Source organism: Pleurodeles waltl, chromosome 3_1, assembly GCF_031143425.1.
Source record: "Pleurodeles waltl isolate 20211129_DDA chromosome 3_1, aPleWal1.hap1.20221129, whole genome shotgun sequence".
Classification (NCBI taxonomy): Eukaryota; Metazoa; Chordata; class Amphibia; order Caudata; family Salamandridae; genus Pleurodeles; species Pleurodeles waltl.
Window position 1 is genome coordinate 1,405,086,263 of NC_090440.1, and position 144,179 is coordinate 1,405,230,441.

Sequence of the window (144,179 nt, forward strand, 5' to 3'; positions counted from 1 at the left end):
ATCAGCCCTATCCCCAGTGTGCAGCCGTCAGAGTCTGCAGGTGACGTCCTAGACCCTGAACATGCCACTTGAGGCACCACCTCCAGCACTGGCATGAACGAGCAATTGGCAGACTAAGTCACCGCATGATGGCGTCTGGCTCTGCCTCCATGGAGTATCATGCTACCTGTTCCAGGAACATCATTTGGCTAAGACACCCAGGTGAGACGAAGTCAACTTCCACACCCCAGGTGCAGCATCCTTGGGCACAAAGCCCCCTCCAGAACCAGTGGAGAAAGACATCCACTCACCCAATCCTTGGCAGGATGAAGCACTCTGGGCACAAAGCCCCCTCCAGAACCAGTGGAGAAAGACATCCATTTGAGAGAGTAGGAGGCTGGCCTGGCTTGTAGTGGGTACCAGAGGTACTTACACCTTGTGCCAGGTCCAGTTATCCCTTATTAGTGTAGAAGAGGTGTTTCTAGCAGCTTAGGCTGATAGAAGGTAGCTATGGCAAAGCAGCGTAGGCTGAACTAGGAGACATGTAAAGCTCCTACTATACCACTGGTGTCATATGCACAATATCATAAGAAAACACAACACACAGAAGTACTAAAAATAAAGGTACTTTATTTTTATGACAATATGCCAAAAGTATCTCAGTAAGTACCCTCAGTATGAGGATAAGTTATATACACAAGATATATGTACACAAACCAAAATTATGCAGGGTAATAGCAAGAATAGTAATGCAAGCAGTGTACAGTTACAGTAGATTGCAATAGGAGCACATAGGTATGGGGCAACACGAACTATATATTCCAAAAGTGGAATGCGAACCACGAATGGACCCCAAACCTATGTGAGCTTGTAGAGGGTCGCTTGGACTGTAAGAAAACAGTGAGGGTTAGAAAAATAGCCCACACCAAGAACCTGAAAGGTAGGTGTAAAGTGCACCTACTACCCCCAGAGAGCACAGAAGTCGTGATAGGGGGATTCTGCAGGAAGAACAACCACCAGCAATGCAACAACATTGGATTTATGGACCTGAGTACCTGTAAGATAAGGGGACCAAGTCCAATAGTCGCGACAGTGTCGAGAGTGGGCAGGAGCCCAGGAAATGCCAGCTAAGGGTACAAGGAAGCTGCCACTGGATGGAAGAAGTTTGAAGTTCTGCAAGAAAGAAGAGAGCTAGGGACTTCTGCTTTGGAAGACGGATGTCTCACGTTGCGATGAAGCTTGCAGAGGTATTCCCACACAGAAAGACCGCAAACAAGCTTTGCTAGCTGCATGGGTCACAGTAGAGGTTTTTGGGTGCTGCTGTGGCCCAGGAGGGACCAGGATGTCGCCACTTGGAGGAGGAGACAGAGGGGGCACCCAGCAAGTCAGGGAGCCCTCACAAAAGCAGACAGCACCCGCAGAAGTCCCTGAACAGGCATGTGGAAGAAAAGTGAACCGGAGTCCACCCGAAGTCACAAAAGGGAGTCCCACGATGCTGGAGGACAACTCAGAAGGTTGTGCACTGCAGGAAGGAGTGTCGGGGACCCAGGCTTGGCTGTGAACAAAGGAAATCCTGGAAGAGTGCACAGGGGCCGGAGCAGCTGCAAATCACGCAGTACCCAGCAATGCAGTCTAGCGTAGGGACGCAAGGACTTACCTCCACCAAACTTGGACTGAAGAGTCACTGGACTGTGGGAGTCACTTGGACAGAGTTGCTGAGTTCCAGGGACCACGCTCGTCGTGCTGAGAGGGGACCCAGAGGACCAGTGATGCAGTCTTTTGTTGCCTGCGGTTGCAGGGGGAAGATTCCGTCGACCCACTGGAGATTTCTTCAGAGCTCCTGGTGCAGAGAGGAGGCAGGCTACCCCCAGAACATGCACCACCTGGAAACAGTCGAGAAAGCCGGCAGGATGAAGCGATACAAGGTTGCTAGTAGTCGTCTTGCTACTTTGTTGCGGTTTTGCAGGCGTCCTGAGCAGTCAGCAGTCGATCCTTTGGCAGAGGGTGAAGAGGGAGATGCAGAGGAACTCTGATGAGCTCTTGCAATCGTTATCTGGTTAGATCCCCAAAGAAGAGACCCTAAATAGCCAGAAAAGGAGGTTTGGCTACCTAGGAAGGAGGATTGGCTACCAAGAGAGGTAAGAGCATATCAGAAGGAGCCACTGACGTCACCTGCTGGCACTGGCCACTCAGAGCAGTCCAGTGTGCCACAAACACCTCTGTTTCCAAGATGGCAGAGGTCTGGGACACAGTGGAGGAGCTCTGGGCACCTCCCCTGGGAGGTGCAGGTCAGGGGAGAGGTCACTCCCCTTTCCTTTGTCCAGTTTCGCACCAGAGCAGGGCTGGGGGATCCCTGAACTGGTGTAGACTGGCTTATGCAGAGATGGGCACCATCTGTGCCCATCAAGGCATTTCCAGAGGCTGGGGGAGGCTACTCCTCCCCAGCCTTCACACCTATTTCCAAAGGGAGAGGGTGTTACACCTTCTCTCAGAGAAAGTCCTTTGTTCTGCCTTCCTGGGCCAGGGCTGCCTGGACCCCAGGAGGGCAGAAACCTGTCTGAGGGGTTGGCAGCAGCAGTAGCTGCAGTGGAGACCCCGGAAAGGCAGTTTGGCAGTACCCGGGTTCTGTGCTAGAGACCCGGGGGATCATTGAATTGTCACCCCAATGCCAGAATGGCATTGGGGTGACAATTCCATGATCTTAGACATGTTACATGGCCATGTTCGGAGTTACCATTGTGACGCTGTACATAAGTAGTGACCTATGTACAGTGCACGCGTGTAATGGTGTCCCCGCACTCACAAAGTCCGGGGAATTTGCCCTGAACTATGTGGGGGCACCTTGGCTAGTGCCCACACACTAAGTAACTTTGCACCCAACCTTCACCAGGTGAAGGTTAGACCTATAGGTGACTTATAAGTTACTTAAGTGCAGTGGTAAATGGCTGTGAAATAACGTGGACTTATTTCACTCAGGCTGCACTGGCAGACCTGTATAAGAATTGTCAGAGCTCAATATCTGATTGTTCAAATATTACAATAGTTAAACTCATTTAGTTTGGTCCTTGGTTTCTTCCAGGGGGTGACGGGGTGTATCTGTGAAGTAATTGGATATGTGTGTGTGTATGTTGTTGTGGGTGGGGGTGTTGCGTGTCGCGCATGTTTGTGTCACTCTCTTTTCCCTCCTCCCCTCCCCTGTGTGCTAAGTGCAGGACTCACCGTCATCGTCACCAACGGCGCCTTTTTCCACTTCGTGGTGTATTATTAGATACAGCAACATGGGTAGGATCTGCAATTCGGGCTCCATGGCGTCCTAGTTTTTCCTTGGGTATCGAGAGGTGAGTGGTTTCCCTTCCAAGTACTGTTTCCGCTGTGCTTTTGATAGCGTTGGTACTGCCCCGGAAAAGCTGGTGGATTGGGGCTTTGTAATAGTGTGGGCGGTACATTGTCCTCCACCTGGCTGTTGGCGGTTACCGCCGCAGTGTTTGTTGCTACCGCCATGGCAGACGGAGTGTGAAAGTGGCTTTCCGTGTTGGCGGTTTCCGCCATGGTCATGATCCCATTTTTTTTACCACAGGCCTGTTAGCGGTATTACCGCAACTTTAACACCGACCGCCAGGGTTGTAATGAGGGCCATATTACCAGCCGCCATCCCAACGTGTAACTCATACTGCCAAGTGCAGTGGGTACACTGCACTGGCAGTCTTACCATCACCGGGCTTGCCCAAGCACCATCCCCCACCCCTTGATGTCGAATTAACCACCATTATGTGCAAGCCATACCCCATGTGTTGTATGAGTGTGTTTATTTGCCAATTCCCATGTGTCTGACATGGTTGTGTCCAAATAATTGTGGGCTCAGCCTGTGACTGTTGTAAGCTACTGTTTGCTATCTGTGGTACATATTTTGTGTATTGGCACATTTCAGCTCAGCATCAATATGTGTGGTTGAACACAACTTCAGTTTAGTTGGTCTGGGTAGTGGCATGTTACCACTGATTCCAGTCCAGCCTGCTATTCCGCCAGTACCTGTTGAGTTAATTGTTCCATGCACCCAGGGGACACCCTGACACCGTGATGTAGGGATGGCTGCCTCATGTGGATGTGTTGTCTAAGTGTGGTGGTGTTACTGGCACATGCCTGGGTATTGTTGGGACAGTGGCAATGACTAGTGTGCTGTGAGATGCAGCACACATGCGTTTGAGCAATGAGACAAGGCTGTTGGAAAATGTTACAGCAAGGGACGCCACTATGTAGTTGCCCCAGGAATGGTGTTGACTGACTACCGGGTCTCTGAGGTATTGGTCATGTTAGTAATGTTGATGTGACTACATGGAAGTGAGTTAGTGATATCACAACCAGTGGCACAGTGATTATACATGCCATCCATCCCATGTGCTGCATTTGTACATGTGGTTATTTAGGCCTGGTGTTCTTAATATGTCAAGGTTGTGTATGTTTCAATCTTGCATGGCACTCCCAAGGCGCAGGTACATGGGTAAGCTTGAGGTGGCATGGTGCAAGTTGCTTAATGTGCATTGTATCCCTCTGCGCTCCTTTGCCATCCTATGCAGTCCTATGTGCCTCCCCCTTCTTGCACTTGACATTTAAGCATATATTTCTCCCATGCAACTCACCCTGCATTTATGGTGTTTCCTGGTATTCTGCACTGTCCTTTCCTTGTATCCCTGTGACAATTTCTTCCGGGATGACCACTGCAACCATCTCCTTCATCTCATCCATGTCCTCTTGCGATGCTGGACTCCCACCTCCATTTTGCAGTGCTGTCTTCCTGTTCCGTGCCATTTATTCCTTGGTCCTTCTCTTGCAGTCATGCCAGTGTTTCTTGCACTCAGTCACAGTTCTCCTAACCTCTGCCACACTGTTGATCTTATCCACAATCTGCTGCCAGATTGCGTCTCTCCTTCCAATTGGCGATTCGGAGGTGACGAAGAGTTGATTTTGATGCTCTGTCACCTCTCACCAGTATTTCGTGCTCCTCTGCACTGAAACAACACTTCCTCTTTTTCTTCTCCCTCCCCTGGGTCTTGTCTGTGTCATCCTGGCTGGTTCCTGGTTGATTTGGGGGTTCCTTTGCACTGTTTGCTCCGTTAGTGTCTGTTTTTAACGCCGTTGCGATCAAGAATGGTGCATTACCGCTTTGCGACGTATTTCCATGTCGTAAACTGGATTAGAGTCATTTTTCCTCCGTTAACGTCATTTTGCCTTATAACAAGGCGCAATGGTTAACATGGGAAAAAATTACTCTAAAAAATGTTTTGCGCCACCCAGCGTCAAAGTAGAAATTTGATGCCTGAGTGGTGTTAAAAAATGGCACTAGTCAGCGCTAACCTTTTTGACGCAAAACTGCGTTATCGCAGTTTTGCGTCAAAAAGTATAAGTCAGGGCCTGAGTGCCTTTGTTTCAGTGTTATTTTGTCTGAGTGTCATTTACACTTTGCTTCTATCCATGACAGCATTCTGCATGGGGTAATGGTTCAGGACACATCAGTCACTAGCTCTCTTGCTCTGCAAATGATGCCATTTTGCCATCTGAAAATGAGTACTCTTTTCATTGTCGAGGCCGGTTGGCCAGTCCTTTAGTTTTCAATGTTCTTCTTTCATAGTTTCCCTTATTCACTTATTTGCTTCCTTGCCTTTTATTTGAATATTTCTTAAGAGGATGCTACAGCTTTCCAGGCAGTGCTTATGGGTCACTTACTTCCCACCCATTTCATCTGCAGTGCACCGCAATCCGCTTTGCCACTTCCTGTAGACCATTATGGACTGCTGTTGTCCATTGTTTACTATTGTTTTACTATTTCAAGATAGGTAACACATTGGTTATAAATGTGTCGCCACAATGGAACTTTAAAACAATGACTTATTAAATGCTTAACCCCATCATTGACAAAAAGGCACCTTTATTCATAAGGCGGACCTATTAGTATTGGTTGTTTGAGAAATGGGCAATTCATGGATATTTTATTTTATAGGGTAAACCAATGATCGCCTAGAGATATTTCAATGACACAAAATGATTTAGGATTGCTACTTTAGGTATTATATAAAAATATGTATACGGGTAAAAGTACATGAAATGTATACCACGATTCTAGTTCAAATTAAATTGTTAAGCCTCTAAACTATTTGGTCAATAGTTATCTTTATTTCCATAATTTCACGTTTGTCACACGTGCCACACTCACGTGAAACCAAACCTCAGATCATCGATGCGAGCTCTCCATCTACATGTTGGCAGGAATTTGGCTTTTTTATTCATTTTGTCAATGCAGCAAATTCATAAAGGAAATTATATCAACTATTCAGATCTTTGTTTTTCCTCTTGGAACTAAGCAGAAACGCATATTCACTGCCACCCTCTTAAAAACATAATTCGAAAGGATGATTAGTCATTTGATAATTGAGCTTTTAAATGTCACAAACAGTACTGCATGAATATTCAGGGGATCAAGCTCCAGGGAAACATTCCCGCTCAATCAGCGTTGACTTCAAGCATTGGCGGACCATTGTTCTTCCGCAGAAAATTATGTTAATCGGACTTTCATAGGGTAATGAGCAGGGGCCTCTTTAAAATATATTGTGCTGAGGGTTAATAATGTAACGATTTGAGGTTAAACGCTCTAGGAATTCGTGTATGTGTTTTAAAAATAAAAGAAAACAGTTTAGGTTGATCTAGAAAACAGCTGCAAGTTCTGTTCAATCTAAAAATACGAGGGTTAGAGTGTGCGAAATCTCATAGATAGATCCCTTACCTCAGAGTGCCCCATAAACCTGTGTTGCGGCTACTCCCTTATGGCAGACAATCTAATTCAAGTCTATCTATCTATCTATCTATCTATCTATCTATCTATCTATCTATCTATCTATCTATCTATCTATCTATCTATCTATCTATCTATCCACACACATATATATATATATGTGTGTATATATATATATATATATATATATATATATATACATAATAATGTTCCACATGTGGCTCACTTTTTCAGGACATCTACAGGTGCGACATTACATTAATAAAGAACAGAAAAGTTCGAACAATTGCCATGGGTAGATATATTGAGTTATCTTCGGGGGTTAAAAAGTTCTGTTCAATATCTTCTAACCTTATAATGGCTTTATTCGGGTTTGATGTACCTAAAGCGGGATTTCTAAACAAGCCTCTCTATCTTCCATGGGCTTTGCCTGAACTCCTTGATTAGCAGATTTAGCAGGTCTTAAAGCTGGGGCGGCCTGTGGTGTTGATAAAAGTCTCTACGTAAACGAGCCACATTTAAAGTGGAGCCAGACACTTGTACTCCCAAATGTATATGCAGACAATCAAAATATATTACAACCATATGATTATTTGTTATGCAATATATTTCTACAAATTATGTGTATAAGAATGATCATAATTATTATAAACAACTCAGCAGATAATATGCACACCGAGGTGAATGATCTCCTACCTACTGTATCTAAATGTTGTTAGCACTCTAATATGTATGGCTCTGTTAGATTAGTAAACCTTAATTATGCCAATCTGTGAGCAATTCCCTTGCATACGTCATGCTATAATTGGTTAAGCAGATGGAATTCAGCCCTTCAGATCTCCCCTCAACAACTGGTCAATGTATACAACCCTACCCCTGCATCTGTACCTTATATACTTTATCACTAATTATATTTTAAAGAGAAAGGAGGGGCACTCAGGCTTTGCTCCTGCTTTGCTACAAGATATCAAAAATGTCCCTTTGAGAAAGCAAACAGAAGCTATGGATGCTAATGATACTTCTCTGTTCTCCTTCCTTACATGTATCTCCACAAGGTCATCTCCCTTGCAGTTGGGCTTAAAATACAAATAGCAGAGTAGTGGAAAGTGTTCTGTCTCTGTCCGTTAGTCTGAACAGCATCAAAAGCATAGAGGCAGAATTAAGAGCCCCTCGCGTCTCCTTGTTCCACATTAGCATAATTTTTTCTTTATGCTATTGTGGGCCAACGATGCCAAAATCGCCATGCCAAATTTACAAAGTGGCGCAATGCATGCATTGCTCTACTTTGAAACCCTTTGTGCTACATTATTGAGGCATAATGTATGCAAAGGGGGCGTTCCCACGTTAGGGGGGCTGAAAAATAGCACAAAGAAATCGAAGAGATTTTTTTGTGACATTTTCTTCAGCACTTTTAACACCTGCTCGGAGCAGGTGCTAGAAGGAGGCGGACCATTGTTTACATTGGGCCTCAATGGGCTTTGTAGGATTAGTGTCAAAAATATTTATGCTAATCCTGCAAAGCTCTGAACTAACATGTAGAATTTTGACACTAGTTCCCTAACTACCACCATGGTGGTGCCGTATCTCAGATATGGTGCACACCTGGCTTTAGGTGGCACTAACGGGCGCGAGAAAAGTGCTGTTGCACTGGGTGCAGCTCCACTCTTCTTAAATCAGGCCCATAGTTTTCAAAATCAACATATGGCAATCAAACACACAATGTTAGCATTACCATTCAGATTATACTAATGCAGGCAGACTTTAGCATTAAGTGGAGCCTGTTTATTTGCGCTCAGGCCTGCCTTGCATGTAACATGTATTATTGCTCTCTGAAAGCCTTGTCACATGCTACTGGAAATATTCCTTTTAACTTGGCAGGTTCAGCTTTTTAAGTCTCAAAACATGGAGGCTGTGTTGCTTATGCGGATCAGTAGTTTATAATTAATTATTAATGATTACATTGCTGAAGTAAATATGGGATTGGATAGTGGCCAGGGCAGGAGTAATTTTATGGGAGTGGAGGGTGTAGGGTCTTCTTTCTACAAGGCAGGAGTTGAGGGTGCACCTCTTTTACTTCTGACTGATTTGTTGGTGTAAGGATGGTGAGGAATTAAAGATTCATTGAGGCTTCTGTCACTCTAAAATAGCTGTGGCTTGAAGGATTCCATGAAATATTAGCTTCAAAGCAAGTGAGTGATGTATTGGGATCTGCACAGCTGGTAACTCTGAAAAATGTATCCTCTGAATGCTTGAGAAGTTGAGGAGATTTTAGGTAGAAAATGCTATCTGGCTAAAGGAGAGCCTAAAACATATTTTCACTCTAAAGGGAACCAGTCCACAAAATTCACCAAGGAATATCCCTAGAAGCAACAGAAAATTATCACATTGGAAGCTTCAAAGCAAAGATGGAAATCCCAGAAAGTATAAGGACTGATTTGTTATAATTTTCCCTAAACCCAATCCTGGAATCATCTGTACACGAAGTTCAGAACATTGCCAAACACCTTCTAATTCACTCACTTGAGGTTTTCTTTCTGGTGTAAGGTGATACCAGAGGTGCTTTATACATTCATGTAAACAATCAATAGCTTGTGGCGGTTAATGGAAATCCTTAGCAGGATACTGAGTAAAGTAAGAATCCAATGCCAACAGCTCACATAGAAGCACACAAGTTTTGGAATGTTAGAAGACAAGGAGGAAAAGCAGAGTGAATCTACATTGGATGAGTGAACAGAACTATGTTCATCATCCACCAGTCAAGCACTTTCAAGTAGTCAAAGAGCCATCCCAAGGACACAATCAGAAGGTGCAAGCATGCTTGAATGAAATACATTTGAAGGAGATGACAGCACTAAGAGAACAGAGGACATCTGTGATGTGAAGAGAAATATTTGACATCTGAGGATGCATCTCATTAAGACAGTGAGGAAAAGGGAGTGAGGCGTGGTTTTAGAGAGGCATACGTAGGAAAAGAATCACCAAGAGGAAAACAACAAATAAGAAGTGTCTGGTCCTAGGGAGATCACAGTGAGACAAACAATATTTATGTACAATACATTCAGAAGGACAGCAGCTCCTTTCCACATAAGGTTCCCTCTGAAGAGTGTCCTACTTTCCTCAAACCCGCAATTGAATAAAAGTGTTGATGGTCCGATTTAACGCTAATAAACGTGGGTTTCCATACTTAGGGGGTCATTACGATCCTGGCGGTGCTCCGCCAGCAATTATGACCGTGGCGGAAAAGCCACGGCCATACCGCCGGCCCCTCCACTTTCCCGCCAGGATTCCGCCTGGCGGTCATAATCCCCAGGGCAGCGGTGCATGCACCTCTGCCCTGGGGATTATGAGTCCCCGACCGCCAGCCTGTCCGTGGCGGTACACACCGCCATTGAAAGGCTGGCGGTAAGGGGACTTGGGGTGCCCCTGGGGGCCCCTGCACTGCCCATGCACTTGGCATGGGCAATGCAGGGGCCCTCAGGCATAGCCCCGTCGCGCATTTCACTGCCCGAATTTCGGGCAGTGAAATGTGCAACGGGTGCTACTGCACCCGCTGCACATCAGCATTGCCGCCGGCTCTATTACGAGCCGGCAGCAATGTTGATGTGACATTTCCGCTGGGCCAGCGGACGGTAACACTGTTACCGTCCGCTGGCCCAGCGGAAATGTCATAATAGGGAGCCAGGAATACCACCGGCAATGGCGGTATTCTGTCTCCCGCGGCCTCGGGGGTCTTTTGAAAAGACCGCTGAGGTCGTAATGACCCCCTTATTCCTCACCTCCTACCTAATCACGTCACATAGTTCCATGGTCGGGCTTGAATATGTTCTTGTTTATAAGGGTACAGCAGGTGCCTTTTAAGATCTTCAACAGTTGGGCTAGAGACCATGAGGATCCACTATTCTACACCCACAAAACTCAATTCAATTCAATCCATCTCTATTAGGATTAAGTAAACACCCATAAAAACACAAACAAACATTTACCATGCACAGTAAGACAAACTTATATAAAATTCATATGATGAAACAGCATGTGAAAGGAACAACCCCACCTTTCCATTATGAAGAAGATGACTAGAATAACATTGAATCCGGGCTTTCACAACGGCTGTCAAGAAGGAGCTCCTGTGTAACATAGTCTCATGATTAGATAGTGGTCCTAAAAGGATAAAAGCAGATTTAAAGTTCAAGTATTTGCCACATTTTAGTCTTAAAAGTGGTCATAAAAAAATTGCTTCGTATAGGCAACATAAAATTCGGAAAAAAGGTCAAAGGCAACATGGTTTGCCTAGAAGTGGCATTATCATGAGGTTATTATAATAGCTTTCAAGGGCATTTTATGTTAGTCATAGGCCTGCAGGTAGTGCCCTTTAGCCTAAAAACAATTCATATTATTTTGTGAGCAGAAGCTCTTATTTGTGGTCATATTTTCGTTTTCCTTTATCTCATGCGCTTTTAGCACAGAAACTGTTTTCATTCCTTTTTCTCAGACATTCTTGTTCTGTGCTTTGCTCAAGGCTGTCTCCAATATGCTGTCAGTACAAAGTGGAACACAGTATTCTTTGTTACTTCATGAGAAACATATGTGTTCTTATGTTAGGGCAGGTTTCTCAGAACATCAGCTGTTTTATTATAAAACATCCCTCTGCCCTCTGTACGTTAGAGGGAGAGTTCCAGCCAGAAAATTGCCACTGCCTGCTGCTGCTTCACTGCAGCTGTCTGCTGAGACTTGGCGTCTTTCGATTTACATGAGAGAGGACTCTTAGTAGACCAACAGCTCTCTTCACTACCATCATTTTCAGGTATAGGGGATGGTGTCTTTCTAGGGAACCTGAAGGGTGCATTAGGGATAACACTGCTGTGCTCTAGTAGTACCTTAGGTCCATATTTATACTTTTTTAGCGCCATATTTGCGCCATTATTTGACGCAAAAGCGGCGCAAACTTACAAAATACGATTGTATTTTGTAAGTTTGCGACACTTTTGCGTCAAATAGCGGCCCAAATGCGGCGCTAAAAAAGTATAAATATGGGCCTTAGTGTGAAGTAGGAATCCTGATGCACAGCACTCTGACACAATGGCATGAATATTCTTGTGTTTCACTTTCCTTATCGGAGCATTGCTATTACTCTGTTTTACCATCCTAATCATTGAAGTACCTGCTATTTTATCTAGAACGCAGTTGATTCATTAAAATATATTGAGACAATTTCTGCTTCTGTTTGTCTTTGCCTATTTAAGACGAATGTTACTAAGAGAAAAGGATGAGAGCTGTTGCATCACGATTTCCCTGAGAAATCAGAATGTCATGCGCACGGTTGCCACAAATCACGGCCACTTTCAGGTGCTGGTGCGGTACTGGTAGCTGGCCGGAAGGTTTAGGCCGATAGTTGTCATACAGTGTGGAATTGGACTTATCTTCCCGTGGCCTCGTGGTCCTGCCACCAGAATCCAGTAGTCTCATTTAATATAATGAGAACAAAACACGACACCATCACACAATATATATCCTCAAGGTTTTCATGTAGCCCAGTGGGAAGTACAACACAAATGTAATAGTAGCTGGCCTCAAGTGAAATAATAACAAATGCTCGCAGTGACAAACGCCCGCAAAAGGTAAGTGAAACGTGGTAGGGCGGTGGTGATTCCCATAAGTAGTAATATTTGTTTTTCTCGTTTTCCTACTGCTTCTTGGAGGATAACACCAGCTTTGTAAAGCCTATTAAGTATGCTTTTTATGTGTGACAATACAATTCTCTGGTACATCAAAAACGTGTTGTAAATTAACTTTAGCAAATTCTGATTCAATGTATGATAGCCAAGAAATATGAGGCCTTCCTCGCAGGAAAGGCAGTCTAGTATAAAATCTCTGGAGAGACGTACCTCCTCATTGTTGCATAAGGCTAACCATAACAAAGCAGGCTGTACTCTAATGCAATCTTCTAAATATGACACCCCCAATTCTTCAGGCAAAATTAAACTAGGGGTTGACGGCGCAACAGCAAGAATCCTCTTAAGGTAGCTATGTTCCTCCTTTCTGAATCGCCTAACAGCTGAGTATGGCCCAAATCCCTGCCTCATATTGGGCAATAGAGACACTGCGAGTTCTAAATGTTCAAAATTGGAGCAAGTGAACTGCCCCCCTTCGGTTGTGAAACGCTACATAAAGCATCCATTCCGTTGGAGAGTTTCACCTTTTGCTGATCGATATGAGGAGTCCAGGAACCAGTATCCGAAAACGCAATCCCCTGGCAGAAGAAAGGATTTATACTCCTTAAAATGTTGCTACCCACAGTAAGAGTGGCTTACTGCCTTCGCTTCGGACCGCAGGACATGATATGAGATTTGGAAACATTCGTTTTTAAATCTAACTGTGCCATAATGTCCATAAAAGCAAGTACCAGCATGCACGGAGCTTTAGGCATCCGTGCCGTGAGGACTGCATCATCTATGTACAAAAGTGTGTGCAACAATGTACCCTTAATTTTTGGCACGTCAGGAGTGACAGAGGATGGGGCGGGACAGAGGACGTTAATATACAGTATGAAGTGTAAGGGGACTAACATGCACCCTTGTCTCACATCCTGCTGGACATCTACGTCACCTGAAACCTTTCCGTCAGAACTGATCCTGACTTGCCTTCATATCTTTGTGTAAAAAGGCCAAGAAGTGCACCAATACTTCATCCATTCCCCGAGCTAAAAGTATATTCCACAGCTTTGAATGGTTAACACAGTCAAAAGCTGAGGATAGATCCATAAAATTTAAATATAAAGGACCATGTTTAACTACCATATTTTTCCTGAGGATAAGAATCAGATTAAGGCAGTGCTCGACCACCCCTATATTAGACCTAACGCCAACTTGAAATAGGTGTAGGAAAAATTCCACTGGTGCCCATTTCTTAAATCAGTTATATAAGACCATCCCTAAAAATCTGACGGAAGAGTCGATAATAGAAATGACTCTGTAACAGGTTGGAAGCGAGCGATCACCTTTTTAAAAAAAGAGCTATGATAGAAATACGCCAAGTAGCAGGGATCTGATTATATACCAGGTAATTAAAAACATTTGCATGTAGAAGACCCCAAAAGTCAATACTGAATTTTATTAGGTCGATAGGGACCCCATCAGGACCGGGAGCCTTACCACCTTTACTCTGATTTAGCGCCTCTATCACCTCACTCACACTAGCTCTGAAATGTGTTAGGCTATCGTGCTTAACTGCAAATATGTTTTCAAAGAGAGGGACGGCGCAAACACCTTCAAAGTAGGTCTCCCAAGTACTACTAGTTGTATGGCAAGTAATTGGGGCCACTAATTGGCTTTTGCGCTTCAAGTCAGAGACGGTGGCCCAAAAGGATTGACCGTCCTTTGAGGCAGCTGCCTCGGCTAGCCTTTCTCAATGAAATGTCAAGACCTCTTTCCACGGCCTAGCACTAGTTACTTTATAATATTTACGTGCCTGATCTACAGCCAAAGCATCCCTGGGTTTATGGAAAAATGCCCGCCGCAGTGCATGATTAGCCACTGAGCAGTCATGATTAAACCATCTAGGGGAACATTCTACTGGGTGGAAAACCTTTAAAAGAGCATTCCTGATATTACCACAAAAACCATTCGAAGCCACAACAAGGGTGACCTTTGTCAACTAAACATGCTTCCACCAAAATAATGTTCTCCACAATAACTATCTTGTGAAATTGAGCAGGATTATACATCTTCCAACCCAAATGAAGATTGTCCGATGAGGCCTGAAACACACCCACTCTTTTCTCTTACCTAAAACTGTCCTTACAATTGACTAAGAAGACAACTTCCAAAGGATTTTGGTCACCAAATTCAGATGAAATTACCTTTTCAACAATCGTCCCTCCCTTAGGTTTTGTGAAATAAAAATATAGTCTAATGTAGAAGGCCGGCCACTTCCCCTAAAGGTGGATACAACCGAACCGTTTACTCCTGCTACATTCATAACGTTCTCCAAATTACAACACGCTAAATAAGCCACTAATTGCTGGCTTTTTGAGTCGAGCGAGACATGGGACTGTAGGGAATTGTATGTACTATGTGTGCTCTGCAATTTCACATTAAAATCACCACCCATACAAAGAAGGATATAATGCCCTGCATGAGTGTCCCTATCAAGCAGTGTTGCAACAAAGTCAAATAATAAAGGAAATTTAGGGGCTTATTTACAAGAAAATGACACATCGTCATCGATGTGTCAGATTTTTTGCACTGCCCTGCAATCCCTTAAAGACACCATGGTAGCTCTGTATTCACTATACAGAGCTCCATGATGCACAGTGACCGCAGATGCATCAGAAATTCTGACGCATCTGTGGCAATAAAATGGTGCATTGTTGGACACGCATCAAAAAAATGATGCTACTCCAGCAATGCCAGGAGGACCCCATTCAAAAAATCACTGTGTCAGTTTAATGCCTGTTCTGAGTAGGCATTAAAAAAGTGATGCTGTGAAGGCACAGAATGACACAGTGAAATCTTGTAGATTTCACTGTGCCAGTTCTGCGTGGCTTTTAATGGGGGAATGCCTACCTTGCATACATTATACCTGGCGCAGGTATAACGTGGCGCAATGCTTTATAAACTGGTGGAGTGGTCCCATTGCACCAGTTTGTAAAGGTGGGGGACTGCTTTGTGCCACTGCTGCATCAAACAAAATGCAGCAACTGTGGTGTAAGGGACTTGTAAATAAGCCCTTATTATTTGCAATGTTCAAAAAAGCATTATTATAAAAATTAACGCAATAAAAACTCAAATCAGTTTTTAATAAGATAACTTGAAAGCTGCTATCATTGAGTGTCAGTGAGCAGACATGTCCCCCAAGTTTAACACTCAACCAGAACGCGAGCCCCCATGAGGTGTGACCATGCCGAGAAGGCCTAGCCAGAACAGAAAAGCACTGAAACTCATCAAACCTGCAAGGCTGAATATCTCAGGTTTCCCGTGGCAAGACAATGTCAAAACCTTGAACAAAAGCGATACAATCCGGCTAGCTGATTTTAAACCGTAAACTAGCGATTTTCCAACTCAACACCTGAAGGAGGGAAAACCCTAGCGGTACTGAAACCATAACCGAGCAAGAAGTGTTATGGTTGGGAGTGGAATTAGCGGCCTTACATGGGGGGTGATACATGGTCAGATCCCCACATGCTGACCTAGGTGGTCAATCAAAAGCTTCTAGGTCAGCCAGGGGAGCAAACCTGTTTGCTTTAGAGGGAGGAAGTGCCAACTCTGGGGAAGCAAATGGATGGGGGTACAAAGCTCTCAGTCTATAAAAGTCGTCAAGGGGAAGGGTGATTATACGGATCTCAAATTGCCTGTTACACTCACTCAAGGCTAATATATTATGTGCACTAGTGGTGTCCCTAAAATTCACAACAATACAGTCGCCTCAAATATTCTTCTGTGAATGCCCCACCCAGCCCACCCTCCTGACCATAATAATCTCACTTAAACCGTACACATTGAAGTTTTTGTGCTTGTTTAACCAGCTCCCAGTTTTGTTGCGCAGCTGAACCCAGGTTTCCTTTTGACCTGGTCTAGGTGGAGGGGCTCCTGCAAGGACCAAAATGTAAGGGTTTGCTGCTGGTGGTGGGCTCAATATGTCTGGGATACAAAGACCATCCTGCTCCTCCCCTGTTCTCCCCTAGAGTAGTATTAACCCTAGGTCGGATTACAGTTTTTTTAGCAGCAGTTTACAAACTGCTCTCCGTGCTGAGGAGCTATCCGCTGTAGATATAGCGCCGCAAGCACGCTTCAGCAGGTGGGCGGGTGCGGCCCCTGCCCCAATGGATGCTGGTGTCAGGTGTCTTTTCAAGCCTTGTTGAGCTTACAAACTGCTCCCCACACTGCGGTGCCATGCGCTGCAGATATAGGATCCCAAACGTGATTCAGGTGGGCGAGTGCGGCTCCTGCCACAATGGACACTGGTGCCAGAAGCCTTTTCAAGACCTGCTGAGCTACTAACTGCTCTCCACGCTGCTGTGTCATGTGCTGAAGATAAAGCATCCCAAATGCGCTTCAGGTGTTGCAGGTGGGTGAGTGCTGCTCCAGCCGCAATGGATGCTGGTGCCAGAATTCTCTTCAAGCTCTGCTGAGCTTACAAAACTCATGTGCATTAAATCTAAATGTATAATGCTCACAGCAGCCCTAGGCAATCTTGCTCAAATATCATAACTCTGTTGTGCGGAAAGTTAATGTACATTGGTTGGAACTTAAAAATTAGCAATCTTTTCCAACTTGCAAACAGTTGTAATAATTGATTGGTTTTAAATGGTAGACAGAAAATCAGAAAGAAAAATATTGTGGGAAAAAATATTATGTCAAGGATATTGAAGACGAAATATCTTGAAGGGAATTTTCCATTGGACTGAAACATTTTGCTAAAGATAACTCCACATACATGTAACTTGGCAATATATATATCTTCAAGGTACGTAGATGTGGAGTTAAGAATAGTAAATCAATACTTATGTATTTGCTCTTACCTTCTTGATATTTTGGTCCTCAATATTTTTGACATGATATTCTGTCCACACAATATTTTTGTTTCTGATATTCTGTCAGTGATCCTTTCCAACATTCCCAATGGGTACCCTACTCAAAGTCTTCTAGGAGAAGATTGTGACTGATCGGCAGCGCACTGAGTTGATCATGAGGGGGCCAAGGCATTGGCCAAGATGAGCATCTTACTGAAACCCGAGCTGTGCTTTAAGTGATACGACAGTGTGACAGTGAGGCACTCTGTAATGGCCATGATGTCATCTTTTGTTACTCAAGTCCAAGCTCGGTATAGGTCTCAGGAAAGGGGACTCCTGTTTGGCTTAAAAAGGCATAAGTGAGCATAACTGCAACGGTTGTATTATTCTACACGTTTACAGCTGACCTGTTTCATAGAATAACCGTGAATAATATGTTTGATATTCTGGTAGGGTCCGCATTATTTTTTTACGCGTGGGTAGAGTGGTCCGGGGCATTAACAAGTTTGAAGACCGCTGAATTAGAATCTTGAATTCTGAACATTCTTTGATTTGAATTCCATTTGAATATGTGTCACTCTCATCAGCAAGCAGCTTCAAAGCGCTTCTTGATGCATGACTTGGGGGTGCGGTGTAATGCCGGAGGACTCAGGCTTAGGTCCTTTCATCTTTCCTGCGGCAGCGCGGGCTGCTAGGTAAAGTGCCTTGGGACCCTATGCTAGCACAATGAACGCTGCCAGGCATCCCACAATAAACAAAATAAATAAAGCAGATTAAAGGTCACGGGGACTGGAAGTTGTTGTTCCCTGACAGAATGAGAGAGATTTGGTCGGTAATAAACAACCCTCATAGAAGCGTAAGCAGCTGTTCATTAAACTGCTTTCCCCTGGCAGTGCAATCCCACAACGTCTCTGGTGGTTATTATAATCTCTGCTGAAGCAAGGCGCGCGGGCCTTGCTCGCGCCGTCGCGCGGCTGAGCGGGCAAAGCTGCAGAGCTTCACCTGCTGTGAAGAATGGCACCGTGTTCACTAAAATTACCAAGAGCATAGCGTGGCTTTGATTCCCATAAACAAGTTGCCCGTATCTACACGGCTGGCGGGCCTGTGTCCAATGACATCACAGGGAGCTTGTTATTCCGCCAGTACTATTCAGTTCTTCAGCAATGTAAATTGTGTTTTTGCCGCCCAGCTGATTCTCTATTCTTGGATGAAGTGCATCTGCCATGGGCAGGGAAACTTGTGACGTCATCTCCTCTACCAGGAGACGCTGTGTTCTTTGGTACAGCCAAAAGAACCCTATGGGGTCAGAGCTCCAAACAGCAATCTTCTGAAGGTCTTGGGGACAGGAGCCCCAAGGAGGGACAGGCAGTGGCACAGGCTCTCGGGCAAATATTTGTTATTAGGTTTGTTGTCCTCTTGCTGGGTCAAAGTGAAAGGGCAGGGATGAGCTGTATCTATGGCATACGGTGCATTCCTGTCTATGGTGACCACTTGGCATTGAGGCAAATTCTGGACAGGACTGTAAAAAATTCAGGGCAAAGGGTTAAAATTCAGGACAAAAAATCAAGAACAATCGTCAGTTTTACAGACACACCCAAGAGAGGCCATGCCTCACAGTGCATTTATTTACTCTTTTTTAACAGCACTATTTATTTACTGCTGTGCTTTTGTGATTGCCTCCTGGTATGCTACATTCAGGTGTCACATTGCGTCCTTGTTCAGTAGTAAATTAATGCCCTTCATCATTGCGTCAAGGCCATCACCCCTACCCGAATCTAACCAATCTTTCTTGAAGAGAAAGTGACAGCAACATTTTGATTATGTATCTGAAAATGTTGTTTGGGAAACATTAAGGTAATTACCCTTATGCTAGTTTAAACAAATTGAACAAAAACATCTGGATCACCCCAACCGCCCATGGACTTTCAACCGAAGAAAATTTTAATGAGGCAGGGCAGATGGTGTGGGCGACAGTCTCACACCTAATGTCAGGATGTGAGGTACCCGCAACTTGTCTGTAGTCTCACAGCACTAGAGTGTATGTCTGGGACTCTACATTTATCTCAGAACTGGGAGACCAGCCTATCAATCAAAGATAATAAAAGAGGAGGATGAAATCAAGATCAAATGGGAGATCCATGGCAACTGATTCAAAGGGTTGTTGCTAAGAACTGGATGGATAAGGAAGAAAAGAACAAGGTGTAACAATTCTTAAAATCAGACAAGATGGGTCCACCAAGACCTACCTGAAGGTATTGTGTACCTGGCGAGTTGTCTGTGCAGACAGGAGAGGCACTGTCAAGTGGTTGAACAAGCAGCACTCACCCACCTTGGCAAACTCTTCTTGTGCAATGGTCCTCTGTTCGTGCTTGTGAAGGGTGAGCAGGGGCCAGACCCCTTGCAAGGTTGTGCAAGGCAATTGCCCGCTTTGTGCATGTCTTAAAATGGTTTTCCAATTGAGCAAAAGCCACACTAGTGATCTGGGTTATCCCTAACTGTCAAGTACACATAGAATCTTCAAAATATTTGGGATTTAAATTGCACACACAAAATGTAAAAATGTGAATATGTAATTAGTGTTTCTTTAACATACAGCACTGTTTTCCCCTTTTTATACAATTAGACCTCAGATTGAACTAGGAACCAGTTACCTTTCAATACATAGGGGGTCATTCTGACCCCGGCGGTCAGTGTTAAAGCGGCGGCCAACCCGCCAACAGGCTGGCGGCCTAAAAATCTGAATTCAGACCCTGGCGGGAACCGCCAACACAGGCCGCCGCTTTAACACTCTGACCGCCACGGCGGTACAAACAAACAGCGCGGCGGTCGCCGCCAACAGGCAGGCGGCAGACAATGTACCGCCCACCCTATCACGACCCACCAATCTGCCACCTTTTCCGGGGCGGGAGCCCCGCCGATAAAAACACGGCGGAAACAGACATCTCCAATGGAAAACGCTTACCTCAACACACTCCACGCGGAATCGGAACAGCATGGAACCCGAACTCCACATCCTCCCAGCCATTGCCTTCCTGCTCTTCTTCCAGGATCACGAACCTCGCCGCAGACGACAACGGTGAGTACTGCACCTACGACACAGAGGAGGGGGGAGGAGGAAAGGTTACGGGCACACACATACGCCACACACCCACCCCCACCCTCACCCCCACCGAAATACCTACACACCTATGCAGATAAAAAAGTCAGAGTGACACCCCCAACCCCCCCCCCAAAAAACAAAGACAAAAGCCAATGAATGTAAAAGTAGAAGCATATAATTGCAACAATAAAGTATAGCGACCTTAGCAATATATGAAGAATGAATACACATCTAGAACTCTATCCATACAAGCAGCAAAAGTCCGGCCCAGTCAATCAAAGTCCAAAGGTGCGTGGGCCAATGTGCAGCAACACATGGGCAAAGCCCACACAAAAGATCCAGTCCATTGGAGAGAACACTGCTGGGGCATCACTAAAATAAAAAGACAGGCACCTCAGGGGGAAGGAAAGGGGGGGCACCTCAGCCACATGAGTCCACGACGCCAGATCCACGAAGGGCCTCCATGCCCACTGTGCCATCCTGGGGAGTGCAAAGCCACAGTCTCACAAGTCTCTACAGTGGGTGGATTGCCCACTGTGCCATCCTGGGGAGTGCAAAGCCACAGTCTCACAAGTCTCTACAGTGGGTGGATTGCCCACTGTGCCATCCTGGGGAGTGCAAAGCCACAGTCTCACAAGTCTCTACAGTGGGTGGGTTGCCCACTGTGCCATCCTGGGGAGTGCAAAGCCACAGTCTCACAAGTCTCTACAGTGGGTGGATTGCCCACTGTTACATCCTGGGGAGTGCAAAGCCACAGTCCATCAAGTGGATTACAGAGACCAGTGGTCATGGAGGAGGCATGGTGGGCAGAGTGCGTCGTGAAGGCCTGCCCGACACAGAACCGGGACTGCCAATGGGCCAGCGGTGCTTGACAGGAAGGGCCCAGAGGAGCGGTGCTTGAGATGAAGGGCCCAGCGGAGCGGTGCTTGAGATGAAGGGCCCAGCGGAGCAGTGCTTGACAGGAAGGGCCCAGCGGAGCGGTGCTTGACAGGAAGGGCCCAGCGGAGCGGTGCTTGAGATGAAGGGCCCAGCGGAGTGGTGCTTGACAGGAAGGGCCCAGCGGAGCGGTGCTTGACAGGAAGGGCCCAGCGGAGCGGTGCTTGAGATGAAGGGCCCAGCGGAGCGGTGCTTGACAGGAAGGGCCCAGCGGAGCAGTGCTTGAGATGAAGGACCCAGCGGAGCGGTGCTTGACAGGAAGGGACCAGCGGAGCGGTGCTTGAGATGAAGGGCCCAGCGGAGCGGTGCCTGACAGGAAGGGCCCAGCGGAGCAGTGCTTGACAGGAAGGGCCCAGCGGAGCGGTGCTTGAGATGAAGGGCCCAGCGGAGCGGTGCTTGACAGGAAGGGCCCTGTTCAGCGGTGCTTCTCACGGCGGGGCCCTGTTCAGCGGTTCTGGTCACGGCTGGGCCCTGTTCAGCGGTTCTGGTCACGGCGGGGCCCTGTTCAGCGGTTCTGGTCACGGCAGGGCCCTGTTCAGCAGTGCTTCTCACAGCGGGGCCCTGTTCAGCGGTTCTGGTCACGGCGGGACCGTGTTCAGCGGTTCTGGTCACGGCGGGGCCCTGTTCAGCGGTTCTGGTCACGGCGGGGCCCTGTTCAGTGGTTCTGGTCACGGCGGGGCCCTGTTCAGCGCTGCTTCTCACGGCGGGGCCCTGTTCAGCGGTTCTGGTCACGGCGGGGCCCTGTTCAGCGGTTCTGGTCACGGCGGGGCCCTGTTCAGCGGTGCTTCTCACGGCGGGGCCCTGTTCAGCGGTTCTGGTCACGGCGGGGCCCTGTTCAGCGGTTCTGGTCACAGCGGGGCCCTGTTCAGCGGTGCTTCTCACGGCGGGGCCCTGGTCAGCGGTTCTTGTCACGGCAGGGCCCTGTTCAGCGGTGCTTCTCACGGTGGGGCCCTGTTCAGCGGTTCTGGTCACGGCGGGGCCCTGTTCAGCTGTTCTGGTCACGGCGGTGCCCTGTTCAGCGGTGCTTCTCACGGCGGGGCCCTGTTCAGCGGTGCTCCTCACGGCGGGGCCCTGTTCAGCGGTGCCTGTCTTGTGTTTCCAGTGAACCACACCTGGCCAATACTTGCCGCTCACTCTGCATCGGACCTTTCCGTTGCGGGGCCCTCCTGTGATGGAGTCCTGGGGCCCTGGCTCTCCTTCGATACCCCCGGAATGGGGCTGGTGGGGCCCTCATGGCCAGGTCGGCTGCTCCCTGCCTTTTGCTCCTTGCTGCCCTTGCCCTCCTTGGCAGACTGTCCGTGGCCCTTGGCTCCCTTACCCGATGTGGCAGGTGACGGTGCAAGGCTACCCTCCTTGGGGGCAGGCGTATCAGGCCTGTCGCGCCTGCCCTTCAGTTTTTTGGTCCTCTTCCCGGGGGGGGGGCTGGCTGTGCCTTTGCTGCTGGACGATGTCCCAGCCCAAGGAAAGGGCGGACTCCAAAAACCAGGCACGACAGTTCTTTGGAGTTGCTGGGCTGGTGGTGGCTGAGGTGTTTGTGGAACTCTTATGGGATGGAGTGGTGGGTCACGTGAGGAAAAGAGGTCCACTTTAGAGAGGAACATTTTCTTTGGAGCCATGGGAAGGGTGGCTGGAGTGGGTATGGGAGTGGAGGAAGAGGATGTGGTTGTAGGAGAGTCAAGTGTGCTGTCTTTGGGTGCAGGTGCTTGGGCAGGAGGCTGACGTGAGGTGGATGGCTGTTGTTTGGGTGCCTGCCTGCGTTTGTGTGGTTGTGAAGCGGGGGTGACAGACACACTGGGAGAGGACACAGGGGACGTGTACATGGCAGTGGGGGTGGTGACTGCACGTGTGCGGACTGGTGTGGAGGGTGTGCTGGTGATGGGTGCAATGGCTGATGGTGGTGTGCTTGCAGGTGTGTGTGGAGACGTCACAGGGAGGGAGGAGGGAGACGAGGAGGTGGGGGACACAGAGGAGGTAGTGGCTGTTGGCATGTCTGCATCTGGATGTTGCTTGGGTGAATGCTTGTGTGTCCTGTGGTGCTTATGTCTGGATGACCTGCCCTTGGGTGTTGAGGTGTGTGCAGGCTGGTCTGTAGGTATGGATGGGATAGGCAGAGGAACAGGGGAGTGGGACTGGGTGGAGGGAGTCAGAAGAGGGAGGCTGGAGACAGGGACAATCGCTGCCGTCAGTGCTGAGGCCAGAGCGTTGAACGATCGTTGATGGGCAGCCTGACCCGAATGAAGGCCCTCCAGGTATGCATTGCTTTGATGCACCTCCCTCTCCACACCCTGGATGGCATTCAAAAGGGTAGACTGCCCAACAATGATGGTCCTCAGGAGGTCAATGACCTCCTCACTGAGGGCAGCAGGGGTGACTGGGGCAGGGCCTGAGGTGCCTGGGGCGAAGGAGATGGCCGGCTTCCTGGCCTTGCGGGCACGGGCCGAAGGCCGAGGGGCTGCTGGGAGGGCGGAGCTGGTGCGCTGGGTGGCGGCTGTACCTGTAGGATCGGTGGGCACGGATGTTGCCGCCACCGCAAGGGAGCTCCCTTCCGAGGACGTGTCGGTGTCGCTGCTGTCTCCACGGGTCCCCGTGGTGGAGCCCCCCTCGCCCTCCGTCTCACTGGTCATGTCGGAGTCCATTGCATGGCCCTCCGGGGCCATGTGAGATGCAGCTCCCTCTGGCGCCGATGCCACTTCTCCTCCGCCTGGATGGGGGGGTGGTGGAAAACATAAAGACAAGTTGAGTGCATGCATTGGGGACACCGTTGGCGGAGAGGACAGACACAGAAGCCCCCTGCACTACGCTGCGCACTTGGGGTACACTACTCATTCAATGGGACATGCCCTACAAGCCTATGGGCGACAACTGCCCACACAGTATACACTGGTCCATGAATCGCGTTACTAGGCACCCTACAGAGGTGGGGGGCGGGGGCACAGGACCATACTTCACGGACGGGCCTATCCTACAGAAATCGCCTTGGCCTAGGGATACCCACAGCCCTCCTCCCCCACCCAGGCACCTCCACTGCGCGCAAAATAGCTGAATGTGCTGGTACTCACCCCCTTGTGTCTGCTGTGATGTCCTCAAGCGCCCATCTAAATCGGGGTAGGCCACCGCCAGGATCCGGGACATCAGGGGGGTCAAGGTACGACTGGCACCCCTCCTAGGTTGGGAGGCCATCCCCAGCAGAGCCTCTGCGGTCTTCCTGCTCCCGCGGCGGATGTCCTCCCACCTCTTGCGGCAGTGGGTGCCCCTTCTGGTGTGGACCCCCAGGGCCCGGACGTCCTTGGCGATGGCACGCCACATGTCAATCTTCTGATGGGCGCTGACCTATGTGACATGTACAGGGGGGGAAGAGAAACATCATCACTTTTCTGCATGCTCGATGTGAGTGGCCCCCCCTCCCCAACCTTGCCATGTGGCACATGCTCTCATCTGTCGTGCCATGCATTCGTCATTCGCTGCCCTCCCCTCCATCGTACATCCTCCCCACTCAGCCCAGGCATTGGGCACTATGCATTGCCCCCCGTGTACTCACCTGTTGGTCTGGAGGCCCGTAGAGTAGCGCATACTGGGGGAGGACCCCGTCCACGAGCTTCTCCAACTCCTCGGAACTGAAGGTGGGGGCCCTTTCCCCAGTCGCAGCAGCCATTGTCACTTCCAGACCGAGGTCACAGCAGCACTTGCAGTATAGGTCCTCTCCTGTGGATGCTCAGGTCTCGTGTGATCAAGCAATGGCGGTTACGGGGCGGCGGTGCGTGCCGCGGCGGTGCGTACCGCAGCGGTGCGTACCGCGACCACCGGCGCTCACCGCCATTGGCTCCTGAAACCCATAGGGTTCAATGTTGTCCAATGCGGCTTTGCGCCGCGGACTGAGACCGCCTACCGCCACGGTGTGCCACGCTTGCGCAATGACCTCACTTCATATTGTCACACTTCACAGGTCAGGCAGCCGCCATTTCAAGGGCCCACATGGCTTCATTCCTACTGCGTCACACATGGCTAGGCCTTGCACCTACAATCATACTAGCCATTCATTCCCGAGAGATTCGTGTACTGGGCATGCTGTGGGCACTTACCTGTGGGTTGCTTGACTCTGTGCTCCATGTTGTCCTTCCTAGGCATCGTCCGCTGGGACTTGCGAGGAGACGGAGGAATCTTCCCTTGTACAGACCGCTGGTGGACCTGTCGACAATGGAAGAAAGACACGTCATACTCACCTACAGACTCAACCGTGCCACTATACAGGAACTGTGTGCCCAGCTGGAGCCAGACCTGATGTCACCCATCCGGCAACCCACAGGGATTCCGCCTCTAGTGCAGGTGCTGTCAGTACTGCATTTTTTGGCAAGTGGATCATTTCAAACTACCGTGGCCATTTCATATGGGATGTCTCAGCCTATGTTTTCAAAGGTGTTGTCCAGAGTGTTGTCTGCCCTGATGAAATACATGCGGAGCTACATCATTTTCCCTGAGGTGGGTGACTTGCCTACAGTGAAGGGTGATTTCTATGCCCTTGGACACATTCCCAATATCATTGGTGCCATTGATGGTACCCATGTGGCTTTGGTTCCCCCAAAAGACGATGAGCAGGTGTACAGGAACCGTAAAAATTATCATTCGATGAATGTCCAGGTGGTCTGTTTGGCTGACCAGTACATCTCCCATTTAAATGCCAAGTTCCCAGGGTCAGTGCATGACGCGTACATCATGCGAAATAGCAGCATCCCTTATGTGATGGAACAGCTACAGAGACAACGTGTGTGGCTAATTGGTGACTCTGGTTACCCAAACCTGCCTTGGCTATTGACACCAGTGAGGAATCCCAGGACCAGGGCAGAGGAACGGTACAATGAGGCCCATGGGCGGACCAGGAGGGTGATTGAGCGGACCTTCGGCCTCCTGAAGGCCAGGTTTAGGTGCCTGCATATGACTGGTGGATCCCTAATGTACTCACCAAGGAAGGTGTGTCATATCGTCGTGGACTGCTGCATGCTTCACAACCTGGCTTTGCGACGCCAGGTGCCTTTCCTGCAGGAGGATGGTCCAGATGTGGTGTTGTGGCCGCTGTGGAGCCTGCGGAGAGTGAAGAGGAGGATGACGAAGAGGACGACACAGACAACAGGGACAGAGTGATACTGCAGTATTTCCAGTGACACACAGGTAATAATCTACTCCAGCATTGTATTATATCTGTAACTGTAGTGGCTCTCTACTGTCTGACCTTTCACCCCAATGTATGGTAACTTAGTTGTGTATATCACTTCCTATTTCAGTGATCTGATCCCCACGGAGTGCCCTCTGTTTTTTTTCCCCATGGACTACCGCTGTGTGACACTGGTATGTTGTCATCACAATGTAACTAGAAATGTTTTGTTGGTTATATCGAATACATTTGGTATAAATAAATAGATAGCAGAATCCAGTTGGTTAATGTGCAATAATTGTGTTTATTGAAGTTTTAAAATAGGTGTATAGTTCAAACAGGGTGATGGTGGAGGCATGTCCATGGCAGTGTCCAGACTGTCGTTCCTACAGGTCCATTGTCCATATGCCTGTGGAAGGTGGAGCAGGGGCAGTTCAAGGTTGGACAGGGCAAACAAGTGGGACAGTGGGATGACATCCGGGGGTTTCCGTGCATGGCGGGGGTCTTGACATCCTACTCTGCCTTCTTCCTCGATCTCCGGCCTTTCTTGCGGGGTGGTTCTTGTTCTGCAGGGGGTGGGATCCGGGAGGGCCGTTGCTCTTGTGTCGGGGCCTCCTGACCACTAGCGCCGGCGGAGGTGGTGGGCTGTTCTTCCTCCATGCTAGTGGCAGGGGCCCTTTGGGGGGCCACATGGTCCCGCAATGTGGTGACAATCTGGTTGAGTGCCACCACGATTGTACCCATTGCGGAACTGATGGTGCGCAGTTCTTCCCGGAACCCCATGTACTGGCCCTCCTGCATGGCCTGGATCTCCTGGAACCTGGCCAGGACCGTCGCCATCGTCTCTTGGGAGTGGTGGTACGCTCCCATGATGGTGGTGAGGGCCTCTTGGACAGTGGGTTTCTTAGGCCTGTCCTCCCTCTGTCGCACAGCAGCCCTCCCAGTTCCTCTTTGTTCCTGGGCCTCTGTCCCCTGGACGGTGTGCCCACTACCAGTGCCCCCAGGTCCCTGTTGTTGTTGGGGTTGTGGGTTACCCTGGGTGCCCTGTACTGGTAGACACACCTCTGCTTGACCTGTCCTGGAGACAGAAGCATGGGCCCGCTGGGTGGGTGCTGTGCTGGTGTTTCCTGAGGGGGGTAGGTCTGCTGTGGCCTGGAGCTGACTGAGGGTAACCGACTGTCCAGAGGTCCCCGATGGTCCGGGCTGGTCATCAGGTTCTAGGTCGACAGAGCTGCTGTCATCACTGGGGGCCTGTTCTGGGGGTGGGATGGACAAATCTGGACCCTCCTGGCCGGTGTGTTGGCGTTCGGGCCCTGCAGGGGTAAAATAATATGGTTATTGATTTTGTGTGTGCCGTGGCGTGCGATTTGTGGGTGCCCTTGTCCCCCAGTGCTGGCAGTCTCATGTGGGAGGAGTTGTGAGGGTGGTTTGTGGGGGGGGATGGGTATGTGCAGTGGTCATGCTTAGGTGATGGGTGTCCATGGTTTGTGTTGGCATTCAGGGGTTTGGGTTGGGTTGGGTGGGTTGTGCTGGTGAGACATTAACATGGAGTATGTGTGCTGGGGGGTTAGGGGTGAGGGTGGGGGTGTGGGTTGGCATGCTGGTGGTTGGGGGGGTGAAGTAGTTGAGATTAGACTTACCAGAGTCCATTCCTCCGCCTACTCCAGCGAGGCCCTCAGGATGCAGGATGTTCAAGACCTCTTGCTCCCATGCTTTGAATTCGGGTGGAGTGGGTGGGGGTCCGCTGCCAGTCTTCTGCACAGCGATGTTGTATCTTGACACCATCGACCGCACCTTCCCCCGTAGGTCGTTCCAGCGCTTTCGGATGTCTTCCCGATTTCTGGGATGCTGTCCCACAGCGTTGATCCTGTCGACGATCCTTTGCCATAGCTCCGCCTTCCTGGCTATTGTGGTGTGCTGCACCTGTGTGCCGAAGAGCTGGGGCTCTACCCTGATTATTTCCTCCACCATGACCCTGAGTTCTTGGTCCGTGAACCTGGGGTGTCTTTGGGGTGCCATGGGGTGGTGTGGATGAGGTGTGGGGTGGTGTTTGTGGTGATGAGTGTAGTGGTGTGTGGTGTTTTGTGCGTAGATGTGGTGTGGGTGATGATGTTGGGTTCCTGTGTGTGTTGTGGTTTGCGTTCCCTGTGCTCTCTCTCTCTGTGTATTGCGCCTTGTCTCTGAATTTCGCTTTGTGGGGGTTTGTGGGTGATGTGGGTGTGTGTTTTATATGGTGATGGGTGTGTGGGAGTGTGTTTGTATGTGTATCAGGTGTGTGTATTTTGAATTGTCCAATGTGGCTGTGTTTTGTAAAGGTGTGTGTATTTTGAGCGCGGCGGTGTGTACCGCCAATGGAATACCGCGGTTGAAAGACCGCCGCGTGGATTCGTGGGTCGTAATGGCATGGGCGTGTTTGTGTTGGCGTGACGGTGGAGGTTTGGTCATCTCCAGTTTATCGCTGACCGCTGATGAGGCGGCCTTCAGTGGATGTCGAGTTTTTGGCGGTTTGGCAGTTGTGGGTCAGAATGACCGTGGCGGTTTACCGCGGCCGTGGCGGTATGATGGCGGTCTTCTGACCGGCGGTAAGTGCCTTTTACTGCCAGGGTCAGAATGACCCCCATAGTGATTAATATCTACCATTCTCCCACAGTTTTGCAGGATGGAAATCTCGGAAGTGTCACAGTCCCACTGATCCCAGTTTGCTTTTTGGTCTTCTCTTCTACTTTCTGTAGTGGGCCACATGGCACTAGTGAAGATGGTATGCTACCCTGATGATAGTATTATCTTGCAAACCTTCCCCTGCTCGTCTTTTATTTCTTCTCCAGACATGCCATACATCTGAATTGGTCGCTGGGGAGCAGTCCGGTAGTTCTTTCCACTCTAAAGCTACCTGTGACTGCGGGTGGGTTAGGCCTTCCAGACTTAGCATGCACTTTACACCTCTCTACACCATTACGTTCTGCGCCTTGGCACGCTATACCACTCCAGTCTAGGCAACACCAATCTAGTCAACACAACTCCACTCTATGTTTCTCTGCAGCACTGCACTGTACGCTACTGCACTCTATGCTAATACACTCTATGCTAGTGCACTTTACTCTGCAACACTCAACTCAATGCCCCTTCACTCTACACCAATACACTGTATGTCACTCAAATCTACTCTGCACCACTGCACTCTATGCCACGGCACTCCACACCACTTTGCTCTACGCCACTCTACGCAACTCCACTCTACTCTGCACCACTCCACTCTATGCCACTTCACTGTACTGTGAAACAGCCTACTTTACGTCACTGCACTCTGCACCACTGCATTCTGTGCCACTGCACTGCACTACACTCTGCACCTCTCTATTTTATGCCACTGCACTCTACTTCAGTGTACTCTACGCCAATGCACTCTAAACAACTGCACTATATGCCACTGCACTCTGACACCCTACTCTGCAACACTGCACTGGCTGCCATTATACTCTACACCTCCCTACTCTGTACTACTGTATTCTTCATCAATACACTCTATTCCACTGCACTCTGCACCACTCTACTCTGCATACCTCCACCCTACGCCACTTCACTTTACAGCACTATATTCTGCTCTGCACTGTACCAATCTACACTACTCCACTCTGCACCACTCTATGCCACTGCACTCTATGCCACTCAAGTTTACTCTGCACTCTATGCCACTGTACCACTCTGCACTTCCGCACTGTCTGCCACTCTATTGTATGCCATTCTACTCCCCTTCAATCTATGCCACTCTACTCTGCCCCATGCCACTCTATGCCACTGCACTCTACACCAATGCACTCTAAACAACTGCACTGTATGCCACTGCCCTTTACTTTGCACCACTGTACTCTACGCCACTGTCTCTGTACCACTCTACTCCACTCTACACCACTGCACTGACACTCTCCTCTACTGTACTCTACACCATTCTACTCTGTACTACTGCATTCTCTGCCGCTGCACTCTGTGCCACTGCTCTCTATGCCACGGAACTCTGCATCACTCCACTCTACGCTAATGCACTCTACAGCACTATATTCTACTCTGCACTGCACCACTCTATACTACTCCACCCTGCACTGCTCTACACCACAGCAATCTATGCCACACGAGTCTACTCTGCACTCTATGCCACTGCACCACTCTATGCCACTCTCCTCTGCTCCATACCACTCCATGCCACTGCACTCTAAACCACTGCACTCTATGTCAATGCACTCTAAACAACTGTACTGTACCCCACTGCAATCTACTCTGCACCACTGTGCTCTACACCACTGCTCCTATGCCAATCTACTCCACTCTACACCCTATGTCACTAACTTTTAGCCATGCTGAACAGCAGCCACTCTGATGTACAACATGGATAAAATACAGTGGCAAAGCCAATAACTCTGGTGTAGATGAGACCTATTGGATTTGCCAATGTTTGTTAGTGCCATGAGGTACTCAGGTCCCTGAAAGAACTGTGAATATGTAGGTCCTTATTTTAAACATGCATTATACACATCGTAATATAGACTGCTACAAAATGCGCTTATACATTTTGGTTAAATAAAACAAAGTCCTTCTAAAATAACAGATTTCAAAAATATACAGTTCATACTTAGTACTAACATTTTTAAAACAGTCCTTTAAAACCACACACTTCTCAGCTCACCTTGGAACACCATTACAGCACCTCTCTAACAGAAAATATCTATGTCATCAGAAAGCTTCAAGTGACTCCTTTGATTAAAGTCAGTGTAGGTTTCCAAGCCCCTTTGCATTTGCAGATTTACCAGTTGTGCACATTTGGATTTTTTGGGGGAAGAAGACAACCTGGCAAGAAGGCCTGTTTCTTATCTGTCTGCCTCACCCTCTCTCCCTCCCTCCCTCCCTCAGAGCATAGGAGACTCCCTGTCTTTCAATCCAGCTGGGGAAACTGATCAGTCCTAATTACATTTTGTATATTAGCGGAAAGGCTAAAATGACAGATAAATGCTGTCCATTAACCCTTTCATCACGGACAATGGACGGCAAGGTGAAATTACAGGCAGTCCGTGAAAATTACGGATAGGTGGTCACCCTATTCCTGTCCTTTCTCCCTGTGCTGGTGCCATTTCGGCAGCCTAGCGCCAAAGCAGGCACCCTTGCACCATGGTGCAGAGGAGCCTGTATGCCATCCAGTATTGTTTTTGTGCAGGAAGGGGTATCTACCTGCACAAAAACTATTCTGAAAGGCATTTTTTCTTTATATTTGTGGTGCAAGATGCAGCACACATAGAAAGAAGAAAAGACAGAATAAAGACATTTCTCCTTGTTACACGTCCCTTGGGACGGCGTGAGGTTTTGACGTATGCCCACGTTTAGAAGGTCTTGTAAATCTGGGAATGTGTCAAAATCCATGGGTATGGCAACACTGCAATTTACACTGCCATGCTTTACTCCATGTCCATGAGGCCATTTAAAGCCACACAAAGTAGCTTTGAATGGCCTCATAGATATGTTTGAAAGGTTTGCGCCTACCGTTGTATCACTAAAGGTGACGAAGGGCTGCGCAAGCCTCTCATAAATATGTCCCTTCATGTATACATTTGTGCCAGTTTCGTCATTGTTAATGAGTCAGTGTAATGTTCTGATTACACCACTGGGATCCACAACCTTAAGCCTACTTTAGGCGTTACTGTGCCGATGTGCGGCTTGTGAAGTGATTAATAAGTGAAAACGTAGCGCACTCTACCAGCTGAACCCTTCACTTGTGAAGCCTAGCTGTGTTTTGGGGGAGAGAGTAAAAAAGCAAAACAGAAAACACTTTCAAGGACATTTTGGATTTGACGCCTGCTACACCACATTTGGATTAAATGATGCCAAAAAAATAAATTTAAAGCAGCGTTTCCCAAAGGGGTTAAACAAAAATACAATCTTAAGAGAAGCCTGTGAATTACTCCAATATTTCCCATAGCACCTAAAAAAATATATTCTCTATTGTAGAAAATCTTTTATTTGCTCACCAGAGACGCTTTTGGGGCTGAGAGAAACAATAAGGTGGCATCAAAGCATTGTAGCCGAGGATGAGGAGGAATAACGTCGATTATATATCCTGCAATAAAAGAAGTAACTTCCCTCATAAACTGGAGGTACAAATAAGAGGAGACTTGCAACGTTACAGAATATATCCATCCAAAGAGCAGAATCAGTAGCCATGCGCTGTTAAATAGACGCATTTAATGTTCGGACACAGTTAGCATATTCATTTTCCTGCACCAAGGTGATATTTTCAACTGTAATAATGTGAATCAATTCTGTGGATGAACTCATGACAACTAGATGTTTCTGTATCAGCAATCATGTTTCCATTGTTTTCTTTGCCAAATATCATTCGCCTAATTTATATTTTCAGTTGAAGTCGCCAAAGGAACCAGGGTCAGCAACCATCGCCTTGTTATTTTGGCAGCAGTATAAATACAAAAATGCTAATAAATCATCTCTCTAACTAATAATTCTCCATGATTGTAGGTGAAAATGAAAAATAAAAGAATATTACGAAACGCTGGTGTAAATAGTCGAAACAAATCAGAGGTTTTTTTATCACTGCCTTTATGGTTTGCACACAGATACAATTTAATCATGACCCTAACCCCTAGCCCTTGCTCCTTCTTTACCCCGACACTAACATTTTCCCTTTCATACACAGGTATATCCTTGCTCCCAGTTCTCCGTCATAATTTTTTCTTACACATCCCTTACGCCAAATCTTATACTACCCATTAGTTTAACCCTAATCTAACTCTTAAACCTAACATAACCTTAACCCCATCGCACTACTAAGGTACTCATTATGAGTGGCCCAGTGGGGGTTGCGACTATAATTAAGGCTAAGGGTAGGGTGTTAATGGTAAGGTTGTAAGGATGTCAGGTTAAGGCATAAAGTATAAAGGGGTAAGCAGGAAAGCTCATGGGTTAAGTGTAATGGGACAGGAGGGTAAGTGGTAAGGTGTTAAGGGTAAGAGGAAAAAGGATAAGAGGTATTATCGATTAGCATTTCCCCTCATGTGTAGCCTTTTAACCCTTTAACATTAGTTCTTTATCCTTACTCATTTACCCCTTACTGTAATCCCCTACCCCCTTTTCCTATCTCTTTAACTCATGAACTCTGTCCCTTCCACGCTTATACTTTCCTGCTTGTCATTAACATCCCACCCTTAACCCCTACCCTTACCTCTTAACCATTCACCCTTACCCCTTAATCTCTTACCCATAACTCACCCTTGCCTTTGCTTCACATCCTATTATGGCTATGGCCTTACCCGAGTCAGCACCATAAGTATTGCAACAGGTTGCATGGGCATTGGAGACAGCAGCCACAAACCTTCGGAAACATACCCCCTTTGCCAGAATGCAAAGGTTATGGTGGTTGAAATTATTCACAGACATTGCGAAAGTAATATCCTTTGCCAAATGGAAGGCCCGAAGGTGTCAAACTGGGGGAGACTAATCCCTCCAACCCATTCCTTACATTTGATATGGTGTGTGAGAGCTTTGGTTTAGATGAGAATCAATTCCTCTAGTATGGTAAAATCAGAAAGACTATATAGGAAATATGGAGGGACTTCCCAGATGTACCTAACTCATCTACCACACTGGAGGTTATGCTGGAGGAGTCCTCTGGTCAACACTTGGGACCCAATTCACAAAGGTAAATTTGAATCAAAGTCTAAGTTTAGACCTGAAGGCTAAGTTTAGACCTAAAGTCTAACTTTACACCTGATGTCTGACTTTAGTACTAACTTATCTTTGTGAATATCGAAAAGTAGTAAAGTCGGACATTTGGTCTAAAATAGACTTTTGATATAAACTTAGACTTCAGTTCCAAACTTAGGCCCTGATTTATACTTTTTTGTGCAAAAATGCACCAACGCAGTTTCGAACCAAAGCGTTTAGCACCGGGTTGCACTATTTCTGAGCACCAGCCAGGCACCATATTTAGGGAATGGTGCAAATCGGTGCAAAGGGTAGGCTAGCGTAAAAAAAAAATGATGTTAGCTGGATGGGGCTGGCAGTCTGGAAGAAGGGGGTTTTGCACCCAAAAAGTACGCTAGGCAGGTTAGAGTGAAAAAAATGACTCTAACAAGCCTAGCATCATTTTCTGACACAAAACCATCCGTACCACATGACTCCTGACTTAGAAAAGACAGGAGTCATGCCCACTACCCCAATGGCCAGCACAGGGAACCAGGGTCCCCTGCGCATGGCCATTGCACCCAGTGGCCCTTTAAAAAAAAAAATACTTACCTGTACTTACCTATATTTACCTGGGATGAGGTCCCCTATCCTCCACTGTCCCTCTGGTGTGGGTGGGTGTGTCCCTGGGGCCTGGGGAGGGCACCTGTGGGCTTATTCCATGGTTTTCCACCATGGAAATAGGCCCACAGGTCCCCTAACACCTGCCCTGACCCAGGAATTAAATAATGATGCACAGCAAGCTTTGCACCATTATTTGACCCCTCCTCCCAGTGCATTATTTTAGCACGGGTGGATAAATATGGCACTAAGGCCATAGAGTCATTTTTTGGACGGGAACGCCTACTTTGCACCTCATTGATGCAAAGTAGGTTTCCACGTCAAAAAAATGACTTTAACTCCATAAATATGGCACTAGATGGGTCTAGCGCCAAGTATAAATATGGAGTTCGTTTTGCACCGAATTTGAGTAAAACAATTACGCAAATTCAGCACAAAACAAGTATACGTATGCCCCTTAGACTTCAGGTGTAAAGTTAGACTTAAGGTGTAAAGTAAGACTTTAGGTGTAAACTTAGACTACAGATTTAAACTTAGATTTTTAGTCTAACTTTACTTTTGTGAATTGGGCCCTTGTGCCTCACTTATACAAAGTCCTGAACATCAACAGGAAGCAACCCATATTACTAGCCACTGCCAAATGGGACAAGGACTTGCTGGAGCAGATCTCATTCAAGGATTGGGAAAGAGCCTGTTTCATGGTCCAAAATATTTCCAGTAAAGCCACTTTTAAAATGACATACTTTCACTTTTTGCATCATACAGCTATCCCCTATTACAGGTAAGGGTGTAAGGAGTTTAAGTTAATGGTAGTTGAAACTATTCACAAACATAAAGTGAATCACGACTAGGTCCTCTGTCTTTCCCAGATGTGATGAAGAAGGTGCAAAATTCATACAGATGACAGTGATTTGTAGAATGCTCACTGACTTCTTGTGGGAGGCGGTGTAGACGGTGAGATTGGTGACATCAATACGATTGGAAGATTGGGTTTTGGCTGTTAGAGACCATCCTAACGCTCTGAACCACAAAACCACTACAGGTTTGCAGCGTTGTTGCTACTTCTGGGAAAATATAAAATAGCAATACGTTGGTTGTCTCCCCACTCTCTGTCTGTGGTATCTTGGGTAAGGGATGTTGTGGAATGTTCTGGTGCGGAGTCCCGGCGAATGATAGAGGTGCAGATGGATGAAAAGCTGATGGAAGACCTGGAAGTTTTGCTGGGTGTGATTGATTTTCTAACTGTCCCTATGGAGCTAGGAGACGAAACTGGGATGATCAGGAGAGTGGAAGCATGGACGTACCGCACGAGGGAAGAGAATGAAAAGTTACTGTGGCTGGATATAGAAATAACAAGCATACACTGGTGTAATATCCTCTTTGGGCGTATGGACAGTAGCAATGGCATGAGGGAATGTAAGGTTATAATATTTGCTCATTGGTGTGGTCATTTATAAACATGATGATGTATGTGGAGAAAAGGTGTAATGCACGGTTACCTTTTACCCATACTATAACATCTTGTCCCATTGTCCTTTTGCCTTTTGCCCTTATCTCACCACTCTTTCCCGTTACCCTTAACGTCTTACCCTTCTTTGCTTTACCCCTTGTCCTTAACCCATACACTTAACCAATAGTGTTACTCACAACCTCTTGCTCATACCCATTTATCCTGAAACCCTACTTTTAGCGCGTAACCCCTTTCCTCTTTACCTTTAACTTTTATGCATAAAGCCATCACCCTTAGTCCATTAACCTTACCCCCTTTACCCAGCATATATCCCTTAATTTTAACCACTGCCCTTATCCCTTAACACCTTACCCTTACCTTCAGACCCTCAACTCCTTACCCTTACATTGAACTGCCCATTCTTACACAGTGTCCCTTAACTTTGGCCCTTACTCCCTTCCTCTTAACCCACATTGCCTTATTCTTTACCCTTATCTTTTAAGTCCGTACCCGGTTACTCTCAAATCATTATCCTGAACCCTTTACCCTTAAACTTTACCCTTTAGTCTTACCCTTAACACCTTGGACATTAAATGTAAGCCCATGCCCTTACGCCCTTTTCCTACACATATTGCACAACCCCTTAACTTTAACCCTTTATCTCATAACGTTTAACCCCTCACCAGAACCCTTTACTCTCCCCCTCCTTACAACATAACTCTGCCCTAAGTACAATAATTATATGTCCAAGACATGGTAAACAATAAGATGTTCTACCATTAAACTGTAGTCGAAGACGAAGAAGAAATAACAAAGAAATAATATTTTTACCCCCATCCAAAGGTTACATTCATTAGTAACAAACCACCAATTGATTCACACCTGAAAGCACTGCCACCTCCAGAAAATAGTGTAGTAAATTTGATCTTTCAGTGTCCTTCACGCCTAATGCTGCCCTAGATGGGCAGCTTAAACACCAATGCGATATATCAACCACGAACAGTGATAGGGACCTCCTATGGTCCAAACTGTAGGACTCTGCCCAAGTCTGGAGTGAGCTCGGTCATACAAGTGATCTTCGAGAGGGAAGCACTTGAGAATTTCTTGGAACACTCCATTCAAACAACTTTGCCTTCTTATTCACCACTTGCAGTCAGTTTTTCCTTCACTTTCTTCTTCTGGAACTACACAAGGGACAAATCAGGGGAGGTCACAAACCCAAACATGAATAGAAATTTTAGGCGCAAGCACCTGATTCCTGGGGCACGCAGTCTGGGGACTAGGTTCTCAAGGCATCACCATATGGCTTGGCACTGCAGCTTTGTCTGTGGGTTATACAGGTCCAACATCCAGGTTCTAATGCACAGCTCCTCAATGCCTGTCTCTTCTAGGCAGCCTTTAAATCATGCAGAAATACTTAAGTACTCTTTTTAAGCAGTTAACAGCTCATTCTTTCAAAGGAGTCCAAGGAATCTCTTTATTTGGGATGCAGAATCCCCAGGTTCCATTTCCCAAACCTGTCCAGGGTAGGTCAGAGTCACAGACCTCAACATTTGGAGCTCAGAAGTCTTACTCGCCTTTCACTTGTGGCAACGACCTGCTCATTCACCTGAGATTTTTCCTTAGCATTTATTCTAGCTTGGCAGACACCAATGAGTAACTCAGCATCCAGTCCTGTTTTTGTGTAAAGTCTGATGACAGGAAAGTGGACCTCACTCACACAGTCTACTCAATCATATTTCTTTGATCTGCACATTAGGGAGAAGTAGTTCTGGGTACTCCCTGACAGATGCTGTGAAATAGTGGCATAGATGGAACTGGGACTTTGATTGGCTAACGCACAACACTGCCTGCAGTACCCCTCTCAGGAAGCGTGAAGTAGTAAACAGACAGGTACCGTACCGGCACTTGAAAAGGGACTTCTGCACTTTACCCTCTATTGATATCAGCCTTAATCACACCAATGCGTGTAGGGACTTTTCCTAGTTTTTTTACTGATAGACTTTAAGTTGTTGGTTGACGGGGGTGTAAACCACAGTCAAGCAACAGCCACAATTCCTTGCAGGGTTAACCACAAAAAGTCACTAAATTAACCTATGCCCAACCCTGGCTAAGTTGGCACAAAAATGATGCAACAAACTCTCAAAGCAGGGCTTTACATCACACGCCCCTCATCAGTGGCACCCTCAGTGACAATGCAGGACTCTGCATTACAAGCATAGCAGCTTCTTCAGAACCAACTGGTGAACAACACATCTTCAATGCAGCACTTTTCATCACAAGCCCCTTTTCAATGGCATCCTCAACAATGATGCAGGACCTCATATGGCAGCGTCTCTGCTCCTAGGAATTGCCATTGCATGACGCATCCTTTCCATATCGCTCTGCAACCCAGGTTTAAGGTACACTGATCAGCAGGCCTCATTGGGTCCCTGTAGCCAGCCCATGCTTCATTGTAGTCGAACACAACTTGTGACTTCATTCCGGTCCAGTGCAGCCAGATAACCAGAGTTGGCATGTTGTCCTTTCTGGTGCTATTTTCACTTAAATATTTGAAATTATATACCTGTGGTTTTATAGATTGGATGTTTGTCACGTTGGTCTTAAATTATTTATGAAATGTTACTCTATTTTTCTAAATACGTGTGGGATTTCTCTTGTTTTGGGTTTCACTTTATTACTGTTGGAGGTAGTACATTCTGATTAGCTGAGGCAGGGCTCCAGGCAAGCAGAAACCACTACTCCCATCAAGTGTGGGTGATTACACTCACTGTATAACCTGTTCTGACCCTGGGTAGCTTGGCACAGAGCAGTCAGGCTTATCACAGAGTCAATGTGTAAAGCAAAGACATAGCATTTCCCCGCCACAACCATGTTTTGTGGTACAAATGGGACTTGACACACAGAGTTTGTATAAAGAAATTGTATACAACACACACATTGCCAACACCGCATGATTATAATGTAACTCAGGGCCCATACCCCAATTAGCAATGGAAGACACGATGTGAGGCCCATCTGTGTTAGACACTAACTACTGTATGTATACATGAAGTAAACAGTATATTTCCTCCCCTCACCCACATAAGATGCCAAACGTTCTCAGCACAAGATTCACCCTAGAGTTCCCCACAATCAGTGTAACACATAAATTCACTGTGCACCTGGTTCCCAACAGGGGTGCCTCCTAAATTTATACATACAAGGTTTACAACACATTAATGTAGCTATGCGCCCAAAGCTGCACTAGTAGGATGTAGTGTCAACTATAAGAACTTCCTGACAGATAAAATGTGACCAGCAGCACCATTGCACTGTCTTCGCATTCACCCACACTCTTTCCCGCACATCCACTCTGCACCGTTATTTGGTGCAATGAGTATCAGTTGGTGCGTGCACACACACACTCATATGCACTCGCTCCAGGCACCCTAAGGTGGTGCCCTGGTATACGGGTAGTGGAGACCCCTGTGTTTGCAAGCACCCTGGGTCCCAAACCTCCCTTTACCAGCATCCAGCTTTTGCTATACCGTCCCTCCATCAACCAAGGATTGAATCAACCTCTCCTGGATACTAGGCCGTTCGTGGTTAAGTCACACTTTTCAGGTCTTTAGGGGAAAGGTAGGGGAAAGGAAAGACAACAGCCGGTAAACAATTAGTAAGGAGAAGTTTAAGCTTCCCAAGAAGGTTCACTCAGAGGTCTGCAAAACACAGAGGGAGGGTCACTGTGTTAGACACTGAGGTACCCAACCCAGTCAGACAGTTCAATGTTACCAAATAGTTACCAATGTCAGCACCTACGGAACAGAGAGGCACCATCAGGGTTTGTTGACTTGAGTCACTCTTGGCCCTTTTATTTACATACAACAGGTTACTAGGCCCACACCTCCTGTACCAGGAGACATCGCGTCTGGGGCACAAAGACTCAAGTGACACCAGATGGTTGTGATCCCACGCAATAAGTGCTTAGTGCTGTACCCCCACAAAAAGGAGGCACAAAATCAGGGATCTTAGGATCTGAGTCGTCCTGACCATACATTCATTCACAAGTGAAACCCAATGTGGTACCTCCTCAGAATGAGGCACTAGTCTGGTGTGTGATGACTTAAACTGCACCAGACAATCCTGAACACTCCCATGGAGGATGTATATTAAGCACCCCTCTAGAAGGCACATCATCTAGTAGATGATGACTTGAGTTGCACTGGTCCATCCAGTCACACTCGGATTTTCGTTTCCGCACCAATCTAGGATGTGGTACACTGTCTAGTTCACAAGGACTTCAGTAGTACCAGACTCCCTGATCACACACTTAGATGCAAAGTTCAGCTGTGCCATACGAGGCCAAGTACAGGACAACTCAGGGTGCACCCCACCTCCAAGGATTGCAACCAATGAGCAGGGCACTACATACAATGAGCATGCAGTGAGGCTCACATGAGAGAAATCCAATGCGCTTGCCAATAACAGGCCCAGAGGGGTCTCGTGCCGAGCGATCCTGTTTACACCAACAAGACGTTTTGTGTACAGTGGTCCCCATGATGAAGGGTCACTCACCTGAAGTGAAGGCAGTGCTTGGCAAGATCCACACCAGGCAATTCTGGTCTCCAGACACAATACTTAGGCCACGCTAATGCCGCTGCTGCCAGGTGAAGTCCAGCATATGGTGTAGGTGCAGTAGAGGGCACCGCTCTCCAGATATTACTGGTCATTGATTAAAGTCCCTCTCGGAAGGTTCTAATGTCCTGAGCCCTCCCCCAAGAACAGGGTGCATGTCAACCTGCCTTTGGAGAATTACCCTTTGGGATGCTACACCGCAGCAGGCAATAAGCCTAAGGAGGAAGGGGAGTGCGGATCCCTCCATCGGACAGTTATCCTCTTGGGCACAACAGATTGCTTTGGCAGTGTGCCCACACGGTCAAGCAGCACAAGTCCAGCATCACCCTAAAGGTTACTCTGCCTTGCAGAAGTTGAGTACCCTAATTATACTAGATGGTTCATTTGAAGTTGAAGGTGGTTCAAAGGGTTCTAGTTTGAACTACAGATGTCTCCTCTAAATTTCCTCCTGGTCCGCCCAGAGGCTCTGGGGATCTTTACCTTTAGTGGAGCCGTGCTCTGGCAAGTGTCAAAAACCTCTCCCCCCAACCTATCGTTCCAGTACCCAAATGGCAGTGATCTGTCATTCTGGATGTCCAGGTTTTACAGCAGTCGCCTGGGGAATGCACAGATGTGCTCTTCCCCGTGACCCATGGAATGGAGCCTAATTTACAAGACACCAGAGCCATTTCAGAACCTAGAAATACCTAATTCCCAGAAGTAGTATTTCTAGGGCATCAATGACAAAACCACCTTTACCATCAGCAGGGGTTTGTCATTTTGAATCCAACAATACTAAACATCACGAGGCTGCTCCCCTACAATCTACTATTGCAGTCAGGCTCAATAAGACTCATCCTCCCATGTTACCTTATGGGCAAAGCAGCTCTCATAGGTATTCAGTACCCACTAGGACACACATGCTCCCAAGCATACCCATGCCTACCAAGGCATGGGGAACACTTTTGGTAAGGCCACCACAAAGGTGCAAGTGCTCCAATACTGGCCTGCTCTATCAGGTGCAGTTCCTGTGTTAGACTACCTGTGTGCCAATGTGCACACCCTGGCAAGTGAGGCCAGCTCTAGTACCTATATAGGAAAACCACCTGGTGCAAGTATGCACATATGGCTGAGTGATGCCAGTCTCCACTTACACATAGAAACATCTGTGTGCAAGTACGCACTCACTGGCAAGTTGTGCCATTCTCAGTGAAGCATTCGACACCCTGATGCAAGTAGGCACCTAAAGGTCAGCTCTGCCAAGCTCCCCATATATATGAACTCCCATGTGCACATAGGTACAGAGAAGGCTCCCTGGACCTGGCACACTATATGATTTGGCACCCATCTACAAGGGTGCACGTTTTGGCAAGCTGTGCTAGGCGCAACATACATGAAATCCCTCATTGTGTAAGTGTGCACCCACTGGTCTTGTATGCCAATCTCAGTACCTATGAAGGCCCCATGGCCTCTCTCTGTGTGCATACCGGGCCCTGCCACAGCAGTGCCCACACATGTTGGTCAGTGCCACCTCCCCTCCTGGGAGGACATGCGTGTGCACTTCCACCTTGCCCATACAGGGGGACTGTGACTATGGCCCCTGGCCTCTAGTAGAGGGACAGCCCGCCATTGTGGATGCAGCTGTCCACCCCTTTAAGTAGGGGACACCCACATGGGGTGCTTTTCTGCACAGACAGGGTAAACCTTTGTATACCTGCCCTACCTTCCACCTACCAGCAGCCCTATCATGGGGACTCTCTGGGAAGGCATATTGCAGCTCAGTATTGGCCCGCATATGGACTGCTACCCTGAGTGCAGGTGCACTAACACCCCTGCAGGCCCATTCCATAGGCCTAGCACATGCTTAAAGGGGGCATCTAGGAGGTGGCACACCCATTACATGTCCCCCTAGCAGCCAGGACCAAACCGGCCCTGGGTATGTGGTATACCTGTTTCACGGGCCCTTCTGGGTACAGCACCTCAACCATGTCCCTACCTGCCTCTTTCCATCATAGATAGGATGGTCACACCCACTTTCCCACTTCCAGACAGTGGGGAAGTGCTCAGAGTCTTAAGGTCACGCACCAAGAGTCAGCAAAGCCTGGGAGAAAAAAGCAAAAGGCTTCAGGAAAATTCCCTCAGCAGAGCCACGTCCAACAATTACTGTTTGAAGTGCTGCATAAATACTTTACACATTGCCTCTAAGTTATGCCTGACTGCTTTTGTGCCAAGCTACCAGAGGGCTAAGTGCAGGTTAATTTGAGGTTTGCTTGTGACTTCACCCTGACAAGGATTGTGATTACTGCTTAAGTAGGGTCCCTCCCCACAACAAGAAACCCAATTTCGTAAACAGCCCTCTTGTTAGAAGGGGGTGAGCCAACAAAGCAACAGTGAGAGCTAAGCCAGAGCAAAGCTAAGGGTCTGGCTCTGCTCTTAGAGGTCATGCACAAGCTGAGCCCTGAATATGTTTCCAAATCATACAATAAACATTATGTAAAATATGATAAAATCTCTTCAAATTTTAATAAGCTTCCTTTTTTTAAGATGTGGAAGATCCAAAATGTTCAAATGACCTGTATACATCAAGAGAGTCCACTTTCAATCACCAATCAATGGAGGAAAATGGTGCACCTTAACCCCTTGGGTTCCCAGGAAGTAACGGTTACGTCCTCGTTTGCACCGCTCAGGTGCCGAGGACGTAACCTGTACATCCTGGCATGGGCCCTCGGGAGAAGCGCTAGCGCTCCTCCGATAGCCTCGCACCTCCCTCCCATTGGCAGGGATGGAAGGGGAATTGCTTCCCCTTCCACCCACGCCCCCCCTGACCCTTCCCAGTGTCGTCTGATGACATCAGCATGTGACCGCGTGCTGACCTCATCAGAGGCCACCCCTACCGCACTGGACGCTTAGGCAAGGGCCGCTCCCCCAGGGGGGCATTTTATTATTAAGCCTTTTCTACCCCCCAGGGGCAGATTGACCTATTTTAATTAGGCCGATCTACCCCCAGGGGGACAGAACCCACTAGACACAAGGGAGTTTTTTAAACTTTACAAAAATGAAGAACAGGAGTGACCCGACCCCTAGAGCAAGGGTCGCTCCCCCAGGGGGCAATTATCTATTAGGCCATTTCTGTCCGTCTGGGGGCAGATCAGCCTATTTTTACTAGCCCGCTCTGCCCCCAGGGCGAGCAGAAGCCACTAGACGCCAGGGAGTTTTTTAAAAAATTGTAAACAATGAAGGGGAGCGACCCCTTGAGCAAGAGTTGCTGTTCTGGGGCACAAGTTTTTATAAGCCCATTTCTGCCCCCACCAGGTATAAAAACAATTATGTAAACAATAAAGTGGAGTGACCCCTTTGGCAAGGGTCACTCCCCTGGGGGGAAAATTCTTTTTCGGACATTTCTGGCCCCCTTAGGGGCAGATCAGCCTATTTTTATTAGGCCAATCTGCCCCCAGGGGACGCAGAAACCACTAGACACCAGGGATTTTATTTTTACGTCAGTTTCACGCAAGGGGAGAGACCCCTTAGGCAAGGGTCGTTCCTCTGGGGGGCAAATTTATTTTACACCACTTCTGCCCCCCCCTGGGGGCAGATTAGCCTGTTTTAATTAGGCCGATCTGCCCCCAGGGAGGCAGAAGCAACTAGGCAACAGGGCTAATTATTTTTTACGTGAACAATAAAGGGGAGCGACTGCTTGAGCAAGAGCCGCTCCTCCCGGGGGCAAATTCTTTTTAGGGCAGAAACCACTGGACACCAGGGATTTTTTTTTTTTACGTCAGTTTCATGCAAGGGTCGCTCCCCTTGGGGCCAATTTATTTTATCCCACTTCTGCCCCCCTTGGGGGCAGATCTGCCTGTTTTAATTAGGCTGAACCCACTTAGGCACCAGGGATTGATGTGTGTGTGTGTTTTGTTTGAGGTGGAAGCCCCTTGGGCAAGGGTCGCTCCCCATGGGGCACATTACTGTTGCCCATTTCAGCCCCTCTTGGGGGCAGATCAGCCTATTTCTGTAAGGCCTATCTGTCCCTGGGGGGCAGAAAGCCCATCAGAGACCAGGGAAGATTTTTTTTTTAAAAGAGGGTGGGGGTATGGCCATACCCCCACCCCAAATAAATGGGGACGAAGTTGTTTTTCCCACCGGTGGGCAGGTGGAGCAATTACCCCAATCCACTCCCTGGGGAGAGAAAGCCTACTAGATGCCAGGGAATTAGAAAAAAATAGTGGGGTGGTGGCTACCTTCTAGCATGGGCATGGTTCTGCCCTCACCCCAACTGAAAGGGGTAACAGTCTTTCACCTCTCCCCCTGCACACTAAAACATCTTATCCCAGGGTAGGCAAGAGGACATTTGATTATTTTGGGTTTTGGTTTTACATTTCGGCTATGAGAGCTTGTCTACTCAAAATCGTCCCACTTGGAATGGTGAGGGCTGCACTTTTTGGACTTTGGGATGCTGCCATCTAGAAAAATCTACGATACCTAGACACATCTGAAAACTAAACATCTGGGAGAGTCCAGGGTGGTGTGCTTCACATGCACCCCACACCATTTTCTTACCCAGAATGCCGGGCAGGCCTCCAACTTTGCTGGAAATCACATATGTTTCCCACATTTTTGTGATGGAATCTGGAGGAATCCACAAAATTCCAAACCCCGAGCATTGTCGCATCTATACCATTGAAAATTGTGGCCCACTGGTCAGGCTAAAAATGTTTGCTTTTTCTTCCAAATTGCCTTTTTGGACCAGCCTTGGTTCCCCATCATTTTTTACATGTTTTTGGCTCTTCCCTGTCACAGGCACTTGGCCCACTTACACAAGTGAGGTATCACTTTTACCAGGACACTGAGGGAAACGTTGGGTGGTAGGAAATTTATGCTGGTACGGTGATCCCACACAGAAATGTGGGAACAATTTGATTATTTAGCTAAATTTGAGGTTTGCTCAGTACTCTGGGTAAGAAAATACTGTGGGGATCCACGCAAGTCACTCTTCCCTGGACTCCCTCGGGAGCTTAGTTTTCAGAAATGTTTGGGTTTGGTAGGTTTCCCTGTATGGCCAAAAACACAAGTGCCCCCCCTAAAAAATAAAATGGTAGTTTTTTATTTAAATTTTTTGATCTGTCCACATAGGGGGTCATTACGACCTCGGCAGTCTTTTCGCAAGACCGCCGAGGTACCACCATGCTGAAGACTGCCAGTGGTGGCGGTCTTCCGCGCCGCGTATTATGACTGCTGGCAGGCCGCCATCCTTTTTCGTACGGAAAGCCGCCAGCAGCCATACTGGCGGATGGCTGGAAAGTGGAGGTTGCTCAACCTCCATCGCCACGTCAACAGAACACCGCCCACTGAATCATGTCCCATGATTCAGTGTGGCGGTGTCCTGGTGACGGTGTTCTGATGGCGGAGCTGCCCCCATGGATCCCGTACCCTCACGGAGGATCAACGGACAAGGTAAGTCGATCGTCCATTAGGGAAGGGGGTGGGGGGGCATTGTGTGTTGTGTACATGCATGGGGGTGTGCATGTGAGAGTGTAGAGGGGGTGAGTGAGTGAGTGTATGCGTGCGGGGTGCTGTGTGTATGGGAAATGTGTGCGGGTCGGACGGTGTGCATGTCTGTATGTGTGTGGGTATGTGTTGTCAGGGTGTATGTGCGTGTAGGGGTGTGTATATGTGCATGTTCGGGGTGTGTGTGTGTAGGGCTGTGTATATGTGCATGTTCGGGGTCGGGTGGGGAGGGAGGTTGTGCCACCTTTGGGGGGCGGCAGGTTGGTGGGGGGTGTAGGGGAAGGATTCGTGGGGGGTAGTGGGGGAGACCCCTATCAGTGCCAGGGAAGGATTTCCCTGGCACTGATAGTGCCTACCGCCATGGATCTCATGGCGGTTCCCAACCACCCGAGATCCATGGCGGTATGCAGGGTCCTGATACAGTCGGCGGTCTAGTGACGACCGCCGGGCTGGAGACTGCAAGCTCCAGCCCAGCAGTCTTCACCGCCATGGCGGTCGGAATGACCGCCGCGGTCATAATTCCATTTTTTTTTTTGCCGGCCTGTTTGCGGTCTTACTGACGCTTTACCACCGACCGCCAGGGTTGTAATGAGGGCCATAGTGTTTTGGAAGTGGAAATCAGCAGTGCCAGGAATGCGTCCAGCACATACAAGAGGTGGCTCGCTAAGCACCCTTGCAATAGTTTAGAGATCTCTATGAAGCTGAAGAAAATGGGAGATATATAGTAGAAGTTCTGTCAGCAGACGGTTGTCAAGCCAGTATTGTAAGGTTTTTGTCTCTCTAGTAGTCCTGAAGACGCCCATATGTGAAGGGTCTGAAACACGTCAACATTTTGATAACCGGAGGTTGCAAGGAAGATTTATTTGATGGACAAGGATTGTGGAACACATCTCTTTGTTAATAAGGATGGAAGTAAGAGAAGATCAGGGATGTGATAGATAATGCAATCATCTCTGAGATGTGGATTTAAGGCATAATGAATGCAGATAACCACATTGCTTTTAATTAAGGAGAGAAATTAAGGATCTGTTGTATATTTTTATTTGTGGATTATTATTGTGGAATTTTTATATGTTTTTCATTGTCCTTTTTGTAAAAGAATGAAGTAAATAATTATGTAATCAAATTACATTTCCAATGATTGATTTAGAGTTTCATTGAATGTAAATCAGCTTTAGATTTTTCCCTACTATTTGACCAATTTTTGCTTATAGATTGTTTATTTTCTACCTAAGTATAGTAGGGTTATTATGGTAGACTCCTTAATATTGATCATCACATAGGCCCTCATTACAACCCTGGTGGTAAATCCTGCTTACCGTCGTGCAGAAGACTGCCAACATACCGATGCTGCCGCAGAATTCCGCTACAGGTATTACGACCCACAGCCCGTAATACGCCACAATACAGACACCCACACAAGTCCACCACACCAAAGGTCAGTGATAAACTGGCGATAACAAAACCTACACAGTCACGCCAACAGGAATACGCCCACAGTATCACGACCCACGAATCAACCCGGCAGTCTTTCAACCGCGGTAATCCATTGGCGGTACACACCGCCGCGCTCAAAATACACACACATATACAAAACACAACCACATTGGACAATTCGAAATACCCACACCTGATACACATACACACACCACACCCACACACCCAATCCAATATAAAGCACACACCCACATCACCCACAAACCCTTACAACCAGAATTTTGAAAGCACGCCAGAGAGAGACACTACCTAAAACAACACCAGCATCCACAGACACACAACACCATCAACTACACAACATCCACGCACCTCAAACAACACACACCAACACACACCCTCACACATCGCAACAGACACCACCTCAAACATCACCCACACACCATCATGGAACCTCAACGACACCCCAGGTTTTCTGAGGAGGACATCAGGGTAATGGTGGAGGAAATCGTCCGGGTAGAGCCACAGCTATTCAGATCACAGGTGCAGCAGACCACCATTGCAAGGAAGATGGAGCTATGCGCAGAATTGCCGACAGGGTCAAAGCAGTGGGACAGCATCCAAGAACTAATGATGACATCAGAAAGAGGTGGAATGACCTATGGGGGAAGGTGTGTTCCGTGGTCTCCAGACACCAGATTGCTGTACAGAGGACTGGCGGTGGACCCCCACCTCCTGGGAGGAGCAAGTCTTGGCAATACTGCATCCTGAGGGCCTCGCAGGAGTAGCAGGAAGACTGGACTCTGGTAAGGCAAATCTTTACTACCTTATCCCCCCCACCCCACCTGCATGCCATCACATACTCCCACCCTTACCTCCACACCATCACCCCAACAACCCACAGATACCCTACCAACACAACCCACACATCCCACAATAAAGCCCTGCATGTAACACCAATGCATGTACACCCATCACCCAAGCATGTCCACTACAGAGACTCACTCATGCCCCAAAATCACCAATCACACAAGGACCAAACCAATAATGCAAGCACTGGAGTAGAGGGTCAACCACCCATTGCACACAATGGCACACACACATACAATAATTATGCGTCTACACCCCAACAGGACCCCTACCCAATGTCACCGGACAAGAGTTGCCAGATATATCCAGTCCCCTCACAGAAGAGGCCCACAGTGATGACAGCAGCTCTGCACGCCTGGATCAAGATGACCAGCCCGGCCCATCTGGGACCTCAGACAGTCAGTTCTCCTGACACTGTCACAAGCCCCCACAGAGCCTCCCCCTCAGGAAACACCAGCACAGCACCCACCCAGCGGGCCCATCCCTCTGTCCCAGGACACGTCAATCAGCAGTGTGTCCACCACTACAGGGAATCCAGGCAAACCCACCAACCCAAGAAAATCAGGTACCTGGGGGCAGTGGGCACACGGTTCAGGGGACAGAGGCACAGGATAACAGGGAAACTGGGGGGACTGCTGTGTGACAGGGGGAGGACAGGCCCAGGGAACCCACTCTCCACGAGGCACTCTCCAACATCATGGGAGCTTACCATCATTCCCAGGAGACGATGGCAACGGTACTGGCCAAGTTTCAGGAGACGCAGCGGCTGCAGGAGGAACACTACCTTGGGATCAGGGAGGACTTGAAGTCCATTAACACCACCCTGATCACCATTGCAGGGGTGCTGGCAGACTTTGTCAACACCAGGAGGGACACAGTGACACAACAAGGGGCCCCTGACACTAGCCTGGACGATGAACAGCCCTCCACCTCCGCCGGCGCTAGTGGACAGGAGGCACCGCCACAGTAACAACAGGACACCAGCACCCCACCCCCTGCAGATGGAGAACCACCTCCCAAATGGTCCCTGAGATCCAGGAACAAGACAGAGAACATCGCCAAGACCCCCACCTAGAAATGAGACCCCCCTGAATGTCACCCTTCTGTCCCACTATGTCACTCTGTCCATTCTTAACCTGCCATTGCTCCACTTCCTATGCCCCTTTGGACAATGCACCTGTGAAACAAACAGACTGGACTTTGCCATGGACATTCCTCCACCATCCCCCCAGCCCATTTTACAACCCCCTCCACTTCTTAGCACAGGAATAAACACACTTCAATCACAAAACAATCTGGAGTCAGTCTGTGCTTTCACAAATGTGTAATTGCAATAACTATAGAATATAGCAATGTCAATTTACTTGTTCATATACCAATGTAACACAGCTGTAGGCCAGCAGTAAACATAGCAGAGGGCACAAAGTGGAACCCAGATCTGTGAAATGGAAAATCAAAGTGACAAGTCAGGGTCCATACACTAAATGAAAATGACACACTTATGCTAGTTCCAACAATAGAATGACATGTGGGAAGCAGTGGCATCTTCTTACCTGTGTCTCACTGGAAGTATTGCATGATGATGTTGTTTTGGTTGTCGATATCCTCTTCTTTTGCCTCCTCTTCTTCACTGTCCACAGGCTCCACAGCTGCCACAAGACCAGCATCAGGCCCATCCTCATGCAGAAAAGGCACCTGGCTTCGCAAAGCCAGGTTGTGCAGCATACAGCAGGCCACGATTATCTGGCACACCTTCTTCGGTGAGTAGTATAGGGAACCACCTGTCAGATGGAGGCACCAGAATCTGGCCTTCAGGAGGCCGAAGGTGCGTTCAATCACCCTCCTAGTTCACCCATGTGCCTCATTGTAGTGTTCCTCTGCCCTTGTCCTGGGATTCCTCACTGGGGTCAGTAGTCATGACAGGTTGGGGTAACCAGAGTCACCTGCAAATGTCGAGGGACAACTGTTAGACACACACTAACCCTTAGGGACAGCCCCATACCAAGACACCTATATCAACTGTATTGGGACCTTGGCCTCACCTATTAGCCACACACTGTGCCTCTGGAGTTGGCCCATCACATAAGGGATACTGCTATTCCTCAAAATGTAAGCGTCATGTGCAGAGCCAGGATACTTGACATTCACATGGGAGATGTACTGGTCTGCCAAACACACCATCTGCACATTCATAAAATGGTAGCTCTTCCGGTTTCTGTACACCTGTTCATTTCTGTGGGGGGGTGTACAAATGCCACATGTGTACCATCAATGGCACCAATGATGTTGGGGATATGTCCCAGGGCATAAAAGTCACCTTTTACTGTGGGAAAATCCTCCATCTGAGGGAACACGATGTAGCTGTGCATGTGTTTCAGCAGGGCAGACAACATTCTGGACAACACGTTAGAGAACATTGGCTGGGACATCCCTGATGCCATGGCCACTGTTGTTTGAAAAGACCCACTGGCCAGGAAATGGAGTACAGACAGGAACTGCACTAGAGGGGGATTCCTGTGGTATGGCAGATAGCTGACATCGGGTCTGGCTCCAACTGGGCACACAGTTCCTGGATTGATGCACGATCAAGTCTGTATGTGACCAGGATGTGTCTCTCTTCCATTGTCGACAGGTCCACCAGGGGTTTGTACACCGGAGGATGCTGCCATCTCCTCACCTGCCGCAGCGGACGTGCCCTATGGAGGAGAACAGCGAACAGAGAGTCATCCAACACTGAGGTATCACAATGTCTTATTTTCAGAAACGTTGTTATTCCTCAATGTGCCGGTATCTGTCTATATTTCCGGCCTAGATAGGTGTGACGCAGTTAACATCCATCCCATGTGGCCTCCTGAAATGGCGGCTGCCTGACCTGTAAGGTGGGACAAGGTGATATGAGGTAACTACGCTGGTGTTGTAGTGAATCCTAGTTTGTTTTAATGGGATAACAGGAGTTAGCTTAGCCGTAGGCATGTAAACTCGTGCCCCCGTCACCTAGTGACTTTTAACCTACTTAGCTTGCTCTGTCTTAGTTCATTTAATTATTTATTTCCTTTAAGATGGCGGCCTTGTTTATAGTTAGGCCACTTGTTATGAGTTTTATTATCAGTGTCACTGCGCCAAGGCGTCAAGATCAAGCATGAAAGACAAACAAACAGTAGGTGTTCACACTTAGGGATTTTCCCTCTCTATACTTTCGAGGGATTGTTGACATTAATTGCCGTCCCAAGTATGCCTGTTATCTATTGTTTTAAATTACACCTACGTCAGGGGACCTTGTAGATCTGTATAAATACATCACACTTTATACAGATAATCAGAGGGATTCCGACCAGAGGGCATCGCCATCATCGCTGATACCGATGCTGCAGTCGTCTTGACGCTGACCCAGTCTTCGTGTCCCTACGGAGTCTGAGATAGAGACCTCATTCCAAGGTAACGAGGGTTGGGGGCTCCTCTCATGGACACGGCTTTGGCAGATTAGGTTTAGCAAACCCAGCTCTCCTTTAGGTAGGAGGTTAGGCCTATTCTTATTAGGGTATTAGGGCATATTCCATCTCATACATATATATATATATTTCTATCATATATTGCAAAAATGGTGGGGGTCTTTATAACCATGACTCTCTTCTTCACAATACTGTTGCTTGGTATATTCATTATCCTAATCTTTGCAGTTCATGAAACTTATCGCAAATTGCAGTTATGTTAAATAAAAACTATTATAACTTCACTGCATCTGTGTTATTGCCTTTGTTTGTGTGAGACATAATATATCTGTGAGAAAAGGGTAGTTTCCGTTTAACCACGACAACCCTGAGATATCTTACTTTGAGTCCATGCGTAAGCGACTGCCACAAATCACCTTTTACTATTGTGTTTCTGGTGAGGTACTGCTAGTGAGCCGGTAAGGTTTGGACAACAGTCGCAACTAGTTGTGGGAAAAGACTTAGGGGGTCATTCCGACCCCGGCGGGCGGCAGAAGCCGCCCGCCTTGGCTGGAACCGCCAGAAGACCGTACCGCGGTCAAATGACCGCGGCGGTCATTCTGACTTTCCCGCTGGGCCGGCGGGCGACCGCCAGAAGGCCGCCCGCCGGCCCAGCGGGAAAACCCCTTCAACAATGAAGCCGGCTCCGAATGGAGCCGGCGGAGTTGAAGGGGTGCGACGGGTGCAGTGGCACCCGTCGCGATTTTCAGTGTCTGCAGACACTGAAAATCTTTATGGGGCCCTGTTAGGGGGCCCCTGCACTGCCCATGCCAGTGGCATGGGAAGTGCAGGGGCCCCCAGGGGCCCCACGACACCCGTTCCCACCATCCTGTTCCTGGCGGTAAGAACCGCCAGGAACAGGATGGCGGGAAGGGGGTCGGAATCCACATGGCGGCGCTGCTTGCAGCGCCGCCATGGAGGATTCCTATGGCCAGGGGAAAACCGGCGGGAAACCGCCGGTTTCCCTTTTCTGACCGCGGCTTTACCGCCGCGGTCAGAATTGGCCAGGAAGCACCGCCAGCCTGTTGGCGGTGCTTCCGCGGTCGTTGGCCCTGGCGGTCGATGACCGCCAGGGTCAGAATGACCCCCTTAGTCACCTACAAACAAAAGTACTGTCATCCTGAGACCAGCAGTCTTGCTCAGAGCAAGAGACCAAACTACGACAGTGTTGTACACCGTCAACGTGGGCGGTCGAAGACCGCGGCGCAATTCTGCATTGGTTAACATTGGGCCCTATGGGTCCCAGGAGCCAATGACGATGTACGTCGGCGGTGACGGTACACACCGCCGTGGACGTGACCGCCATTTTCTGTCTGTTCACTCACTTGATACCTGACCTTCAACAGGAGAGGACCTACACTGCAAGTGCTGCTTTGACCTTAGTCTGGAAGCGACGATGGCTCATGTGTCTGGGGAAAGGGCCCCTGCCTTAACTTTGGAGGAGTTGGAGAAACTAGTGGATGGGGTCCTCCTCTAGTACACGCAACTGTACGGTCCTCCAGACAAACAGGTGAGTACACTGTGAGCATGCTGCATGGGCAATGCCTGTTTTGAGTGGTGTGGATGGAAGATACATGGGGGGCTGAGGCCTGCATGTGCAGATGGTGAGTGTATGTGCGTCAGGGCAAGGGTGGGAACTGGGGGGCAATGAGTATGACGGTCCGGACGGGTAAGTAATTTCCTTTCCCCCTGTACCATTCCTCTAGGTCAGCGCCCACCAGAAGAAGGGTATTTGGCGTGCCATCGCCAAGGACGTCCGGACCCTGGGGGTCTACCAGAGACAGAGCACCCGCCTGCAGTAAAAGATGGGAGGACCTGTGCCGCTGGAGCAAGAAGACAGCGGAGGCCCAGCTGGGGATGGCCTCCCAACGTGGGAGGGGTACCCGTCGCACCATGACCCCTCTGATGTTTCGGATCCTGGCGGTGGCCTATCCAGAGTTGGATGGGCGCTTGAGGGCATCACAGCAGCCACAAGGGGGTGAGTACACTCTCATTCAGCTGACTCTGCATGCATTACGAGGTGTCTGGGTGGGGGAGGTGGGCAGTAGGTTCCCCAAGGCCAGGATGAACTTGGTAGGCAAGGTCCCTTGTGAGGCAGGCTATGTGGCACCCCAGCCCCACCAGTGGTAAGAGCCATCTACACCTAGTCAGGCTCCTGTGACTTCCAGGTGTCCAGCAATTGGTCTTAGGCCTCGTACCCCATGGTCAGCTGAAATTTCTAGGAACTGTTAGTGCATGGCGTAGTGCAGAGGGCTGCTCCCTGTGTGTTGTGTCCGCCAACGGTAGTGGTGTTGCATGCACTGAACATGTCTTTCTTCTGTCTCCCCCCCCTTTTTGTGGTCTCCCTGTTCTTGTGTGCAATAGCATCATCAGGCGGAGGAGCAATGGCACCGGAGCAGGAGGGAGCTGCAACCCACTTAGCCCTGGAGGGTGAAACAACGGATTCTGAAGCCATCAGTGGGACGGAGGGTGAGGGGAGCTCCACGGTGGGAACAGGAGCAGACAGCAGTGACAGAGACTCCTCCTCTGATGGGAGCTCCCTTGCGGTGGCAGGCACTTCTGTGCCCACCACATCAACAGGTATAGCCGCCACCCCCCCTACCAGCACCACCCTCCTAGCAGCCCCTCAGCATGTGTCCCGTGCCCGCTCACCCAGGAGGGTGGGCATCTCCTTCGTCTCAGGCACCTCAGGCCCTGCCCCAGTCAGCCCTGCTGCCCTCAATGAGGAGGCTATTGACCTCCCGAAATCCCTCACTGTTGGGCAATCTACCATTGTGAATGCCACCCAGGGCAACAAACAAATGCATACCTGGAGGGCATTCATTCTGGGCAGGCAGCCCAACAAAGAGCATTTCAGGCTCTTGCCTCAGCACTGATGGCAGCCATTGTCCCTGTGTCCAGCCTCCCCCCTCCAACTTCCTCCACCCAAACCCAATCTCCTGTACCTCAGCCTATCCCAAGCACACCATCAGACCAGCATGCACACTCATCAACACACAAGAGTGGACATGGCAAACATAAGCACCTCACATCCCACAGGCACTCACACAATCACCATCCCCATGCAGACACAGCAACATCCACTGACTCCACTGTGTCCTCCTCCACGTCCTCCTCCTCCCTCCCTGTCTCGTCTCCACTCACACCTGCATGCACTACATCCTCAGCCACTGCCTCCATCACCAGCATGCCCATCACCACACACGGCTCACGTGCACTCACCACCCCCACCACCATTCACACATCCCCAGTGTCCTCTCCCAGTGTGTCAGTGAGCCCTCCACCCAAAGTACACAAACGCAGGTACACACCCACCCAACAGCCATCCACCTCACAACAGCCTCTGAACCTTGGCACTTTCACCCAAATTCAGCAGACGTACACCTCCTACAACCAATACCTCTACCTCCACTCCCAAACCCCCTCCATCTTCCCGTCCCAGTGTGTCTAAAAAACTCTTCCTTGCTAACATTGACCTCTTCCCTACGCCCCGCCCCCCCTTTCTTCCCCTATGGCCAGGCTTTCCAGGTCCCAGCCCTACCTAGCACCTCAGCCACCAAATCTCCAGGCACAGTGGTGCCAGCAACTGCGGTGTCATCGAGTGCGCCACACATCAGGGCTGCCAGTGTGCCACATAGTGAGGGCAAGGACATTCCGCCACCTGCCAAGGTGAAAAAGGTGCCCACATCCCGGAGGGAGAAGCCGAAAGTACCAGCCACCAAGGGCTCAGCAAAAACCAAAGGGGATAGTGGCAAGACAATCGTGGCACCATCAAAGCTGGGGAAGGGCCAAAAGCTGAAGAGCAGGTCAGGAGAGCGCATGGTGGCACCGACTGGGGGACCAGTGTCACACTTTCTGTCCACGACCACGCCAACCTGTACGGTGGCGAACACCGCTAGCTGCCCCGCCACCACAACCGCCACCTGCACCGCCACCTACACCGCCCCCGGCACGTCTACAGCCTCAACGACAGTCCCCAGCCTCTTACCCAGTGGGCAGCCATCCGAGGCTGCAGGACACGTCCTGCTGTTTCCCTCAGCAGGTGCTGACCCGTGCACCGCCGCAAGCACCGCCGCAACAGACACTGCCGCAAGCACCGTCACCTGCACCGCCCCCGGCATGTCTACAGCCTCAGTGACAGTCCCCAGCCTCTTACCCATTGGGCAGCCGTCCGAGGTTGAAGGAGAAGTCCTACTGTGACCCTCAGCAGGTGCTGACCCATGCACCACTGCCAGAACCGCCGCCAGCACCGCCGCAAACACCGCCGCAAGCACCGCTGCAACAGACACCGCCGCAAGCACCGCGGCGACAGAAACTGCCGCAAACACCGCAACCTGCACCGCCCCCGGCACGTCTACAGCCTCAGCGACAGTCCCCAGCCTCTTTCCCAGTGGGCAGCCGTCCGAGGCTGCAGGAAACGTCCTGCTGTATCCCTCTGCAGGTGCTGGTTCATGCACCGCCGCAAGCACCGCCGCAACAGACACCGGCGCAACACCGCCACTGGCCCCGCGGCATCCTCGGACACAGGCTCCACAGCTGACATGGCTACCATCCCCAGTGGTCAGTCGTCTGAGGCTGGAGGAGAGTTCCTAGACCCTGGGCAGCTTCCATGAGGCATTTCTTCCATCACTGTTTACACCTGCAGGTGGAAGGCGCTGCCGCAGCAGTGTGGGGTATGTCGCTGCCTCCATGGCGTATCATGCTACCTGTACCTCACAAATCTCATGGCACGCACACCCAGGTGAGAGAATTGTACCGGCCACACTGCACATGGAGCACTCTGGGCACCAGGCCCCCTCCAGAACCAGTGGAGAGATACATCCACTACCTCAGTCCTTGACAGGATGAAGCACTCTGGGCACCAGGCCCCCTCCAGAACCAGTGGAGAAAGGCATCCACTACCTCAGTCCTTGGCAGAAGCACTCTGGGCACCAGGCCCCCTCCAGAACCAGTGGAGAAAGGCATCCACTACCTCAGTCCTTGGCAGGATGAAGCACTCTGGGCACCAGGCCCCCTCCAGAACCAGTGGAGAGATACATCCACTACCTCAGTCCTTGATGTGATAATGAAGAAAAAGGAGGGTCAATGAAATAAACCATTTGCCTAAGATCACACATTTTTGGTTAAGTGGGAAACTGTGATTAATCCAGGTTTTCTGATTTCACTTTGTACAAATCAGCCACTAAATGGGTATCTAATTATCTGTTATGTCTACTTCAAATTGTAATGCTTTGTTTTTACCTCTTTGTGCATGAGCGTAGAGAGAAGGTGGCAGGCAGAAGTCACACAAAGCTTAGCTCATTATTGGCTCAAGGTTCCAACAAGACGCTGAGCCAGAGCCAAGCTTCAGGCTCGAGCCTGACTCAAGCTTTCAGTGACTCGCTCACTTCTACCTCTTGTTTTCAGTGTATACGTCTCTGTGGTCAGTGCCACTTTCATGCTTTCAGTGTGTAGGTTTTCACTTCAATGAAAGGTACCTATTTTGTTAGCGCATATATTTCTATGCTCAGGGACAGCCTTCTCTTGCTGTGACTAATATGTAGCTAACATCATTGAGAAATGCTTATTACTGTTAATATACACGGTTCTATGATCAGAGGGAGGTCTCTCTCTTGCTGTTAGTATATTTGTCTCTATGGCGAATGAGAGACATCAATTCTTTGATTTTCCTTTTTTGTCTCAATAGACAGTGAGTTGTGCCACTCAGCCTTAGCATGTCTGTGGTCAGCGAGGGTACTTTAATTCTTTCAACGGAGTTTATTTCTACTCTCGACAGCCGCATGTGCTGTTGTGCTGACGAGGTTTACATAAAATGTATTCATAGCTCAGCATGTGATCTCATCGTCTGATCTCCCCCTGGGGCGTTATAATTTCACTTTTAGGCTCAAGATACGACTTAACAGGAATGTACTTAGCACAGGGCCCTGAAAGCTGCAGTACAAGATAAGTCCATCTCAGCTGTCACAAATCATCATTCCACATTCTGCACCACATGTTATATGGGACCCTGGGCACCCAGGGCAGACTTGCAGCAGTTCCTGCTCAGGAGGAAGGGAGGGTGCTGCAAGCACTTACATCTAAGGAGGTTAGACAGAAAGAGCATCATCTAATGCAATCTCAAAAGATTTTGAGAGCGTCCATTGCAAAACTGGATGGCTCATTGGGTGATGCAAGGCATACCAGCACCTGTCTTTGTACAACACACTGAAGTATCTTCAACGAGCCTTTCCAGGTCTTATAAATATTTGTATCGATCTGCGACCAGAGGGCTAAAATATATTCACCGACGCCTGCACAGGACGCCTAATTACCTTCACTGGCTGCTTGCCCAACGCTCAAAATCTTCACCGACCTCTGTATAGGACTCTAAAATATCTTCACCGACCTCTGTATAGGACTCTAAAATATCTTCACCGACCTCTGTACTGGACAGTAAAATATCTCCACCGGCCTCTGGCCATGAGGTTAAAATATCTTCACCCACCTCTGTACAGGACGCTAAAAAAAATACTGGAAAGTATAATATCTCCACAGATAGCTGGCCATGATGCTAAAATAAAGGCCCATATTTATACTTTTTTTTGCGCCGCATTTGCGTCATTTTTTGCCGCAAAAGCAGTGCAATCTTGCAAAATACGATTGTATTTTGAAAGATTGCGCCGTTTTTGCGTCAAATAGCGGCGAAAATGCGGCGCAAAAAAAAGTATAAATATGGGCCAAAGGGTCAGATGTAGCAGAGGATTTTACCCATTCTGTGTCTATGGGAAAAGTCGTTGGTACATATGGCCCAAAATGTCTCCGGCAGCTGTTGTTTGGAGCACTGAAAATGCGCACAGTGGCCGCTGTCCAGGGTGCTGATTAGTCTGGGGCGGCGGCTGACCAGGGTGCTGAACTGTCAGCCCCAGCTGGACGGACCTACCTTATGCATACACCCCCATTGGTCTCTGTCAGGGTGCTGAATTATTTGTATCGTCCCTAAAACGCGTGTTGGGGATATCCAGATAAGCAGCACTCCAAGGCGCTCTAATGTAGGCACCGGCCATTGTCTCCCGCGTAATGGCAGCAGCAGGGGCTCTCCAGGAAAAGAACCGGGAGTAAAGGTAACTGTCCGATAGGCTAAAGGTCAGCTCCTATCTCACAATATTGAGGCTGCTGAAATGAGGACACGAGCTTCTTACAACTCAGGGGGACTCAAATGCCTGCACTATTTCTGGAGCGGAATTGTCTGTACTGGCTGCCCGTCGAGGTCTTTAAGAAGCGTTCCGGGTGTCGCTAACTCCAAACTAGCAGCCCCGGAAGGCCCTGAGATCATGTCACCAGCTGCTCTCCACAGAGCTGCAATGTGAGCATCGTTCCCTGTCTAGGGTGCACTTGCCCAGAATGTCACTGAAAGCCTATTATGTTTGGTGTTAAACGTTATGGAAAAAAACATCCAGAGGGTCATTTAGAGCGGGGCCGGCGGTCAGTGGTCCACCAAAGCCGATTTTTTTTTTCTTCGAAACAAACAATGAGGTCCAGCGAGTTTGCTCTGGCGCGACAGGGCCATAGTTTCTGTGTGGCGGCCACTAGCACAGTCACTAACCCGACAGATTTACCGCAGTGCTCAGCTCACTATCATGCCTTCAGGGTCACTACACAGGCCAATATCGTAAAACCCACCGTAGGTGGGGAAGCGGCGCTTGTGTGTGTGTGTGTGTGACTAGCAGATCAGTCACGGCGTTGGACGTCCTACTGCTGCCCTATCCCCGTTCCAAGGAGCATTTTTCAACAGCTGAGCTTGCAATGGACCTGTCTAGGGATATATAATCCACCTCATTCTCTCCCCTCTCCGCCTTCTCTCACCGTTTCATGTATGAGCCCCGAAGTCAGAATGGTTCTTAAGAGTGCTGGCTGGAATTCAGGAGGAAAAGTAAGAAGTGGGCTACTAATATTAACAATAACAACTATAACGGTTTATTATTATTTTCATCATCACCATTAATATTGTTATTATTAATATTATTATAATCAGTGTTATCATAGTAGCAGTAGTAGTAATAATAATGATAACAACACTAATAATAGTAATGGCGGTAATAAATATAACAATAATATGATTTTATACGGATTTTCAGCAGATTCTTTTTCTACTCGCTGTTGCTGTCTGAGAGTCTTCCTAGTTCCTAAACGCACTAGTAGTGACCGATGGCGCAATGCCTTGCTTACATGTGCTCCTTGAGAGATCAGCAAACCCTTCAATGTTCCTTAACTGCTCCTATTCCAGTCTCGGTTTTTTTTCCACGCACTAAACAGGGCTTAATTATCTGAAGACTTCTAGCTATGAGAAGTCCCTTCTGGACAAGAATATCCCGGGAGCTTCCTCCCGGCCCTGGATGACGTCTTGCTCTTCTGTGTGCTTTCTGTGCTATCACTGAACCAAAATAACAACTGGAGATTAGCAATTGCTGGAGTTGGCTCTAGTTAAAGACCTCTGCCCAAAACGGGTGCCAAATCTTGCGAGATTTCACCCTCGATAATACACCCCTTATTGATTGAGCTAGAAGCCACCAAGGCAGCACTACTAGGCATCTCCCCCTCTAACCCCATGAACCTCCATTATGTCTAAGGATACTATCGTAGCTCATACGAAAGGTACACAACGTGGAGCCTTAGCCATGGGGAACAAGGGTTTCTGCTATGGGTCCCATGGGCCCTACCAGGAATCAGTTGATATGAAAAAGGGGATAAGAATGCCCAAATAGTTTAAGCTTTTCTACGAGATAACGGGCGCAGAGACTGAGGTTGACTCCTGACAGGTCATGTCCAGAGCAGAACATATATATAGCAAGAGAATGCAGTGCTTAATTTGTACCATAATAAGTGCCTGTGCCCAAAGCACTGCTCAAAAGACAGCGGCTGGTACTATTAAATATCCCCATGCGGAGTACCAAGGATACATAATCCAGAATCCAGGAAACAGCCTTTTCCATGCGGTTGGAATAATAAAATTCCATCACCATGCCTTTAGCATGCATTGCCTTCACAATTCAAGGTAAGTGTGTGCGTGTTGTGTGTATATATATGTGTGTGTGTGTGTGTATGTGTGTGTGCGTGTGAGTCTGTGCAGTTAGGTCACTGTTTCCATGGGAAACACTTTTTTGTAGTGCTAATACCTTTGGCACAGTTTGACAAATCTCAACAATGTTTTTTTTTAAAAAGTGCTTTTTTTAATGTATTTTGTGCATGAAAAGCTTTGGGGTGATCCACTGAGTGGGGACTGACAACAAAATGGGTCCAAAAAAAACAAAATCCCCATGCATTTTCCATAGACTTCTTTAAAAAGGGCTGCAGCAAAAACTGCTAAACAGAATTACACCACATTCAACAGGAAGCTAGATCTTGGTAAGCAGATTGTGCCTTTTGTGATTTGGTGAATATCCATTCAATAGTTTTTTAGACTCTAAGGGTCAGACTTACAAGGCCCTAGTGCCACTGGAGCATCACTTTTAATGACGCTTCACTGGAGCCATTCACTGCACCATATTTTAGTGGCTTAACGCCTCCTTGTAAGTATGGCTTCCTCTGACGCAGTTTTCTGCAGCAGAAAGGTGTGCAATGGGTGTTGCTGTAAGCATTCCACCGCAACACCCAATGTTTTTGATGCTGTCCCAGATTTATGGGAAATCATAACTCTGTGGCAGTGCCAAAAACTAACGCAACCCCAGGAGAAGTGTTAGCATGGCACAATGAGGAGAAATGCTTTTATTTCTCTTCACTTTTTTTTTTTTTTTGTGTGTGCAGCATTCTGCAGCACACATAGAAAGAGCAAAAGGCCATGAATGACTGTTTATGTACAGGAAGGTGTCCCTTCGTGCACATAAACACATATTAAAAAATGAAGATTTGGTAATTCTATGCATGCTGCATTCTACAGCACACATAGAAATGCCAAATCGCCATTGTAGACTGTTTATGTGCAGGAAGGAACACCTTCCTGCAGATAAACAATCAATCCGCTCAACACAGACACCCTTGCACTATGGTGCAAGGATGCCTTAGTTGGTGCAGGCATCTCAATTTAGCACAGGGGAAACAGAGGGGTGCACTGTATTTTTGTAAATATGGCACATCCCTGCATTTAAAAAAAGTTTGCATATCTGCACAGTTGGGTCTGCAAAAGGCTCAGACAATGTCACTGGAGTGCCAATTCAAAAATAGAGCATTTGGATTGGCCCAGAGAGCTTTTTTCCACTTGGGCCAATTCTCTCTCATGGGTGCCAGACTCCAGCGTTGACAAGAGTTGTGACTGTCAGGACTCGAGGAGTTAGTAGCTTGTCCTAAAGCTTTTAAAAAGTGATATAAGGGGCCAGATAATTTTGCTCTGCCCCTTTGGCCCCCTGGAGAAACCTAAAGCCATTATAGAACTTAGGGAGTCCACTCTCAGGCTGCTTTTCATAAGGGGAGGGGAGCACGTGCCCTCTCTCCCCAAGCCATTGTAGGCCCTGGGAAGCCCAGGGTCAAAAAGTGTGGAACACAGGAGGTGGCAACTATCCTTGAGCCATTAAAAGTCCCTGGGACCCCATCTCTCACCATTTTGACAGCGCCAGCCAAATGGGAGCAAACACAAAGGGCCTGATTACGGCCTTAGCAGATTGGCTACTCCATAACAAAAGTGATGGATAGCCCGTCCGCTAAATTAGAAGTTCCATTATATTAGTGTCTCAGGGCGAAGTGGCCCTCAGGGCCAAAAAAGCCTTGGGGAAAGGGTTCCATGGCTCCAACCCCTTTAAAAAAACACAAGGCCCTTGGGAATGTGGTCCCAAGGGCCTAATGAGGCTCAGGGAGGGGGTCACATGGGCCATCCACACCCTTTAGCAAAAGGCCCTGGGGACCTAATGATACTCAGGGAAGTGGACCATGAGTCCTCAATCCCCTTTTAAAAATAGGCTCTGAGGATGAGGTCCCCAGGGCCTAATGAGGCTCAAGGAGGTGGGCCACATGGCCTCCTCCCCTTTAAGGATAAAAAAGGGCCCTTGGGATGGGATCCTCATTGCCTAATGAGGCTCCGGGAGGATCTGCATGCCCCCCTCCCCTCTAAAATCATTAAAGCTGTGGAGGATTGAGTCACCAGGGCCAAATGAGACTCAAAAAGGGGGCCACATGCCCCCTTCCCCTTTATTCTTGGCGTGGCTGCGAGGGATGAGATCCCTAGTGACTAATAAGGGGGATCGCATGGCCACCCCTCCCCTTTTTTAATATATTTGTTCTCAGGTCCACAGGGCCTGAAGACCAACCCTATGCTGTGCACCGCAGAGGCTATGCATGGTGTGGGGTTGGCATCCTGCTGGGTTTTGGCCACAGGAGCTGATTGCAAGGCAAGCCCTGTGATCAACCCCCACTGTGCATGGCTAAAGGCTGAGTGTAGCATGGGGTTTGCTGCCAGTGGGGAGTTGAAAGCAGGACTTGGCTGCTACACAGGCCATGCAGCTGACCCCAAACATGAGCAAAGGCCAGGAGCGATGTGAGGGGTGGCTTCCTCCTGGTGGCTGCCTGCAAATAGTTGAATGCAGGGCCTGGCAACAAGTCAGGCCCTACGGCCAACCCTACACCTTGTGAGATGAAAGGCCCTGTGCAGTGCAAGGGTGGCTGCCTGCAGGTTGGTTGGTTGCCTCTGGGTGGTTTGCCCACAGGGACTGGTCAAAGGCTGTGTGCAGCATTGGATTGGAATGCCTATGAGGGAGTTGCCACAGTGCCTGAATGCAGGCAGGAGGATGGCTTCATGTATAGTTATAAAATATTACTTTCTGTTAAAAAAACCCTTGAAATTCACTGAAAAAACTAAGGTTAAAGTAAAGTTGCAGTTAGGTGTGCTAGAAAGATCTATTTTTGTTTCAAATAGAAATTCCCTGAAACAAACCAAGATTGAAGTAAGGCCACAGTTAAGTGAATATACCAGTGACAACATGAATGTTTTGAACTAAAAAAACTGAAATCACCAGTTATAGATAGCAGAAACAACTATATTCAGAGCTAACTATAATTGGCTCCCTTGCCATGCACTGCTTATGACCTCACACATTGCATTAATCATGACATATTCCATGACATCATTTATGGCATCACTGATAACATCTCAAATGAAATCATTGATGGCATCACTGATGACATTATATAATGTGTGTGCAAGTTTGTTTTATTGTTTCCATAGCGGTGGGTAGCCACAATATTACTTTTCTACCTAATTTTGTACTGCCTTTGTCCAGCTTATGGGTGTAAGTGTTTACAAAACCTACGCACTTGTAATGCATCATAGGTATGTATAGGTATTGAACACATTATCAACTTTTGTATTCAAGAGTAACTCTGGGTGCAGATAACAGTTGATGACTTGTGTCCAGTATGTTCCACACAAGTTTTTTGCTTCGGCAGAAAACGTTTCCAACAGAGCAAAGATTCTACGTAGTAGATACTAAGTATTGCAAGCAGCCTTAAATTATTAGACAGGTTTGTCTGAGCTTGAGAATTTTGACATCAAATAAGACTGTGTGTGCCAGATACTATGTACATATGCTTCTTTTGCTTTAGAAAATGCACTATCTGTAAAGTTTTTATGACTGTATAAAGGCTACAGGAAGAACAGTCTTTTCACGACCTTGGTTATTTTGAGTGAATAATGTACTTTTGAAAAATATTGCTTCAAGTGTATACTGTTCTTAATAGAAACTTTTGAATACTCTGTTGTGCATCTCTCATGTGAGTTTCACTCTCTGTAAACAGTGTAATACAGATCAAACTCTCTCCATATAGTAAACACTGTTCATAGTACCCATTCTTCTACTTATATCAACTTCATTTCTCAATGTAGGTTGGGTGTCTGTGAGAGGTTTGATACACATAAGAGCTGTCCATGATAGGACATTCATTTTTAAGCCAATGCTGAGTATCTTGAAGAACTAGGGTCCTCATTTACAAGTCCTTTCTGCCACCGCTGTGTCATTTATTGTTGACCCAGCACTGGTGCTAGTAGCGCACTGCACTGCTGCAGATTTACAAACTGACTCATTGGGCACCATACCTCAGTTTGTAAAGCCCTGCATCAGATTATACATGCACCAGGTGTAATGTATGTGGGGTAGGCATTCCCAGGCAAAAAGTCATGCAGAACTGATGCAGTGAAATCAACAATTCAGTGCATCATCTGCTACCTCATTGCATCAGAATTTTACTGTCTGCTCAGAGCAGGCATAAAATTGATGCAGGGCTTTTTTCAATTGAAGCCTCCTCGTATAGCTGGAATAGCGTAATTTCTAACACACTACTCCAGCAATTCATTAGTTTAGCACCAACAGATGCATCACAGTTTCTGATGCATCTGGGAAAACATGCGCCATGGTGCTCTCTATTGTAAATACAGCGCATCCATGGCATTGTTAGGGAATCTTAGGGAATCTCAGTAAATCTGAATCTGCGTCAGATTCTTGTAAATGAGGTCCTTCGTTTTCTCAGAACAAATGTATACAGAATGAATATTGTGTGCAATGAGGCTTCCCCATATATCTATATGTAAGAAAGTTTCACTTGCCTTATATATACTTACCTTGCGTTATAAACGCATGTGTGGTAAAGGTATATGCATGGTAAAAGATTGTGTTGTAAAGACAATGGGGGTCATTACAACCCTGGCGGACGGTGTTAAAGGTGCGGTAATACCACAAACAGGCCGGCGGACAAAAAAAGGGAATCATGACCCTGGCGGAAACTGCCAACAAAGACAGCCACTTTAACACACCGCCCGCCACGGCGGTACAGACAAGCAGCGCGGCGGTCACCGCCAACAGACAGGCGGAAGACAATGTACCGCCCATAGCATCACAACCTGCCAATCTGCCACCTTTTCCGGGGCGGATTCACCGTGGATAAAAACACAGCGGAAACAGTTTCTGCAATGGGAAAACGCTCACCTGAACACATCCCACGAGGAAGGAGGACTCCATGGAGCCAGAATTACAAATCCTACCGGCCCTTGTATTCCTACTCATCTACGAAGACCAACGCCGGCGCCGGCAAAGACAACGGTGAGTACTGCACCTATGACATAGGGGAGGCAAAAGTTAGGGGACACACACGCAACACCCCCACCCCCACCCCCACCCTCGCATATTACAACACACACACCAATGCATTCACAAAAATCACAGTAACAACCCACAACCCCCCCGGAAGAATGCAAAGACAAAACAAAATCAGTTCAAACATTGTATTGTTTCAATATACATGTCTCAAAAATATACAGATATATTATAAAATCATTCAAAAGTATATACATTACAAGAAGTAGTGCAGATATGCACATATCAATGTCCGTGCACCACTAGTCCAAAAATGCATGGGCGAGGCCCACAAAAGATACCTGTCCACAAACGGAGAGAACACTGCCGGGGCATCAGATCGAAATACAACAGGCACCTCAGGGGGAAGGAAAGGGGGGGCACCTCAGCTGGATGAGTGCAAAGCCAGATCCACGACGGGGCTCCATGCCTATTGATGTATCCTGGGGAGTGCAAAGCCAAAGTCCCTCAAGTCTCTACAGTGGGTGGCTTGCCCACTGTACCATCCTGGGGAGTGCATAGCCACAGTCTCTCAAGTCTCTATAGTGGGTGGGTTGCCCACTGTTCCATCCTGGGGAGTGCAAAGCCACAGTCTCTCAAGTCTATACAGTGGGTGGCTTGCCCACTGTACCATCCTGGGGAGTGCAAAGCCACAGTCTCTCAAGTCTTTACTGTGGGTGGGTTGCCCACTGACCAATCCTGGGGAGTGCAAAGCCACAGTCTCTCAAGTCTCTACAGTGGGTGGCTTGCCCACTGTACCATCCTGGGGAGTGCAAAGTCACAGTCTCTCAAGTCTCTACAGTGGGTGGGTTACCCACTGACCAATCCTGGGGAGTGCAAAGCCACAGTCTCTCAAGTCTCTACAGTGGGTGGCTTGCCCACTATACCATCCTGGGGAGTGCAAAGCCACAGTCTCTTAAGTCTCTACAGTGGGTGGGTTGCCCACTGACCAATCCTGGGGAGTGCAAAGCCACAGTCTCTCAAGTCTCTACAGTGGGTGGCTTGCCCACTGTACCATCCTGGGGATTGCAAAGCCACAGTCTCAAGTCTCTACAGTGGGTGGGTTGCCCACTGACTAATCCTGAGGAGTGCAAAGCCACAGTCTCTCAAGTCTCTACAGTGGGTGGCTAGCCCACTGTACCATTCTGTGGAGTGCAAAGCCACAGTCTCTCAAGTCTCTACAGTGGGTGGGTTGCCCACTGACCAATCCTGGGGAGTGAAAAGCCACAGTCTCTCAAGTCTCTACAGTGGGTGGCTTGCCCACTGTGCCATCCTGGGGATTGCAAAGCCACAGTTTCTCAAGTAGATAACAGCCTCCACTGGTTCTGGAGGGGGACTGGTGCCCAGACTGGATTAGTCTCCCCGTGACAGTTCCTGTCCCGTCACTGTCCCAGCTGCACATGGGATAACGATGCTTGATGTGGCGGTCTTTTCCTTCTTCACCGGTGCATGCCCTGTTCAGCGGTGCTTTGCCATGGCGGTCTCTGGACTCTTCAGCGGTGCTTTGCCATGGCGGTCTCTGGACTGTTCAGCGGTGCTTTGCCATGGCGGTCTCTGGACTGTTCAGCGGTGCTTTGCCATGGCGGTCTCTGGACTGTTCAGCGGTGCTTTGCCATGGCGGTTCTGGACTGTTCAGCAGTGCTTTGCCATGACGGTCTCTGGACTGTTCAGCAGTGCTTTGCCATGGCGGTCTCGGGACTGTTCAGCGGTGCTTTGCCATGGCGGTTCTGGACTGTTCTGCGGTGCTTTGCCATGGCGGTCTCTGGACTGTTCAGCGGTGCTTTGCCATGGCGATTCTGGACTGTTCAGCGGTGCTTTGCCATGGCGGTCTCTGGACTGTTCAGCAGTGCTTTGCCATGGCGGTCTCTGGACTGTTCAGCGGTGCTTTTCCATGGCGGTTCTGGACTGTTCAGCGGTGCTTTGCCATGGCGGTTCTGGACTGTTAAGCGGTGCTTTGCTATGGCGGTCTCTGGACTGTTCAGCGGTGGTTTGCCATGGCGCTTCTGGACTGTTCAGCGGTGCTTTGCCATGGCGGTTCTGGACTGGGCATTGGTGTGTGGCATGAAGTTCTCTGGACTGGGCATTGGTGTGTGGCATGACGTTCCCTCATTGCCCAGTGGGGCTGTGGCAGCCGGGGCCCTCCTGGGCACTGACTCCTGCGGTGGCGGTGGTCTCCTGACCAGTGACGATACTTGGGCCCTCCTGGGCACTGACTCCGGCGGTGGTCTCCTGACCAATGACGATACTTGGGCCCTTCTGGGCAATGACTCTGGTGGTGGTGGTGGTCTCCTGACCAGTGACGATACTTGGGCCCTCCTGGGCACTGACTCCGGCGGTGGCAGTGGTCTCCTGACCTGTGACGATACTTGGGCCCTCCTGGGCACTGACTCCGGAGGTGGCGGTGGTCTCCTGACCAGTGACGATACTTGGGCCCTCCTGGGCAATGACTCTGGCGGTGACGGTGGTCTCCTGACCAGTGACAATACTTGGGCCCTCCTGGGCACTGACTCCGGCAGTGGTCTCCTGACCAGTGACGATACTTGGGCCCTCCTGGGCAATGACTCTGGTGGTGGCGGTGGTCTCCTGACCAGTGACGATACTTTGGCCCTCCTGGGCACTGACTCCAGCGGTGGCCTCCTGACCAGTGACGATACTTGGGCCCTCCTGGGCAATGACTCTGGCGGTGGCGGTGGTCTCCTGACCAGTGACAATACTTGGGCCCTCCTGGGCACTGACTCCGGCGGTGGTCTCCTGACCAGTGACGATACTTGGGCCCTCCTGGGCAATGACTCTGGTGGTGGTCTCTGGACCAGTGACGACGGTGCTGGCGGTGGCGTCCCGACCGCCGGGAAGGATGCCGCCCTTCTCTGCCGTGATGCACACACCAGGCTGTGCAGACTTCCTCTTGCCCTTCCCCACCTTTGGAGGAGTCACAGCTGACTCTGCAATCCCCCTGGGAACCTTGTGAGTTGTTTTGCCTCCAGGAGTCTTCACACGGTCCCGTCGGCCACTTTCCAACTTCAAATCCTTTACAGGGGGTGGACTGCCAGTGCCTTGGCTCCGGGTCACACTGCCTGCCCTGGTGGCCGGTGCACTCCACACACCTTGAACACGCACCACTGGTACTGGAGGCTTTTTGGCTGAGGCGCTACGATGGGACTGATGAATTGGAGGGGGGGGTGGGAGCAAAAAGGTCAACTTTGCAGAGGGACAGTTTCTGACGAACACTGGGATGGGTAGTTGGAGGGGGTCTGGGAGTGGAGGAAGAGGAGGTGGTGGTAGGAGGTGTCACTTTAGGTGTTTTGGGTGCAGGTGCAGGTACTGGAGGCTGTTGTGAGGTGGATGGATGTTGGGTGTGTGGGTGCCTGCGTTTGTGTACTTTGGGAGGGGGCATCACAGACACACTGGGAGAGGACACAGGGGACGTGTAAATGGGAGTGGAGGTGGTGAGTGCAGGTGAGCGGGGTGTTGTGCTGGGTGTTCTGGTGCGACTCCTGGTGCCTGTAGATGTAGTGCATGCAGGTGAGAGTGTAGACGAGACTGGGAGGGAGGAGGGAGACGACGAGGAGGGGGACACAGTGGAGGCAGTGGATGTTGCTGTGTCTGCATGTGGGTGATGCTTGTGTGTGTGCCTGTGGGTTGTGTGGTGCCTATCTTTGCCAGAGCTTCCCTTGTGTGTTGGCGTGTGTGCATGCTGGTCTGTAGGTGTGCTTGGGATGGGCTGGGGTACAGGGGATTGGGTCTGGGTGGAGGAGGTTGGAGGGGGGAGGCTAGACACAGGGACAATGGCTGCCATCAGTGCTGATGCCAGAGATTGCAGGGTTCGCTGAAGGACAGCCTGACCAGAATGAATGCCCTCCAGGAATGCATTACCGTGTTGCAACTCCCTTTCTACACCCTGGATGGCATTCACAATGGTAGACTGCCCAACAGTGAGTGACCTGAGGAGGTCAATGGCCTCCTCACAAAGGGCAGCAGGGGTGAAAGGGGCAGGGCCTGAGGTGCCTGGGGCGAAGGTGATGCCCACCCTCCTGGGTGAGCGGGCACGGGGCAAACTCTGAGGGGCTGCTGGGAGGGTGCTGCTGGTAGGGGAGGTGGCGGCTGTACCTGTAGAAGTGGGGCGCACAGATGGTGCCGCCACCATAAGGGAGCTCCCATCGGCGGACGAGTCTGTGTCGCTGGTTGGTGATCCGGTGGCCGACGTGAAGCTCCCCTCGCTCTCCGTCCCACTGGTGCATTCTGAGTCCGTGGTGTGGCCCTCCACGGCCATGTGGGATGCAGCTCCCTCGTGCTCCGGTGCCACTGTACCTCCGCCTGATGATGCTGATGCACAAAAGAACAGGGAGAGAACAAAAAGGGGGGGGAGACAGAAGACAGACAGGTTGAGTGCATGGCATACCGCCTCCGTTGGTGGACAATACAGACACAGCAGCCCCCTGCACTACGCCGTGCTCCTGGCCTCTGCAGATGCAATTTCTGGGATCTGGCCTACATGGCTATGGTGGACATCTGCACACATGGATGCCACAGGGGCATGTATACCTGTACTTGGCACTCTACTGCGGTGGGGTAGAGTGACACATGGCCTGCATTACGGAGGGGCCTAACGTACGTATTTCTGACTGGCCTAGGTACACCCACAGGCCTCCTCCACCACCCAGACTCCTCCACTGCGCGCAAAGTCCGCAGAATGAGAGAGTACTCACCCCCTTGTGTCTGCTGTGATGCCCTCAAGCACCCATCCAACTCAGGGTAGGCCACCGCCAGGATCCGGAACATCAGGGGGGTCATGGTGCGACGGGCACCCCTCCCACGTTGGAGGCCATCCCCAGCTGAGCCTCTGCCGTCTTCTTGCTCTAGCGGCGAATGTCCTCCCATCTTTTCCGGCAGTGGGTGCCCCGTCTCTGGTGGACCCCCAGGGTCCGGACGTCCTTGGCGATGGCACTCCAAATGTCCTTCTTCTGGTGGGCGCTGACCTACATGACATGCACAAGGGAAGAAGCGAAGTCATTACCAACTGCACCGTCGAAGTGAGTGGCCCCCCTCCCTACCCTAGCACATTCATTCACATGCATTCATGTTCCCTGAACTCTGCCCCCTTCCCTCTTACAACCAGCCCTCTCCACCCAGGCCTAGCCCATACAACGTGCTACCTGTGTACTAACCTGTTGGTCTGGAGGACCGTAGTGTAGCATGTACTGGGGGAGCACCCCGTCTACCAGTTTCTCCAACTCCTGAGCAGTGAAGGCAGGGGCCCTTTCCCCAGACGCAGCAGCCATAGTCGCTTCCAGACCGAGGTCACAGCAGCACTTGCAGTGTAGGTCCTCTCCTGTCGAAGATCAGGTATCTAGTGATTGAACAGATAGAAAATGGCGGTGACGTCCGCAGCGGTGACGTCCGCGGCGGTGCGTATCATCACCGCCGGCGCACTTGTTCATTGGCTCCTGGGACTCATAGGGTCCAATGTTAACCAATGCAGCATTGCGCCGCGGTCTACGACCGCCTACCGCGACGGTGTGCAACGGCAACGCAGTTACCCCACAATCCCATTGTCCCAGTTTAGAGGTCAGGCAGCCGCCATTTCAGGGGCCCACATGGCTTCATTTACTTCTGCATCACACATAGCTAGGCCTACACTCAACACACATACAGGAAGGGTTTTGTGTTTTGTGTCGTCTTCTGTGTAACTGTGGGTACATACCTGGAAAAAAATTTACTCTGTGGTCGCTGTTGTCCTTCCTAGGCACCGTCAGCTGGGACATTTGAGAAGATGGCAGAATCCTCCGGTGTACTGACCGCTGGTGGACCTGTAGACAATGGAGGAGCGACATTTAATAGTCACCTACAGGTTTGACCGTGCCACTATCCAGGAACTATGTACCCAGTTGGAGCCAGACCTGATGTCACCAATCCGCAATCCCACTGGAATCCCCCCTGAAGTGCAGGTGCTGTCAGTGCTCCATTTCCTTGCAAGTGGCTCTTTTCAGACAACAGTGGCCATGGCATCAGGGATGTCCCAGCCTATGTTTTCCAACGTGCTGTCCAGAGTGTTGTCTGCCCTGCTGAAACACGTAAGGAGATGCATCATTTTCCCTGAGGTGGAAGATTTGGCTACAGTGAAAGTTGACTTCTATGCCCTTGGACATATCCCCAACATCATAGGTGCTATTGATGGGACCCATGTAGCTCTGGTCCCCCCCCACAGGAATGAACAGGTGTACAGGAACAGGAAGAGTTACCATTTGATGAATGTACAGATGGTATGTTTGGCAGACCAGTACATCTCCCAGGTTAATGCTATGTTTTCTGGCTCAGTGCATGACGCCTACATCCTGCGGAATAGCAGCATCCCTGATATGATGGGTCAACTCCAGAGGCACCGTGTGTGGCTATTAGGAGACTCTTGTTACCCCAACCTGTCCTGGCTATTGACCCCAGGGAGGAATCCCAGGACCAGGGCAGAGGAACGCTACAATGAGGCCCATGGGCGGACTAGGAGGGTGATCGAACGCACCTTCGGCCTCCTTAAGGCCAGGTTCAGGTGCCTCCATATGACAGGTGGTTCCCTATTCTACTCACCGAAGAAGGTGTGCCAGATCATCATCGCCTGCTCGATGCTTCACAATCTTGCATTGCAACGCCAGGTGCCTTTTCTGCAGGAGGAAGGTCCAGATGATGGTGTTGTGGCAGCTGTGTAGCCTGTGGACAGTGATGAGGAGGAAGCTGAGGAAGAAGACAACGACAACAGGGAGTCAGTCATACAGCAATGTTTCCAGTGACACACAGGTGAGAACATTTTCATTTTTACCATTACATTCACTGTCACACGTCTTCCTCTATCCTGTGTGTAATTTCATGGGATTATTTGGTAACTGAGTTGTTCCTTTCCATTACGGTTTCACAGGTGTGGTTACCAACGTGTGTCATCTGCATGCATCCTTCAAGGACTTGTGATGTGTGACATAGGTATGTTGCCTTTACAACTAGAAACACATTTTCACACTGTCATTGATAATACATTTTACCAAATCATAGACTGATTCCAGATTGTTTTGTGGTTCAAGGGTGTTTATTTAAGTGCTCAAAAATGGAGGGTGGTTGTAAAATGGTGAGGGGTGATGGTGGAGGAATGTCCATGGCAGAGTCCAGTATATTAGTCTCACAGGTGCACTGCCCATATGGGCATAGGAAGTGGAGCTGGGGCAGTTTCAGTATGGACAGGGTAACAAAGTGGGACAGTGGGATGACAATCAGGGTGGTCTCATTTCCTGGCGGGGGTCTTGCCATCTTGCTCTGTCCTGTTCCTGGATCTCAGGGACCGCTTGCATGGTGGTTGTCCGTCTGCAGGGGGTGGGGTGCTGGTGTTGTGGTCCTGTGGCTGGGCATCCTGTCCACTAGCGCCGGCGGAGGTGGTGGGCAGTTCATCATCCTGGCTAGTGTCAGGTGCCCCTTGGAGTGCCACGGTGTCCCTTATGGTGTTTTGTATGTCCTTCAGCACCCCTACGATGGTGCCCAAGGCGGAGCTGATGGTCCTGAGCTCCTCCCTGAACCCCAAATACTGGTCCTCCTGCAGGCGCTGGGTCTCCTGAAACTTGACCAGGACCGTCGCCATTGTCTCCTGGGAGTGGTGGTATGCTCCCATGATGGAGGAGAGGGCCTCGTGGAGAGTGGGTTCCCTTGGCCTGTCCGCCCCCTGTCGCACAGCAGCCCTCCCAGTTCCCCTGTGTTCCTGTGCCTCCGTCCCCTGGTCCGTGTGCCCACTACCACTGCCCCCAGGTCCCTGTTGTTGTTGGGGTGGTGGGTTATTCTGGGTTCCCTGTAGTGGTGGACACACAGCTGATTGACCTGTCCTGGGTAGGGAGGTTTGGGCCCGCTGGGTGGGTGCTGTGCTGGTGTTACCAGAGGGTGGAAGGTCAGTGTTGGGCTGTGCCTCTGCAAGGGGAACCGACTGTCCCGAGGCCCACGATGGTCCGGGCTGGTCATCAGGCTCCAGTAGGGCAGAGCTACTATCGTCACTGTGGGCCTCTTCTGTGGGTGGAGTGGAGTTGTCTGGACCCTCCGGTGTGGTGACGGTCCTTTGTGATCCTGCACGGGCATAAGAGCATGATTATTGCATGTGTGTGTGTCATGGTGTGCAATGGGTGGGTGTGCGTGTACCCCAGTGCAAGCATTCCTGTGTGGGGGCTTTTGTGATGATGGTTAGGGGGTTGTTATGTGTATGTGCAGTGGCCATGCTTTCGTGATGGGTGTCCATGCTTAGTTGTGTCATGCAGGGATTGTTGTTGGGATGTGTGGTTTGTGTTATTAGTACATTGGTGAGGAGTTGGAGTGATAGGGGAGGGGGGGAGGTGTGATAGCATGCAGGTAGGGTGGGGGATCTGATAGTTGAGATTTGACTTACCAGTGTCCATTCCTCCACCGACTCCTCTGAGGCCCTCAGGATGCATGATGGTCAAGACTTGCTCCTCCCATGCTGTTAGTTGTGGGGGAGGAGGTGGGGGTCCGCCGCCAGTCCGCTGAACCGCGATGTTGTGCCTGGAGACCGTTGAACGCACCTTCCCCCATAGGTCGTTCCACCTCTTCCTGATGTTCTCCCGATTTCTTGGATGCTGTCCCACAGCGTTGACCCTGTCGACTATTCTGCGCCATAGCTCCATCTTCCTGGCTATGGATGTGTGCTGCACCTGTGAGCCAAATAGCTGTGGCTCTACCCGTACGATTTCCTCCACCATGACCCTGAGCTCCTCCTCGGAAAAGCGGGGATGTCTTTGGTGTGACATGGGGTGGTGTGTGTGATGTGTGGGGCGGTGTGAGTGTTGATGTGTGTGGTGATGTGTAGTGGTGTGTGGTGTTTTGTGCGTGGATGTTGTGTGGGTGATGGTGTTGTGTGCCTCTGTGTGGTGGGATTGTCTATTCTGTGCTGTCTCTCTGGCCTTCTTTCAGATTTTTTGTCGTAGGGGTTTGTGGGTGATGTGGGTGTGTGTTTTATATTGTGTTGGGTGTGTGGGAGTGTTGTTTGTATGTGTATCAGGTGTGTGTATTTGGAATTGTCCAATGTGGATGTGTTTTGGAGATGTGTGTGTATTTTGAGCGTGGCGGTGTGTACTGCCAATGGAATACCGCGGTTGAAAGACCGCCGCGTGGATTCGTGGGTCGTAATAGCATGGGCGTGTTTCTGTTGGCGTGGAGGTGGAGGATTTGTTTTCGCCAGTTTAACACTGACCTTTGGTGTTGCGGACTTGTGTGGGTGTCTGAATTTTGGCGGATTCCGAAATGTGGGTCATAATAGCTGTGGCGGAATTCCGCGGTCACGGCGGTGTATTGGCGGTCTTCTGCACGGCAGTAAGCGGCTTTTACCGCCAATGTTGTAATGACCCCCAATGTATGGTAATGGATGTATGGTAAAGGCATGCAATGTAGATGCATAGATGGTTCCATCATAAATCCCTAAAATCCACCTAAGACATCCACTACCAGACACTCCCTGCCCCTTTAGTACACTCTTGTGGGTTTCTGCTTACTGCCTTGTTAACCATTTTTCCGTCTTTTCTTCCTTCCTCTCACATTTGTGTGTTTTCCCCTCTTTTGCTCTGGGGAATGTCTGATAAGGAAACACAGGTACCTGTGGGCCCCACCTGCCCCAAAAATGAGTGCTGACCCCCACTGGTAACCAACGCCCTAAATTAAGCACTGGCAGTACATAGTAAAAAAAAAAAAAAATTCACTGACAAACACAATTAAATGTCAGTTATGGTTCAGCTAACACAAAATCAAAAAACTTGAAATTCCCAATTTATGGTATGTAACACAATGTACACCTTATCTCACACCCGTCTATGCTCAGTATGCCCCGCTGCCGATGGCATAATAAAAAAAGGTAATCTATTAGAACAAAACATAGCAAACTCTTTAAAACTATGGCCCTTATTTATATTTTTTGGTGCAAAACTGCACTAAAGCAGTGTTGCACCAAAACGTCTATCACCTGCTTGCACCATTTCTGTGCACCAGCTGGGCACCATATTTATGGAATGGTGCAAGCCGGTGCAAAGGGTAGGCTCGAGTAAAAAAAAATGACTTTAGTCGGGTGGGGCTGGCGGTATAGAAGAAGGGGGTTTAGCACCAAAAAAGGACTTTAGGCAGGATAGAGTAAAAGAAATGACTAACCAGATTAGTGTTATTTTATGGTGCTAAACCTACCATGCCACATGACTCCTACCTTAGAAAAGGCATGAGTCATGCCCACCACCCCAATGGCCAGCACAGGGGACAAGGGTCCCCTGGGCATGGCCATTGCACCCTGGGCCATGTATGGGGGCCCATTACAGTGCCCCCATAGCACTTTAAAAAATAAAATGCAATACTTACCTGTACTTATCTGTACTTACCTGGGATGGGGTCCCTTATCCTCCGCTGTACCTCTGGTGTGGGTGGGTGTGCCCCTGGGGCCTGGGGAGGACACCTGCGGGCTTATTCCATGGTGTTCCACCATGGAAATAGACCCACAGGTCCCCTAATGCCTGCCCTGACCCAGGAGTTAAAAAATATGGCAAAGCAAGCTTTGCACTATTTGTTGACCCCTCCTCCCTCCTGTGCACCATTTCTGCACAGGAGTATAAATATGGTGTTAAGGCCATAGAGTCATTTTTTGCACGGGAACGCCTACCTTGCACCTCATTAAGGCAACGTAGGTTCCCACTTCCAAAAAATGACTTTAACTCCATAAATTTGGTGCTAGACGGTTTTAGCTCCAAAGTATAAATATAGAGTTAGTTTTGCATCGAATTAGAGTTAAAAAAATGACGCTAATTCGGTGCAAACAGAATATAAATATGCCCCTATATTCTCTAGTATAGGTTACAACTTATTTATTCCAGGGAAACAGTGAGGTATGCCCATAGTGAGATTGATTACTAGTGACATTGAGAACAGTACAGACTAGACAAGAATTACGGTTCGTTGTATTTCTATACCTATTATATTTGGAACAGAAAGTACAAGGGGAGTGAGTTGATTGATGAGAGAGGTATTAAAACAACTATATAGCACGTTACAATCCAGCAAAATTTTGGTGCAGAAACCCACCAATGATCTTGCTAGAGCACCGTGATGTACGACAGTGTAGGGCAGAACAAACTTTGCACTGGCTATAACTGAGATTTTTCCATGAGAAGGATGTGATCCAGGAAGCACTTTGCAGGTTTGGCGCACTTTGGGGCATATTTATACTCTGTTTGCACCGAATTAGCATCATTTTTTTAACTCTAATTCCGTGCAAAACTAACTCCATATTTATACTTTGGCGCTAGACATGTCTAGCACCAAATTTATGGAGTTAAAGTCATTTTTTGGAAGTGGAAACCTACCTTGCCTTAATGAGATGCAAGGTAGGCGTTCCTGTGCAAAAACGGACTCTATGGCCTTAACGCCATATTTATACTCCCGTGCAAAAATGGTGCACAGGAGGGAGGAGGGGTCAAAAAATGGTGCAAAGCTTGCTTTGCCACATTTTTTAAAAACTGGGTCAGGGCAGGTGTTAGGTGACCTGTGAGCCTATTTCCATGGTGGAATACCATGGAATAAGCCCACAGGTGCCCTCCCCAGGCCCCAGGGACAGCCCCACCCACACCAGAGGGACAGAGGAGGATGGGGGACCCCATCCCAGGGAAGTACCGGGAAGTACAGGTAGGTATTTTATTTTATTTTTTTTAAGTGCCAGTGGGGGCCCTGAAATGGCACTCTACATGGCACTGGGTGCAATGGCCATGCCCAGGGGACCCTGGTCCCCTGTGCTGGCCACTGGGGTGGTGGGCATGACTCCTGTCTTTTCTAAGACAGGAGTCATGTGATCTGGATAGTTTTGCCTCAGAAAATGTCTCTAGGCAGGTTAGAGTTTTTTTTTTATTATTCTAACCTGTCTAATGTCATTTTTTGGTGCAAAAACCCCTTCTTCCATACCACCAGCCCCACCCGACTAAAGTCATTTTTTTGCAGCTAGCCTACCCTTTGCACCGGCTTGCACCATTCCATAAATATGGTGCCCGGCTGGTGCACAGAAACGGTGCAAGCCGGTGATAAACTTTTTGGTGCAAAACTGAGTTGGTGCAGTTTTGCACCAAAAAGTATAAGTCACGGCCTTTATGTTTTCAATGGTTCCTACTCCTTCCTTATTGCTGAAGTAATAGTTTAGTAAACACGGCCTAGTGTTTTGAGTGTTCTAAGTGTTCTTGGAGAAGCAAAGTGGACAGTTCTCCATAACAAAGTGAGGGAGGGACCATTATGAATTGCACATTTGGGCTCCCCCATTGCTCAGTGCTGACTCCATTCGAGGTTTGCACTTTTTAAATATCATCACAATAGGTTCATACTTACTGCGGTGTCTATCTGGTCTGAAGTGAGGTGTTGAAGAAACCTACAACACTGCCTTCTTTCATCTATATAGGTGAAGTCATTTCTCAATTGCCAAGTAATTTAGATCATTGGCTGGACTCAGGACTTTCATGCCTTGCACACTCTCAGTAGACATTTGGGCCCATATTTATACTTTTTTAGCGCCGCATTTGCATCATCTTTTGACGCAAAAGAGGCGCAAACTTACAAAATACAATTGTATTTTGTAAGTTTGCACCGCTTTTGCGTTAAAAAGCGGCGCAAATGCGGCGCTAAAAAAGTATAAATATGGGCCTTGATGCATTTAGATGTCACATTAACACGCATGCCCGCCATGAATAGTGCATTCGTATTCTCTGCTCGCTTCCACCGTCCAAGAGGGCATGGGTGCAACCTTTGATGCAATGATAACGGAGGCTGCCCCCTACACACAGATCCCACAGGTTGAGAGCGCAGACTGGCCGTGGCAGGAATAGGTATCAAAGATACCTAAAAACAATTATACCCAGTGCGAGGTGGAGTCCTCTAGCAGGGATCTGTCTCGTTAGGACGCGAGTGAGAAACGTTCGTACATTAGATTTTTGCTAAGGATGTCAATAAGAATTAAAACCCTACAGAGCTGTTCCGGTGAGCACTCTACTCTCTGTTCTGGTTTTCCCCCCAAGAGAGGCGATTCCTCACTGCTTCATTCCTACACGCTCAGGCACGTGGTGAACAACAAATGGGGCCAGCGGAGCGAAGCAACGCGAATACGTAATTAAAATGATCCGCTCTTTGCAAACAGATACTTAACACCACCCCCACAATGTACAGCGCGAGGCGCTCAGTGGTATATATCTGTCACTGAAATTGAAAAGGGATTAGGGGCATAAATCACGTGTATAAATCATGAACATACAGCGCAACCAAGAAATCTAGGCGTAAATGATACCTATGACATGCTGAGTAAATATAGCTTACATACGATTTGTAGCAAACGATGGGAGAACAATTCAACTACGTTTCCAAAAACATGCCGGTTAGTTAGCAGGTTTGAATTGATGGAACTATGACAATAAGCATAAAAGATTATCAGAGCAAGGCGGTGCTTCCTGAATTTTCCAGTGTGTCATGTATCAAGAAGAGAGTAGGCTGCAACGGTACAGCAAGTCTGTATGCTCCATGCTTTCTCACGTACCACCACATCACTGAGTGCAGCTGCACTTTCCCTGCTCCCCTTAGCACCTCCCGACCGCAACCATTTGTGCACCGTATTTAAAATACGGCGCACAAAGGCGCAGGTCAGGAGGCAATAGAGTCATTTTTAATTACTCCATTGATGTACTCTGCAGGAGTACCGCCAAACTATTGGCACTACTCCTGCTGAGTACATAGGGGCCCATTCTGAAGATTGGAACCCCCCTTTTAATGCCTGCTCTTGAGCAGGTGTTAAAAGTGCCATAATAAATGCGGAAGGAAATCCCATAGATTTCCTTGCAACATTTTACCGGCTCCCCTAACAGGGAAACGTCCCCTTTGCATACATTATGCAGGCATAATGTAGCGCAAAAGGTTACTGGGTGGTGCAGTGAATGCATTGCGGCACCCTCTAAATGCGGCGCAGGGATTTTGGCCTCGTTGGGCCACATTAACGTCAAAATAAATGACGTGAATGTGGTGCTAGGTGCGCTAGGGGCCTATAAATATGCCACTTAACTCCTAGAGATGTAGCTGTCAGTCGGTGTGACTTATTGATGGATGTATAAGACCTTTTCTCAATTGCAATGCCTATTGTTCACAAAATCACGGGCTTAGCAACTACAGAGAAGCAGGATTAAACATTAGACATTGCGAATTGGAAATGGCTTTCCACTTATCAACGTGCTCTTTGCACCTTCTTGCAATTCAGAAGGCATTGGAGGCATGAAAGGGGTATCCCCCTAAGCCTTCTGAATTTCTTTGCAGTGTATCAACAGTTCACAGTCAAAATTGTGATTGCAAACCATTGATTTGACATCAACACCCAAAAGGGAATTTTACCCATTCGTATATTGAAGGAGTCAATCACCTAGTGTCAATGGAAGCAAAAGGATAGAAATATTCCCACATTTTCCCTAAAGAGGTTTTCTGAAAGGAAAAAAACTAGCTTGGATATGAGGGAAAAAAAGGAAAGCAAAGAGACCCATCAGTCAAGTATATGTCTAAGTATACGTGGGCATTTTGGTCTTTACCAGCAAAGCAAGAGAAAGGTAGCTCAAATGTAAGAAAGGGCAACTATAAGCCACATACATGTTACAGGAGCGACAGGCTTCTTGGGACACAGAAAGGTGACCTGCATTGCTCTTGCCTCAAGTTCATCATGGCAAGCTCTGAAGATTTTTGACTCCGCCTCACCTTACAAGACAATTATGTGTGTGCACAGGAGGCCTTTTTGTGATACATATTGCAACCAGAGCAGGGCTGTGTGGTTTGACAGGGACACCATATGTACCCTCCTTATTGGGCATGACTACCTTCAGCTTGCCAAGCTCTAGACAACTGATACCGATGGCAGTGATATAATTGCAGTGGCAACACAGGCCTTTTTATGTGTCTCCTCTTAGCGGAGTCATGTGTTGGCATGCCTTGCATTTTTAAATTGATCTGCTAGTTCCTGCAAATATGTGCTTCACCAATCCATGTGAGACTTTGATGTTTTGTGTGTATACATAAGATCTGTGAATAGAGGATATGTGTGGAGTGTATGTGACATATGTGGCTATAGCAACACTGGAATCCATTTTGTTTTCCTACATCCCAGTAGTGTTTAAGACGGAGGGCAGAAAACCCTGCACAGCAATGGGAATTGTGTGGCTCCTCTAGTACATTCCAGATATAGTTTATTGTTTGTCAGACTTTTGGGTGTAGAGGAGAAGGGACAGCAGAACCCTCTGAAACATAGGGAGATTTATCTGAACTTTCTTTCCTCATTATTTGCTCAAAGGGCTAACAGTGGCATGTTAATAGATAGCTCAGTAGCACAGCTTATCTTTCTTTTTTTACACATTCTTGGTCTCCCTTGAGAAGGGACTCACAGATCCACCCCATCTACCTGGTAACACTTGATGACAAATACCATGGCCGGATCAGTCCGAGTGGAATGGGCAAAAGGCAAGGCTGTCCAAAACAAGTCTCATAACTGACTTTTGGAAAGCACAAATAATGACTGCATCTTTGTTATTAAGATGGGACAGGAACATCCAGACAGTGTGTTAAGAATTCTCATCCAGAATCTGGGGTCTTCACTGAGAGAAACACTCTGTGTTCCAGGGTTTGAGTATCTGGTACTATTTTAGCTTACCAGATTCAGGACCATACATCTGTGGAATTCCACCAACCTCCTGTTAAAGAGTGCCGCGACCCAACCTCAAGAGAGAGACCCGATTGATTGGTCAGGTGGTGCTCTTGCCTGAGGAAAGTTCTGCTCAGAAGAAGAGGGACTTCCATCAGACAAGGCAAGACATACTGATGCAGACTACTTTAATCTGCATAAGGAGCAGCACTTCTCTGCCAAGATTGAGACTGAAGTCCTGAAGTGTCTCTGCAGTGTGGACTGAAGGATATTTACCTAGAGTCACAGGATTCCATGGAACTCATCATTGCATCAGTCCCACAGAAGTGATCAAACACTAGGTAGAGAATCGTGACTGAATCTGAAAAGAACCAAAGTGCCAAAGGAGGTACTTCTCCCATGAAGGGGATTCAGCCAGTTTGAAAATTTCACTGGTGCAACATGGGGTGGGCAGTTAGCTTATTTGGGTGGAGGTGAGTCCCGAGGAAGAAGTTAAGTAGGAAGGTCTATCAGACTATGAGGAACATAATCCAGGCATAACCTAATTTTCATATTTTCACCCAGTTCTAGCGCTGCCACTGCTTACCTGAATCAGCACACCCCAATTCACTAGTGGCAGACTGTGACCATGTTGGTTAGGCCATGGAAGGACCCTGCAATCCTCACCTTGATAAGTGCATCCCCATCTGGAATCGCACTGCTTTCACTGATCAACAAATACCACAAGCATAGCCTACCCTTTTACACCATTTAGAAAAAAACAAACAAAGAGGTTTGGTGCAAGTTACAAGATACCAAAGGGGGAGAACCCTATTCTGTTGGGAAGGTGCCCCACCAATAACAGCAAAGACCAGGTCATCATCCCCATGGGCACTAGCCATTGTAAAAACCCTGTGGGTGTTCCAGAGACTTTTTTAGCTTTTCCCACAAGAGGTATTGTGAATTGCTCTAACTAAATAGGTTAAGGTGTATCTTAGGGGTCACAAGAATATTACTTGAGAATACAATAATAATACACACCCTCTAAAGTCTAGGTAGAGTACTGTTGTGTCTAAATACTAATGTACACCTTCTTTCAAGACAAACCCTTGACTGGGCAATGAGTCATTAATATCTGATGGATAGTTTATTGAGTTCTGAGACTCTAATCTCACAACACCTGGGAAGGCCTTGGGCTGATCGACTTCATTACCATTCAGTTTAAGTGCTAGAGAGATGTAAGTGGTGCTCAGTTTTTGTCTCAACAGTATTCTTAAGCCCTGGGACACTAGTGGCTCTTGTTGTCACCGCCTGACAGTCAGAGCCCAGTTCCCTCTATCTGCACTTGGACTCCTGAAAAACACCCCACAAAGGTCCTCAGCTTACCAGTCTCCAGGGCGAAGGAAAGTCTGGCCCTCATTATGACATTGGCGGTAAAACAGACTGACCGCCATGCTGGCTGCCGTCAACATACCGCAGCAGCCGTGGATATCCATTCACCATATTATGACACACACACATCAATCCATCACTATTCAGCCACAGACACAAGTCCGCCACACCAAAGTACACTGATAAACTGAGTCTATCCAAACTCACACCGTTACGTCAACAGAACTACATCCACCATATTATGTCCCACGAATCACCACGGCGGACATTCAATGTCGGTAAACCATTGGCGGTACATACTTCCGTGCTCAAAATATACACACACAAACAAAACAACACCACATTGGACAATTCAAACTAAACACACCTGACACCCATACACACACCACCATAAAACACACCCACATTGCCACAACCCTTTACCATTACAAACCATTGGCACGTGACAGACACCACGACCACAGACAAAATCAGACCCACACACCACCTACACCTATACACTAACCACGCACCCCACATTACACACCCCAACACATCACCCTACACACCCTCACCTACACAACTCACACCACACCCATGGCACCAAAAAGACATCCCAGATTCTCAGAGGACGAGCTAAGTGTCATGGTGGAGGAAATCATCTGGGTAGAGCCACAGCTATTTGGAGCACAGGTGCAGCAGATATCCATTGCTAGGAAGATGGAGCTATGGCGGAGGATCGTTGACAGGGTCAATACCGTGGGACAGCACCCCAGAACAAGGGACGACATCGAGAAGAGGTGGAATGACCGACAGGGGAAGGTACGTTCCATTGCAGCAAGACACCAACTTGCTGTACAGAGGACTGGCGGTGGACCCCCACAACTAACAACATGGGAGGAGCAAGTCTTGGCAATCATGCATCCTGAGGGCCTGGCCAGAGTAGCAGGAGGACTGAACTCTGGTAAGTCAACTCTCTACTACTATCACCCTACTACCTGCATGCCATCATATACCCCCCTCACTCCCATCACTCCACAACCTCCCACACCCCCCACCATCACATCTCACTCTTCCCAATGCAAAGCCCTGCATGCCATATCAATGCATGGACTCCACTCACAGACCCGCATGGACACCTATCACTAAAGCATGCACACTAGAGAGAAATAATCATCCCTCCATACACCAACGTACACAAGTGAAAGATGCCAGGGCAAATACAAACAAAGAGGGCAATACACTGATCCACAATATGTCACACACAGAAACAATAACACTGCATTTACATCCCCACAGGTGCCCCAGCCAATGTCAGCGGCAAAGAGGTGCCAGCACTATCGAGTCCCCCCACAAAAGAGGCCCACAGTGATGACAGCAACTCTGGTCACCTGGATTTGGATGACCAACCTGACCCATCAGGGACCTCTGGACAGCTGGTTACCCAGGCCCAGTCACACACCACCACAGAGCCTCCCCCATCTGGAAACCACACCACAGCACCCACCCAGCGTACCCACACCTCTGTCCCCAGGACACGTCAATCAGCAGTGTGCCCACCACTACAGGGACCCCAGGGCACACCTCATACTCAAGACAATCAGGGACCTGGGGTCAGTGGCAGTGGGCACACAGTTCAGGGGACAGAGGCACAGAACAACAGGGAATCTAGGAGGACTGCTGTGCACCGGGGGGGACAGGCCCAGGGAAGGAACTGTCCAGGAGGCACTCTCTGAGATCCTGGGAGAATACCAACATTCCCAGGATACGCTGAGCCAGATCCTGGACAATGTGCAGGGGAACAGGCAGCTGCAGGAGGGACAGTACCACGGGATCAGGGAGGACTTGCAGGCCATCAACACGACCCTGGTCTCCATAGCAGGGGTGCTGGCAGACATGGCCACCTTTATGAGGGAGGCAGTCTCACACCAGCGGGCCCTGCCACTAGCCAGACATCTGAACTGCCTTCCACCTCCACTCCCGCTAGTGGACAGTAGGCCCGGCCACAGGACCAACAGGCCACCAGCACCCCTCCCCCTGCAGAAGGAGAACCACCCCGCAAACGTTCCCTGTGATCCAGGCAGAAGCCAGAGACTATTGTCAAGACCCCCGTCAGGAAATGAGACTCTCCTGATTGTCACCCTTGTGTCCTACTCTGTCACTCTGTCCACCTTGAACTGCCATTGCTTCCCTTCCTATTTCCCCTTGCACAATGCACCTGTGCTACAAATAAACTGGAACAATACCCTGGACTTTCCTCCATCACCACCCCATCCCATTGCACTTGCACCTCTTCTTCTTAGCACTTCAATAAACACACTTTGAAAAAATACAAGTGCAGAGTTTGTCAAATGTTTTAAGTATGCGTTTAACGCGGTTCAAACATTGCAATTCAACTGTACAGTAATGTTGACATAGTAAAAACCTGTAGTTGGCTGCAGTGATCACACCAGGAGCGATAGTGGGGAACCAACATCTGCAAAATTAGTTGCCAAAGGGTACAGTAAGTGGGCATAGAAGTGGGAATTAACAACATGCCAGTGCCAAAGATAATTTAAAAAATGACAATTAAATGTGAAGTACTATTGTCTTACATGTGTGTCATTGGAAATATTGTCGAATCACTGCAGTTCTGTTGTCCTCATCCTCCTCCTCTGCCTCCTCATCCTCACTGTCCACAGGGTCCACTGCTGCCACACGGCCATCTCCATCCTCCTCCTCCTGCAGAAAAGGCACATGGTGTCTCAAGGCAAGGTTGTGCAACATGCAGCATGCCACCATTATCTGGTAGACCTTCTTCAGTGAGTAGCACAGCATTCCACCTGTTAGATGGAGGCTCCGGAACCTGGCCTTCAGGAGGCCAAAGGTACATTTGATAATCCTTCATGTTCACCCAAATGCCTCATTGTAATGTTCTTCTGCCCTTGTCCTGGTATTCCTCACAAGGGTCAGTAGCCATAATAGGTTGGGGTAAACTGAGTCACCTGCAAATATTGAGGGACAACATTTAGCCACACACTATCCTATATGGCCCACACCAAACCCATACACCAACATCTACTGGGTGGGAACCAGGGCTCGCCTATTAACCACACCCGATGCAGCTGTAGTTGGGCCATCACATTTGGGATGCTGCTATTCATCAGGATAAAGACATCATGCACAGATCCTGCATACTTAGCATTGACATGGGAGATGTACTGGTCTGCCAAGCACACCATCTGCACATTCATGGAGTGAAAACTCTTTCGATTTCTGAACACCTATTCATTTTGCCGGGGGGGGAACAAATGCAATATGTGTTCGATCAATTGCCCCAATTATGTTGGGGATATGTCCCATTGCATAGAAGTCAGCCTTCACTGTGGCCAAATCTTCAACCTGGGGGAAAACAATGTAGCTGCACATGTGTTTAATCAGGGCAGACAACACTCTTGTCAGCACTATTGAGAACATTGGCTGTGATATTCCTGCTACCAAGCCCACTGTCACTTGGAAAGAACCAGTTGCCAAGAAATGGAGCACAGATAGGACTTGCACAAGAGGGGGGATCCCAGTGGGGTGACGGATAGCAGACATCAGGTCAGGCTCCAGTTGGGCACACAGCTCCATGATTGTGGCCCTGTCAAGTCTATAGGTGAGGATAATGTGCCTGTCCTCCATTGTTGCCAAGTCCACCAGGGGTCTGTACACTGGGTTATGTCTCCATCTCCTATTCATCCGCAGCAGTAGCAATCTATGCGGCAAAAGAGTGAGGAGCCGGTCACAAACTGAACACTGTATCCACAACAGTACAATGCATGATGCTAATTTGTAATGGGTAAGTGGTATTTGTCCTGTATGTCCTATTTTGAACTGTGACACAATTATTGTCAAGGGTCTGCCCCCACACCCATGAAAGGGCGTTCACCTGTTCTGTGTGGAGGGACAGGTGGAAGTGAGGTAAATCCGCTGATGTTCTGTGCCATTGCGGGAGGCGGTCGTGAACCGCAGTGCAACTCCTCATTGGATAAAATTTGGCCCTATGGAGTACAGTGGCCAATGGTGATGTACGCCGGCGGTGACGGTATGCACTGCTTCGGACGTGACCGCCATTTTCTATCTGATCACTCACTTGCTACCTAACCTTTAACAGGAGAGGACCTACACTGCAGGTGCTACTGTGACCTGTGTCTGGAACCTACCAAGTCTGGTGTGACTGGGTAAGGGGGCCCCTGCCTTCACCTCGGCAGTGCTGGAGCAACTGGTGGATGGGGTCCTACCCCAGTACGGACTGCTGTATGGGCCTCCAGACCAACAGGTGAGTACACTGTGAGCACGATGCATGTGGCATGAATGCATGAATGGTGTGTGTGAAGGCCTTGTGTGGGGGGGGCAGGTGGATGTCCCCTGAGCGGTGTGCAGCTTGTGCGCTGGGCCCAGTGTGTGCAAATGGCGATGTGAAGGGGTACGGTGGACCATAAGTGTAACAGGCAGGACGGAGAGACTGATACCATTTCCTGTTTGTATTTCTGTGCAGGTCAGCGGCCATCAAAAGAAGGGTATATGGTGTGCCATCGCCAAGGATGTGCGGACCCTGGGGGTCTACGGCAGGCGGAGCACCCACTGTCGGAAATAGTGGGAGTACCTGAGATGCTGGGCACGGAAGACGGCTGAGGCCCAGCTGGGGATGGCCAACCAATGTGGAAGGGGTGCCTGTCGAACCCTAACCCCCCCGATGTCCCGCATACTGGCGTTGGCCTATCCTGAGATGGATGGGTGATTGAGGGCATCACAGCAACCACCAGGGGGTTAGTACAGTGCCCATCATCACTACTTACACATGGTAGGGGGGTACCCGGGTGGGGGATGTGTGTCAGTGGGTGCCCCTAGGCCAGGCCTGACATTGCAGAGCAGGTCCCATGGTGGCCAGGGTTCTGAAGTGGTAATCCTGATTCCCAGCTTGTAGGCATCCACAACTGGTCAGGGCTGTGTGGATCCAAGATATGCTGCATTTGGCGGTATGTGCCCCTCCCCATGCCTTCGTGGCTAGCATTATCACAGGGAGTGCATTGCATAGTGCGTAGGGCTACTCCCTGTGTGTGACGGTGGTGTGTACGCCAGTGGTGGTGTTGGTGCAGCCATTGACCAAGTGTATCCTTTGTCTCTTCCCCCCCTTTTTGTTTTGTCATCCTGTCCTTATGTGCATTAGCATCATCTGGCAGAGGAGCAGAGGCACTAGCGATGGAGGGAGCTGCATCCCACAGGACCTTGGAGGCAGAGTCCACAGACGCTGAGGGCACCAGTGTGATGGAGGGCAAGGGGAGCATCACGTCGGAGACTGGAGGGGACAGTTCGGACACAGATACCTCCTCCTATGGAAGCTTCCTGGTGGTTGTGGACACTTTTGTGACCACCGCAGCTACAGGTACATCCGCCACTCCCAATATCAGCACCGCCCTCCCAGCAGCCCCTCATCGAGTTGCCCGTGCCCGCTCACCCGTGCCCGCTCACACGGTGGATATCTCCTTCGCCCCAGGCACCTCGGCCCTGCCCCAGTTAGCCCTGCTGCCCTGAATGAGGGGGCTATTGACCTCCTGAGATCCATCTCTGTTGGGCAGTCAACCATTGTGAATGCCATCCAGGGGCTGGCAGCCCAAATGCAACAGACAAATGCATTTCTGGAGGGCATTCATACTGGCTTGGCGGCTCAACAGAGATCAATCCAGACTCTGGCCTCCTCTCTGATGGCAGCCATAGTCCCTGTTTCTACTGTCCCCCCCTCCAACTTACTCTTCCCAATCCCATTCCCCTCAACACCAACCTATCCCAAGTACATAGGCAGACGAGCATGCACACAGGACAACACACAAGAGTGGCACAGGCAAACACAAGCACCACACATCATCCCACAGGCACTCTCACAAACACCATCCAGATGCAGAAATGCCAACATCCACTGCCTCCAATGTATCCCCTTTCTCCTCCTCCTCCACCTCCCTCCCAGTTGCGTCTACACTCACACCTGCATGCACTACATCCTCAGCCACTTCCAGCATCACCACCACACCTAGCAGAACACACACCTCACTTGCAGACACCTCTACAACAGTCATGTACACATCCCCTGTGTCCTCTCCCACTGTGTCTGTCACCTAGACTCCCAAGGTACACAAACGCAAGCACTCAGACACCCAACAGCCATCCACCTCACAACAGCACCCAGCCCATGCACCTGCACTGAAACACAGCAGACAGACACCTCCTACAACCACTCCCTCTTCCTCCACTCCTAAACCTTCTCCCTCTTCCAGCCCCAATGTCCCCCTCCACCATTGACCTCTTCCCTACCGCTCCCCCCATCATTCACATCTGGCCAGGGTGGGAAAAACCCAGGTAAGCACCTCAGCCACCCAGTTCACGGGCCCAGTAGTTTCCACACCCACTCATAGCCAGAAAGGATCCAGGGCACCAGCCAGCCTCAAAGAAAGTGTGCCTGCCCAAGCTGCGGCCCGGAAGGCCAAGGAGCCTGCCCCAGCTGCTGCCCGGGAGGGCAAGGAGCCTGCCCCAGCTGCTGCCCAGAAGGGCAAGAAGCCTGCCTCAGCTGCTGCCCAGAAGGGTGAGGAGCCTGCTCCAGGTGCTGCCGTGAAGGGCACGGAGTCTGCTCCAAGTGCTGCCAGGAAGGGCAAGGGGTCTGCACCAACAGGCCGGAAGGACAAGGGGCCTGATGCAGGGCCTCAGATGGAGCCCCCACCACACAGCTTGGTTGTGCAGCCATCTGAGGCTGCAGGGGATGGGCTGGAGCCTCCTCCCCCACCACCACCGGCAGTGGGTAGCCATCCAAGGGTGCAGGGGATGGGCTGAAGCCTCCCTCCACCACCAGCAGCACCACCACCACTGAGCAGCTGTCACTGCCGGCGGATGGTATGTAGTCCTGCCTCCATGGGCTGCTGTGCGGCATGCCCTTGCAAATTCTGTGGGCATGAAACCCAGCTGAGAGACTGTGACCTTGCAACCCCCAGGATCAAGAGCACAGAGCATGATGCACCCTCCAGAACCAGTGGGTAAGACACCCACCAACCCCAGCTTGCCCAGGATCCAGAGCTCAGGGCACAATGCCCCCTCCAGAACTAGTGGGTAAGACACCCACCAACCCCAGTCTCCCCAGGATCAAGAGCACAAGGCATGATGCCCCCTCCAGAACCAGTGGGTAAGACACCCACTCACCACAGCCTCCCCTGGATCAAGAGCACAGGGCATGTTGCCCCCTCCAGAGCATGTGGGCAAGTCACCCACCTGAGAGACTGTGGCTTTGCACTCCCCAGGACCAAGCACAGGGCATGTTACCCCCTTCAGAACCAGTGGTTTTGTTCCATCTGCGGGCTGAGGTTCCCCCCGCCCCCCGTCCCCCTGAGGTGCCTGCCTATTTTCCAACTGATGCCCCTGCAGTGTTCTCTCCGTGTTGGTGCAGGTGACAAGTGTGGCCTTGGACTTTGGCCTGCGGCCCTGTGACCCACGCACAATGAGGACTGGGCAGTGTCCCTTGAACTGTACATATGTATATACCATGAGATCTACTTTTCGTATTTCTACTGTGTTGGTATTATTACGGTCACTTTATCACATTCCTGTAGTCCTTGCATTACTCCTCAGGGGTACAGGGTAAATATGTTTTATTACTGCAGTTGATTGTGTGCATGGTGTTGGGGGTGGGGGTGTTTGTGTTGCATGTGTGTGTCACTCGTTTTCCTCCCCCCCTCCGTTGTATGCTAGGTGGCTATACTCACCGCGGTCCTCTTCGCCGGCATTGGTGTTTGTGGTGGAGCAGGACGTAGAATGTCATAGGGAATATTTGAAGTTCAGGCTCCATGGCGGCGTGGTTCTTCCCTGTGTCTCCAAAGGTGAGTTCTTTCCCTTCTGTGATGTGTTTCTGCCAGGCTTTTGATGTTGTTGGTACCAACTCGGAAAAGGTGGCGGATTGATGTGTCTTAATATGGCTGTAGGCGGCCGGTGTGGTAAAGTGGCTGTCTATCTGGGTTCTCACCGCGATGATCATAATTTGGCAGTAGTAACCACCAGTCTGTTGGTGGTATTACTGCCACTTTATCACAGACTGCCAGGGTTGTAATGAGGGCCTCTGTTGTGACCTTGAATTATTCTTAAACTATTGGAGAACTACTGGACACAGAGGAGCAGTATAAGTCACAGCACAAGAACTTTAGCAAGAATCACAAACAAACAAGCAAAGAGAGAGAGAAAGCTGCTTATTCTCCAACAAAATGACATGAGGAAACCAGGAGGTATGAAATTAGAAAATGGAGGAAGAAGGATGTAGGTGACAAACTAATCGGACAGTGGAAAAGTGCTACTGCTAAGCAGACCATTGCTTAGCAATTACCTCGCTGAGGTGAAGGGTTCAAATAATTTGACTTGCGGCGTCAACCCAGATATACATTTCCAACCAAAAAGTGATTTTCTTAAGGCTAGTCAGTGGTCTACCTATCACACCAATCTCCCCTGCCTTGTCTTCCAATGAGTTCAATTTTTTTACCTGTGTGTAGAAGCCAGTAAGTAGAATTTGCACTAGTCTGCTTCCTGTTTGGAGAAGCATAGTTGTTGCACTGAATCCAGAGAGTATCCTCACCAGAAAAGAGGCCTTCTGACTGGAGCTGGTAGGAAACTTTACTTAATCGGAGTACTGGCCATTATGAAAAGCCTTTACCAGTCTGACATCATGAACATAGGAGACAAGTTCCAAAGACTGGCCTGGCACATCATGCCGCTGCCATGCAGTAACATACTATATGTGTCCATGATGGTTCACTAACAAAGTGTGTGGAGGAGTGTTCTCCAGAATAAAGCCACAGTGTTTCACATGACTGATGTGCACCACCGAGTGGACTCATCACTTGTCAGGTAAATGACAAAACAAACAACATGTACCTTATAGGTACTTACAAGCCAAGGAATAAGTTGGGATGGTAACCTGGTATGGGAAGATATTGTATGGAGAGTCATACCGTATTACAAAGAGTGATTGCTTGCTATGGGTATCATGTAACATCTTATAGTCAGCTTTGGTCTCACTAAAGGGATTTCAGAAGGGGCGATACCAGAGGGAAAAATATAAGGATGGAATCCAAAGGTGCAGTAAAAGCGTGAAGTGCAAAAGGAACTGTATGGCGTACTGATACAAGTCAGTTTTGCCAGAGTTTTCCACTTGCTCCATTAAAGGGTGGCCGATAATTCATCAAGAAACATTGAATGATTCAACCTGACTGGCTGTCGATCTGTCTGTTGGTGATAGCTGGCAGAATGTTAGAGAATGGTAATGATTGTTTTGACGATTCTCTCCAAAATATGATCACAAAGAGAGATCCTTGATCTGCAATGATCGCACAGATGTAAGATGTGTTTCCGAAAGATGTAAACAAGATCTATTTGGCAATTTCTTTAGTGTAATATAGTGCTCTAACCTGATGAAGTAGCCAGTCTCTATTAACAAAGTGATATATTCATATTATTGTGGTAATTCCAACAGAAAATACATGCAGTAAATGGATCTCAGACGTTGCAGAGGGTTGACTGGTTGTAAAAATCCTGCCTATCTAGTATGTAACCTTTTTACTTTGGTGCATGTGGCACACTGGGTGGTGCAATTGTGAACAGACAGTGAGATTTGGCCACCAGCGACTAACTCCTTCATCTTTCTTTATCCACGTTGTCCTTCTACCATAGAGGTAAGACACCACATTAATAACTGTCTCTGGAGATATTTGTATGGTTCTTTCAAAGCTTGCTTATGAGAAAACAATGTTAATTTTTGGCTTCGTGTATTCGGGGACTTGCATCCACAAGCTTGGGTTTTTGTTCTTGTTGACTTCGTTGGCTTACACGGAGAAAGGAGACATTATTATTTGGAGGGGTATAAGAACAGAATGCTAGGACGATTGGGCACCTTGTCATATTCACCCGCTGGTCTAGAGATAGCATTGGCCTTTCCATGTCATTTGTTAGTCCGAAAGTGATCTGATAATCGAAACAGGAAACAACATTAGCCATTGGGCATGTTATACACATTTTATTGAGGTCTAAAGGCTTCTTTTATTGAAAAGAGGTCCAAATCATACTTGATGTATTTTTGTTCTGAGCCGGACCAAGTTCTTGTATAAAGGTTGGCAGGATGGTTGACCTATATTTTTATATACCGCTGCAACAGAGTAGCTATTTTTGTATTCAACAAGGCATTGGTTTCTACAATAAATTACAACTGTAAATCAGGGAGTCTCAGAATGGATGCAGAGGAAAAGGCAGCCTACTAGGATCTGACAGTTACATCTTACTTCTCTAATTAAATGTTTATCCCTTCTTACTGAGTAGAATAATTGGGGAAATGTCTGTTGAGAAACCCGATATAACATGTCTGTAAATATGAAAAAACCTGACAAATCTCTGGATTTATTTGACTTGAGAAGGACAAGGCTAATAAAGGATTGTTTCCTCCTTATTGGTGTCAATGTCAATGTAGCTGCCTGAAACCTGAATGCTAAAAATTGGGTTAGAGTCAATCTGAACAGACTTTTCAGCTTTATCATATAATGAATGCTCTCTGAGGCATTTTACCTTTTCTCTTGATGTCATTAGAAAATATAGGAGCATATCAAGGGGCAATCTTATTAAAGAGTTGCATCGCTTTTGAACTATGCAACGAGGTGCAAAAGCAACACAACACTTTAAGTGCAATTTATGAAGCTATGCAATGGCACCTTGGGTGGCCCTCAGTGTCTTGATGAAGCCAGAGTAATTCAATATACCGCAAATTGCTGTGTTGCATTACTCTGTCCTAGGGAGGTGTTCCATGTGTGGTGTGTGGGTGTCCCCATGCAACACCAATGGATTTAGACACATTCACAGATTTACCATAAGTGGTAGACCTTGGGATGTGCCATAACTACTACGCCTTCCCAGGTGAGGCGTAACAAGAAGAAATATGTTTATTTCTCCACGTTTTCACCTCTTTCTAAGTGTGCTGCAATCTGCAACACACATAGAAAAAGGACAATGCCTCAGGGAATTGTTCTTGTGCAGGAAGGTACCCCTTCCTCCACCAAAATAATCCTGCTTACAATGCAAGCAACCTTGTAGCATGGTGCAAGAGTGCCTGTGTTGGCTCTAGCATATTGTCCTACAGCACAGGGAAAAGGCAAGAATGTGCCATTTCCCTGACATGCAGGGCAATACAGCAAGGTGACTTGCCCTGCTGCATTACCTTCTAATAAATGTGCACCCCAATGTCCAGTTATCCAACAAATTACAAAAGTTATAGTTCAAGTTCACAAATTGTTGAAACGTAGCAGAAGCACTACGAAGCACAAAGGGCATTCCCAGATATACATGAACTCGTTATTGTGGTTGAATGTGGTCCTCCCCTCATTCCTTGCTTGTCCGCATCCTTCCATTCACTGGCTTTCAGAGGTATTTTCAAATGAAATCCTTGCAGCATTAATATCAATGAAGCAAAGGTTCTGCAAATCTGGTGTACTGTGATGGATTACTACACCCATCTAAATACAAAAACAATCTCAGGTTGCACTGCAGGTCAGGCACAAAAGTAGCATCTACAATGGGATTAATAGATCAATGCATTAGTCTTTTAGTATGTCTGACTTTCTCATGAAGAGTAAGCCTCTACTCAAACTAGTGGCTTTGGCTTGCCGTTCTTCGACTTGTACAGGGACATATATTCTCCAGAAGGCCTTTCATGTACTGCATTGATTTCCACAAGTTTGTTCTCCGTTGTGATTGTGTCTCCATTGTAATTCATGGAAGACTAGCTACTCTTCTTTGGACACCTTTTTACATATAAATGTTTTCTCCACAGCTCATTTGGTTCAATTGAACAGAACCACAACTTAAACTCCCAGAAAGCCTAGCTTGGAAATGGAACCCCTAAGTCTGGAAACTTAGGGCCTCATTTATGAGGCACATGGGGAAGGGCGGAGCAGCAAATGCCTTGCTGGGCCGCCCTGCACCACTGGGCAACATATCTGTCCTCTTCCTCCTGTGCTGGTGCAAAATTGGCATGGTGCAAGGATGCTTGTGTTGCAGGGATGATTGTTTTTGTGCAGGAAGGGACACCTTCCTGCACAAAAACAATCACCCGAGGTGCTTTACTGCAGAATGCAGCACACATAGAAAGAGGAACAAAACGAGGAGAAATGAAGATATTTCTCCCTGTTGCATCACTGTTATGTCACCCCTGAGGTGGTGTAGGAATCTGACGCATTCCCAAACTTGTAAATCTGAGAATGCATCAGATTCCTTCAGGGTCCATGGGTGTTACGTGGAATCATATTAACAAGGTCATGAAAAGCCACGCAAAGCGGCTTTACAGTGCCTTGTGTTTATATGGGCTGGCACACTGCACCACCAGAGCATTAAAAATGAAGTCCCAGAGGCGCAGTGTGATTCTAGGGCCTTATAAGTGAGGCCCATAGTGTCTCTGTCACTTTGTCACATAGTGACTCAAATGTATATCACGTGCAATGATTTCTACAGTTGATCTCTTATCATAGACAAACAGCACTCCATAGTCTGTAAATATCCTTCAGCCATTGCAGAGCGTGGTGTACTGTACATCCTCTTCCCATTGAACATGAACACCTGAATCATATGGAGCTGAGTTCAATACCTTGAAGACCAATAAGTTGACAAGACATCACTCCACACAGACCCTAAGTGCACTTTGACTCTTGGCTACTTCGAACACAACACCTTTGTCAATCTTTACCTTTTTCTTGTAAATTGAGATCTATTTAGACAGAAGGCCTGATTCAAGATGAGCCATGGCCTGAGAAGTGAAACTACTCCACTCTTTTACAGTTATACAGAAGCGACAAAGTCCATCTCACCCTAAATATTCACTGTCTTCTCTGTTGGCTGTCTGGATGTCCTTTAGTAGATTAAATAATGCCTTGTACTTTGTTGGGCATTTATGAGAGTGAAAATGTATACATCTTAAGTGGGCCCGGTACCCAACAGACTTGAGAGTAAAGCCAGTGAACTTACAGAGGTTTAGTAGCTTTCTGTCAGGGAAAAAGAGCCACGCTTCACGCAAAGTGAGACATGGGGATTTCTCTAAAAGTGATTCCCATGAGCCTCTGTGAAATGGGAATATTAAACGTCACACCCCACCGCTGTCAATCCTGCCTTGGCCAGTGGGGCAGGGGGGTTATGGAACTTACGCATGAGGGCCTTCGGGAGGAGATTTGCCCCAGTAGCTGGAGATGCGGATTATAGAACATGCAGACCAGGCTTCAATCCTGGCTTTGGCTCCTTATTCTATGATTCTGTGCGAATAACTTAATCTCCTAGCACACCAAAAGAGGAAAAACTTGTACCATGAGCTGGTTCTCTTGTAAAGCACTCTTGTGATATTGAGCCAGTTTTGCGATATAAAAGAAAAGTACCTACATCAAAATTAGACATTGGCCCTATCTCTGAGTTTGCCTGAATCAATGTGGGATTTATTGCACTTCATAAATAAGGATTCCTCAGTCTTCGTTATTTATTGGACGTAATAAATAACCCATATCACGAGTTTTTTGGGAATAACATGAAGATTTTGGTGCTTACTGCTCCAAAATCCGCATGATACAATACATGATCCAATAAATAGTGCATACTATTTCTCTGTTAACGTATTGCAGGCTTAACCGGACGAAATTTAATGAAGGGGGAGATATTTAACATGCATTAAACAAACACCTGACTTGTAATTCAGACCCCTGTGCAACCAGTGCTCAGAAAATTCGGACTCATTCGTAATCAGGCGCCTTCGTCTTCAGACACATTGAAAGCCAACGAAAACAATGCATTCTGTGCACGCACTGCTCATGGTTGCTTTTTTAGAAATGTGCGAGCCCACCACGGTCTGTCTGCCATCACATGCCTACACAGCCTGGCACGGAGCAGGGCAGATTCACACTTCCAGAATCAGTCAGAGAACCTCATCTGTGAAACATATTTTCCATCTAAGAAACGTTTGCTAATTAGCAATCAGACAAAAATGTCACAGTTTTTTTTCTCAAGCTTCTTCAAGTAGACGGAATTAGGATATTACCACAGTTCACCTTGTGATATTGATACACTTATTGTAGCAGAGGAAATGACAACCTACTCCAGGATGATCTGGAACAGCTTGCTTTGTTTTCTCTCTGGACCCCGTTGTCTCTTCATATAGTGGAAAACTGCTAATATTATCGCCGTGGCTACTGTTTCAAGATGCAGATTAAATGAAGACGGCCTCCCAAAAGTGTGCAACAAAGAAAAAAATTAAGACAGTCTAAATCAAACATACAGAACTGTTAGTTAATGTAGAGTTTTGTAATGACTACCCAACGAAAGCATAGAAGATGTTGTAAAAAAAAATACAATAACTTAAAAATGCATAGTACCCACTATATATCAAATTAAACACTGGAGTTGAAGAAAAGAAAGTCGTCGACATTTATTAGACACCACCAATCTTCACACTAATTTATGACCAAAAAATAAAATAGATTGCCCGGACTCAATCAGAGAATAGTGGGCCCACGGGAACATTGAAATTAACAGTGGAGAAGGTTGACTGTCTCATTATGGAGCCTCAAGGAAAAATTACATAAAACCACAAGATAACTATAGAGCCAGTTGGTGGGCGTAGAGCCAGGGACAGCCCAGTGCATCAGGTGATTGCCGAGATTGCCTGTGAGTTGATCTGTGGTCTGCAAGGCAAGGATACTACAGCCCAACACAAACAGTCTTCCTGAAGTAAGCAATGATCTACAATACATTTTGTTGTGAGGTGCCTTGCTTAATTCGGGTTGCCTGTCTCCCCAATCATATGCGTCCAGCTTACTTCATGTCCACATTCAACTACATACTCGCATGCATGCAGGGAACTGTCCTACAAATGTAACATTGAGTCCTGACAGCAACCAAGTGCAGTGAGTGGGTGGGCTAGGGGAGGGATCACGCAGTACATAGTTATCATAGGCCTTGGAATTGTGGCATTTATGTTTTACACAAGCCTAATTCATGTCAAAGTCAGTATAAGATATAGGTAGAGTCAACACAGTTTTCTGTGTATGAAGCCAAGGTTTTAGAGCAGGAAGGGCACGCTCACAAAACAAAAGTGACTTTGCCGTTACATGTCATGTAAATGTCCCCACTGTGGAATGATGAAGCAGTAGCAAACATGCAGTGGAAACTGACTGCACGGAAAAGAGTGGAGAACCAGGATCTGCAGCTACCAGTGGTCTACACCTCATCTGAGAATAATCGATTGCCAACTGGTGGAATGACTGTCAAAAAGCAAGATATTTGCCACCCAGTTTCACATGTTATTTATTTATGCAGAGCCCATACATGACTTAAAAGCATAACAGCACTGCAATCAGTGAAAAACGTAAATATTGAACACAAAGCTTTTGATGAGGCAAATTCCAAATAAACTTACAAGCAATAGCCAGAGTCTGAACAAAATAAGTACAGTTTACAGTTTGTTGAGAATTAAGACAGAAGGAAACATCACTTCAGGGCAATGAACGAACACAGCTGGCACAAGGGGCCAACTATGCCAGAGTAATTGTCCGACAAGGAACTGAGTTAATTTTTATAGATGGAAACACTGATGAAACAGATGGCAGCCTTGGTGTTGTCCTCATGGGGCTTCACATTGCTGCAATGATCATTCATGAGTGGCTTTGCTTTCCAGCTTACACAGGTACATTGTATAACGTGCAACACATTACAATAAGGTTTGAGTTAAATTAAATTCAAATTATGCTACCAAATTTGTAAAATTCCAGAATTTCACTCACAAGATTTGCATTATGACATCTTGTATAATTTTCGCCTGCTGGAGATTAATTTACACAGAAATTGGGACATTTTCTGCTAGAACCAACCTCTTGCCAATATCTTGTATGACCTATTCTACACAATGTATGCTCAACAATGTAATGCAAGGTATCGGTAATCCATTCTTTTATGCTAAAAGAGTAATTTTACATAATTTTGTAAATGTTTTATGAAATTTCATTCAATTCTGAAAATGATTATGTATTTTGCTTACATGTATATGTCACAATAATTCTTGGGCCAGTAAAAGAGTTTACGCCAAGTCTAAGCATATTAGCCTCAATTTCAATGATGCCATGGGGCCTATTGTATTCTGTGTTTCAGGCTTCCTCAACTGGCGTCTTGGGTTTTACACAGAGCATTAATAGCCACAGGATTAAGGCATACCTCTGGTCACACATGGCACGAGGATAAGAACAGATTACAAAAATTGCTTTGACATGTTATCTACTCCAGTGTTTTGATGGCCATGTGAGACATAAATACCTCGATGTAGACCTTCTCCTTTTGGATCGCTTTTGTGGAGTTCACTGATAGTACAGCCCCTCACTGAGTACGAGACATGTCCACTTTATTGGTTCTTAGCAAGTAGACTGGCAAAGTATTGTTTGACATCACATATTACATTTATGCTTACTCAGTGTCTTCAGTGCAGCAGTACCAAGTCATCAGTAGGGCTATTCTAAATCACACACACACACACAGATGCATATATATATACATACATTGTGCTTTTAAAGAGTGTGTTTTTCTGACCGGCATCTCCGGTGATTCTTTTCAGGCAAGTCCACCCTTCAAGTAAAAAGGTCTCAAAGGATAATGTTGCACATAGCATCCAGCACGTGTGGGGAAGTTGAAAACTGCATAGAAGTCTGCCTTTTCTGTCTTTCTTTCTAATTGGTTCTTGGGTTAGGGACCTAAGGTGCTGGGCTTTTATGGTTAGGAATGCAGCCAGAACATTTGACAGGAATGTATATAGTGTACTTTTGATCACTTCAGAAGTTCTGACCTGTGCACAGTGGAAGAAGCCAGGTGCCAACAGGCGCAGTAAAACAAGGAACTTAAGCGTGTATACTGGAAAAAACCAAAGTATAAAACCTGCTGGTTGCCCTTTCTCAATAAGAATTAGTGAGACAATTGCGTGGGATTTGTTGACTCTCACTTTCAAAGAGATTTTATCCTTTATGCAGATAATTTCTATACAGAACTAGGCTGCTCAGGGAAATGTACAAAGTTAAAACTTTGGGATGTGGGAAAATCTCAAACAACCCCAAAGATTTGATCAGGAGTTTCTTTGTAAAAATCTCCCAAAGGATAAGTGCTGTGATTTGTTTTGCAACAAACAGCTGCCCATGAAGTGCAGTGACAAACAGGAAGTACATGTCCTTACTATAATTCAGGATAAGGCTATTTATTTTATTATGCTGGTTTGTGGTAAGCTGTATACTGATGACAACAAACACTATGGGGGTCACTATGACCCCAGCGGTGAGTGTTAATGTGGCGGTATGACTGCCCACAGGCTGGCAGTACATACCGCCACATTATGAGATTGGCGGGTTGGTTGCAGCCAACCCACCATTTTTCCACTCATACCACCATGGCGGTATAAGCCGCCGGGCCGGAGATGTGTATCTCCAGCCCGGCAGCTAGCATAGTACCACCTGTGGCACTATGAGCCTGCCTTCCACCATGTTTTTCGTGGAATTAGCAATGCCCTTCCCTGTCACGGGTATGTGCCCCCCCAACCGCCTGGACACTCACCTGACACCCCCACCCCCTCCATTCACACCCCCCTCCAATCCTCACACACACCTCCCCACCCCCTCTGATCCTCAGACACACACCCTCCACCTTCTCCGATCCTCACAGACACACACCCCACCCCCTCTTATCCTTATAGAGACCCCGCTGCCCCCCAAACACGCACACACCCGCAGACACACACCACGCATACACCCAATCACTCACACTGGCATACACGCATTCATACACACACTGGCATACATGCATTCATACACGGATACATCCGGTCATGCTCACAAACATTCTAACAAGGATCACACTGCCATGCAGACATGCACTCATGTCACCATTCTTGCACGCACACACTCACTCGCATACAACCACGCAAACAACACAACACACACAGACACATTTACACACTCACTGACACATTCATGCACATACTAAGACACACACACACAACACCCTCCACCCTTCCACCCCCTCCCCTTTCAGAAGCCCAACTTACCTTGAGCGAGGAGGTCTTCCGGTAGGGAATGGGAAGGGGGGCTACTACCCCCAGCAGCACCCTGCCTGCAGAACACCGCCAGGCTGTATGAAGTGTCATATTAGGGCTGGCGGGGTTCTATTGGTGTGGCGGTGCTGGTGGTAGCAGCGCCACCTTACCACCATCCATCACCATGAACACTGCCAGATTTCCGCCCTTCTTGTGGCGGAAGTCCGGCACTGCTCATAATATGGCAGATGGATGGTAGCCACGGTGGAGGTATTTTGGCAGCCGTCACTGGGGCGGTAAGTGTTTTTTACCACCGATGTCCTAATGACCACCTATATACTTAATTATAACAAGAACACAGGCGCAGTTACAGATATTGCAGAGAATAGTTGCTCGGACCATAAACCAGGCAGTTGGTACACAATATCAGCAGTCAACCTGGTGCAATTGGCTGCATACAACCTATATGTTGTTTATAGACGTGCTATCACTGGAAGACAAATGCCCATCTTTAACTTTGATTAAGCCATTATAATCAATGTCACTGTTGTTGAAGCATCATCCTTTACTTCATCTATTGTGATGGATGTTATGAGACTGAAGTATTAACACTTTGTTATCTGTATTCCTGCAACAGCAGAGAACAGTCAACAATATCAAAATTCAAAATGTATACTCACTGTATCCAGTGCCCATCTAAACCAGCCATTTGCCTTCTGGCTTGACTCTGTTGTGTAGGCTCTCATTATTCTCATGAGACTACTGGAGTGGAGTGGTAGAATTGCCTGTGGTGTGGAAGACTGAGTCTAACCCACTGCAGGTGACACCCGTCACCCCAATCCGGGTTTTGCACCGGCTAACTAGCAGTGCCTCATCTCTACAGAAGAGAAGGGATGATTGAGCAGCTGAGCACATGACTCAATTGACTCCTCAGGGAAATTGAGGTCTCTCAAATCTCATCCGTTTCTCTCAGTTACATTAGTCTCACATATGCAATGACAAGCAGAGGCAGTATATTTTTCAATAAGGTTTTAATGAAGCAACTGCATCTTAGATAATAAAGCATGTACTGCAATAACCAGGATGATAAAGCATGACAGGATTCAAATTGTGACAAGAAGAATGAAGCATGTAAATAACGCTGCCATATTGTCAATAGAGTCAATAGACTAATTCCGACCTAGTCTACATTAGAGCACAGTGTGTTAAGCTCTAGTTCTGCCATTCAGGTTCCCCTGGGAAGACATCATCCCCCATACCTGAGCAAAGGCCTGAAGTCTGCATAAGCAGCTGTTGCGAAGCGTTCAACAATCAGCATACAGTCGTGGTCATCTGGCTTGAATCTCCCTCTAAAGTTTATGGGACAGGGAAGTGTTTTTATAATAAAACAACTGATGTTTGAGAAAATGTCCCTATGTAAGGATGTGTATGTTTCTATGAATACCAGAGACAAAGTGTTACCAGGTTTTATCGGCAACCATCTCACGTCAGCTTTGAGAGAAGTACAGAGTAAACAAGAACGTAGTGCTGGCCTAAGCAAAGAACAGCTAGAGAGAGAGAAATAAATCAAGACCGCAAATGTGGCTATTGTTAAAATAATAAACAAAGCTAAATAAAATATATCTGGGATAAAGTGCACAGCAGCAGGCCTAGTGTGCTAAAATAACGTGCATGAAGCTATAACTAAAATGGCTACACAACACCTTCTCCTTGCCACTTTAAAGAGGGTTCCAAATCTAATTGTATATAAAAGCTATTAATATCTAACTAAGGATATATTTAAGAAATGTCAATAATGGCAAGTTAAAAAAGACATTCAAGCAAATATAAAAGAAAAATTTTAAATGTTAACTGTGGCATAAAAGGGCCGAATTTCAAGAGTCAGAGTCATTTTGGAAGTTACCAATTGAATCTGAGACAATTGAAGACAGGAAATCTTCCACTTCGGCAAGTAAAAGTAGGAAACTCATCGCCAAGAAGGACCAAGGAGCATTTGTGTTCCATAGTCTGAACATCATCCAAGGCAGCAGCATTCCGTGGTGTGCCCAATAACGAGTTCAGAGCCGCATCCTACATGAAGCGCAACTCATAAGCAGCTTCCCATAGAAAACGCACCCTCAACGCGCAAGTCTGGTAATGAGCTCTCAGCGAAAACATCAGCGTCCAATGAAAGCAAACGCTGCGTAGAAAGACAAACTTTCAGTGCATGTTCGAATGAGCACCAGAGGCATCGAAACACAGGCTGAACACAATGCAAAACCCGTCTGAATAACAGGGACCAGTCACACTCCAATTGCTCCTGGATTGTTGCCCTGAAGTACTGCATCATGCGTTCACTACACAGCTGCACTGGTGGGAGCGCTTTCTTTCCTCCTTGTTGCGGCGGGACAGCCATTGCGCAGAAAAAGTAGCACCTTCAAGATGCCACCTATTATAGCCAAAGGTATCGGAAATCCCCCGAAAATGCTAGAGAATAGTGAGTGGATGGCTGATGGTATTAAGCCGAATATGGAGGAGAAGTTCTGAATGAAACCAGAACCAAGAGCCTTAAAGAAATTTGCAATTCCAGTAGTACTGTACACATAAATTCGTCCCACGTGCTTACCAAAGTGTCTTGGAAAGTTAGTACTTAAAAGGGACTGTGGGGGTCATTCTGACCCCGGCGGGCGGCGGTTGCCGCCCGCCTGGCGGGAACCGCCATTTGGCCGCACCGCGGTCAAAAGACCGCTGGTGCCATTCCGACCTTCCCGCTGGGCCGGCGGGTGCCAACATTGTTAGCGCCCGCCGGCCCAGCGGGAAGGGGGCCTGCAACACTGAAGCCGGCTCCGAATGGAGCCGGCGGTGTTGCAGGTGTGCGACGGGTGCAGTTGCACCCGTCGCGCTTTTCACTGTCTGCTAGGCAGACAGTGAAAAGCAGGCTGGGGCCCTGTTAGGGAGCCCCTGCACTGCCCATGCCAGTAGCATGGGCAGTGCAGGGGCCCCCAGGGGCCCCTAGACGCCCGTTACCGCCAGCCTCTTCCTGGCGGTGTAAACCGCCAGAAACAGGCTGGCGGTAAGGGGGTCAGAATCCCCATGGCGGCGCTGCTTGCAGCGCCGCCATGGAGGATTTGCCCAGCCGTGGGAAATCCAGCGGGAAACCGCCGGACCCGGTTTTCTGACCGCAGCTTTACTGCCGTGGTCAGAATGGGCAGGGAAGCACCGCCAACCTGTCGGACCGCCAGGGTTAGAATGACCCCCTGTATCTCTGCTGATGACCTTGCCACCTGAAGTGCGTAGGTCTCGCGTGCAGATGTGAGTGCCACATGCTTTTAGAACAATAAAGTCTTAAGTCTGCTCAACTTGTCAAAATTCACACTAGAAGTAGCAATATGGGGCCAAATGTCAGCTACCTCTCTTTTTCTAGTGGGAGGAAAAAGTAAGTTCCCGCAGCATGTAACAATCTTAGAGACCGAAACAACATAAACTATTCCACCCACCAGAGCGTGACAGTGAAGCATTAAACGTACCATTCTGGACCCATTTATCGAGCTGATCTTCAGTTGCATTTATATATTTTTGCCATGTATGAAATTTTGCAGGAGCAGGGATACTGGGCGCATTCAGGGGCATATTTATACTCTGTTTGCGCCGAATTTGCATAATTTATTTTATGCAACTTCTGTGCAAACTTAAATCCATATTTGTACTTTGGCGCTAGACAATTCTAGCGCCAAATTAATGGAGTGAGAGTCATTTTTTTTACAGTGGAAACATACCTTGCGCTAAAGACAAGTTCCTAGTCAAAAAAGTACTCAAAGGCATTTGCCCCTTATTTATACTCCCGTGCAAAAATTACGAACGGGAGTGGGAGGGCCTTAATAAATAACTCTAAGCCGGTTTAGCAACATTTTTTAATGCCTGGGTCAGGGCAGGCGTTAAGGGACCTGTGGGCTCATTTCAATGGTCTCCGACCATGGAAGCAGTCCACAGGTGCCCTTCTCTGTCCCCAGGAACACCCCCTGCCATCCTTGCCCACCCCTGGTGGACACCCTTGGATGGGGGGCCATCTACGGTAAGTAGAGGTAAGTATTTTTATGTAGACGTGGCATGGGGGGCTTAACTTGGGCCCACCTACATGCCACTGTGCCCAAAGGCCATGCCCAGGGGACAGAATGACGCCATCCGTCTGTGTTGAAGTTGTGTGAAATCGATCAGTTATTTCTGTATTGTTTGTTGAAACAGTTAGTGGAACCAATGCAAGATCATTTTCCACCCTCCCCAAGCTCAGAGAGGTGTCAGTGTTGCTGCTCACAATTTGTAGAGGGACGTCTTACCAGTAGTGAGAGAGATTCAGGAACTACTGGCTGTTCCTCTTGGTCTGCTGTGCAGGATCGGCCACATGGTGTAATTTGACATTGTCAACAGATACAAAGTGATTTTCTTTAGCACCAGCCAACGGTGGTAAAACAACAGTTCTGGTACCGTGTATTCCCAAGCCTGGGACCGATGCACGATAGGAAGGACCAAACTCTTTTTTCACAGCAACCTTCTCACATACTAGATCCCCAACTTTAGGAATCCAGCCAGTGGGTGTTATTGGTGCATCGTTAATTCCTGTGGAGGCAGCACTGGCAGAAGCGTTGTCATCACGGAACTGTTGTAATTCCTGTAAAACGGTGACATGTTCATTTATGTCAAAGGGTGTTTCTGCCACCTCAATGCCAGGACCATGAAGATCTGCAACATACATTTGAGTTCCGAACAGGCACTCATATGAAGTACGACCCCCAAAGGGACCTTCTAGGCAGATTGTTAAGTGCTCTCTGGATTCCATACAGGTGATTAAGCCAACTACGACCCACACCTAAGACTCTGGCTGTTAAGGACTGCTTTCAATCATGGTTTCGTCGCTCCACTACACTATTTCCCTCAGGATGAAATGGAGAACAGTAATGGAGTTGGATCCCTAATGAAGCCATGGTGTCCCTGAATGCCCTTGAGACGAAAGCAGGGCCTGGTCCGAGTGGAAAGCCGCAACTGCATATGTAGCGATAAAGACTCGCAAATCTTTAATAACAGTCCGAGCATCAGCTGAGCATTGTGGCCACACCCATAGAAATCAGGAGCAAGAGACAACAGAGACTAAAATGTATTTGTATGCACTATCCGATGTTAGGGCACCACAATGGTCCAAGTACACAGATTGCAAAGAATTGTTAGAAATTAGGAGGGGTATCTGCGGTGGGCGTTTAGCGTTGGAACCCTTCATTTGTTGGCAGATGTCACAACAAAGAACTCACTGCTTGACCTGCTTGTATAGACCTGCCCTCCAATAACGTTTTTGCAACAATGATATTGTAGCCACCACACCAGCATAGACAGATGCTACGCCCTCATGTGCTGTTTAATCAACTCTGATCTTATGCCTTAGTTGGAAATTACTTGAACCCACCAAGCCTGGTATTTTTACTTCGGCGTCGAGCCAGCCTCCTATTCAGTAGGAATATTTACCAGGAAATGCTTTTGGATACGGCGTGCCTTCAGCCATAGCTTTCACGGCAGCCCATATCTCACCATCTGGTTTCACTCCTGAGTGGGTTACTGCAGCAACAGCAGCATTAGCTACTGCTAATTCAGCAGCTTCATCAGCCAGTGTATTTCCAGCAAAGTGTTATTTCCAATGAGCTGGTGTCCAAGTGTATGTACAACATGGACATTTGGTAGCTTTTCCTTCAGATCTGCTACCTTACCCCCACAGAAGTCTGTGTTTGATGGTGTTGCCTTTAAAATCTCTGAACCCATTCTAGTGCCAGTAATGGAGTTATTCATTGAAGGACTGGACACAGTAGTACGAATCACAAACAATCAGTGTTAACTGTGCAGAATCCCTATGTTCCAGTGCCATCACCAGAGCCTTTAGCTCTGCTAGCTGTGCTGTGCAATCCCCTAGGGTTTGCGTGTATGTATGCTGGGGACAAAATTTATTATCCTCCATGTAGCCACTTACAACTGTACATGTAGCGGAGTATTGCTGTTTTATGCCAATTGCAGGTTGTGCTGAGCCATTGGTGTACGTGACTCTTTGATATTGATCAATAGGCAGTGTATTTGCTGGAACTGGGTATTCTAGTTCATACTGCAACAATTATTGAGTTTGTAATTTTGTGTCAAAGACGTAGTCTACATCAGTGGCTGTCAAAGACGTTACCCATTGTATCCAACGTGGATGTAATGCTTTACCATTTGGAACGCTGGCTTTGGTAACAGCCTCAAGGGCTGGAATTGAAGAGACGACAATAATGCATATGCCTTGGGCTAGAGATCTTTCTTTAATGACAGCCTTCTGAACAGCAGTGAGGATTTTCTCAGTGGGAGCAAAGCGTTATTCTGCTGCTGAATATAAATGTGATTTGTATGCTATTGGGACTGTCTCACCTTCATTAAAAGTTACATAGGTGAAACCAATGGCACCAGCAATTACTCTGTTGACCAGATGTGTTTTGTTGTCCCTTGTGTGTAAGTGTTGTGCTGCGAGCATGTCTGTTTGCAAAGCTCTGAGAATGCGTGTATGTTTGACTGTCCAAAATGTACTTGAAAAGTCAGGATGTGTCAAGTCATATAATGGTTTTGTGCATGATGCGTAATCAGGAATGTAGGTTCTGCCAAAATTTAGGCAACCCAATAGGGATTGGAGTTTTTTAATTGTATTTGGAGGTTGCAACTGTGTACATTTTTCCAAGAATTGTGGCGCTAGGCTCTTTCCTTCACTTGATAGCTCATATCCCAGAAACAGGACACTAAGGAAGGCTATTTTTTTTTTCATTTAATTTGTAGCCGAACTCGGCAAATCCCACAACAATGCGGACAACCCATCTTAAATGTTGCAGTAATTAATCATCCATGACAGTGCTTCAGGGTCAATGTCATGCAATATTGAAGTCACATGAGCTGCAAACAGTCCTGGACTGTCCTTGTACCCCCTTGGGTAAACAACAGATTTTTTTCTGGGAGCCTAGTGCACTGAAACTTGTTAAGACTCTACTCTCAGGCGCTATATTTTGGAAGAAAAAACCATTGGAAATGTCCAGTGTTGTTTTGTATTCTTTGCACACTATGTTGTTCATGAGTGCTGTGCTATGTGGGTTTTGTATAGCATATGTGCATGTATGTCTGTTTAAATGTCTGTAGTCTGAAACTATTATGTACGAATGGTCCGGTTTAGCTACTGGGAATAAGGAATTATCCCTAGGTGAGAAACAGGGTTTGATTATGCCCTGGTACTCCAGTTGTGTGAGGATTTCACTCACAGGTGCTTTAGCATCATGAATTTGTAGCCAAACTCGGCAAATCTCACAACAATGTGGACAACCCATCTTAAATGTTGCTGTAATTAATCATCCGTGACAATGCTTTCGGGGCAATGTCATGCAATATTGAAGTCACATGAGGCGCGAACAGTCCTGGACTGTTCTTGTACCCCTTGGGTAAACAATAGATTTTTTTCTGGGAGCCTAGTGCACTGAAACTTGTTAAGTCTCTACGTGGCCATGAGGCTTTTGCTTTTTTAACAAAAATTGTGATTTTATCCTTTTACTTAGTTTTTAACTTTTGTGGAGTTGGGCTTGGTTTTTCTTGTTGGGGGGGCAGAAATTCTTTTTGGGCAGTTTATTTTTACCCGTGTTTAGTGGGCCGGCTGTCTCCATTTCTTCCCTATTGTGTTCAGAATCGGCCATTCAGCGGCCGCCATCTTGGTTAGCGGTCTAGCCGTTACCTGATTCACTGACTCAGGCTTCCCTGGATGGGGGATTTAAAGCCCACTGGTCGCCGGCCACAAATAGGTACGTGGCCGTGAGTCTTTTGCTTTTTTAACAAAAAATTTATTTTTATCCTTTTACTTCGTTTGTAACTTTTGTGGAGTAGGGCTTGGTTTTTTCTTGTTGGGGGGCAGAAATTCTTTTTGTGCAGTTTATTTTCACTGGAGCCGTCGGCACCCGTGTTAAGTGGGCCGGCTGTCTCCATTTCTTCCCTATTGTGTTCAGAATCGACCATTCAGCGGCCGCCATCTTGGTTAGCGGTCTAGCCGCTACCTGATTCACTGACTCAGGCTTCCCCGGATGGGGGATTTAAAGCCTGCTGGTCATCAGCTGTGCAGCGGACGCGTGCAGCGGGTGCACCGCTGGCGTGCCAGAGGCAAGCCCGTCTGCGCCCATCTGCGCCCTGACGAGCCCAGAGCCCAGAAATGCTGCTCCTTTAGAATGCGAGATATCCACCTGTCCCCCTCTATCTTCGCCGCCTTTAAAATCCCACAGGACTAATAATTGTCCTTCTAACGCTTCGATTGTTAGTAATATTTCATCATGTTCCATTTGTCCGGGGAAGTTCCATAATTCCCTTTCCTTTGTAAATTCCTCTCAACCTGGTAACTCCCAAACTCTCATGGACCACCCTCAGCCTCTGGGCAAAATGTTTTTGCTTAACTGCTGTTCTCTACCAGCACACTCCTTACATATTTATTCATTGCTAACTGACCTTCAACCAGATGTGCTCTTCCTTACTGAAACATGGCTTACTGATCATTCATCTGCTGACATTTGTTGTTCCTTAACATCTTCCTATTCTATAAGACATGCAGACAGGCCCCTGATAAAGTGGGGTGGTATTGCTATTATCCACAAGACGACAATTAAATGTGCTACCTCACCACTGGATATCCTAGGCTGTGAAAGTATGACTTTCTCCTTATATTTATCGCCCACTTTCACTTTTTCAGGCATCCTTCTTTACCGTCCTCCCGGGTCCTGTGTTAATTTTTTAGAATCCCTGCCCGATGTTGCAGCTAGCCTTATCGCCTAACTTGACCATTCTCGGGGATTTCAATATTCACTCGGAGAAAGGTGAATGTCCGGTCGCCAAATCTCTGCTAGCGTCTCTAACTGCCTTGAATCTGATACAATATTTCACAGCCCCTCCTCATTCTAAAGGGCATACTATTGATCTTACTTTTAGTAATCTACTTGCCCTGAGGATTTTTCCCCCTTTGCCCCTTAGTTGGACAGACCATTATCTTATGTCTTTTTCTTTCTCCTATAATTATACCTTGGAACTTCAATCAATCAATCAATCAATCACTGCATTTGTAAAGCGCACTACATACCCGCGAGGGTCTCAAGGCGCTGAACTTCCTAGTAGGACCAAAACATTTGGACGTTCTTGGTCCAAGTTAGCCCCCAAAGATTGGCAGGAAACACCACTGTTGATTCATTAAATCACTGGATCTTTACCTCTCTAGATTCTGTCCTACCCATTAAGACTAGATTAAAAAGGCCTACCCATAAATCTAATCCATGGTTTTCACCTTGTCTATTACAACTTAAAAAAGATTGCAAAAGGCTTGAAAGAATTTGGAGAAAGGACTATAGTCTACCCTCTAAGGCAGCCTATAGGCAAGCCATTAGACTTTATCACCAGAACATTAAAACAGCTCAGATGACATACTATAGCAGGAAAATAGAAGAATCCTCCAATTCGCATAAAGCTATTTGCCAGATTTTTAAGGAATTAATGTTGGCCCCCCAAAGTGACCCCCCTATAGAAGCTTCTATTAAACAGAGCAATTTATTTGCCACCCACTTTCGGGACAAAATTACTAAAATCTACTCTTCATTTTCTTCACCTGCTCTGCCAAAACCCATGGATCTTCAGTCAACCGAGGTAGCCCCCTCAGGTTCTACTCTGAATGACTTCCAACACCTTACCGATACCCTGGTCATCAATTTTCTTCATGATATTAAATCTGGTTCTCCTCTTGATCCGGCTCCTTCCTCCATTTTGTTACTAGCCTCGGATATTATTGTCCCCCCTCTGACAAAAATCTTAAACCACTCTCTATCTTCAGGTTTCCTGCCTCTATCGCTTAACGGGGCTATCTTCAAACCCCTACTCAAGAAATCTAACTTGGACCCCGCATTGTTGGATAAATATAGGCCAATTTCTCTTCTTCCCATTTTATCTAAAGTCCTGGAAAAACATGTTAACCATCAGCTGACAAATTATCTGGAAAACCAGAAACTTCTGGATCCTTCTCAGATGGGTTTTAGAGCTCAGCATAGTACTGAGTCTGCTCTTTTAGCAGTTACTGAATCTGCTAGGCATCTTCTGGATCAAGGCAGCCATGCCGCTATTATATTACTTGATCTTAGCGCAGCATTTGATACTGTTGACCATAACCTTCTTTCCCATAGACTGTCTAAAATGGGGATAGGAGGCACTGCCTTGTCGTGGCTCTTCTCTTTTCTTACAGAAAGATCTTTTCAAGTCTCAGATCGCTACTTCCTGTCGGATATTTATCCTTTGACTTGTGGAGTTCCGCAGGGCTTTTCTCTGAGTCCTACGCTATCTAATGTTTCTCTATCCTCTCTGGCTAAGGTCATCTCCCATATAACCTGTCTGTGGTTACCTATGCTGATGATACTCAGTTAGTTGAGTCCCTCTCCAGCATTAAGCAGTCTCCCTCTTCCAGTCTCTTGGGCTGTCTTACAGATATTGCTAAGTGGATGAACTCATCTAAACTGAAATTCAATTATGGGAAGTCCGAAGTTAGGTAACGGCCCCCCTGCACTTCCTTTATCCTCTTATTCAGAGGCTTTCAACAACCTTCCTTCTCCAAAGACTCATATTAAGAGCTTTGGCTTCTGGCTCGAGCCCCGTCTTACCATGGAAACCCAGTCCAAAAAACTTTCATCTATGTGCTTTGGCTTTCTGGGATCCCTCAGGAAGATTTTGATTCTTCTTCCACCTAGGGCAAAAAGGATCCTTGTTCAGGTGCTGATCTTGTCCCGCCTGGATTATGGTAATTCCCTGTTCCTTAGCTCTCTAGACTATGGGGGTCATTACAACATTGGTGGTAAAAGCCGCTTACCGCCGTGCAGAACACCGCCAACACACCGCCACGGCTGCGGAATTCCGCCACAGCTATTATGACCCACATCTCGAAATCCGACAAAATTCAGACACCCACACAAGTCCGCCACACCAAAGGTCAGTGATAAACTGGTGAAAACAAAACCTCCACCGCCGTGCTCAAAATACACACACATATACAAAACACAGCCACATTGGACAATTTGAAATACACACACCTGATACACATACACACACCACTCCCACACACCCATTACAATATAAAACACACACCCACATCACCCACAAACCCCTACTACCAAAAATTCTGAAAGAAGGCCAGAGAGAGACACCACCATCCACAAACTAGCAGCCACAGGCACTCAACACCATCACCCACACAACTTCCACGCACAAAACACCACACACCACTACATATCACCACACTTATCACCACACACCCCACCCCACACATCACCCACACCACCCCATGGCACGGCAAAGACACCCCAGGTTCTCTGAGGAGGAGCTCAGGGTCATGTTGGAGGAAATCGTCCAGGTAGAGCCATAGCTATTTGGATCCCAGGTGCAGCACACTTCCATAGCTAGGAAGATGGAGCTATGGCGAAGAATAGTCGACAGGGTCAACGCAGTGGGACAGCACCCAAGAAATTGGGACGACATCAGGAAGAGGTGGAACGACCTACGGGGGAAGGTGCGTTCCGTGGTCTCAAGACACCACATCGCGGTACAGCAGACTGGCGGCGGAACCCCACCTCCTCACCCACAACTAACAACATGGGAGGAGCAGGTCTTGGCGATTCTGCATCCTGAGGGCCTCGCAGGAGTCGGTGGAGGAATGGACTCTGGTAAGTCAAACCTTTAACTATCATATCCCCCACCCTACCTGCATGCTATCAAAGACTCCCACCCTCGCCCCCTCCCCTATCACTCCAACTCCTCACAAATGAACTAATAACACAAACCACACATCCCAAGACCAAGCCCTGCATGACACAACAAAGCATGGACACCCATCACTAAAACATGCCCACTGCACATACCCATAACACCACCCTCAACCATCATCACACAAGCCCCCACACAGGAATGCTAGCACTGGGGTACACGGTCACCCACCCATTGCACGCCATGACACACACAGATGCAATAATCATGCTTTTACACCCCTACAGGACCAATACCCAACATCACCAGACAGGAGGGTCCAGACATCTCCACCCCACCCACAGAAGAGGCCCACAGTGATGACAGCAGCTCTGTCCAACTGGATCTAGATGACCAGCCCGGACCATCTGGGACCTCGGGACAGTCGGTTCCCCTCACACAGGCACAGCCCACCACAGACCTTCCACCCTCTGGTAACACCAGCACAGCACCCACCCAGCGGGCTCATACCTCCGTCCCCAGGACACGTCAATCAGCTGTGTGTCCACCACTACAGGGAACCCAGGATAACCCACCACCCCAACAACAACAGGGACCTGGGGGCAGTGGCAGTGGGCACACGGTCCAGGGGACGGAGGCACAGGAACACAGAGGAACTGGGAGGGCTGCTGTGCGACAGGGGGCGGACAGGCCAATGGAACCCACTCTCCACGAGGCCCTCTCCTCCATCATGGGAGTATACCACCACTCCCAGGTGACGATGGCAACGGTCCTGGCCAAGTTTCAGGAGACCCAGCACCTGCAGGAGGAACAGTATTTGGGGTTCAGGGAGGAACTCAGAACCATCAGCTCCGCCCTGGGCACCATCGTAGGGATGCTGAAGGAAATACTTAACACCAGGAGGGACACTGTGGCACTACAAGGGGCCCCTGACACTAGCATGGACGATGAACTACCCACCACCTCCGCCGGCGCTAGTGGACAGGAGGCACCGCCATAGGACCACCACACCAGCACCCCACCCATGCAGACGGAGAACCACCCCGCAAGCGGTCCCTGAGATCCAGGAACAAGACAGAGCACAATGCCAAGACCCCCGCCAAGAAATGAGACCACCCTGATTGTCAAACCACTGTCCCACTTTCTAACCCTGTCTATATTGGAACTGCCCCAGCTCCACTTCCTATGCCCATATGGGCAATGCACCTGTGAGACTAATAGACTGGACTCTGCCATGGACATTCCTCCACCATCCCCCCTCACCATGTTACTACCTCCTCCAATTTTGAGCACTTCAATAAACACCCTTGAAGCACAAAACAATCTGGAGTCAGTCTGTGATTTCGAAAATGTGTATTAGCAATGACAGTGACAAAATGCTTTTTCAAATGTAATGTCAACATACCTATGTCTCACATCTCAAGTCCATGAGGAATCTAAGCAGATGACACACATTGGAAACCACACCTGTGAAACTGTAAGGGAAAATGACAACTCAGTGACCATACACTGGTTGAAATCGACAGACAGGATAGAGGTAGAAGTGTAAAAGTAATTGTAGTAGGCAGGAATGTTTTCTCACCTGTGTGTCACTGGAAATATTGCTGGATGACTGAGTCCCTGTTGTCAATGTCTTCTTCCTCTGCTTCCCCTTCATCACTGTCCACAGGCTCCACAGCTGCCACAACACCGCCATCTGGGATATCCTCCTGCAGAAAGGGCACCTGTCGTCGCAAAGCCAAGTTGTGAAGCATACAGCAGGCCACGATCATCTGGCACACCTTCTTTGGTGAGTAGAATAGGAATCCACCTGTCACATGGAGGCACCTGAACCTGGCCTCGGGAGGCCGAAGGTGCGTTCAATCACCCTCCTAGTCCGTCCATGGGCCTCATTGTAGCGTTCCTCTGCCCTGGTCCTGGGATTACTCACTGGGGTCAGTAGCCATGACAGGTTGGGGTAACCAGAGTCCCCCAATAGCCACACCCGGTGCCTCTGGAGTTGACCCATCACATAAGGGATGCTGCTATTCCGCAGGATGTAGGCGTCATGCACTGAGCCAGGGAACATAGCATTTACCTGGGAGATGTACTGGTCTGTGAAACATACCATCTGTACATTCATGGAATGATAACTCTTCTGGTTCCTGTACACCTGTTCACTCCTGTGGGGGGGACCAAAGCTACATGGGTCCCATCAATGGCACCTATGATGTTGGGGATATGTCCAAGGGCATAGAAGTCACCTTTCACTGTAGGCAAGTCCTCCACCTGAGGGAAAACGATATAGCTCCGCATGTGTTTCAGAAGGGCAGACAACACTCTGGACAACACGTTGGAAAACATAGGCTGGGACATCCCTGATGCCATGGCCACTGTTGTTTGAAATGACCCACTTGCAAGGAAATGGAGCACTGATAGCACCTGCACTTGAGGGGGGATTCCTGTGGGATGGCGGATTGCTGTCATCAGGTCAGGCTCCAACTGGGTACACAGTTCCTGGATTGTGGCACGGTCAAACCTGTAGGTGATGATCAAACTTCTTTCCTCCATTGTCGTCAGGTCCACCAGCGGTCGGTACACTGGAGGATGCCACCATCTCCTCACATGCCCCGGCGGACGGTGCCTATGAAGGACAACAGCGACCACAGAGTCAAACAACTCAGAGGTATGTACCCACAGTCTACCCAGAACACCATTCATACACAAAATGTGGCCTGTATTTGTGTTGTGAGACAAGGCCTAGGTATGTGTGACGCAGTTGAAAATGAAGCCATGTGGGCCCCTGAAATGGCGGCTGCCTGACCTCTAAAGCGGGACAATGGGATGTGAGGTAACTGCGCTGGCGTTGTACACCGTCGCGGTAGGCAGTCGAAGACTGCGGCGCAATGCTGCATTGGTTTACATTGGACCCTATGGGTCCCAGGAGCCAATGACGATGTACACCGGTGCTGATGGTACGCACCGCCACGGACATCACCGCCGTGGACGTGACCGCCATTTTCTAGCTGTTGAATCACTCGATACCTGATCTTCGACAGGAGAGGACCTACACTGCAAGTGCTGCTGTGACCTCGGTCTGGAAGAGACAATGGCTCGTGCGTCTGGGGAAAGGGCCCCTGCCTTCACTGCAGAGGAGTTGGAGAAGCTCGTCGACGGGGTCCTCCCCCAGTACACGCTACTCTAGAGTCCTCCAGACCAACAGGTAAGTACACAGGAAGCATGTTGTATGGGCTATGCCTGTGTGGAGAGGGCTTGTTGTAAGAAGGAAGGGGGCACAGTTCTGCGTGCATGAAGGACTGTGAATGCATGTGCCTCAAACTCTGGCCTCAGCACTGATGGCAGCCATTGTCCTTGTGTCTAGCCTCCCCCCTCCAACTTCCTCCACCCAGACCCAATCCCCTGTACCTCTGCCTATCCCAAGCACACCATCAGACCAGCCTGCACACACCTCACCACACAAGGGAAGCTCAGGCAAACATAAGCACCACACATCCCACAGGCACTCACGCAAGCATCACACACATACAGACACACCATCATCCACTGCCTCCACTGTGTCCCCCTCCTCCTCGTCTCCCTCCTCCCTCCCAGTCTCGTCTACTCTCACACCTGCATGCACTACCACTACAGCCACTACGTCCCGCACCAGCACACCCACCACCACACCCCGCTCACGTACACTCACCACCCCCACTACCATTTCCACGTCCCCTGTGTCCTCTATCAGTGTGTCTGTGACGTCCCCTCCGAAGATACACAAACGCAGGCACACACCCACCCAACAGCCATCCACCTCACGACAGCCTCCAGCCCATGCACCTGCACCCAAATCCACTAAATTTACACCTCCTACAACCACCACCTCTTCCTCCACTCCCAAATCCCCTCCAGCTACCCGTCCCAGCGTCTCCAAAAAACTTTTCCTCTCCACCCTTAACCTATTTCCCCCACACCAGGAGGCCACCGCCAGAGTCACTGCCCAGGAGGCCAGCCTCATCGTCACTGCCCAGGAGGCCACCGCCAGAGTCACTGCCCAGGAGGCCACCGCTAGAGACACTGCCCAGGAGGCAACCGCCAGCCACAGCCCAGCTGGCCAGGAGGGCCCCGCAAGCCACAGCCCAGCTGACCCATGAAGGACCGCCAGCCACAGCCTTGCTGGGCAATGAAGGACCGCCTTGGCAAGGACCGCTAAACAGGGCAAAGACCGTCATGGAAAGCACTGCTGAACAGGTCTGATACTGGCAACTCAAGCACCGCTGAACAGGGCAAGCACCGCTGAACAGGGCAAGGACCGCCATGGAAAGCACCACTAAACAGGGCAAGCACCGCCAACTCAAGCACCGCTAGCCCATGAGCGGCAGGGGCAGTGATGCAACAGGGACCGTCACGGGTGAGTGATGCACTCTGGGCACCAGTCCCCCTCCAGAACTAGTGGAGACTTGCATCCACTCCGTCATGGAAAGCACAGCTGAACAGGTCTGACACTGGCAACTCAAGCACCACTGAACAGGGCAAGCACCGCTGAACAGGGCAAGGACTGCCATGGAAGCACCGGTCTGACACTGGCAACTCAAGCACCGCTGAACAGGGCAAGCACCGCTGAACACGGCAAGGACCGCCATGGAAAGCACCGCTGAACAGGGAAAGCACTGCTGAACAGGGCAAGGACCGCCATGGAAAGCACCGCTGAACAGGTCTGACACTGGCAACTCAAGCACCGCTGAACAGGGCAGGACCGCCAACTCAAGCACCGCTGAACAGGCCAAGCACCGCTGAACAGGGCAAGGACCGCCATGGAAAGCACTGCTGAACAGGGCAAGCACCGCCAACTCAAGCACCGATAGCCCATGAGCGGCAGGGGCAGTGACGCAACAGGGACCGTCACGGGGTGAGTGATGCACTCTGGGCACCAGTCCCCCTCCAGAACTAGTGGAGACTTGCATCCACTCCGTCTGTCCTGCACAGGATGAAGCACTCTGGGCACCAGTCCCCCTCCAGAACCAGTGGAGACTTGCATCCACTCTGTCTGTCCTGCACAGGATGAAGCACTCTGGGCACCAGTCCCCCTCCAGAACTAGTGGAGACTTGCATCCACTCTGTCTGTCCTGCACAGGATGAAGCACTCTGGGCACCAGTCCCCCTCCAGAACCAGTGAAGACTGTCATCCACTTGAGAGACTGTGGCTTTGCACTCCCCAGGATGCAGCAGTGGGCAAACCACCCATTGGAGAGACTTGTGAGACTGTGGCTTTGCACTCCCCAGGATGCAGCAGTGGGCAAACCACCCACTGGAGAGAGTTGTGAGACTGTGGCTTTGCACTCCCCAGGATGCAGCAGTGGGCAAACCAACCACTGTAGAGACTTGAGAGACTGTGGCTTTGCACTCCCCAGGATGGAGCAGTGGGCAAGCCACCCACTGTAGAGACTTGAGAGACTGTGGCTTTGCACTCCCCAGGATACATCAATGGGCATGGAGCCCCCTCGTGGATCTGGTGTGGTGCACTCATCCGGCTGAGGTGCCCCTCCTTCCCTTCCCCCTGAGGTGCCTGTTGTATTTCAATCTGATGCCCCTGCAGTGTTCTCTCCGTTTGGATCGGGTATCTTGTGTGGGCCTCGCCCATGCATTTTGGGCCCAGAGGTCCATGGACTATGAATGGTGCAATACCTGCACTACTAATCGTGGTGTATATTTTGTTTATTGTGTATATATAGATGTATATATTTGCTTACTGTATTTTGATATATTACAATGGTTCCACTCATATCCTTTTGTCTTTGCATTCTTCTGGGGGGGTTGGGGGGGGGTTACTGTAATGTATAGATATGCATTGTGTGTGTGTTGTTGTGGGTAGGGTTGGGGTGGGGGTTGGGGTGTTGAGTGTGTGCATCCCTGTGTTTTTGCCTCCACCCTCCCATATGTCGTAGGTGCAGTACTCACCGTGGTCTTCACCGCCGGCGTTGATGATCCTCATAGAGGAGAAGGAAGACTAGCGCTGGCAGGACATGGAGTTCCAGCTCCATGGTGCTCTCCTTCCTCGTGGAGTGTGTAGAGGTGAGCGTTTTCCCTTTGAAATGGCTGTTTCCGCCATGTTTTTATCCGCGGTGAATCCGCCCCGGAAAAGGTGGCGGATTGGTAGGTTGTGTTACTGTCGGCGGTACATTGTCTTCCGCCTGTCTGTTGGCGGTTACCGCCACGCTGTTTGTTTATACAGCCTTGGTGGTCAGAGTGTTAAAGTGGCTGTCTTTGTTGGCGGTTTCCGCCACGGTCATAATTGCAATTTTTTTACCGCCGGCCTGTTGGCGGTCTTACCGCCGCTTTAACACCGTCCGCCAGGGTTGTAATGACCACCTATGTCATAAAGAAACTTCAAGTGGTGCAGAATGCCGCAGCTAGACTGCTCACTAATCTATCCAGGAAGCTCTCTGCTAAGCCGGCGCTTGTAAAGCTTCATTGGCTGCCCATAAAACAACGTATCCAATTTAAAGCATTATGGGGGTCATTCTGACCCCGGCGGTCAAGGACCGCCGGGGCCGGGGTCGGCGGGAGCACCGCCAACAGGCTGGCGGTGCTCCGCAGGGCATTCTGACCGCGGCGGTACAGCCGCGGCCAGAAACGGAAAGTCGGCGGTGTACCGCCGACTTTCTGCTGCCCATGGGAATCCTCCATGGTGGCGCAGCTTGCTGCGCCGCCATGGGGATTCCGACCCCCTCACCGCCATCCTGTCCCTGGCGGTTTCGACCGCCAGGAACAGGATGGCAGTGAGGGGTGTCGTGGGGCCCCTGGGGGCCCCTGCAGTGCCCATGCCAATGGCATGGGCACTGCAGGGGCCCCCGTAAGAGGGCCCCACTTTGAATTTCAGTGTCTGCTCAGCAGACACTGAAATTTGCGACAGGTGCCACTGCACCCGTCGCACACCTTCCACTCCGCCGGCTCCATTCGGAGCCGGCTTCATCGTGGAAGGGTGTTTCCCACTGGGCTGGCGGGCGGCCTTTTGGCGGTCGCCCGCCAGCCCAGTGGGAAACCCAGAATGACCGCCACGTTCTTTTGACCGCGGTACGGTCTTCTGGCGGTCCCAGCCAGGCCGGCGGCTACCGCTGCCGGCCGGGGTCAGAATGACCCCCTATGACTGGTCCATAAAGCCTTGCATGATAGAGGCCCCGTTTTTCTCCAGCATTCCTTTTCCATTTATACTCAGTCCAGGCTTTTGCGCTCCTCTTCCTCCCACCAAGTATCTATAGCGCGAACTAAGAAATCTTGGGGAGGGAATTTCTTTACTGTGAAAGCTGCTCGGCTATGGAACTCCCTCCCTCTTCAGCTTCGACACGAGGCTTCTGAACTTCTATTTAGGAAGAAATTAAAAACTATTCTCTTTGCTGGCAACTCTCTGACTTAATCCTTCTGTTTCATTTCCTCCCGGGACCTTTCATGTACCTCAGCGCTGGAATGCCTCAGAGCAGCTATGCGCCCTACAAATTTTTTAACTCAATCTCAACTCAACTCTCAGGCGCTATATTTTGGAAGAAGAAACCATTGGAAATGTCCAGTGTTGTTTTGTATTCTTTGCGCACTATGTTGTTCATGAGTGCTGTGCTATGTGGGTTTTGTATAGCATATGTGCATGTATGACTGTTTAAATGTCTGTAGTCTAAAACTATTATGTACGAATGGTCCGGTTTAGCTACTGAAAATAAGGGATTATCCCTTGGTGAGAAACAGGGTTTGATTACGCCCTGGTACTCCAGTTGTGTGAGGATTTCACTCACAGGTGCTTTAGCATCATGTTTTATTGGATATTGTGGTTGAGGCTATAGTTGATTTTTAATAGGAATTACATGGTGGGGGAATCTTGAACCCATCCTACGTGGTTGCGATATAACGCAGGTGCCTGCGTCAATGACCAATCGATGGCGTAGGATTCTGTGAGCTCCTCTGGAACAAAGGGTGAGAAAGAAGGTTTAATATCATCTTCCCCATATGGGCAAGTATAGACAAATCGGATGGCCAATCCTTTTCGGACAGCAAAATATTATATATGTTTACGATGCGGTCCCAGAAGATTGCATCTATTGGGTGCTCTATGTCTCCTTCTAACTGTAGTGTTACTTTGTACACCCTATCAGGCGTGGAGACACGCATGTCTGCTGTTTCTACTTGTAAGAAGTCATCAGTTGCTTTCACCTCCAGATGCTCTATAAGATTCTGGCAAACTATTGTGACCTTTGCCGTGCTGTCTAATAGCGCTAGTGCCCACTTCTTGTTCTTCAAGAGAGCCCACTTCTTGAGTGGCATGTCGAAACTGCAACTGCTGCCACCTTTTTCTTTTTAAATTGGGGCTTTTGTTAGGGAAGTTTCTCTTCTTTTTTAACAGAAACTTATGTTGAGCGTTGTGATTACTGTCTCGGTGTCACGTACTCAGTTCTTCGCTCTGACCGCCCACCTCTCTCCCTGCGTTTTTCTGATGAGTCCTGAAAGGAACGAGATTGGCGTATATCAGTATATTGATATCTGTCAGGTGTTTTTATATTATCTCTATTTCTGAGATTGTATCTATTCTGTGGGATCTCCATATGGGGAAATTCTCCCCTCTCTTTTTAAGGAGCTTGTTGCTTTTTATCCCAGCGTTTCTTGGTACCCTCAGGAGCTTGCTTGGTAGAATCTTTATTAGATTACCTTGAAATTGTGGTTTTGTTGGTCTGGCCACCAGACTATCTCTACTAATACTAAAGTAGGTCTCTGTGATAATCTTTGGCAGCTCACATTCTTGATCCCGTGGAGGAATGTCCTGGCGCCGCATGCGCACCGCTACTGCGACTGCTTCCCCTTTAAGGTTACATAATATAATTGAGGATACCGTGGCAATATTGCCCATTAGTTGCATCCCCAAGTCCAGGGCTGGGGCAGTCCTGTATTCATCTTGAATTTGTTTCAACACTTCTGGTAAATTGGCAAGTGTCGGCGTACCGTGTACGGTAGTATAGAGCGTGGCAAATATCGTGCCCTATGTATTACAATTATCTACTGTGGGAACCATCCCAAAAGGGAAGCACATTAGCAATATTCTGTGTTTATCCTGAGGTCCCGTATGGGGAAATACTGCTTCCAGCGCATTTATTTTTTGAGCTAACCAAAACGAAATTTCTTCTCGTTTGGTGGGTACTTTAGCCATGATCGAATGTACAGTTGCAGGGTTAATGCCTGGCGTTACTGCATGTGGTTGTGCCGGAGTAGCACGAGCTGTGTTTGTGTTTAATGTTTGCCTTACTAACTGTACTAATCGTCTGTATATTGCCGTCAGATCAGCATATATGCGACGGACTTCAGCTACCGTTAGGTTCACTGCAGAAGGGCGAGGTGTATAAGTGGCCAATAAAGACCAGGTAGGACCTTCTTAACTTAGAGGACCTAAATTAACATGTAAAATTGTGTCTGGTAAGGCGCCATCAAGCCAATTATTATGCTTTTGATAAGATAGAGGTATTTCTAGATATGCATATGCTTTGTATTGTGCAGGTACATTTGCAGTTGTATAGTGATGAAATGCATTTGTGTTCCTATCAACTGATGGAAATGTGACCAAAGAATAATAAAAGTCTGTTCTATAGGCTGGATGAGACTCAACAACAAATGTGATTGGATCCCTCTGCACCGTTAGGCCATGTGCCAGTGAGTGGACAGCAATGGGGTGGTCTCATATTGATTGCTATTGCTACCCGTTGTGGATTTGTCAGAATGAATGTTAAATTGGTTCAGAGATAAGCACACCAAATGGGGATTATCCTTTTAGAGTTCAAGCTTGAACAAACTACAGCATTAGTTAGGTACTCCCTACGTTAGCTGAGGAGGAAATCCTCAATACCACAAATGTCTTTGTATATAGTGGGACAGAGATACTCAGGAGAACCCGAAAATTAGAGCCTGACCAAATGTTGGCATAGCCATGTTGCGTAGGCTCTCATTATTCTAATGAGACTACTGGATTTGAGCGGTAGAATCGCCTGCAGTGTAGGAGTATAATCCGCTACCGGTGTCGCCCCAATCTGGGTTTTCCTCAGGCTAACTAGCAGTGCCTCATCTCTACCCAAGAGCAGGGATGATTGGGCAGCCAAGCGCATGACACAATTGACTCCTCAGGGAAATCGTGGTCACTCAGATCTCATCCTTTTCGCTCAGTTACATTAGTCTCACATATACAATGACAAGCAGAGGCAGTATATGTTTCAAAAAGGTTTTAATGAAGCAACTGTATCTTAGATAAGAAAGCATGTACTGCAATAACCAGGACAATAAAGCATGACAGGATTCAAATTTTGACAAGAAGAGTGAAGCATAGAAATAACGCTACCATATTGCCACTAGAGACAATAGAATAATTCCTACCTAGGCTATATTAGAGCACAGCGTGTTAAGCTCTAGTTCTGCCCTTCAGGTTCCCCTGGGAAAACATCATCCCACATACTTGAGCAAAGGCCTGAAGTCTGCATAAGCAGCTGTAGCGAAGCATTCAGCAATCAGCATACAGTTGCGGTCATCTGGCTAGAATCTCCCTCTAACGTGTATGGGACAGGGAGGTGTTTTTTTATAATAAAACAACTGACGTTCTAAGAAAATGTCCCTACGTAAGGATGTGTATGTTTCTATGAATACCAGAGACAAAGCAATACTACATTTTATCTGCAACCTATCTCACTGCAGCCTTGAGGGAAGCACAGAGTGAACAAGAATGTCTTGTTTAAGAACGTAGTGCTGGCCTAAGCAAAGAACAGCTAGATAGAGAGAAATAAAACAAGACAGCAAACGTGGCTATTGTTAAAATAACAAACAAAGCTGAATAAAATATATCTGGGTTAAAGTGCACAGTGGCAGGCCTAGTGTGCTAAGATAATGTGCATGGAGTTATAACTAAAATGGCTACACAACAACTCTCTCTGTACCATATACGTGGAGGTTCTGAGAGCTTGTGTGAAGTTGCACATTCAGCACTAGAGCTTGTATCTGACTACAAAAGGACATGTGTAGATATATATCTTCCATGAGCCATTGGCTAACTTGTTGAGGAAACATTTTTGGATGTCCTAAGGAAATTGTGGAGTACTGAATTCTGTAGGAATAAGAGCCTTTTACCACAAGGAGTCCTGGGGCTTTATCTATTTATTGGATCAAAATCTGAGCACCAAATATACTTTTTTAGCACTTGGCCTTCAGGGTAGTGGGATTGAGCAGTCCAAGTCTTAATAAGGGAAGTGGTGAGAGGTAGAGATTTAAACATCGTTAAGAACAATAAATAAATCATTGTACAACCAGTGCTTTTGCCTAAAAGAAAAGTACAATAAGTAAACATGCATTGTAATACTGTGTAAAAAAGTTAGAAGGGAGCAATAGTGTTGTGAGTTACACCTGGGGAGTCATTACTGTTCTGAGGAACATCTGGGGACTGGCTTAGACTATTTTTGTAGCTAAGGTACTGATACTGATATATTCAGTACAGGATGGGATACATTGCCCTTTGGAGATAGGTGTGTTGGAATCCACTGACACCACTCTGAGTTCACTGTCAGCCTCCAGCCCAAATCGTGGATATGGACTGGTTACAGGTGGAGCATAACTGTCCCAAAGTCTAGTACATTCTCTGTAATGTCTCAATCTTGCACCAAATCATTAAGTAGTATGCATGCAATGGGGCCATCTCCTACCTGCTGAGGCAAAAGAAGCCCCAGTGGTGTGTTGCTTCCATTGGTGTGCATCTGTGCACGATGGATAAGCAGAAGCTGCAATACCCGTACGCTGGCCCCAGCAGGCTGTGGATGTCTGTGGCTTCTGCTATTGTGCAAAGATATGTGCCTTCAAGTTAATGAAGGGAAGCTGCTCGGACCTCCATTGGAAAGATTGTGCTTCATTTAGTCCATTTGAGGATGAGTAAAACTTCTTGGGACAAACACAATCCCAACGCCCAAACAAAAGAAAGAACCCTTCAAAGATTACAGCAGTGATCTACTCAAAGGTAGATCTTGTCAGAGGTTCCAGATGTCTGTTCCTATCCCCAATAAGGTGAATTGACAGCCAGTGACTTCAACAATGGGGTGCAAAGTTACTTTTCAGTCTTCACAAGAGACCCTTGGCACTTGCTGGTGAAAAGTCAGGAGCTTAATTCTACCACACAGAGAGCCTCTGCAAAGCACAGAGAGTATGGTAAAAGCACAAGAAGAACAAGCTCTCCTAAGCCTGTTAAGGCTGAAATGCAAAGGTGTTAGTAGGGGTTGACCTACCCACCCTCATCCAATCTTAGTCAGATCTCACAGTAAGACAAAAGTATGAAGACAAATTCAGAGTCCTAGGCTTATTAACAGAATATTCCCATGTGTAGGCAGAAGGCCCAGTGATACCCATATAGATCATACTGCAACCACACAACTCTCCAACATCACAAATAGGTCTGTTTGTAATCACTCCATATTAGTGGCAGTTGTGTGCTATTCAAATGACAAATAAAATAACAAGAACAGGTTCCTCAGTGCTAGATTGAAGTACCCAATAAGGAAGAATGCCACTCTATGTTGGTATGGGTCTACTTTCCTATTTAACATGTGTGATATAGTTAAGAAACTAGGGGGCATATTTATACTTGTTTTGTGCTGAATTTGCGTCTTTTTTTACGCAAATTTGATGCAAAACTAACTCCATATTTATACTTTGGCACTAGACCTGTCTATGAGGTGCAAAGTAGGCATTCCCATGCAAAAAATGACTCTAGGGCTTTAGGGCCAGATGTATGAAAAGTTTTTGCACTCGCAAACGGTGCGAATCGCAAAAATCGTCCGTTTGCGAGTGCAAAAACGGGGTCTGCGATGCATGAAAGGCATTTGCAGACCAAAAAAAAGAAATCGCAAAATTTGCGATTTTTTGCGGTGCAACCTGGTTTTGCGAGTCGCATTTTGCTATTTCACAAATAGATGCATCAAACATTTGCAATTAGCGATTTTTCGGAGAATGGCATTTTGCACATGCAAAATACCACTAAGTGAAACCAGGTGGTAACCAGGTGCAACCTATATAAATAGGCCCAGAATGCCTCAGACTCTTTTCCACAATGGCTGCACTCTACGTCATGGCGAGGAGGATGAGGATCCTGTCAGGTTTGAGGAGAGGGAGGAGGAAACAGGAGCGCATTTTCAGAGTGCACATTACACTTTTTGACTTGACAGAGGAGGAAATATTTGAGAGGTATAGGTTAAGCTCAGCTATGATACTTGATCTGATAGCTGAGCAAACTCCAACAGTACATCCGATTCCCCCACACCCCACAGGAAATACAGCAGACAAAAATTGAGTTTTATCAGATAGAACAGTTCCCCCACGTCCTAGGTGCCATAGATGGCACACATGTGGCAATATGTCCACCATCAGTCACAGAGTATGTGTACCGAAACCGTAAACACCAACATTCTATTAATATACAGGTGATATGCAGTGCCTCCTATATCATAACTGATCTCGTGACCAGGTACCCAGGGAGCACACATGATTCATATATCTTTCGTCACAGCGGCATTCACACAAGACTGCTAGCTGGGGAGTTTGGTGAAGGATATCTACTAGGTAATGTCACTCTGTACACTGGCGCATAGATGACAAACCCATGTCAGATGGCAGAGTTACTCATCACACCTTCTGTCCCTTCCAGGAGACAGTGCCTACGCAGTGCGCACCTACATGATGACACCCTACCTCAATCCCACAACACCAGCAGAACGGAGATAAAATGCAGGACCAGGCAGGTCGCTCCCCTCACCGCCACGCAGCCCCTGTGAGACCGCTGACCGCTGCTTTATTCCTGTTTCCTTTTGCTGCCTTGTACTGCTCCCTCACCTTTTTCTGCCCAGTTTGTGGTCCTAAATCTCTGTTTCCCTGCGCACCGCGTCTCCCCCTCGCCGCCCGTTTCCCGCCGCCGCGTCCCGTAGCTCCGCCCCCCTCGCACCCCATTGGCCGCCCCGCTTCCACCTCCCAGCTGCTCCTCCCTCCCTCTCCCACTCATAAGGAGGCCGCGCAGCGGTAGAGAGAGTGACCTCTGACCCTGTTTACCAGGCAGGTCGCTCCCCTCACCGCCACGCAGCCCCTGTGAGACCGCTGACCGCTGCTTTATTCCTGTTTCCTTTTGCTGCCTTGTACTGCTCCCCTCACCTTTTTCTGCCCAGTTTGTGGTCCTAAATCTCTGTTTCCCTGCGCACCACGTCTCCCCCTCGCCGCCCGTTTCCCGCCGCCGCGTCCCGTAGCTCCGCCCCCCTCGTACCCCATTGGCCGTCCCGCTCCCACCTCCCAGCTGCTCCTCCCTCCCTCTCCCACTCATATGGAGGCCGCGCAGCGGTAGAGAGAGCGACCTCTGACCCTGTTTACCAGGCAGGTCGCTCCCCTCACCGCCACGCAGCCCCTGTGAGACCGCTGACCGCTGCATTATTTCTGTTTCCTTTTGCTGCCTTGTACTGCTCCCCTCACCTTTTTCTGCCCAGTTTGTGGTCCTAAATCTCTGTTTCCCTGCGCACCGCGTCTCCCCCTCGCCGCCTGTTTCCCGCCGCTGCGTCCCGTACCTCCGCCCCCCTCGCACCCCATTGGCCGCCCCGCTTCCACCTCCCAGCTGCTCCTCCCTCCCTCTCCCACTCATATGGAGGCCGCGCAGCGGTAGAGAGAGCGACCTCTGACCCTGTTTACCAGGCAGGTCGCTCCCCTCACCGCCACGCAGCCCCTGTGAGACCGCTGACCGCTGCTTTATTCCTGTTTCCTCTTGCTGCCTTGTACTGCTCCCCTCACCTTTTTCTGCCCAGTTTGTGGTCCTAAATCTCTGTTTCCCTGCGCACCACGTCTCCCCCTCGCCGCCCGTTTCCCGCCGCCGCGTCCCGTAGCTCCGCCCCCCTCGCACCCCATTGGCCACCCCGCTCCCACCTTCCAGCTGCTCCTCCCTCCCTCTCCCACTCATATGGAGGCCGCGCAGCGGTAGAGAGAGCGACCTCTGACCCTGTTTACCAGGCAGGTCGCTCCCCTCACCGCCACGCAGCCCCTGTGAGACCGCTGACCGCTGCTTTATTCCTGTTTCCTTTTGCTGCCTTGTACTGCTCCCCTCACCTTTTTCTGCCCAGTTTGTGGTCCTAAATCTATGTTTCCCTGCGCACCGCGTCTCCCCCTCGCTGCCCGTTTCCTGCCGCCGCGTCCCGTAGCTCCGCCCCCCTCGCACCCCATTGGCCGCCCCGCTCCCACCTCCCAGCTGCTCCTCCCTCCCTCTCCCACTCATATGGAGGCCGCGCAGCGGTAGAGAGAGCGAACTCTGACCCTGTTTACCAGGCAGGTCGCTCCCCTCACCGCCACGCAGCCCCTGTGAGACCGCTGACCGCTGCTTTATTCCTGTTTCCTTTTGCTGCCTTGTACTGCTCCCCTCACCTTTTTCTGCCCAGTTGGTGGTCCTAAATCTCTGTTTCCCTGCGCACCGCGTCTCCCCCTCGCCGCCCGTTTCCCGCCGCCGCGTCCCGTAGCTCCGCCCCCCTCGCACCCCATTGGCCACCCCGCTCCCACCTCCCAGCTGCTCCTCCCTCCCTCTCCCACTCATATGGAGGCCGCGCAGCGGTAGAGAGAGCGACCTCTGACCCTGTTTACCAGGCAGGTCGCTCCCCTCACCGCCACGCAGCCCCTGTGAGACCGCTGACCGCTGCTTTATTCCTGTTTCCTTTTGCTGCCTTGTACTGCTCCCCTCACCTTTTTCTGCCCAGTTTGTGGTCCTAAATCTATGTTTCCCTGCGCACCGCGTCTCCCCCTCGCTGCCCGTTTCCTGCCGCCGCGTCCCGTAGCTCCGCCCCCCTCGCACCCCATTGGCCGCCCCGCTCCCACCTCCCAGCTGCTCCTCCCTCCCTCTCCCACTCATATGGAGGCCGCGCAGCGGTAGAGAGAGCGAACTCTGACCCTGTTTACCAGGCAGGTCGCTCCCCTCACCGCCACGCAGCCCCTGTGAGACCGCTGACCGCTGCTTTATTCCTGTTTCCTTTTGCTGCCTTGTACTGCTCCCCTCACCTTTTTCTGCCCAGTTGGTGGTCCTAAATCTCTGTTTCCCTGCGCACCGCGTCTCCCCCTCGCCGCCCGTTTCCCGCCGCCGCGTCCCGTAGCTCCGCCCCCCTCGTACCCCATTGGCCGCCCCACTCCCACCTCCCAGCTGCTCCTTCCTCCCTCTCCCACTCATATGGAGGCCCGTCAGCGCCTGGCACACGCCCAGCGCCAGACCCCCTGGCCCCCGCAGAGGCCAGCCCACCCGCAAGACCTACAACGCCGCCACTCTCATCGCAATCAACACCGGCCGGATCCCCGGCTGCTGCAGAGCCACCCCTAGACGCACCCACGGGCCCTTCACCTGCCAATCCTGCAAGTTCTCCTGCATTCAGACACGGACCGCACCCGCCAAGCCAAGCACCAGCAGCAACCACCTGAAGTGCATCCTGCTCAACACCCGCTCTATCCACAGACACACTGTGGAACTCTGGAACCTGCTCGACACCACATCTCCAGACGTCGCCTTCCTCACAGAAACCTGGATGAACGCCTCCTCAGCGCCCGACATCGCCATCGCCATCCCGGACGGATACAAGATCACCCAGAGGGACCGCGTCAACCAGACAGGAGGAGGCATCGCCATCGTCCACAAGAACACCATCTGCATCACGACCAACTCCGACGACACCCTTACAGCCGCCGAACATCTCCACTTCCAGATACACACCGACCCCAGGACCACACTCAGAGGCACCCTCATCTACAGACCCCCAGGACCCCGCACACAATTCAGCGAAGACATCGCAGACTTCATCAGCCCACACGCCCTCCCCTCCGCTGACTACATCCTCCTAGGGGACCTCAACTTCCACCTGGAGAACAACAACAACAACAACACCACCACCCTGCTGGACAACCTCGCCAACCTCGGACTCAAGCAACTGGTGAACACCCCCACCCCCTACGCCGGACACACGCTTGACCCAGTCTTCTCCTCCAGCAAGTACATCTCCTTCAGCCACTCCACCGGACTCCACTGGACAGACCACAGTTGCGTCCACTTCAGCTTCAGAAGAACCACGACTCACCACCACCCACAACAGGCTCCCCGCAGGAGCTGGAACAAGATCACCACCGACCAGCTCTCCACATCACTGAGCCAGAACCCTCCCGCCAGCTCAGCGGACCCCAACCAAGCAGCCAACAACCTCACACAGTGGATCACCAACTGCGCTGCCAACCTCGCACCTCTGAAAACCCATCCCACCAGGCCCAACAGCAAGGAAGCCTCCTGGTTCAACAACTACCTCAAGACCTCCAAGAAGAACTGCCGCACCCTCGAGAAAGCCAGGCGAAAAAACCCGACCACAGACAACATGACCGCCCTCAAGCACGCCTCCCGCAAACACCACCAGCTGATCCACACCACCAAGAAGACAGCATTCAAAGAACGACTAGACAACAACGCCCACAACAGCAAGGAACTCTTCAGCATCGTCAAAGAGCACTCCAACCCCAGCGCCGGAAACAACGACATCACTCCCTCACAAGACCTCTGCGACTCACTCGCCTCGTTCTTTCACCGCAAGATCGCCGACATACACAACAGCTTCGGCGCACAGACCACGCACCCAACCACCAAACCGACACCCCCCAACACCACCCTCCGCGCCTGGACCCCGGTCAGCACCGAAGACACCATCCAGATGATGAACACCATCCATTCCGGTTCTCCAACCGACCCATGCCCCCACCACGTCTTCAACAAAGCCGACTCAGTCATCGCACCCCATCTCCGGGACATCATCAACTGCTCCTTCAACACCGCCACCTTCCCGGAGAGCTGGAAACATGCCGAACTCAGCGCCCTCCTGAAGAAACCATCAGCAGACCCCACCGACCTCAAGAACTACCGCCCCATCTCGCTCCTCCCGTTTCCTGCCAAAGTCATCGAGAAGACCGTCAACAGACAGCTAGCCGCCTTCCTCAAGACTAATGGATCCCTCGACCACTCGCAGTCCGGCTTCCGAGCCAACCACAGCACCGAGACCGCCCTCATCGCAGCCACCAACGACATCCGAGCCCTGCTCGACAACGGGGAGACAGCGGCCCTCATCCTCCTGGACCTCTCCGCAGCGTTCGACACTGTCTGCCACCGCACCCTAGTGCAGCGCCTCAGCAACATCGGAATCCAAGAGAAGGCACTAGAGTGGATCATCTCGTTCCTCGCCGGAAGAACACAGAGAGTCCGCCTCCCCCCGTTCAGATCCGAGGCCACCGAAGTCAGCTGCGGCGTACCACAAGGATCATCACTCAGCCCCACCCTCTTCAACGTCTACATGAGCCCCCTCGCAGCCATCGCACGGCAACACAACCTCAACATCATCTCCTACGCCGACGACACCCAGCTGATCCTCTCCCTCACCAACGACCCAGCCACCGCCAGAACCAACCTGCACGAAGGGATGAAAGACGTAGCCGAGTGGATGATGAACAGCCGCCTGAAACTGAACTCAGACAAGACGGAAGTCTTCATCCTTGGATCATCACCCTCTGCCTGGGACGACTCCTGGTGGCCCCCTACCCTGGGCAGCGCACCCAAACCAATGGACCACGCACGCAACCTGGGCTTCATCCTGGACTCCTCCCTCTCGATGACCAGACAAGTCAACGCCGTCTCATCATCATGCTTCAACATCCTACGCATGGTCCGAAAGATCTTCCGATGGATCCCCACCGAAACCAGGAAGACGGTCACCCAGGCACTCGTCACCAGCCGACTGGACTACGGTAACACCCTCTACACCGGAACCACGGCCAAACTACAGAAAAGACTCCAACGCATCCAGAACGCCTCCGCACGCCTCATCCTTGACATCCCCCGTCACAGCCACATCTCCGGACACCTGAGAGACTTGCACTGGCTCCCCGTCAGCAAGAGAATCACGTTCCGTCTCCTCTCCCACGCACACAAGGCCCTCCACGACCTGGGCCCCAGGTACCTCAACAACCGCCTGACCTTCTACACTCCCACCCGCCAGCTACGATCGACCAGCCACGCCCTCGCCGCCTTGCCACGCATTAGAAAAGCCACCATGGGAGGAAGATCCTTTTCCTACCTGGCAGCCAAGACTTGGAACTCCCTCTCCATCCACCTCCGCCTGACCCAAGACCACCTCTCCTTCAGGAAGCAACTCAAGACCTGGCTGTTCGAGCAGTAGCGGTCCCCCCTCCCCCAGCGCCTTGAGACCCTCCGGGTGAGTAGCGCGCTATACAAATTTCTTGATTGATTGATTGAATGCAGCACACAGGGCAACCCGCAACGTGGTGGAGCGCACATTTGGCCTTCTGAAGAGTCGCTTCCGTTGCCTCCACAAGAGTGGAGGGGCACTACAGTACAGTCCAGAAACCATATGTAGAATAGTGGCTACTTGTGCAATCCTGCAGAATATAGCTACAACCAGGGGCATACCTATAGAAATCAGTGACACTGAATCAGATGAGGATGACAATCCCATACCACCTCTACAGCCAGCAGACAGGACCAGTGCAGCAGAGGGAAGGCAAAGGCGTGCCGACATCACACACAACCATTTCAGACGGGAGTATGAATGACAAAAGTCCACTGACAACTGTACCTGTAGTGATAGAATTTTATTACCTTACGTCAGGTAATGAATGGTGATAAATGAAGTAAACAGGTGATGGCAAAAACTAAAATTAACAAAAGTACTGAGTCACGCACTATTATGTCATAGTGGCAACACCAGTGTTAATGCAGCAAGAGTCACTTTCTCTTCCCACGCACACCACTCGGGTGCCCAGTTAACTCACTGGTACCCTGAATGTCACCTTCAGTGGCAGTGCTGCACCTGGCACTGCGGTGTCTGGTGTCTGCTGCAGGTACGGCCACACTACTGAGGCTAGAACTGTCCTCAGTGTCCCCCAAGGCTACCTCACTGGGAGTGGCCGATCTCTGTCCCATGACAAGTTCAATCACATTAGTGATATGCACAAGGCCCTGGACCACGTCCCTGCTGGTGTGTGCAGCCTCCACTTATGCCGCCACAGCGCGACGGGCGATGAGTGCTGTGGAGTTCGCCATCCTGTTGGAGGACCTGCAGTAGCTTGCAAACATTGTCCTGAAGCGGTGTTCATGTCTGCGCCGGCTAACCCTTTCGTGGCGCAGCTCCTGGCAGAGGTCACGCACTGCACTAGTAAGGTCCCTAGTGTCCTCAGAAGCCTGCACCTGTCCCTCACGCAGCTGTGGGATGTTGCTGTTCAGTGTGTCAAGTTGCTGATGCAGGCCCATCATGTGTCTATTGTGGACTCTCAGGTTCTGGTCCAAACTCAGTATTCGCTTGTTTTGCAGGTGCTGTTGCTGCAACATAGCAGCCTCAAGGCCCCCGAACAAGGATGGACCCTCACCTGCCTCATGCGGTTGCTGCTGGGACACTGTGGCACTCCTGCATTGTGCTGCCTGACCCCTGTCCTCCAGTATCTGGCTGTGCCTGTCTGGTGCAGACGGTGTGCTTGGCCCCTCCTGCTGCACATCCGAGTCACCACTGAGGTCTGGCAGTGGTAGTGCCCTGGGCCCGCGGCGCACAATGGAGATGTGGAGGGACCCACTGGTGTTGGTGTCAGAGTGCTGCTGGGTGTTCGTCTCCCCTACACATGGACTGTGTGTGGCTGCTGGACCAGGCCCACCTGCAACAACAATATGCAGCATGTCAGTTCTGTATGTTACATTATCTGTCTGAAAATGGCAATAAAGGTACAGGTACTGCTCTACATGGTGTTGTGTGTGTTGTGTTACCTTGGGTGTCACTATGCTTCATTACATTGTCATCCTACTGTCTGTACTAGTTTGTGGACCGCAACTCCCATAATGCATTGTTGTGCTGCTTCTAAGATGTGGACTGGACTACTTCACACACTACTTCACATTACATGCTAATTCCTAAGGGGCTTTTGTGCATGCACATATTGGGTTCACACAACAACATTGCACTTACCTTGGCTGGTACTCGGTTGACCGGAGGTGTCGATATCTGTGACCCCTGTCACAGCTTCAGGGAGGAGTGTGGATTCCACCAGGTCCTCCAGTGGTGTGGAAGGTGGTTCGGTTGGTGGTCCGCCACCTGTGCCCCTGGCCTCTGCAAGTCTCCTTGCCACCCTCTCCTTTGCCTGGGAGCGCAGGTCGTACCACCTTTTCTTAATCTCCTCTATGGAGCGCTGTGCCACTCCAATGGCGCAGATTTTTCCCTGGATGTCCAGCCATAGCCTTCTTTTCTCGCTCTCAGGAACCTGGAGTGATGATTTCCCAAAAAGGCGGTCATGGCTCCTCACTACCTCTTCAGTCAGTACCTCCAGCTCCTGTTCACTGAACTTGAGTTTGCGCTTCCTCTCCTGCTTCTCCTGTGATGTTCCTTGGGTCTCCATTCTGGCTCAGGTGTTGCTGCTCCTGCTGAGGGCTGCTCTATGTGGCTGGGCTGCTCTCTCTCAGGATGCTGGTTTGGGTGTGGCACCTGAAACTGCCTGGGATGACTCATTTCCATCAGGCTCCTCCAGGTGTACATTCTCAAACTTTCTCGCATTTTGCGATTTTTTACCGAATCGCAAAAAAATCGCAAATTGCGAGAATGCAAATTGCGATTCGGTAAATGGGCCTCGCAAACCACAAATAGCGGATTTTAAGAAATCGGTAATTCCGATTCGCACTTTTGTTACATAGCCAATTGCGACTCGGAAATAGCGATTTCTTAAAAATCGCTATTTGCGATTCGCAGACCCCAGTTTTCATACATATGGCCCTTAGTGCCATATTTATCGCTCTGTGCTAAAATCAGGCACAGGAGGGAGTGGGGGTCAACAAATGGTGCAAACGTTAGGTCCCCTAATGCCTGGGTCAGGGCAGGCGTTAGGGGACCTGTGGGCCTTTTTCCATGGTGGAACACCATGGAATAAGCCAACAGTTGCCCTCCCCAGGCCCCAGGGACACCCCCACCCACACCAGAGGGACAGTGGAGGATGGGGGACCCCATCCCAGGTAATTATAGCTAAGTACAGGTAAGTATTTTATTTTTAAAGTGCCATTCGGGGCCCTGGGTGCAATGGCTATGCCCAGGGGTCCCTGGTACCCTGTGCTGGCCATTGAGGTGGTGGGCATGACTCCTGTCTTTTCTAAGACAGGAGTCAGGTGGTATGGATGGTTCTGCATCAGAATATGACTCTAGGCAGGTTAGAGTCTTTTGTTTTTTACTCTAACCTGCCTAACATCATTTTTTGGTGCAAAATCCCCTTCTTCCATACCACCAGCCCCACCCGACTAATGTCATTTCTTTTTATGCTAGCCTCCCCTTTGCATTGGCATGTACCATTCCATAAATATGGTGCCTGGCTGAAATGGTAAAACCGGTGCTAAACGTTTTGGAGCAAAACTACATTAGTGCAGTTTTGCACAAAAAGTATAAATCAGGGCACAGATATAATAATGAAGTTGGAAATTTTCAAGTGTACTCCCATAGTGGAATTTCCATGCCTCTGCTCTAGGGGTCAACTTCCCTGACAATGAGGAATGTTGTACTATTCAACCTTCTTACACATAAGATTGTGTGAAGTCAATATATTGTAAATGTGCTCGTCACGTGGTCACAGTTTTGGCCCATTCCTGTCCAATGTATTTGTATGTATGTATATGTATTTGAAACGTGGAGACTGCACTATACCCTGTGGTGTCAAAGTGTTAGTGGAAAAGACCTGCTACCAAGCAAAAGCAGAGGAAAACAGAACTTAGGGGAGTCAAATGCTGAAATGCCATGTTTTCAGGTGATTTTTGAATACTGAAAAAGAGCCAGTTTCTGAAATGTAGGCAGGTAGAGTGTTCCAAAGCATGACAGCAGCCACCAAGAAGGCCCTAGCTCCCACCGGGCTTTGCGGAACCTAGATACCTACACCTGTTTACCAGAGTAGGATCTGAGCAGCCTCCAAATGAAATGAAAAGTTCAGATGATTTGAGCCTTTTTGATGCAAGGCCAGGAAAAACATACAGAGAGGCTTGACTACAAACCTTTCTTTTCTTGACTGGAAGCCAGTGGAGGGAACATATGCCTTCTCTCACCACTATATGCCATGGAATATTCAGAATTAGACAAGCAGCCAGATTCTGAACAAACTGGAGTTTATGAATGCAAGATGCTTTGATGTTACGGTAAAAAGAATGACAATAGTCCACTTAGTGATGTGATGAGAGCTATGGTGACTGCCTGGCACAAATCCTCTGGGATGTAGGGAAAGATCTTCCTCAAGGTCATGATAATAAGGAAGCACATACTCATCATAAGACTGACATGAGTGTTGTCAAATACAATGCCCAGGTTTTTGGCTGATTTGATCGGAGATGGTAGAGGTCCACATTTCCCCAGCCATCAGATGTTGGACAGTTTTCTGGGCACCGAAAACCAAACCTCTGTTTTGTCAGCATTACGTTTGAGGGTGTTGTCATTTATCCATTTACTAATGCTAGACATGCAGTAGTTCAACTTTTCAACTACAGAGGTAAGGTCCTTGGAAATAGTCACAATAATTTGAGTGTTGTCAAAAGAGCGGACCAGAACAGCCAAAGGAGCTACATAAAAATTGAACAAGGTTGGACTCAGGGACAAACCCTGAGGGGCTCCACACTGAAGGCTAAAAGCCTCCTCCTTAAATCCTCAGCACTTGACAGTTTTAATTTTGTCCAGGAGGAAAGGAGATTGAAATCTGAGAGCCAAGCCCCTAGCCCCATTGTCCTGCAGCCGTTGAATCATCCGTGCCAGCCAGACCGTATCAAATGCTGTGGATAAATCAAGCATCAACAGCATGGCTGTTCCCTCTTGGCCTACCTGGCGATGAGTACTATCTGCTGTCACTGTGAGGGCATATTCTGTGCTACGGCCAGACCTAAAGCCATTTTATGAAGGATCAAGAAGATCTTGACAAGTTCCCGATTGATGAATTTTCCAAAGATCTTGGCTGGCCAAGGGAGCAAGGAGCTGGGACGAACATTATTAAAATCCACGGGATCTGGATTAGGGTTTATTTTAATAGCTGAGTGACAATTTCTTCCTTCCATGAAATAGGAAAGATGACAGATTGCAATATACGTGCAAACATATTCTGCCGGAAATCAGCAATGGGTTCTGGAGCCAGATGGAACATTTTAGTGGAGCAGTGATCCACTAGGGATGCAGATATAACATTCAGCAATAGCTCCTTCATTTGCTACAAGGACATGGAAGGGAATTCCATAAGTTGATTGCCATGTAGGCCTAAGCAGGTGCCTTTGGGCAGTATGGGACCATCCAGAAGTAGACCAAATGTGGAATAGATATCTAACATTTTGTTCTGAAAGTGGAGTGCCATTCCGTCACAGAAATCTTGGGAGGAGGTTACCAGACCCTGAGGAGGGGGGACAAACCTTTAACTACTTTAAAAAAGTAGTTTAGAGGATTTATTCCCGGCCCTAATCTTTATGACGAAAAAGCTACCTTAGCAGATTTAATCGGCAGTTTGTATTGCAGCAATAAGGCCTTATGCTTCTCTTTTTCGATTACTTCTATCTCAGGATCAACAGTAGATCTCCACCTATGCTCATGTGTTGTATGATCATTCTGTCTTAGTTCTGCAGAGAACAGAGTGCAGAAGGTTTACTTCTAGTCACAGTTTTAATCCTGAAAGGAGCAATACTGTTCAGGGAGGTCACAACCCAAGTTTGAAAACCTTTAACAGTGTAGCTTAAGGAGTCAACCATGCCATCTCTGGAAAGGTTGAGTGTCTGTTCTGAGTTAGCTGAAATTATTTTGCTCACATTCCAGCAAACAATGGACTTGGGATGGGCCTGGCTAACTCCTGACTTAAGATAGAGAGAAGTAATGCTAAATGTAACAGCTTGTTGACCTGCCCAGCTAAGAGAATAGAGGCAGTTAACCATCAAATCAGTAAGATTCAGGTCATCAACGAAATGATCAGAAAAGTGAGTAGGTATATCAGCCCTGGGGTACTTTTTTTTCTGTATACGTGTATGCATGCTGAGTCGGGCCGGCTTTAGGACTGCTGGCGCCTGTGCGACAGTTTATTGTGGTGCCCCCCACCCCATGACCTCCTCCTCGGTTTCACTCACTACCTCCTGGCGAATATGCCCCTTATCTCTCCATCGCTCCCCTTTCACATACATTCATGTGTGTTAAAGCACTTGTAAAGGCTGGCTATACTAATCCGCTCAACTAGCCACTTAAAATATAGGGGCATATTTAAGTGCCCCTAGTGACATTCGAATGCCACATTAGCGTCATTTTTTTACGCTAATGTGGCTTTAGAAGGCCAAAAACGCCATGCTATGTTTACAAAGTGGTGCAATCTGACAGATTTCTTTGCTTCATGTTTTCCGGCACTTTTAACGCCTGCTCAGAGCAGGCGTTAAAAGGAGACGTCTGTTGGTTACAATGGGCCTCTGGGTGCTTTGCAGGATTTGCATCAACATTTTTTATGCTAATCCTGCAAAGCGCTGGACTAGCGTCAAAAATTCTGACACTAGTCCCCTAACTACCGTCATGTTGCACCGTATTTTAAATACAACGCACACATGGTGGCATTAGGGGTGCGCTAAGGGGCGTAAGAAAAGTGGTGCAGAACGGTGTGCAGCGCCACTTTTTTCAAATATGCCCCATGGGGCATATTTCGGAGCCCCTAGTGCCATACTAACGCCACATAAGTGTAATTTTTTTTTAAGCTTATGTGGCGTTAGAAGGCCAAACACTGCGCCATAGTTACAAAGTGGCACAATGCATGCATTGCGCCACTTTGTAACTCTTTACGCTACATTATGCCTGCACCAGGCATAATGTATGCAAAGGGGGCATCCCCCGTTAGGGGGGGCCAAAAAAAATGGCACAAAGAAATTTGTCAGCGGCCATTAAAAGAAGGCTTCCATTGGTTACAATGGGCCTCTGGGTGCTTTGCAGGATTAGCGTCAACATTTTTTATGCTAATCCTGCAAAGCGCCAAACTAGCATAAAAAATTCTGACGCTAGTCCCGTAAGTACCGCCATGTTGCACCGTATTTTAAATATGATGAACACATGGTGGCGTTGGGGGGGGGGGGGGGTGCTATGGGGTGCAAGAAAAGTGGTGCAGCACTGTGCAGCGCCACTTTTTTCAAATATGCCCCAAAGGGCAGTGCTCAATTTGTAAATAAAAAGTTGCCGGTGCCCACAGCCCTCCTCTTAAACACACAACTGCTGCAATTAAACGTGTGATAAAAAATATAGAAGCAGTGTAATCCTGAAGCCATCTCTGGCCTCTTCAATCCATTTACAGCAACTCCGTGCCCCTTCAGCTCACTCTTGCGGATTTCTGTTTTTTCCCCCATTGTGACGCTTTTTCGTTTTTCTCTTCCTCCATCATTCCCATATCTGTCTTTTTCTCGCAGTAAATGCTTGAGGCAGAAAAATAAGTGCCGGCCCTCAAAAATAAGTGCTGGTGCTCCGCACCAGAAACAACAAGCACAAATTAAGCACTGCCATAGGGGCATATCTAGGAGCTCCTAGTGCCATTCTAATGCCACATTAGTGTAATTTGTTTTCCACTAATGTGGCGTTAGAAGGCCAAAAACCTGCGCCATATTTACAGAGAGGCGCAATACCTTCATTGAGCCACTTTGTAACCCTTTACGCTACATTATGCCTGCAACAGGCATAATGTATGTAAAAGGGGGCATCCCCCGTTAGGGGCCCAAAAAACGATGCAAAGAAATCTCAGATTTCTTTGCGTCATTTTTTTTCCAGCACTTTTAACGTCTGCTAAGAGCAGGCATTAAAAGGAGGCTTTCATTGGTTACAATGGCCTCTGGGTGGTTTGCAAGATTAGCGTCAAAATATTTGACGCTAATCCTGCAAAGTGCCGGACTAGCATGAAAAATTCTGATGCTAGTCCCCGAACTACCACCATGGTGCACCGTATTTTAAATAAGACGCACACATGGTGGCGTTAGGGGGATGCTAATGGGTGCAAGAAAAGTGGCGCTGCACTGTGTGCAGCGCCACGTTTCTTAAATATGCCCCATTGTTCTGTTTTTTACAGCAGGCATATTAACCCGCCATGCAACTTTATGTTGAGCCAAAGCTGCCACTAGGCAAAACTCTTATCTCTCTCTCTGGCAGGACCATTAATCACAAGAGGTAACCTGACATTTTAATTGTTTCTTGAAGGTTAAACGCACAAGCAACTTTTCAGCAGGTGCTTTTAAATCTCAAGTTTTGGAAGTGATTGCTAAACACAGTGCCCCTCCCTGAGGTCAGCGCCCAGTGCACCGCCCAAAAGCCAGCCCTGTGCTGAGTGGTAGAACTTTTGATATTCACTATAGAATTAAGAACTTTCTCTTTACCCCGGTGTTAAACAATTCATAATGACCCTCAGTTTGACATTTGTAGAGCATTTTGGGTAAGAAAATGTATCCATCCTTGACTTTCCTGGTTGTCAAGTTTTCCCCTTGTCTGAGGTTGATGGGTATCACTAGGTGAGTGGTGAGCGCCACCCAACTATTGCAACTATCCACTCCCCAGTGCCTGATGTTTGAAAATTACAAGTGAATCCTTTTTTTTGGGGGGGGAGGGTCTTCCATATTCCAGGAAATATGCCCACTCAAACATGTCAGATACATTTTTTATCTTTAGAAGTCTATGAAGCAAGCTCAGTGCTTTCCATCCCAGAATATAAAGCAACTTCGTTTTCTGTAGCATAGCCTGACATTTTCTGGGTATTCTGGGAAAACCAAAATGGTGGAATAAATGCAAGACACTCCAGCCTGAGCTCTCCGAGTCTCTTGTTTTCAGACATATCTGGGGTTGCTAGGATTCTTTGGGTGCAGGCTGACCAAAACCCAAAGACACCTACCAAGACAAAAATCTATCGTATCCACACATTATTTGTTTTCTTCACATGGTTGCATTTTTTAATCTCTCCCTTTCGATTTGATATGCCCGTCCACACAATTGGGGGTACTTTTCTTAGCAATGGCAATGTGGAAACGCAGAATTGTAGAATATTTGTAGTTAACTATTGAATTTACCTACAATTATGACTTCAAGTTGTAATTTAGAGTGCACAAAAACATATTTTGAAAACACCCTCAGATTTATACATGCAATAACTACCAGGAGTTGAGCTGAGATTCTCTCATTTCTGTGGTTTAGTAAAACCAAATTCTGTTTCTTAAGTTGATAGGATTACCTACCTACAAATAACCTCATTTCTGGCAAGGCTTACTGACAAACAGCCCCACATAAAAAGGCTGGCAGCACTTGGGAGAAATGTTGGGAAGGAGGAGTGAACCTCAGCACATGAGGGTTAGAGAAGAATTGGATTTCAAATTACAGTATAACAAGTTGAAGCTTTTCATAACCACAGAGTGAAAAGTTTAGTGGATGGGTGCTCTGTCACAAATGTGGCGATCTCCCCTCTGCCTTATTAAAATGTATTGTGTCAAATTGCACTAGTAATCAAAGAGGGCGGGATATCCATCATATTGGTGGCAGACCACCCATCCCCAACAACTAAATCAGGCCCTTAGGGGCATATTTATACTCTGTTTGCACTGAATGTGCGTCAAAACTTTTGACGCACATTCGGCGCAAACCTTGCCCCATATTTAAACTATGAGCCTGACCCCGCGGATGTCAAAAAACCTCTGTGTGCGTCATTTTTTGGATGCAGGAAACCGCCTTGCTTTAATGACATGCAAGGTAGGCGTCCCCGTCCCAAAAATGACTTTAAGGCCTGTGCGCCTTATTTATACTCCTGCGTCATTTTGACACACAGGAGGGGGCAGGCCTTAAAAAACAGCACACAGCCTGATGTGTGCTGTTTTTTAATGCCTGGGTGACGGCAGGAGTTATGGGACCTGTGGGCTCACTTCCATGGTCTCAGACCATGGAAGCAGTCCAGAGGTGCCCTTCCCTGCCCCCAGGGACACCACCTGCCACCCTCGCCCACCCCAGGAGGACACCCATGGATGGGGGGACCCATCCCAGGTAAGTACAGGTAACTTGAGGTAAGTATTATTTTTTAATTTTTTTAAGTGACATGGAGGGCCTAATTTGGGCCCCCCTACATGCCATTGTGCCCAATGGCCATGCCCAGACATAAGTCCCCTGGGCATGGCCATTGGGCAAGGGGGCATGACTCCTGTCTTTGCTAAGACAGGAGTCATTTCAATGGGGGTTGTGCGTCAAAAAATGGCACAAGTCTGGTTTGAGCCATGATTTTTGACGAAACCTGACTTGCACCATTTTTTGATGCACAACCCTCATTTTCCCCTATGCCGGCGCTGCCTGGTTTGAGTCTTTTTTTTTACTCTGACCAGCCCGCAGCACCAGCTAACGTCAATCCTTAAATAAGGCACCCCCATGGTGCGTAGCAATGGCGTTAGCCAGCGGTAAATATTTTGAAGCAAACCAGTGCCGGTGCAGGTTTGCGTCAAAAAGCATAAATATGGTCCTTAGTCTTTAAAACACTAAGGGCCTGATTTTTGAAAAGTATATAATTATATTTTGTAAGTTTTTGCCACTTTTGCATAAAAAAATTACATAAAGGTGGCACTAACTTTTCATAAATCAGCCCTCAAGATTCTCATGAATGGCTCACTGGGCTATTCAGACAAGTAGGAATCTAGCCTAATTGTAAATATGTGGGTTAATATTAAAAAGAAAATGAGAGTCAGGCATGTGGTTCACTTCTGGCATGTATATAATTTCCCCTTAACAGCTCATATTCCAGCAAGCTTGGGAGAGCGGTGCCCAAAACCCAGCTTTCTTGAGATTATTGCAGTCATGGCAGGCTGGGATGTGTGCAAAGTGTAAGTGTGTACTTTGCAGTAACATGGATCACTTAGGCCAATGTTGTTGTCAGATGAGTGAAACGACAGGACTTGCTAAAGACTGTATCTGTTCCGCAGTGTGTTGTGTGAGCTGGAGTAAGGGTGATGCTTGGGCTGACTTGATGCGAATCAGTATGGCAATGTATGAAATTTGGATCGAAAGTTCTCGAATTATGAAACTGAAAGTGGGATTTTAGTTATTTCCACAGACTTGCCCAGGTATTTGAGTATAATTTATGATTGTGGAGCAAGCCTGACTAAAATTAAGTTGTTAGAAATTTTCAAGCAAACATCATTGAAGTTTTAGTCTCATATTCATAAAAGCGTCTGTCCTAAGCAAGGTGGAGAAAAACCACTGAAATGCTGTGCCAAAGGACTACTGTCAACACAATGCAAAGCATGTTTCGACGAATGTGATGTCCTGTTATCATTAATGGCCCATCTCCAACCAAAGTTGACTTTGTTTAGAATTCATAGAATCCTAGCCCAATATGATTAATGGGACAAGATCTGTGAATTCCACAGAAAGGGTTAGAAACGTGGAGCTGGAGTTCGGTGTCAGTAGACCGCCATCCCACCATTCAAATTTGCAATAAGCAAAGTACATTGGGAGGAATTTCGTGGCATCCTTATGGACACCTTCCGGTTAACAGGCAAAGACCAGACCCATTTTTGTTTTGGAATCTAATGAGTGGATTCTCGCTGCATTTGCAGTTGCAAGCCTTTGTAGCATTGCATTGTGAGTTGTTAGGGAAGGAGAGAAAACCTGGAACAGCTTCCCTAATCTTTTGAACTGGATCTCAAAGTGCGCATTGCAACTGATGAAGACATTTATGAATCTAATGTGCCTCTGATAAACCGAAACTTCGGATTTTGAAATCACAAAGCCTTTAATTTTACGACTTTCAGGCGTTTTCATGTCAAATCAGTTAGTACATCATGCCCTAAATGTTTTGAAAGATGAGCAGCCTTTTTATTCGCCATCTGTTGATATTTTCAAAATGGATTCAGTGGGAAAGCAACATTTAATTTGAAATTATTTCGAGACATTGCTTTAAAATAAATGCAATTAAATGAAACAGAACATTTTATGTGGCGGGGGCGTG